We start from the raw sequence: 128,868 nt of genomic DNA on the forward strand, positions 1-128,868 counted from the left end.
CATTGTGCCTTTTCTTTGATTTCTGTGGAATAAAGACTTAATAGTAGTGGTCAAAGGATATGCAGAGTCTCATAGCCCTTTGGACATAGTTCAAATTGTTCTCCAGAATGGTTGGGATAGTTCACAACTCCACCAAAAGTGCATTAGTGTCCCAGTTTTTCCATATTCCCTCCAGCATTTGTCTTTTTCCTTTTTGGTCATGTTAGCCAATCTGATAGCTGTGAAGTGTTATCCCAGAGTTATTTTAATTTGCATTTCTCTAATCAATAGTGATTTAGATTTTTTTCATGTTACTATTGATAGCTTTGATTGCTTCTTCTTACCATTTACCCATCCTTTCACCATTTATCAACTAAGAAATGGCTCTTAATTTTCATAAATTTGTTATAGTTTCCTATGCATTTAAGAAATTAGTTCTTTATCAGAGAAACTTGTCATAATTCCTCTCCCCCAACCCCCAGCTTCAGATATTTATTACAATTTTGGCTCAATTAATTTTCTTTGTGCAAAATCTTTTACATTTCATATAATCAAAAGTATTTTCCTTCATAATCTCTTCGACATAAACTCTCATTTGGTCATCAAATTTTCTTTATAAATGTGATGAGTATATTTTTCTAAGCTCCCCTCATATACTTGTGATATCACCCTTTATATCTAAATCATTTATTCATTATGACCTTATCTTTGTATATTGTAGGAAATACTGGTATATGCCTAGGTTCTACAAATTTGCTTCCCACTTTTCCCAGAAATATTTGTTAAATGGTAAGTTGTTACCACAAAAGCTCAGATCTAAGGTATATTAGACACTAGATTACCATAGTCATTTATTTCTGTATATTATACATTTAATCTACTCTACTGGTCCACCACTCAATTTCTTAGCCAGTACTATATTGTGTTAGTGATTACTGCTTTGTAATATAGGTTGAAATCTGGACCTGCTAGACTTCATTCCTTAACATTTTTTTTCATTGATTTTCTTGGCAATCTTGACCTTTTGTTCTTGCAAATGATTTCTGTTACTATTTTTCCTAGCTCCATAAAAACAATTCTGTGATAGTTCATTTGGTATGACACTGATAAATAAATTGCTTAGGTAGAATTGTCATTTTTGCTGTACTGGCTCTGACTACCCATGAGAAGTTAACATTTCTCCAGTTGTTTAGATCGAATTTTATGGGCTATATAAAGTGGTTTATTAAAAATTGTATTCATATAATCCTTAGATTTGTCTTGGCAGGTGGACTCCCAAGTATTTTATATTGTTTGCAATTATTTTGGAAAGAATTTCTCTTTTATTTCTTCCTCCTGATTTGATAGTATGTAGTAATGCTAATGATTTATGTAGATTTATTTTATATCCTGTAACTTTACTGAAGGTTTTGATGGCTGAAACTAGTTTTTTTTAATTGATTCTCTGTAGTTCTCTAAGCATATCATCTGCAAAGAGTGATTGTTTTCTTTCCTCATTGTTATTTTTATTCCTTCAATTTCTTTTTATTTTCTTATTGTTAGAGATAGCAGTTCTAGAATAACATTGGTGGTGACAATGGAAATTCTTGTTTCACTCTTGGGAACGCTTCAAGTTTTTCTCCACAACAGAGAATACTTGCTTTTCATTGTAGATAGACTCTAGTTATAATTTTAAGAAAGGTTCCATTGATTTACATGCTTTCTAGTGTTTTTAAAAGGAATGGGGAGGGAGGGGCAAAGGCTGAGTAGAAGCAGGACTTCCATGCAGCTCTGCCTTCCACCTTCCCCAATTCATGTAAAAGGGGACTGTGAACAAACTTTGGAGCTGCAGAACCTACAAAATGATACAGAAAAGCTAACCTCCCACTGAGGACAGCCCGGCAGGCCGGCAGGAAGCAGCCAGCATAGGGCTCTGGGAGCTGAGCCCAGGCCCCGGGGGCAGGCCTGACCAGCCACCAGCTGGAGGGACTCCAGATCAGGAGCAGCTGTGGCCCTTTCCAGAATTATCAACACAAAGATGTTAAGGACAATGAGAGGTCAGTGCAGTGCAGCCTTTGGGACCCAGTAGTTGGGGGTGCGTTGGCTTTTGCCCCCAGGGCAAGAAGCCACTGAGGAGCCCCTACTGTGCAGCTGCAGCCACTTGGCAGCATCAGCTCCTGGCCAGCAGAGTGTAGTGGGACCAAGCGACCAGTCTAAGGAGTTAACGCTCTTGCTTTAACCTGATTGGATCTGGATTGTGGTCTAGGGTGTGTTGGGGTCCTGGTCCCAACTCCAGCCTTATCTTACCTTATACCTGGTCTTCGGAAGTCTCTGGCTTCTTGTCTCCAAGAAGAACTTACCCCCACAGAACACCCAGGACACGGAAAGTGTGATGCAAAGCTGTTTATTCCGTTACATCTTAACAGCACCACAAGCAAGCACAGGAACAGGAACAGGAACTAACTGAACTTCCAGGCGGAACTGGAACTAAACAGGAACTAAGCAGGAACTAACTAAGCAGGAACTAAGTGAACTCACTCACTTCCTCTCTCTCCCCAATTTATAAGCCTTGTGGGGGCACACCTTGCTGGGCCAATCATGTTCTTTCCCTAGTATGTTGTAAGAGACCAAGTAGCAACATCCTTCCCGGAAGTCCTTTACGCACTGCCATGCAGAGTATCACTCTCACGTCACTGTGCCCAAAACTCCCTTATCCCTGGTTGGTTAACCCCCAGGCAAAGCTGTCCCAACAACATCCCTCAGAAAGCCATGTGCACCCCCTCCGGCTGCCCCCTTGTCACCTATCATGTGAGAGCCAATTGTGCACTCTCTTGCATGCAGGGCAAAGGAGAATGTGTTAAGAGGAGTCCATGTTTATGGGGCACACTCAGTGCCACGTCGGCCTTTCCCAACCCAGCAGAGTTGGCCCCCACGACCCTGCACTCAATGCCAGGTCTGCCTTTATGACCCAGCAGAGTCGGCCTCCATATCTCCAAGCCCCTGCCTCTCAGAGGTCACGTGCACTCCCTCTGACATCTTGTGACTTCCGCAGTGTCTCTCACACTCGCGGCCCTAACATCGGTGGAGGTCCAGGGGTATGTGCCCAGCTTGCCAGATCCTGTGGAGGCTTCAGCAAGGGCACCTAATTAATACCTCTGGCAGCTGAGAAAACCCCAGCATTTGGGACAAAGATCTCTCATTTGGTATCAGAGTCCTACTCTGACAAAAAGCCTAAGCAAACAGAAGATTCTAACATTAGACTCCTATTTTGGGGACAAAAAAGAGCAAACCATGTAACAAGAGGAAGACAGTGAAGTAGAACTCCTGCACCAAAAGCTTCAAAGGAAAATACAAGTTGGTTACAGGCCATAGAGGACCTTAAGAAGCAGATAAGAGAAGTGGAGGAAAAATTGGGAAGAGAAATGAGAATGTTGCAACAAAATTACAAAATGAGAGTCAATACCCTGACTGAGGAAAATCACACCTTAAAAAATAGACTAACTCAAATGGCAAAAGAGGCACAAAAAGGCAATGAGGAGAAGAATGCCTTAAAAAGTCAAATTTTCCAGATGGAAAAAGAATCTCAAAAGCTCCCTGAGAAGAATCACTCCTTCAGAATTAGATTGGAGCAAATGGAAGCTAATGACTTTATGAGAAATTAAGATGCTGTTAAACAGATCCAAACAAATGAAAGAATAGAAGGCAATGTGAAATATCTCATGGGAAAAACCACTGACATGGAAAATAGATCCAGGAGAGATAATTTTAAAATTGTTGGACTACCTGAAAGCCATGATCAAAAAAAGAACCTAGAAATTATTCTCCAAGAAATTCTCAAGGAAAACTGCCCTGCTGTTTTAGAACCAGAGGGTAATATAGAGGTTGAAAGAATCCACTGATCACCTCCTGAAAAAGATCCCAAAAAGAAAACTCCTAGGAATACTATAGCCAAGTTCCAGAATTCCCAGATTAAGGAGAGAATATTACAAGCAGCCAGGAAGAAACAATCTGAATATTGTGTAAATACAATCAGGATACCCCAGGATCTAGCAGCTTCTACACTGAGGGATTGAAGGGCTTGGAATGTGATATTCCAGAGGTCAAAGGAGCTGGGATTAAAACCAAGAATCACCTACCCAGCAAAACTTAATATCATGTTTCAGGGGAAAATATGGTCATTCAGTGGAATAGAGGACTTTCAAGCATTCTTGATGAAAAAAACAGTTGAATAGAAAATTTGACATTCAGATACTAGAAGCAAGAGCAGCATGAGAAGGTAATCAGGGAAAAGAAATCATAAGGAACTTATCAAATTTGAATTATTAACGTTCCTACATGGAAAAACAATAATTGTAATTGATGAAAATTTTCTCAGTATGAAAATAGTTGAAGGGAATAGAAATATATATGTCTACATATGAGGGTATATGGCCATATGAATACATTTGTGAATGTGTGTATATATGTTTAAACGTATACATAGATAAAGGGAACAAGACCAATTTAATAGGAAGGAATGATACTTAAAAGGTGAAATTAAGAGGTGAGAGAGAAATATAATGAGAGGAGATGGGGAGAGACAGAATGGGGTTAACTATCTCATATAGAAGAGGCAAGGGAAAATGGTTACAATGGAGGGGAAGAATAGGAAGGCAAAAGGCAATGGAGTCAACCTTATTCTCATTGAATTTGGCTTGGGGAGGGAATGAAATACACACTAAATAGGGTATCTCACCTTACAGGAGAATAGGGGGAAGGGCATGAGAGTGGGGATGATGGAAGGGAAGGCAGGCTGGGGGGGGGAGGGAAGTTGGAAGCATTCACTTTTGGAAAGGTATGGGATCAAAGTAGAGAATAAAAAAGTGGGTGGTGGGATAGGAGGGAGGGAAATATAGTCAGTTTTTTACAATATATCTACTATGTTAATGTTTTGCATTAGCTACACATGTACAACCTATACTGAACTGCTTATCTTCCCAATAAGGGTGGGTGACAAGAGAGGAAGGGAATGAATCTGGAATTCAAAGCTTTAAAATCAAATGTTTAATATATAATAATATACTATTATTAATACTATTTTGCATGTAATTGGGAAATAAGACATACAGGCACTGAGGCACAGAGATTCACCATGCCCTACTGGAAAAGTCGAAAGTGGTATGGGAGAAAATATGGGAGAGAGCAGATTGGAGGTGGGAATATTCTGTGGGACTGCTACTTTGGGCCGGTGGGTATGGGAAAATTGGGGAGAAAATTTGTAACTCAAAATCTGGCAGAAATGAATGATGCAAATCAGAAGTTAAGAAAGCATTTGAAAAAATTTTTTAAAAAGGAATTGGTACTGCATTTTATCAAAAGCTTTTTCTACATCTACTGAGATAATCAAATTACTGTTTTTATTTTTATTAATATGCTGCATTTTGCTGATAGTTTTCCTAATACTGAAGCAGTCTTACATTCCTGGGATAAATCCAACGTACATATAAGGTATAATATTTGTAATATATTGCTGAAATCAACTTGCTAATATTTCATTTAAAATTTTCATATCACCATTATTTAAGGAAATTCATCTATGGTTTTCTTTCTCCATTTTTCCTCTCCCTGGTTTAAGAATCAAAATATATTTGTGCCATAAAATGTAATTTGGCAGAACTCTTTCTTTATCAATTTTCCAAATAGTTTATATCATATTGAGGGTAATTGTTCCTTAAAATTTTTGGTAGAATTAACTTGTAAATCTATCTTATCCTCTGGAATTTTTTCTTAGGGCTGACGGCTTGTTTAATTTCTTTTGTAAAGATAGAGTTATTTAGATATTGTATTTCCTCTTTTTTTTTAAATCTGGGCAGTTATATATTGTTGTAAATATTCATCCATGTCAAGTAGATTGTTGGTTTTATGGACACATATTTCAGCAAAAAAAAAAATCCAAAATTCCTTTGATTTCATTTTCCATTGGTGGTGAATTCACTTTCTTTTTAAAATTTTTGGTAATGGTAATTTGGCTACTTCCTCTTTTTTATAAAATAAACCAACAATTTAATTTTTTTCTTTTTCAAAAAAAAAAACAGATCCTAATCTTACTTATTAGTTCATTTTTCTTTCAGTTTTATTAATCTCACCTTTTATTTTCAAGATTTCAATTTTGGTGTTTATTTAGGGATTTTGAATTGTTCTATTATCTAGGTTTTTTTAGTTGCATGCCCTAGTCCTTGATCTGTTATTTCTTTTATTGATATGTGCATTTAGGAATATATTTTTTCTCCTAAGTACTTCTTTGGTTGCCTCTTAAAATTTCTGCAATGTTATCTTATTGTTGTCATTTTCCTTAGTGAAATTCTTAATTATTTCTATGATTTTTTTTCCTTTAGGTTCAGATTATTTTTTTTTCACCAATTAACTTTTAATCTATCTTTCTGGGGCCCTTTATTAAATAAAATTCTATTGCATTGTGATCTGAAACAGATGCATTTAATATGTTTTCTACATCTGGTTGTGAGATTTTTTATGCCTTAATAAATGGTCAGTTTTTATGATGGTGTCTTCTTTATTGTAATGGTTTGTTCCTAAATAGGACCAAAATTAAATCACTATGTAGGAATCAAGGTACAGTGTGTCCCACTGCAGCTGATAAGACCAAGATGAGCTCAGAATGCTCTACCACAGGCACAAATACTCCACATGAAGATTTCTAGTGGAGAGGTCTCTAAATTTGCACATCTCATATTTCTTTTGAGCTACTACAATCTTGCTTCATTCATAGAGCATAGTTCCTTCTTTGATGGGGGCACACCCTGCTGCGCAGCCCTTTGCCAGTGTCTCCTATGTCATATAATCAATTTTAAAGTTCTTCAGAAAGACTTTGAGAGTGTAATTATATCACTTCTTCTGACTGTCATGTGAACATTTGCCTTGTGTGAGGTCTCCTTAAAACAGTCTTGTAGGCATTGGAATAAAGTGGCCAGACTATCAGAGTTGCACTCTCTGCAGTAGAGTTCAAATTCTTGTCAGGTTAGCTTGGAAAAGGACTTCAGTGGCAAGCACCTTATCTTACTATGTGACCTTCAAAATCTTCCCAAGACAATTCAAATGGAAATGATTCAGTTTCCTTTCACTTCACTGATAGACTGTCTAGGTTTCACAGGCATACACAAATAAGGTCAGCACAATAACTCTGTAGATCTTCAGTTTGGGAGGGAGTCTAATTCCTTTTCTCTTTCACTCTTTCTTTCAGAGCTGAACAAAAACTGAGCTAGTTTTGGCAAGGTATACAGTAACCTCATCATCTATTTGTACATCCCTGGAAAGTATCCTACCAAAGTAAGTGAACTTATCCACAGCATTCAGTATTTCTTCATTTTCTGTAACTGATGATTCCAGGTATGGATGGTGCGGTGCTGGCTAGTGGAGAGCCTGTGTTTTCTTGATATTAATTGTTAGACCAAAATTAACAAAAGGGACAGAGAATCAATGCATAATTTGTTGCCCTCATCCATATACCTCAGCCTTAAAGGCTGCATTGAGTAGATGATAATCTGAAAATGAAAAATTATGCACCAGTACTCTTGGTTAGTTTTGAAACTAAATAATTTACATCAATGCAGTAGCCAACCTGTATGCTGTTTTTGTCCTCATTGAAGGAATTCTGGCAACATTGCAGAAATCTGTATGCTTAAAAGCATGAGAGCAGGCACACAGACCTTCGCTCCATCAGTGACTGTAACTGGGAAACTGTGGGAGTATCATTCATTATCCAGAACCTGTGCTAGCTATCATGAAACTGATGTACAATGTCGATGAAATTCTCTGGTCAACCAAATATTGCCGGAATTTTCCATAAGCCCTCACAACTGACAATTTTAAAGGCATTGATCAATAGGGGAATCCTAGGGAATCAACTGAAAAACTACTTGAAAAAATTAGCAGCTTTAGAGAAGTTGATGATATAAATCATCAGTATTTCTATATGTTACCATCAAAGTCCAGCAGCAAGAGATAGAAAGAGAAATTCATTTAAAATAGCTATAGACAATATAAAATATTTGGGAGTCTAGCTGCCAAGACAAACCTGTGAACTACATGAACAAAATTACAAAACACTTTTCAAATAAATAAATTCAGATCCAAACAACTTGAAAAATATCAATATCTCATTGATAGGCCAAGCTAATATAATAAGAATGACAATTCTACCTAAATTAATTTTCCTTTTTGGTAACAAACCAATGAAACTACCAAAAATTATTTTATAGAGCTAGAAAAAATATCTGGAGAATGGCTGAAAAATGTTATGGTATATGAATGTTATGGAATACTATTGTGTTATAAGAAATTACAAACTGATGAATTTCAGAAAAACCTGGAAAGACTAATATGAACTGATGCTGAGTGAAATGAGCAGAACCAGGAGAACATTGTACATAGTAACAGAAACATTGTGTGATGATCAACTATGATAGATTTAGCTTTTCTCAGTAATAGAATGATCACAACAATTCTAAAAGATTTGTATTGGAAAATGCTATCCACATGCAGAAAAAGGAAATATGGATTCTGAATGCAGTTCAAAGCATACTATTTCATTTGTTTTTGTTTTTCTTTCTCATAGGTTTTTCACTTTATATTGATTCTTCTTTCACAACATGACTGATATGGAAACAATTGTCCATGTATAACCTATATTAGATTGTTGTCTTTGGGAGGGGTGAAGGAAGAGGGGAAAAAAATTAGGAACTCAAAATCTTACAAAAATGAATGTTGAAAACTATCTTTTCATGTAATTGAAAAAATTAAATACTATTAATTGCAAAAATTTTTAAAAAAAGCTCAATTCTCTAATCCTCTTTGATCTTAGTGACTTCCCTCTGAGGTTACTCCCAATTTATCTGGTCTATATATGGTTCACACATATTTTTTTTTAATATTGTCTCTCCCATTAGACTTTGAGTTCCTTGAGAGCAAGGGTTGATTTTTGCCTTTCTTCACATTCCCATTGTTTAGCACAAAGTCTGGCACAGAATAGATGCTAATGCTAGTTGACTGACTGATTCTTATGATTTCAGAGAAGATCTGTAATACACTTAGATTACAAGTCTCAGAAATATCCATTCTCTCCCTGAGGAAACTCCTGGGAAGCTGTAGGGAAGGTTATTTGATAGTAACCACTTCTGAGGACTGGATAACCTGTGAAAATCTTTATTAGTTACTCTGACTGGACCATCAGGGAACTTAACATTAGGGATTAGATGCTCTTTGCAACATTGTCCTTCCAGATGTGTAAAAAACAGTAATATTCTTATCCAAATCCATTCACTAGGCTCTTATGATTTTTTTTAACGTTCACCCTCTCCCACAGTGCCTATTATTATGCTAGGAATGGTGCTCAACAAATACTCTTTAAAAAATTTTTTTTGGGGGAAAGAGGATGCCGCTGGTGGCAGAGAACATCCTTAGCCCAAAGCTTCCTTTAGGCTGCCTTGGCTCTGAGTCATATTTTCAGTTTTAAAGTTGATTTATTTCAGTTGAATTGTTGAATTTCTTCCTTCATCACTTCCTTCCTTTGTCTTTGCTTTTTTCTCTTTTTTCTTCTTTCTCTCTATTTCTTTCTCCCCTTCTCCTGTCATTCTTGCCTCCCTTTCTTCCTCCTTTCCTCCTTTTCTTCCTCTTTCTTCCTCCTTTACTCCCTTCATCCCCTTTCCCTCCTTTCATTCACTCTTATCATTCTTTCCTTCCCACCTTCCCTCCTTCCTTACTTCTTTTCTCCTTCCCTCCCTTTCTGTCCTTTCCTTCTTTTGCTTACTTTCTTTTTTCTTCCATTATCCCTAACCTAAGCTAAATTTAGCATCCTCCCATTGTTCAGAAAACTTCAAAAAGTCTCCATTGTCTACTGAATACAGTTTACTCTTTACTCTAATATTCACATTTCTCCATAGCCTAACTTCAAACTCCATTTTTCTGCCTATCACATACTACTCCCTTCCACATACTCTACACTCTATTCCAACAGCTCAACTCATCTATCCTTCAAAATATATATATTTTTTTACTATTTACATGCCATGCCCTTTTCTTGCAATGTTCTCCCTCCTCTGCACTTCTTTGATTTCTAGATATAACTCAAAAGCAGATTCCAAGTTCCACCATTCAAGATGCTTCTATCAGTCAGTCAATCAACAAGTATTTATTGAGTGCTTTGAACGGTCCCAAATCTGTTTTAAGTACTAGGAACCCAAAGGGAAGAGTGAAAATAGTTTCTACCCTCCAGGAGCTAACATTTCGATGATGAGAACAATATACACATATGTAAACATATTGAAGACATAAGTAAAATGATTAAAAGGTAGTATGGGAAAGAAAATTAGGGAAGGTTTTCTGTCAAGGGGGCAATTTGTTGAGTTCAGAAGGAATGCAAAATGAGAATGGGAGACTGCAAGATCATAGAATCATAGATTTCAAGCTGGAATGAATGTAGATCTCTAGTCTCAACCTTCATCTTATCAATGAAGAAACTTCAACATGGAAAAGTTAAGTGGCTTGCCCAGTATCACCAGTTTCTGAGGCAGGATTTGAAGTCGTGTCGTCCTGATTCCATACACAACACACAATCCAGTGTGCTAGTTATAATCACTTTTGACCTCACAATTATTAACACAAAACTCTTATAATTCTTCCTTTTTCTCCTACTAGACTAATTTTTTGAGGGCAAGGGCTGGGTCTTACTCATCTTTGCAACTCTTCTAGTGTCAAGTGGAAAGTTTCGCATATAGAAAAATCTACTATAATATCTATTCAATAGAATTAGTATTCTGTAGAATTAAGACCCTCAGGAGCAAGTAATAGAACATTCCCTCTTTGCCTACAATGCACATTAATGAGCTAGATGAATATAAAATGCTTTGGAATAGCATGTGGAGGAATGTCGATCTTATTGTCCTTGGGCGATTTAAGATAGACTGGAGAAGTCTCAGTAAATTAGGCCCTTTTGGAAACCAAGAAAAGTTAGCTTTTCTCAAGCACTGAATGTAGATTTCACACGTCATTCAATTAATTGTCTTTTATTTTTTCCAGTGTGAACCAAGGCATTAGATGAGAAAAAAAAAATTGTCAGGGATGAACTGGGGAATCTTTTTCCTTGCTTCAGAAGCATTTCTATCCCTTCCTACACCTACAAACCTTCCCTATCTCTCCATAGTATCAGAATAATGTTTGTATAGAAAACCCTCATCAGTTCTTCTGGAAATATATTGATTGGGGATTTGGATATTACATGGTCATGTCATTGACTAGTTCAAGAAAATAAACAAATCAGGAACTGGGTAGTCATAAAGTCTCAGGGGTTAGGAGAGTTATCCCTGTCCTTTAAGGCATCAATGATCATTTTAAATGTGAGCCTTTTAGGACAAAACCAAGGGTCTTTTTCATCCTTCAAGACCATGAGTTGCTTTCTTTCTGGTCTTTATCTGTTGAGTGAATAATTCAAAAACTCACTACCATTTATGTCTTTCAGTTTTTCAGCTGAGTGTCATTGTTTTCCAAATCCCCATTTCTAGCATACTTTGATCATTTAGTCTGAATTCTATGGGAACAAATACAGCTTAATTTATAATTAATTCTGACATAATGTGTTGACCTTATTTTGAAGTCATTTCACATCAATGTGATTTTTTGAATATTTCTATAAAAAGCATAGATTAGCATAAGGACCATTTAAAATGCTATTTTAAACTAAATGAATATTCACATTCAATCTTATATGTTTTTAAGTGGGGAGTTTTTTTCTTCTTCTTCTGTTCCTATTTGGAATAAATATTAGACAAATTAGAACAGAAATATAAAAGGGACTTGGAAAGAGAAGTTCCGATATGGATGGTTCTAACTTTTAAACACTTGGCAATCTTCCGGTAATTTAGGCAGGTGCCTGACTTCACCTTAGGAGGGGTGATTAAGGATTGACATACTTAGAAATGATACCCCACTAGAGCTTTCAGTGGTAAGAAAAATCACATTAACATGACTTAGCGGGAGGTAGAAAAATTTTCTGTGCTTGGAAAAACAGAGCTGGAGAAAGAAGTTATCGGCACGTTGATGATATTTGCAGATGACCCGCAAAGAAATGATAGCAATATCAGGGAGACCCCAGAAGCACTAGAATTTGACCTAAAGAAAGGAAGAGTATGCCTAGGGGAGCAAATGAGAAATCTGGGAAAATGTGGTACTAAAGATCTGGAAAATTCATCAGTGAAGGAGAGGTTTAGCAAAGTCCAGTTTATCATTCATTCTAAGGAGGGTAGACATATTCTTGCAGAGGAAAACATTGAAATAGTCAAAATAATTTGTGCCTTAGAAAACATATATAACACACACACACATAGACACACACATGCACACACATACACACAACATTAAATATAAGCTTTTACTTGTATCCAAAAATCCTTTGGCATAGCTACTGGGCAGTGACTTCATTCCAGGTCATACATAATGCTCTATCTCACCTTCATCATATTGATGTGAAAGGCCTTCAAAATAAGCTAGACCCATTATGTCAGAATTAATTCTAAAATCAAACCATATTTGTTCCCATTAAATTCAGACTGAAAGATCAAGGTGTGCTGGAAATGGGGATAAGGAAAACAATGACACTCATCTGAAAAATAGAATGAATTAAATGGTTATTTTTTTATCTTTCATTTTCATCTTGACTTGTGTACTAATTTGGACTTAATTGAGCCAGAGTCCCTCAGAGTCAAGCAAGGGACTCAGCCTTACTCTCTCTTTCAGAGTTATAAGAGTCCAGTGGCAAGATAAAAGTTGGAATGACTGGTGAAGGCTCAGGATACAGTGAATGACTTTGGCATCTTTAATATCTTACCAAGCTCTAAATACTCCACAGCAATTGCTTCAAGCTGTCTTCAAGGCCATCCAAATACATCCACTCATTCCACTGGGAGAAGTCTTCACATGCTTGAGGTTGGCATCCCTCTAACTTACCAAGGGGTTTAATGTCTTTCAGCTACCCTCAACTTGGTTCGCCCCATCTGCTGAGAAAATTTTAATAGGTTGTGACTGCTGCACATGCTACAGCTTCTTGGAGTCACAGGTGAGAGGTGGGTGACAGATGGACATCAAAGGTGGATGAGCATTCCTGAAAGGGATTGGCAGCACTCACCTCAGGGGAACTAGTCCTCCTTGAAAACCCCATAAACCTCTGTTATGGGAATGGGAATTTAAGATCTTCCCTGCCCCTTGGGTCTTTGATAGGCTTTAATGACTATGAGAACCTTCCTTGATTTGAAAATATACTCTGCCCCCTAATAGACTTAATGTTGTAACCTGGAGTCTGTGGCAGGAGGCTTGTTTCCACTTTGTGATTGGGCAATAATAGGTCAAGAGGGTTGTGACATTCTCTGAGTCAGGAGAAGGCTACATATACCCTGATGTGAGGCTTTGCTTTGGGGCTCACTTTGAGAAGTGTTGTGTGTGATTTGACCAGAGAAGACTCTGGGCAGCCATTGAGCTGCCTGGCTTTGAAAACCCAGATGTTGATGCTTCCCTCTCTGGTAACTAACTAGGTATGTATGTAATGGTCAGATAGTTGGAGGCCTGTCTGCTGGTATGTTTCTCTGTATTTGTTGTCTGCTTGTAACCTTTGTATTCTCTGAAGTTCGGGGTGCTGACCTTTTTCCCCTGACCTATGTAAATGACATAAGTTTGATTAAAGCAAGATTGTTAACCCATTTTGAGTTGCTTTCCTTTAGAAAAGTAGATCTAAGAACTTGTGTTGGCAGCCACCCTGGGGATGCTGGGGTGCTTGCTGCTACAACCTCATTTAAAAGGTAGCAAGTAGTTGAGTTTCCATCCAAATGTCCATAATTTAGATTTGGATACTAGCTTCAGTTTTTCAAATTGTGGTCACCACTTATACCTTCTTGTCTGTGCTCCCAACAGCATTCTGCAACAAGTAGTAAAGACATTCATATTTTCATTTTGTGTTCCAGAAACTGGGACATAAAGAGTTTTAGTGCTATTATACAGCTATTAAATGGCAGAGCAAGACTAGAACCTAGCTTTTCTGTCAGGAAGACCAAAGCCTTCGTTTCTGCTCAGCATTGGCATACTTCTGTCATGTAATTTCTCATAGTAAGCCAGTGGAAAAGAAAGAGTCTGGCTAGAGCAACTTTGTAGCATAGTGAGGATCGAGAGCTTAGTGGCTGACATTGTTATAGATGAGTTTGCAATAAATGATACAGGAGGTACCAAGTGGAAAGGAAGCATTATGGAATGGTAGAGAGATAAGATATTCCTTCAGTATGTCATCCTGTTAAGACTTTGTGTTTGGGTTATTTAATTCACCTGAATATCTTTATTGAAAAAAAAACTGAGAGATTCAAGAGTAAAATATGAAATGGAAGACCTGAGTGAAGAAAAAATTGTAATACACAGAGTTATTTTATAAGTGTGAAGGATTTGAAGGACATAGCTTGATGCAAACCCACACATTCACATATAGATAAATGTATACATGCATATACAGAGATGTGCATATTACACACATGTATATATATGCACATATATGTATACATACATTCATAAAAGAAAGGCAAGTAGTATACAGAATGGAGAACTGGACTTGAAATTAGCAAGAAAAGGTTTCTGGTCTTGACTCTGACACCTAATGGATATATGGTCTGGAAAAGTCAGTTAATTGATCAACATTCTAGGCAACTATAAGTTTGTATCAAAGTGGATGACTAGAATCACTAGAGAGAGTTTCCCCACTGGGGAGTTCCCTGTAGCAATGAAATCACAAGTCCACAAGACTAGTCTCTCTCTCTCTCTCTCTCTCTCTCTCTCTCTCTCTCTCTCTCTCTCTCTCTCTCTCTCTCTCTCTCTCTCCCCCTCTCCATATATGCTCACACATACATATATACACAAATATATGTATAAATGTATGTGTATATGTATATATGTATGTACATGCATGGATACACACATTTAATATTGGTAATGCTTACATATGTTTAAATAGACATATTTCTAAGAATTTTCTAATGTTATTTCTATAAATGTCAAAATATATATGTTATCAAATATATTAAATAATATGGACATGTGCATTTTTTCCCAAATTTAAAAAAGCAAATATCTATACATGCATGCATATATGTATATATAAAATTTGTAGATTGATTAAGTTATTTTTTAGCATGTACAAATGGATAAAAGCAAGAAAGGGAGGATAATGGCAGAATTGAAAAGAAAATGACATCATGAGAGGTAAAAGATTCATTTTCAGTCTCCCAAATGACACGGTAAAAGATCCTTTTCTCTCAGGATCTGAAAAACTAGAACAAATATTGTAAGAAGAGTTACTATGAGCCTTCAATTTCCCAACAGAAGGGGAGTCTTAAAAAGAGTGAAAAAACTGAAGTGAATGCTCTATTGGAGTTCCACCAAGGAGCTGGTGTCATAAAGATAACTTGTAAAAAAAAATGCTGTGGAATTCTGGGAACCTGTCATCCTTAGACCAGGTTTTCCTATATAATCAATTGCTATAAACAAGCCACTCAGCTGTTAGCCATTAGTTCAGTCTGAGAGATGAAGCGAAAAGGATATTTATTCTAGAATTTGTCAGGGCACCTCAGTGAACATGAATAAAGTTCTAACCAGTCCTGAGATGATGAATGGGCTGCCTAGCAACCACTTTAACTAGTTCCCTTGAGATTCTCCCTCTATGGAAAATTGGGTGGGTTTCTGTTCTTTTCAATTGTTTATTTGTTTGTATCATAGCTTCTGGAACATTCATAAATAGTCTGGTCACTGACTATGGCCAAGAATCTTGAAATGTGGAGCAGGATGATGAAGCAAAATCACATCGAGCTTTTACCCTTGCTATTAGGGATGGGTTGGGGGAGGGAGATATAAGGACTTGCCAAATGGCACCATCAGCAGCAGCTCTAACTGTTCACTCAGGAAGTCAGATGTAATAATGCAAATTGAAGTCAGGTGCGGCTGCTACTTATCGTGTACAAGCACATGCACCTCTTTGTTGAAAACATGCAAATCTAATTTGAAGCAATAGAACCAGCTCGACAAACTCCAGGATCCCCGGTGAAATGTTTGACAGGGAAGAATATATGTTTGTGGCATTGCTTGACCCAGGATTCAAGGGCAACTTCGAAATCATGCATCGACTCAATGGAGCCATAGATCACTGGGAAACTGTTCTCATAAAGAAAATGTGGCAGGCTGGGTCGGCCTCCTCCTTTCTGACTTCCTGGTGAAGGAAAAGCACAGCTTGTAAAGCATTCATTGTATATTTCAATAGGATGTCCTAGCATGCAAAAGTTCTTATGGAGGAAGGGGCAGGGGGAGACAGACAGACCAACCGAGGCAGAGAGAAAGAGAAAGAAACAGAGAAAGATAGAGATATTGATTATGACTGCAAGGATTAAAATACTCCAAATAGAGGAGCGGATATTTCCATAAGTATATAAGAAAAATGGAAATGCATTCCAAATTAGACGATGTTTCCATGGTACAGTCTTTATACTTTTGTAGGTCGAATTTCAGGGCTAATGATGTGTTAATGAGACGGTGAGAATCAGTAGAGAAGGTGAGAGTCATAGGTGAGAGAGAAGTGCTGGAGGGATTAGATTTTGATGGATAGGTTATTATAACAATGAGATATTCAGGGCCATAAATTCCCTGTGTTCTTACTATTGGGGGTTAGAATTTTATTTTCTTGTTTTGATTTTTATACTCATCAAATAAGCAAAGCTAACAGAAAAGGGAAATGACAGTGATTTTGACAGTAGTCAATCAACGAGCATTTATCAAGCACTGTGTTAAGTATGGAGGGGATGTAAAGGTTTTTTTTTTCCTTTAAGTCATCATTGCCTGATAAAGTTAAGAGCAGAGAATTTCGCAGACCCACGGTGAAGTGTTATCTCAACTGTTAATGTATTGATATTTTGTGATCCTTGTTAATGATACCCAGAGGCAGCCTGGCATAGTGGTTAGAGAGTTGGGCTCCAAGTTTGGGACACTTATCCTGCTCTGACAACAGCCATGCATTTCTGGGAAAATCACTTAATCTCTGTCTACCTCAGGCAACACACTAGGGCTGGCCTATAAGCAATTAATCACTCAATAAAATATGCATTATCCATTTTGTGCTTATTACATACTAGGCACCTAGAATAAAAACAAATAAGGTGATTTGCCCATAAGGTGATTTATATTCTATCTGGAGAGACAAGTATATATCAAAAGATATGCAAAATATCTATACAATAAGCAGGAACACGGATTGTACATGTGATTTCACTAGCATAGGGGATTCCCAGGTGAGGAAATTCACTTTACCAATACTAGCTGATATCTTTTCTGCATCTTATAATCTTAAAGACTTTCCTAGGGCACTAAAAAATCAAGTGATTCATCCTCAGTCACTTATGTGTTTCCTTAAGGTTTCTACCTGTCACCCAACTCTTACCCATGGCTCCAAGAAGCTATAACGTGCAGTAGCCACATCCTATTAAAATTGTCTCAGCAGATGGGGCAAACCAAGTTGAGGGTAGCTGAAAAGCTTTACATCCAGGGTCACCTATGTATATGTCCTCTAGCCACTCTGCCCTGTTGCTTCTGCACTCAGAGACTATAACTTTACAATACATAGAAGGTCTTTTTATAGGTAGATACGTACAGGCACCCTTAATACCTGTACTGATCAGCTAATGTCTCCCATAGAAGGTAAGGCTAGAGTTGAGTTTTATATATCATAGCTTGAGTATGATCTTCACTGATGAAGGGAGTTCCCATGGTGCCAGATGTAAATCCATTCTTCATCATCATCAAAGCTGATATTTACTTTGTGCCAGGAACTTTGCTAGGCACTTTGTAATTATCCTTCAGTTGATTCTTATGAAAACCCTGGGAGGTGAGTGTTATTATTATACTCATTTTACAGATGAGGAAACTGAGGCAAAGGGAAGCTAAATAGCTTTACCACTGTCATATAGCTAGTAAATTTCTGAAGCAAGATTTAAATTCAAGTCTTTCTTACTCCCAGGCCAGCACTCTTTTTTTAATCATATCTTCTTTTTTTTAATTGGATTGTGAACAGTTTCACTGAACAATTTTCCTGCTGGAAAGAAAGTATGTGATCTATCCATTATTATCCTTTTGTGTCCAAGCTGATGAAAGCCAGGCAGAGCAAGTAGGTTAAGCATTCCAAAACCTGATTTACCTTAGAGTAGAATGATTCTCAGATAGAGATGAGCTTATAGAGAGAATAGTTAGTACCTCACATACTTAACACAGTGGATATAGTTTGTGTATGATTCCTCACTGATGGAATATTCCTTGGGAAAATGCTTGGGAGGATGTTAGGGGGAACTGTGAATTATTTAGAAAAATAAAAGCATCCAATGAGGGTTATCTTCTTGATATAGAAAGGATTATTTTTTTTAAATGAGAAAACTTCCAAAGACAGGTCCCCTGCTGTTCCCCAATTACAGTGTAAGTTCTTTGAAAGCAGGGACTTTCTTCTTTTTCTGTCCCATCTCCAGCACACAGTGAGTACTTCCTTTTCTTTAAAAAAAAATATCTATTTGGTTTTAGTTTACAACATTCAGTTCCACCATCCCTTGAGATTCCAATTTTCTCCCCCTCCCTCTCCTTCCTCTTCCACCTTCATGGCAGCATACAATCAAATACAGGTTCTACAATGACCTTCACATTGAACATTTGTCAAGTTGTAAAGAAGGATTGGAGTGAACACTGAAAAAGAAGAAACAAAACAAAACAAAAAGAGAGAGCGAGTAGTTTGCTTCAGTCTGCATACAGACTCTGTAAATCTTTCTCTGGATGTGGATAGTCCTTTCTATCATGAGTCTTTTGGAGTTGTCTTATAACGTTGCAGTGCTGAGAGGAGCCCAGTCTATCAAAGTTAGTCATCACAGATAGGACGTGCCTGTAATTGTGTACAAGGTTCTCCTGCTTCTACTTTCATCTGAGTGTTTATTTTTCATTCATAAGTTAATGGAAGGGACCTCAGAGGTCATGTAGTTCATCCTATCATTTTATAGATGAGGAAACTGGAATCCAGGGAAGGAGATTAGGTGACTGACCCATGGCCACATGCTGGTAATGAGAATTGGAAGGGAAGTTTAAGCTCAGATACTCTTACTACAGGTACAACAGACCTCTTTTCACTAAGTTACTAATTCTTGCCACAGGTAAATGTTCTAGTTGTGATTTTCCTTTTTCTAGCATTTTTATTTAGCCAGCCCTACCAGAGAGCTCTGAGAATAGCTGTTTTCTAAAAAAAAAAAAGAACGTTTTCTTTTTGTGGCATTTAAACAAAGAAGAGAGTGCATCCCCCCCTTTGTTAACTATCAGTATAGCTACACTTGTTTATTAATGGTAAGCATGAGCAAAAACATTGTCAAGACCATCAAATTTAGCCCCAAGAATAGGGATAGAAAGATAGACTTATAGTTATATGATAGATAGATATGCGTATATTTGTTTGTATGTGTGAGAGTCAGAGAGACAGACAAAGACAGAGACAGAGACCACATTTATTAAGTACTTGCTGTGAGCCTGTCACTATGCAAAGCATTGGGTTTACAAATACAAGAAAACAAGACGGTCTCTTCTTTCAAGGTCTTTATATTACAGTAGAGGAAGACATAGTATAAGAAGATGGAAAGTGGGAGTGGAGCAGAGGATATGGAGGTATCTATAGGTGAAAGAGGTTGCTGGTGAGGAGGTAGGGTAGATCAGAGAGTAAGTTGATCTGGGAGTAATGTGAGCATAATTACATCCTCTCATTAAAATGAAGAGGAGATGAAAAAATTCTCCTCCTTCCTTTCTTTTCAGAGGTTAGGGATTATGGATTTGGAAAATTGCATATGTTGTCAGACTTTGGATGAGGTGTTTAGTTTTGGTGAACTACATTTCTTTTTTTTCTATTTCATTTATTTTTTGTCAACAGAATGTGACAAATCTAGGTGGAGAGGGGGAGTAATATATTTGGAAATGAATATTAATAAAAAACAAAATGCATTAAAATTAAATCTGCCAAAAATTCTATTAAAGTCAAACAAAGTATTTCAGAATTAGAACACCCCTCAGAGCCTACCTAGTGCTATCTATAGTAAAGGAATTATTCCTTTAACAACACTCCCATTAAAGTTGTCATCTAGCCTTTACCTGAAGGCCTCCAATATGGGAGAACCCACCACTTCTCAGGCTGACTCATTCTACTTTGTGATACCTCTAATTGTTAAAAAGCTTTGGCTATACAAAGCCTAAAGTTGCCCTTTTGTTCCTTTTTTAATGTAAAAGTTTTATTACAAAGATTCTTCAAAATAAAATAACCTCAAAATGGAAACCTTACCATAGATCTCATCCATACCACTCTCACACATGAATCCAGTCAATATTAGTGGGTCTCTAACTGGGGAGAAAAGGCACCTATTTGGTGGTAACTTGTGAAAGGGCAACCAAAAGCCTAAGCAAATAAGATAGGTGAACCAGCAAGAAGACACATCCCTGTCACATGCTGTTGGATTGTGGGAACCAGGCATAGTGTCTATTAGCAGCAGCTAACTTCATCTCTAGTGCTTACATTCCAATCTGCTGGCTAAGTGGACCTACACAGGAACCACCAGAGGAAGGTGGGCAGATGCATATCACCTGGCATCTTTGCAAAAGCTTTGAGTTTCAAATTTGGTTTGGAAGAATGAGAGAAAGACAGACAGACACAGAGAGAGAGACAGAGACAGAGAGAGACAGAGAGAGAGACAGAGACAAAGAGAGAGACAGACAGAGACAGAGAGAGAGAGAGAGACAGAGACAGAGAGAGAGACAGAGACAGACAGAGAGACAGAGAGAGAGAGACAGAGAGAGAGAGAGAGAGAGAGAGAGACAGAGAGAGAGAGAGAGGAGGGAAAGGAACCTGTAGTAGACACTACCCAGCCCAGTCACCCAGGGCAATGTATCCTATGCCATCTTAAAATAACACACGGAGAAAAATTGCCCCCAGGCCCTAGAAAGGGCAAGTTAGGCAAGGAGTTGCATTAAACACAAAACAAGGTGAGAAAAAAACAGTCACCTCCATGGGGCTCAGGTGTACAAGGCAACAAAGGCAGTTGATCAGGCAGCCAGCAGCAACAGCGAAACCCCCAGTTCCTGTGTTCTGAGGACAATCCCATTTCATACTCAGTGTTCCTAGTTCTTGCTCTCTTAGGCCAAGTGGAATAAATCTTATTTCTAGTGGTCATGCTTCCCCACCTCCATGTGTCTTCTAGCCCTTTGGAAACTCATCCAGTTTCTTCAAATTCTCTTCATGTGGTATAAACTTGAGGCTTTTCACCATCCTAGATATCTTCTTCTGGATACCCTCCAGCTTGTCTTTCCTGAAATTCAGCTCTTAGAATCAAACACAATTGTCCAGGTACACTATGTGAGGGAAAATGATTAATAAAGCATTAAAGAAAAGAATGACTACAGATACCATCTCCCTTTTTCTCCTTCACATCTCTAGTAGGACAATCATGTTGTGGTCACACCCAATCACCAGGGACATATATATTCTCCGGGTTTAGTGGATAATATTAATAGCTAACATTCACACATATCACTGTAAGGTTTGCAAACAACTTTGTGTAGATGACCTCAGTGTATATTCACAATAATTCTGCACATAGCATCTTCTTTCATAGATCCTTTGTAGTTAATTTGGACATTTACAATAGTCAAAACAACTTATTCTTAAAACAATATTGCTGTTATTATATACAGTATTCTCTTGGTTCTGCTCATTTAGCTTTTCAGTATTCCATGCAGGTCTATCCATGTTTTTCTAAAATCAATGAGCTCATCATTTCTTATAGCACAGTAGTATTCCATCATGATCATATACAAAAACTTATTCATCCATTCCCCAATTGACAGGCATCCCTAAAATTTACATCTGCACCCAGAGAAAGAACTGATAAATAGAATCATGTATAAAATTATTTTACACACACACACACGTGTGTGTGGATTCATGTGCAATCATCTTTTTTTATTCAAATATGTTTTAGAAATTATTCTATTCCATAAATTAAAAATAAAAAAAATAAATCCTGTGAAGTGGTTGTTATTATAGTTCCACTTTTACAGATGAGTAAATTTAGTTTGAATGTTGCTAAGTGTCTTGAGAAACATTAATCAACAATTAACTTCTAAAATGGAATTCCAACCCGGGACTTTCCATCTCTAAGTCCAATTCTTTGACCAATAAATAAAACATCCTACCTCACCCCAAATCGGCCTTCCACCTTGTCTTTTGGAGCCCTGTAATTGTATTTTTTGTGTGTGCACCCTGACAAGAAATAATTCAACCCAGTCAACTTTTTTGCATTTGAATGATACTAAAATTTCAGTCTTTGAGATGGTAAAAGAAGTCTCTTCAGAGTAGTAAATAATAAAATTTCCCCAATAACACTGGAGGTTTGATTAAGATGTAATTACAAAGGAAAAAACAATTTGCCTTTTCTCTCTGAAAGGTTCATGAGTTCCTTAGCAAAGAGAGATTGTCCATCCATGTAGGATATCTTTCAGAAAAAAAATAAAGTTCTCCTTTAAACATTTCTTCAGAAATGATTTTGGTGAACATATTCCTAAAATATGACTTATATGTTCTTGAATTCTTAAACAGTATAATCAGTAGAACTTGAACTTCTCTTGATATCATTGAAATGTAGTGTTCAGAGGGAACTCAAGGCCATCCTTCTAGTCCAACACGATTTTACTTCAGAATATGAGTTCCTTGAAGTTAAGGACTCTTTTGCTCTTGTCTTTGCATTACTAATCTATAGTATTGTTCCTTTGCACATAAAGAAGCTTAATAACTACTTATAGAATGCTTTTGAATTGTGTATGACTGAGTCCCAGAAATGTGAACTGACTTCTCCATTAACACATAACTAGTTTTTATCAACCAATCAGTCAACAAACATTATTAAGCATCCAATATTAACCAAGTACTGCACCAAGATGCAAAGAGAAAAAAGGGACAGTCTGCCCTCAAAGAATTTGTATTTGGTCAGGGAAAATAAGACGCACACATGAAAGCAGAGGCGTGTATTTTGCAGAGCTTTAGTTTTAAGGTAATTTGGGGTGGTATTTTTTTTTTTGCTGAATACTTGATTGGTCATCAGTAATTAAATGGTATTTCTACAAAGGTGGCATGGCATAGACTATATAAAAAGACAGTCCCAGAGTCAGTACAGCCTAAGATTCATTCACATTTCTGGTATATATGAGTTGTGGGATCTAGACATATCCTTTAGCATTTTGATGTCTTAAGACTGTAAGTTGCAGAATAGTTGCAGAAATGCATTGGTTCAGGGAGTTCCCTCACCATGGAGCTCCTTACAATGATGTAATTACAAATACAGATGAGAATAAAATCCTTCAGAGCAATCAAGGTATTCCAGAAGGCAGCCTACTAAAGGTGGGGGAGAATCCAGGTGTGTTTCATTCATTCCTATGCTACTATATGATTTCTATTCGTGTCATCTAATTTTTTTCACCTGGCCAAATCCAGTGGACCCTCCCCCCCCCCCATCCCTAGTCATGTTCCTGAAGATCTGTATGGTATGTTCCCACTTGAAAATTTGATTCTGGGTTTTAGGAGATCTGGATCATTTCCTCTCGCAAATTTCAACAGTCATAAATGATAACATTTCCTTTGTACACTGCACAAAATTAAGTGTAATCTTGAAAATATTGCCTCTCCCACTGGGGATGGGGGGGGAAGGGTATGTTAAAGAGTAGGAAAGAACACAACAATTAAAAGCTAGCCGTCTTAGGGAGGTGATGGATTCTTTGTATGGTAGAATGTATAATCATCAAAGAGTTTATCTCCCTCTGAATGCTACATAACATCAGCATGTGTAAATGCCAACACACCTGCTTGAACATTGAGAAAACCACAAAGGCTCCATCATTCATTCTCCTATCAGGCTCCATTTTTACCCCGAGGTGCTGCAGGCACTCGTGTAAGCTCGGCATATTTTAAGACATTCAACACCTTGTTTGAGTGTTCCCGTGCCAGAGAGGATTATTCCAAATTACTGCCTGGAGTGGTGCCTCTGTACTTCAGAGAAAACCCCCAGTCCAGTGGTTATTGCAGAGGGAGAGGCACATCTCTTTGAATAGACATCCCCAATCACAATCCAATTTTTCACATACTCATGGGAAGCAAATAGGATGTGAGAAAGGTAAGTATGTGCTTGCTGCTGCCTACATTAAGCATACTGTCCTGGAAGAGAAGGAATGGGGGCAGAAAAGGGCAGTAAGTAGAAAACCAGATGTAGGAAACAGACAATATTGATAGTTCATGAAATTGACATGAGGAAAAAATATGTCTTCAAGTCCGATTTCTGGTTAAGCGTGTGTGCATGTATCCGAAGACATAATTTGCCCCCAGGTGAATATGAGGGGGAAAAAATCTTCAGAAAATGTTTTTTCCTCCTGTGTTGCTTTTCCTTGGTCCCAATTTATGTTTTTCATGGAAACTTACTGATTACTTCTTGGGCATGAACTTGGGTAACATGGTTAGATAGGAGGAATATCTCCTACCACCTCACAGTGTCTGCAGATACTGATAAAAACAAGGCTAATTTTAAAGTTGATTTTAAGACAATAAATACAACTACAGAAATGCAAATGGGAAAGAAATGGAATACTATGAAATTGTGTTAGCCAAACTTGGCCCCAGAAACTAAATGAGAAAATGCATTCTCAAATTTTCATTGAAGAAGGGGGAGAATAAGTTATAGAATATTTCCTATGCCTTCTAAGTCTACTAAAATTTATATTATCTATCTCCACTGGACCTTCATTTGAGGAAGGTAGTTCTGCTCTCTTCTAATTGATTATACTTCCCACAGTGACTGTTCTAAATCTTTTCTTCTCTTCTAAGTATTCCACACCTCTTGTCATCTTCTCAGTGGAGGATCTTACCTCACACTTTACTGAGGAAAAGAAAAATAGAAGCTATTTTTCTGCAGCTCTCTCTCCTCCCCTACCTGGAATCTCAGAATTTCTTAATATCATTCTTTGTTCTTTATTGTTTTACTGCTTAGTATTGTATACTGAGTGGAAACCTTAGAGTCCAAAAGACCTGATTCCTCTTCTCTCCTTCTACTTTTTGAGCCTCAATTGCCATATCTGTAAGGTGAGAGTTTAGGAACAGATAGCGTCTAAGATCCCTTTCAACTATAAATGTATGATCTTACAATCCAAGTTGAAAAAAGTGTCCTTTCTCCTTGTCGAGGACAAAGCCTTTACTTGTATCTGTCATCTCATCCCATTGTGTCTTCTCCAATAGATACCCTTCATGGTCATCCCCACTCCCACTACTATAATCTTCAATTTCATTACATCTACTTGTCTTTCTGTTATACTTGCAACCACACTCAGGTTTTCCAAATCCATAAAAATAAAAACCCTCATTTGACCTTTCCTTTTGTTGACATTAGCATACTAATTCCTCTCACGGATTCCTAGAATAGACTTGGTAGACATGTTTCCTCCACTACACTTTCGTTTCTCTCTCTTTGAGCCCTTCACAATATAGCTCCTTACTATATCTCAACTGAAACTGTTCTCCCCAAAGTTTGGAATGAGTTCTTAATTGATAAGTCAGATGTCCTTTTCTCAATCCAAATAATATTAATAATAGATGACATTGATAGATTCTTTTAAGATTTGCCAATTGCTTTACATATATTATCGACCTTGACGTAGTATTTGACACAATTGACTATTGCCTCCAACCCTCTTCTTAGAGATTGTTCAATATGGGTTTTCATGATATTGGCATCACTTCATTCTCCTCGAGTTTGCCAATTTGTTCATTCTCAGACTCCTTTACTTGGTTATCATTCACTGCTTTGCTGGGTGGTACAATGGATAGATCACTGGAGCTGGAGCTTAGAAGACCTGATTTCAAATCCAGTCTCAGTCATTTATTAGCTATGTGACCCTAGGAAAGTCACTTAGGCTCTCTCTGCCTCAATTCTGTCATCCATAAAACTGATAAAATAACATCTATGTGATACAATTGCTTGGAGAATCAAAAGAGATGTTTGCAAATGCTTTGCTGACCTTAAAGTGCCATTTAAATAAATATTAGCTATTCACAGACTCTCCCCTAATTGTTAGTGCACCCCCATGGCTTTGTTCTAGAGTTTTTGATCTTCCTTCTCTGTAATCTTTCTCAGTGACCTAACAAGCTCCCATGGATTGAATTATCTCTGTGCACCTAGCTTCTGTCTCTCACCTGAGCCCCAATGCTGAATTATCAATGGCTTATTGGAAATTTTGAACTAGATAACCCATAGCCATCCCAAACTCACATGTCCACAATAGAATTCACTATCTTTACCCTTTCATGCACACTTTCCCCTAACTTTCCTATTCCTGTTGAGGACATGATTATTCTTTCAGAAACCCCATCTTGAAACCTCAGTATCATCCATAACTCCTCATTCTTAGCCCTCATATCTTATCCATTTCTGATCTTGTGTGTTTTACCTCTCAACATCTCAGTATTCATCCCCTTGTCACCACCTATAGAACCCCAACATGATGCAGTCCCTTATTACTTCTCATCTGGGCAGGGGATCTTAATAATTTTTGTGTCCTGGGCACCTTTGGCTATCTAAGTGAAGCCAATGGACCCCCTTCTAGGGACTAAGTATTTAAATAATTCAAGGAAATGCTGAATGCCTTTTGGAGGTTAGTGAAAAGAAATACATAATTTTTCCTCATCCAAGTTTATGGGAGTCTCCTGAAATCTATCTTCAGTTCCATTGGGGGTCCATGAGTCATTAATCTCCCTGATCGAGGACTATTGAAATAGCTCCATAATTAGTCTCCTTGTTCTAAAACTCTCTCCTGTTCAATTCATCCTCCACATGGTTGTGAAGTGAATAGTCTGGTAGTTAAAAAGAATGAAGGAGTGTTCTCCAAGTGTTGCAAGAACTCTTGTATTTGTGGCTTGATGAGAGGCAGAACAGACATCTTCCAATAGTTCCCCAAGGCATGTTTGTGTTCCTGCTTAGAAGAGAAAAGGGAGATTGGGATCTGAGGCCACCATTATGCTTTCCTCAGAAAGAGGGGTATTGGACTAGAAATATATCTATCTGCTGCTTTGCAAATTAAGCTATGGCATATGATTGGGTTTGGGTTAAGTTTTGATAATTTTATTATTTTTTTTGGGGGGGGGAGGAACCTAAGCTTTATATCCAAGGTTTCAGCATCTTTCCTACCCTATAATACTTACATAAGGAATACACATAGAGAATAGCAAAGAACCCCATTTATCCAAACAGAAATCAGAGATGGTATACACAAGGGAATATAAGTGAGACTATACAGAGTGAAGGAGCTCTCCCAGTGGGAGTGAAATAATTCAACTAACCAAGAGAGAGGGTCTTGGATCTCATCCAATATAAAAATCCCTAAAGTCTGTACTGTAGAAAGCTGAGAATAGGAACAAGATGGAGATGGTCAGCTCTTCTTCCCAGTCTTTTCTTTGAGCAATCTGAGGTGGGGTTGGCCTCTTCTAGCTTCTCTTTTCAAGCTAAAAAATCAAGTAAATACTATGCAAAGAAGACCCTTTTTCGGAGAGACCTAAAGAGAAACTCTGCCTCAGAACTGAAGCTCTCACCTCTCACCAAGTCCACCCCAACCTTCACATAGGAGAGGGCATCCATCTCTACCAATAAAAGGAGAGTCCCATGCCCATGGGTCTTAGGACAGGGCTTCCATTCCTACAGTACAGATTTAGATGAGTTATACCATTTTTCAATAAGCTCCAGTGGTTCCCTATTACCTACAAGAAAAAATACAAACTCCTCTTTTTGCCATTCAAAGCTTGGCTCTTATCTTTACAATGTTATGATCTATTTTTCTCCTTCATATGGAATATTGTTAAGCCAGACTGACTTTTCTCTTCATTACATATAACTTTCTATTTTGCAATTCTCTGCTTTTGTGATGATTGTCTTACATGTCTGGAATGCCCCTTAGTCTCCCTCGCTTCCTTCAAAGCCCAGATCAAATTCCATCTCCTTCATGAAACCTTTGTTGATTCCCTATGCCCCCAATTATTGACTCTCTTACCCCCCTCTCTCTTCATATATTTGTATATGTATTTAAAAATATAGATGTATTTTATATATGTGTATGTTTCTATATGTGTATTGCATGTATAGTATGCAATGTCTAAATGTACTTGATTAACACATGGTATATTAATGTGTATGCATGTACATATGTGTGTATATACTCATATGTTTCATATGTGTATTTATATAATACACATACATATATATATATACATAACTACCAGGCTTTCCTGTTGTTTGATATTGGCAGAATAATAAGCATCCTGAGGGCAAGAATTTTATTTTTGTCTTTATAACTCCAGGACCTCACACAATGACTGAAAATTCTCTCCACCACCTTAGATCACCACGTCCTCAAATTACCTTGTATTTACTCACCCTTCTGCATGTTGTATCTTCCCAGTAGAATTGTTTTTATCTGTTTACATGTACTAGCTCCCCAGTACAACATGATCTCCTTGAGGACATTCTCCTACATGTGCATGCTTAATAAATATTTATTAAAATAAAATATCTATATCTCAGTAGGTAAAATGTGTGACACTATATGAGAGAAACAGATTATTTCATTCATATCTTTACATCCCCCATGGCTTAAAAAAATTCTTACCAGGCAGTAAAGAAGGATTTATTAAGCCCTTCCTTTGGGTCAGTTGCTATGGTAATCTCTGGGAATATAAAGAAAGGCTAAAAGTCCCTGACCTCAGGAAACTCACATTCTAATGGGAGAGACAATATTTAAATAACTAATTATACACTGTACAATATAGATGAAAAACAATCCAATGTAGGACTCTACAAGCTGAACGGATGAGGAAAGACCTCATGAAAAACTTGGAATTTAAGCTGATTTTTGAAGGAACCCCCTACACAGATGAGGGGAAAAAACATTCCAAGCATTGGACTAGTCAGTCAGTGCAAATAAATAGAAATGGGAGATGCGGTTCTGGGGTCTAGAAACTGAAAGTAGGCCAGTGTAACCATAAATTTGAGTGGGTCTCTACTCACTGAAATACACAGTAACATTGGGACCAAATGTAAGGAGACTAGAAAGGTTTGAAGGGATTAGATGATAAAGGCCTTCAAATACCAAATAGAAGATTTAAAGTAATAGGAAGTCATTGGAGTTCAGTGAGCAGTGGGTGATATAATCACCTCAGCAGTTAAGTGGAGGATGGATTGATATAGGGAGAGACTTGAGGCAGGATACCCAGTTAGAAGACTTAAATGAGTAGAAGCTGCTATAAACAATGAGAGCCTGTATAAAAGGTTGAGGACTAGGTAAGCAGAGAGATTAAGGGATATTTTCAAGAATGATTTGGCAATAGAAAGGTTATGTGGGATGAGTGAGAGTGAGGAGTTGAGAACAGGACTGATTGTGGATGTGGGTACTGTCAGGTTGGGATATGCTCTGAAATAAGAAGAAAGTTGGGAAGAGGTGAGGGTTTTTTATCGTTTGTTTGGAAGGTGGAATCATGACTTCTGTTTTAGACAATTTTATTTTCTATGGCTATAGGACATTCAGTTCTAGATGCCTAAGATGTAGCTAGTGATGTGGTACTATCTCTTGGGAGATCGGAGCTGGATTTAGAGATCTAGGAATCACCTCCATTAAGATGATAATTGAACTCATGGAAACTGGTGAGATTACCAAGTGAAATAGTATGGTATGGAGTGAATAAAGAAGAGGGCCCAAAGCAGAGCCTTAGACAATACTCACTTTAAGTAGATTAGTTGGTTGTTGTCCTTCCTACTCAGAGAGGACCAAAATGACATCACTATGTTAGAGTCATTACAGTGTGTCCTACTGTGGTTGATCAGACCAATAGGAGCTTGGAATGTTCTGACACAAATAGTCCACGTGAACATTTGGGGTGAATTCTCTGAATTTGTGCTCATCTCCCACTTCATTTGAGCTGCTTCAATTCTGCTTTCCTCATAGAGCACAGCACCTTCTCTGATGCAGGCACACTGTGCTGAGCAGTCCTGTGCCAGTGTCTCCCAGGTCACACAATCAATTCCAAAGTTCTCAAGAGCGAACTTGAGAGTGTCCTTGTATCGCTTCTTCTGACCATCATATAAACCCTTGCCCTGTGCGATTTCTCCATAAAATAATCATTTTGGCAAATAGAAAAGATGAAGATGAAGAAAAAGGAAATTGAGGAGAAGTTAGAAAGATGCGATGAGAACCAGGAGAGAGCAATGCCCCCAAGAAACTAGAGACTACCATAGCAGGCCACTTCACAAATGCTTGTTGACTTTGAATGCCTGATAAAATTCAATCAGGAAAAATGTTTTAGTTGGTTTTATCAACCATTTCTTTTGCTTTTGAATTTTGGTTACAAGGGTAGGAGATATTTATTGGAAATTAACATATCATGAAAAAAAAACCTATTCATTAAAAAATATTCACCAGGGGTTAAATGTTATAATATTAAGTAGGCTTTGATAAGAACTGTTTTTTAAATACCAAAATGGTTGTCCAAATAACCAAACTCTGATATTGTCCTTCGATATAATTGCAGAAACTTTATTGCATATACTTAAAATGGAGTTTATTGCAGAAGTGTTTATTATCTCTTTAGATATCTTCATCTAAATAACAGACAGACCACTTGAACACAATAAAGGGAGTCTTATATTTATACACGTGTTTACATACTTATTATAGCTACAATGCTTTATTTAAGTAAGATGGTATTTTCTAAAACAGTAAGGAGAGAGATATTTGGAAATCTTTTCATTCCTTTGTTGAAACTATGGAAAACTGGAAATGGACATGAGTAAATAAAATAAGATTTTTTTAATTACCTGTAATAATGTTCAGTGAAGATCAAGAATGGTTAGAATCATGTGTTATTAGAAATTTATAAGCCAATATAAAATATAATTCATGGGTGTGGGAAGCAGGGGAAAACAAAACAAAACAATAACCTGAAAACTAAGTACATAGTCCCTTTTCTTCAAAGCCTGGTTCCCTGGGAAAGAAACAAGGCTCAAGTTACTTATTTAGGAGAGGAAATTGAGGCGTTAAAAAAGGATGAATTTCACAGTTTAATGAACAAGATTTGGATGTCATTATTTACAAGTCTTGTGAATAAACATATTATTATTTATATTACATAGACATGTATTTATAATATGCATATATACATGTATGTACAGATAATATATGTATATGCATATATAAGTTATATGTTTATGTGTGTTATTTGCTTTCACACAATGGCATGGAAAAATGATTGGACACAAAAGCATCATGATACTAAAGAAATTATATTACTGAGTCTCATAGATTTAAAATGGAAATGGATTTTAGAATCCTCATTGTTTTCCCAATGAGGAAACTGAGGTCCAGAAAAAAAATTCATTCATTTGTCCAAGGTAAATGAGAGATGCAAGCTTTGTGCTTAGGACTTTGGAATCTGAAGTCAGTCCTTTTCTCCCTGTACCCTGGCACCATGCCCTTGATATCTTTCAAGTTTGGAGCCTTGTTATTAACCTCAGATCATTGCAGGTACTTTCTAACACAGCTTTTATTTAACTCCACTGGAATTGAAGTAGAGGAAGTGTGAAAAAAAGATAAAGCATTCAGATGGGAAGGAATAATATATACTTGAGCCAAGTAAACACTTCGTATTGGTTAAATCATGGAAAGTTGAGGATCAGATGATTGAAACAACATGCACTATGATGATGTATTGACATGTTAATTGAAACAATTTTTCCCTGCAAAAGTACTTTTCTGAAATCATATTTATTTTTTTTTCTCCAAAGTGGGCCCATTCTTTTAGAAAAAGGCTCAACCTAAAGAGGCATGCCCTGAATAATCAGAGGTAATTAGTGAGTTCCTGGGGATAGGATGGGGTGGGGTGGGTGGAGAGGAAACAAAACAACAAGCTTTTTATTACTGTGGGGATGGATGGACGCAGGTAATAAAACCCTAGCTCATCCCTACTTACAATAAAGCCCTAAAATTAAGAATAAACCTTATTATAAGGACATGAAATTTCAAATGAAAGTATAATTGGCTTGCTTCATTTTAAGACTGCATTACTGAGCCACAGCATTATTGTTGTAACTTTATTGCATACATTTAAAATTGAGCTTATTGTAAGGCAGTTTTAAATCTCTCTTTCACTCATTCTCATTATTTGGCCTGTCAGTTCTCTTCAATACTTTCCTAGCCCAAAATGGTTTCTCTCTCTCTCTCTCTCTCTCTCTCTCTCTCTCTCTCTCTCTCTCTCTCTCTCTCTTTCTCTCTCTCCCCTCTCTCTGTCTTCAACATAAATACAAACACACCAATGCTCACAAATCACATACCCCATTCTGAGTTCACTCACTATTTCCTATGCAGTGATTCACAAGTTTTCCTCATAATTTGCTTTTATTGCCACTCCATTTATCCAATTGAAAACAACCTTTGGATTTTTGAGGGATTTCTAATTGTACTAACTTCCGTCATCTAGCATATATGAACCTTAAATGAAAATGTTTAAGCTTATATAGAAATAACAATAGCGACGACAAAATAAAACTGAATTCTTTGCAATTGTAGGCATCTAGTTTAGCTTTAGAAAAAAGAATTCAGAGAATGCATCTCTCTCTACCTTGCAGGGGCAGAGAACGGTTATGGTTATAGAATGTTGTATATACTGTCAGATATGGTTCATATATTTAGTAACTTTGTTGCATTTCTTTTTCTCCCTCTTCCTTTTAAATCTTTGTTACAAGGAATAATTGGGGATGGGCAGAAAAGGGCATAATTGAAAATGAAGGTCACGTAAAATAATGATATCAAGAAAATCAGATCAGAAAATATTAATATATGTACCATTAAGGGCTGTGGATAGCTATGGTTGTGAAGAATGAAGTTGCCTAGTCTATATTCATCACTGCCCTCTCATTACTATTCACTTTGTCTTTTGATATTTGATAAACCAGACTCTAATATAACAATAAATTATTTTTTGGATTTGGGAGAGTTTTTTGTTTGTTGTTCATTTTTAGCATACAGGCACTATAATATAATGCCACTTTACAGTCCATCTGCCCTTCTTCTGTCACTTTGTGGAATTTATATTATATAAAAAGTTAGAATATACTCACAATAGCTCAGAGCCTTCAGTTAGGAAAATTCCAACTATTTAGACAGAGTTTTATTTCTTTACCCATTTAATTTTTTAATTATATCTAAATAACACTTGACCTTTTTATTGTTGAGAAAAAAATGTGTGTGTGTGTGTGTGTGTGTGTGTGTGTGTGTGTGTACCTGTTAATGAACAGGAATTATATGGAGAAATTGGGCAGAGAGCAGGTATGTTCTTGGAACTTTTATCAGTCTTTGACGAGGTCAGTACAATTTGTTTCTCCAGCCTCTTATAGTGGACAATGGGTCTTCCTTCTCTGCCACAGATCAATCCTACTTCTATTTCTTTAACCTCTTTCCCTTCTGTGCTCAATTTTTATTTTATTTTTTGCTTTTTGGAGGGCAATTGGGCCCAAGTGACTTGTCTAAGGTCACATGGCTAGTAAGTGTTAAGTGTCTGAGGCCAGGTTTGAACTCAGATCTTCCTGACTCCAAGGCCACACTGGTGCTCTGTTCACTGTGCCACCTAGCTGCCCCTGGGCACTCAATTTTTTTTAAGAACAGCTCTTTTAAAAAAAGGAGTACATAAAAACATTGTGTAGATTTGACAAAAACCTCAACCTATGACCATAGCATGTGAGTAGAAGATTTCTAAGCCAAAGGAAGGACAAAGGGCTATAAACTATTGTGGTTCAAAGAAAAGGATTTTCTAATTCATCTTCAAAAATGGTACTTCACTAGGGATGGCTAGGTGGCACAGTGAATAGAGCACCAATCCTGAGTCAGGAGGACCTGAGTTCAAATTTGGTCTCAGACCCTTAACACTTACTAGATATTTAACCTTGGGCAAATCACTTAACCCCAATTGCCCTCCCCCCAAAAAGAAGTTGTACTTCACCAGACCCATTTATTTTGGGCTATTATTTGAGGGGGTTGAGAAATAACATTGCACAGTGAATATAATGCCCAACTTCAACTCCGAAAGACCTTTGATAAGACTTATTTTGCAACCCTCTGGGAGTCTCTATTTTGTGGAAATTCTAAGCTGGCCAACTTCCATTCTCTTCCCAGCTCTGGACTGCAGGGCCATGGCTAAAATTCTTCCTCATCCTGGAACTTCCCTTAGCACCTGGGGCATTCTCATTCGGATATGTCCTTCTTCCAGGCCAGTCCTCTTCTCCTGTTAATGAGTTCCTTCTGGGGTCTCCATTTTGTGGAGAGACCTAGACTGAACCACCTTCATTCCCTTCCTGTTTCTGCTTCTAACTTTTCAGATTTCAAAAAACACATGCGCCCACACTCATTTACCTTCCTCCCCTTTTATTTTTATGTTGTTTTTCTACATTTAAAATTTCAGCCCTTAGAGGACAAGAGCATATATTTTGTTCATGTCTGTATTTCCAGAACTTAACAAGACACTTCATTAGTAGTAAGTATGGAATACCTGCTTGTTGCCTTGACATCGGGCTTATCACATAACCTCTCAATGCAGACAGGAAATAACTCTATCTACAAATAGAACAGTTGTTGACTTTTAGTGGAATGAGGGTTAATTTCAGGAGCTCTCTACATAGAGGAAATCCAGTTGCAGAGCAAATAACAACAACAATTACAATGATGATGATGATGATGATGATGATGATACCTTAATATATGGCCTAGAGAAGTGGTGTCAAACTCACAAAGAAGGGATCCCTGCTGGCCACATACTAACTTTTAAAATAACTAATTAGCATTTTATATATATATATGTATATGTTGTATTGCATGTTCATTTGTTGTGTTGAACATTTGGCAATTATATCTTAATGTAGTTCCCCTCCTTAGTAGGCAGTTTTGCAGGTACATGCTTGTCTGTAAAAGTGAAACTGACACATCTTGGTTTGGAGAAATAAATTAATTTACATTCTTGAAGTGGTTTGAGCAGTGGAAAGATCATTTTCTTGAGAGTCAAAAAACCTAGGTTCACATCCTCTCCTCCTGTGATACTTACTATTTCTGTGACCTTGAATAAATCACTTAACCTATATAAGCTTTCATTTCATCGTCTATACAATGAGGGGGTTGGAATACATGACCTTGAGTTTCTAGGATTATAGTTAACCTTCTCTGTCTTTCATGACTATATAAAAAATGAATGGGGGCAGTCTTTGTAATTATTTGGGTTGGTCTATGTTGGCCATTCTTGCCATGCTATCTTGTGAATCATATGATGTTCTCACTTGAGACTACTTATTTAGCTACTATTTGTCATAAGAACCTTAAATCTGCCATTGATCAGAAAGCTTTTTGATTGGTTGAGAGTCAGAAAAGTCTTCTCACTTGGATCAATTAATTTTTATTCCTGGTTGATGGCTAGACTTAAAGGGGCCAAACTTAAGAGGGCTGAGAAGGTTGCAGTGAAGATGGAGAATTTAGAGAAGGAGGTGATATATTCTTTGCAAGAAAAATGCCTTTCTCTTCGGGAATTAAATGAAAAGAAGATAATTTGGAAAAGTAAGTCCAATTGATTAGGGACTAACTCACTCCAGGGAAATATCAAAAAGTTAAGAAGTTTGGAAAACTTCTGAGACCAAAGGGTAGAATTAAAAAATATAGAATTATGTTAACTGACTTAGTGGACTTGGAATCAAGAATGCCTCAATTTGGCTTTCGGCTTTTCTCCCAAGCTTGGTGCCAGGTTCTGCTGCTTAATCGCATCCCTGAAACAAGATGTTGAAGGTCGGAGTCAATGGATTTGGCCGTATTGGGCACCTGGTGACCAGGGCTGCATTCACCTCAGGTGGAGTAGACGTTGTGGCCATCAATCACCCCTTCATTGACCTCAACTACATGGTTTATATGTTTCAATATGATTCCACTCATGGCAAATTCAAGGGCACTGTCAAGGCTGAGAATGGGAAGCTGGTGATCAATGGAAAAGCCATTACCATCTTCCAGGAATGGGATCCTACCAATATTAAATGGGGAGATGCTGGAGCCAAGTATGTTGTAGAGTCCACTGGAGTCTTTACCACCATGGAAAAGGCTGGGGCTCACTTGAAGGGTGGAGACAAGAGGGTCATCATCTCCGCCCCTTCTGCTGATGCCCCAATGTTCATGACGGGAGTGAACCATGAGAAATATGATAATTCCCTTAAGATTGTCAGTAATGCTTCCTGCACCACCAACTGCTTGGCCCCCTTGGCCAAGGTCATTCATGACAACTTTGGCATTGTGGAAGGACTCATGACTACAGTCCATGCCATTACTGCTACCCAGAAGACAGTAGATGGCCCCTCTGGTAAGCTGTGGTGTGATGGGTGTGATGCTGCCCAAAACATCATCCCTGCTTCCACTGGTGCTGCTAAGGCTGTAGGCAAGGTTATTCCTGAGCTGAATGGGAATCTCACAAGCATGGCCTTCCATGTTCCTATTGCCAATGTATCTGTTGTGGATCTGACCTGCCACCTGGAGAAACCTGCCAAATATGATGATATCAAGAAAGTGGTGAAGCAAGCATCAGAGGGACCCTTGAAGGGCATCTTGGGCTACACAGAGGACCAGATTGTATCCTGTGACTTCAACAGCAACACTCACTCTTCTACCTTTGATGCTGGTGCTGGTATTGCCCTCAATGACCATTTTGTCAAGCTCATTTCCTGGTATGACAATGAGTATGGTTATAGCAACCGTGTAGTAGACCTCATGGTCTACATGGCCTCCAAGGAGTAAAGTGGAAAGCCATGGATCTTCATCCCCAGCCAAAAAGAGGAAATCCACCACTGGGAAGCCCATATTCCTAACCTATGTTCTTATACTAGGGATCCCATGTCCCATTCACATCCTTGTACCCCTGTAGTAGGGAGAAGAAGCCTAGAGTCCTGTATTGTGTACCATCAATAAAGTCAACATATTCAGTGCAAAAAAAAAAAAGAATGCCTCAATTTGAATCCTCAGATACCTGTGTGCTGGTGGATAATTCATTTAACATTTGTGAGCCTCAGTTTTCTAATCTGTAAAATGGAGATAACCATTATACCTATACCTATGTACATTGAGGACCAAATATGATAAACATGTAAAATGCTTTGTAAGCTCTAAATAGCTATATAAATGACAGCTGCTATCATGATTTCTGTAAGTATGTTTTTACATTATGAATAAGTACCCTGTGACCTGAGAAATATGGGAGAGAATATATAGGGGGAAATTTAGGTTGAATGCCAAAGCCAAGACATCCCTATAGAAGCGGTACCTTTTGGGATCCAATTATAATAGGGTATAATACTAACTTTCATGTTCCTGAGGCAATAATGTCAATATAGAATATACATGGAAAACGCAAGAGTCCAAGAAAAAGGAACATGATTTCCATGATCAATTCTGAGAAGCATTTTATTCTGAAGAATACGAACATAAATGCACAGCTAAAAGAGATCTTGAGGTTAATATAACCCAGGCCTTTCATTTTGTACATGAGGAAAAAGATCCCAGAGGGACTGAGTGACCTTCCTAAATGAGACACAGGTCCAAGTTTCAGAAGCAGGATTTGAACTCAGGTCCTTAATTCCAAAGTCAGGGTTATTTCCAGTGTACCTTGCCAGGGCACATAAAGAATCCTTTCCATACTGAGGGGGAAAATGCATTATGGTTGTCGGAGGTCAGATCCTGAGTTCATTATTTCAACTTACACCTTATTCAAACACCCATGTTTGGGATGTATTTCTACTGTCTGAATCTTTTTGCTAAAGCATCTTGAAAACTGTTCAGTGTTTGGATGATTGGGGCCAAAGATAGATAGTTTAAAATCATAAATAGTTTACCTTTTTAAGCAAAATAAAAATTGCGGAATTTTTGCCGATAAAAAGGAGACCATTTAGGTCACGCATTCTCTCCCTTTTATAGGTATGTGGCAAATTCCTAGAAGAAGACCTGACACATATCACAAAAGGAGTTAGTGACAGAAATGGGTTTAGGTTCCCAGCTGAAACTGAGGAAGGAAGGAAGGAAGGAAGGAAGGAAGGAAGGGAGGGAGGAAGGAAGGGAGGGAGGAAGGGAGGGAGGAAGAATTTTTTAAAGCATCCTTTTGTGAGCCAGGCACTCTGCTAAACACTTTATAAATATTATTTCATTTTATCCTCATAACAATTCTGAGAGATAGGTACTATTATCATCCTCATTCAATAGTTGAAGAAACTGAAACAGAGATCTTGTGACTTGCTCCAGGTCACATAGCTTAGTGTCTGAGGCCAGATTTCAAGCCAAGTCTTCCTGATTCCAGGGTCAGTGTTTTTTCTATCCATTGTACCACCTAGCTACCCCTCAGCACAAGATGTATGTTATCTCTTTCAAATAAGATCAAGGGTGAGGCTTGAAGTCATGCCTTTACCATTCTTCACACCTATACAAGTAGATAGGTAGCTCATCCTGAATTTACCAAAGGTTGTGTTGTTTTAGAGACTAAACATGTTGGGCGGTTCACTGTCAACCATATGTGATTTTGCTGGTGTGGAAATTCCCTCCACTAAAATTATTTGTATGACTCATTTGTGTTCATGTGCATAGGAGGCTGCATGATGTAGTAGACTGAGTGCTGGGTCTAAAGTAAGGAACACATGGGTCCTTAGAATCATGTATTAAGAGCTGGAAGGGCCCATGCACAACCCACTCATTTTTTATATGAATACGCAGAGGAATGGAGAGAATTCATGATTTGTTCTAGATCAAACAGATAGTAAGTGTTTAAGGTAAGATTTCTACTCCAGTCTTTCTTGTTCCGTGCCAATTACTTCACCCACTGCACCACAAATCTTTTATCAGATAATAGCTAGGCATGTGACTTTAGGTAAGTGAATTAACTTCTTTGAACCTCAGTTTCCCCATATGTAAAATGGAAATAATAGTAACACCTCACAGGTTATGAAGAGTAAAGGATATCATGTTTTGAAGTGCATATAATTAAATTGCCTTATAACTTTGAGCTATGTTCATTTTATCATATTGAATGTTGAAATGCTGCTGGAGGTCCACCACACATCCCAACTGAGCCATCAATATAATGAGGTAATCCTTAAACATGTCCCTTATCAGTTCATTATTCCACTTGTCAAGAAGGTTTTTACAAACCTTTTCATCTCTTCTCAAACTTTCCATGTCTTCCCCTCCCACCCACCTCTCAGCTGAGAACATTGATTCACTTCCCTGGAAAAAGTAAGACCTTGTTCTTAGGGCTCCCTCTTCTCCCCTCTGCCTCAACTCATGTTAATCAGATGCCTTCAACCTCTATTTTTTCCTCCTTTTGTAACCAAATCCCTTGAGAAATCTTTTCACAAGTGGCTCCTCTACTTTCTTTCCTCTCACACTTTTGATAAATCTCTGTAGCCTAACTTCTGACCTCATAATCCAGCTGAAACTACTTTCTCCAAAATTACCAATGATCTCTTAGTTGCCCCTATTTAGTGGGCTTTTTTCCAGTCCTCATTGACTTTCAATTCCCTGCAGTTTTGATACTCTCAGTCACTCTCCTCACCCCGACACTCTCTTTACTCTAGGTTTTGTGACCCTGTACTGCTGGTTCTCCTCAGTCCTGCCTGACCACTCCTCAATCCTCCATGAATCTTCATTCAGGTCAAGTTTGCTAAAGGTAGGTGTCTCCCAGACCTCAATCCTGGGCTTTCTTTCCTTCTGTCTTTATACTCTTATCAGCTCCTGTGGATTCAATTATCATATCTCTGCAGATGATTCTCACATTTATTTGTCCAACCCTGCCTAACATTTCTCCTTACCTCCAGTCTTATATTTCCAACCGCATGTTAGACACCCCAAATTAGATGTCCTGTAGATACCTTAATCCCAACATATCCAAAACTAAATTCATTATCTGCAAGTAAGGTTGATTTTTGATATTATTTGTTATAGTTAGTTCCCAGGATCCATAGTAATAAAAATCTCTTGTCCCCGGGTATTATATATATGAATTCTCATGATTATAGTTCAAAACATCTCCACCACACTTGTGCATTACCTAATGATAAATAACATTAACATTTCTGCTTAAATTGTAAACATCCACTGCAACTGTGCAGTTAGATACAAGTATAAGATGATGTAAACTTGAGAGTCTATTACTGGCAATATGACTTCTTTGTCTGTTGCCCTTTAAAGCATGTGGGAAGTGGGCAAGGAGTGGGGGACCCTTAGGGTTATATGTACAAGCTAGAATGTTGCATGTGCCTTGACTGGCCACCATCAAGAGTTGGGGGGAATCTGTATTTGCATCAACTGGGAAACTGGGTTTGCTTCCCCACTTAGGCTTGAGGGAACTTAGGGGAGTGCAAAAGCTATGCCTGTCTCAGTTGACCCCATCAAGACATTGGGGTAGTAGCCCCCACTTCTCACCAGCCCCTTGGAGAAGGGTGATTAGGGAATGCTGTAGGAGTTGGTGTTCCAATTATCAGCAACCGTTTTGAGAAGACTAGACTAGAATAAAGTAAGATTATTAACCCTTTCAAAACTGTCTTAGTGTCTTTCTTGTGTGACCAGATCAAGAGTAAACTTGTGCTAGCAGCCCTCCTGTGTGCTAGTATTTATAATTGGTACATTATCCTTCCCCCATGCCCCAAATACTCCCCACTTCCTACTTTTCTTATTATGTTCCAGGGCAATACTATTTCTAATCACCCAGTCTAACATCTTTGGTGTCATTCTGGATTTCTCACTCTCAGCCTTCCCCCCTCCCCCATATCCAATCAGTTGACAAGTTCTGTCAATTAGCAGAATTTGTGTATGTGCTCTCTTCTCTCCTCTTACACCGTTACCATCCTGGTATAGGTCCTCATTCCCTCAGACCCAAACTAGGGCAGTATTTTGTCTACTGATCTCTCTAACAATTCTCTCCCCACTTGAACCTACCCTCTACTCAGTTGCCAACGATATGATCCTAAAACACAGGTCTGATGGTCTCACTTCCACACTCCATCTGCCCAATTAAATAAAATGTATTCCCGCCAGTCTCCAGTATGAAATTCCCTGCTTGGCTTTTGAAGCCATTCCTCTCCTGGCCCCTTCCTACCTTTCCTAAGCTCTTCTGAGACCTTACCCTCCATGCACTCTGCAACCCATTGCCACTTCATCTCCCAAAGGCTTACATATCCATTTGGTTTGCTCCGTGTCTGAAACTTTGAACCCCCTCATCTCTTCTTGGCTTTCCATAGCTACCCTCAAGCCCCAGGGACATCTCATATTTTACAAGAAGTCTTTTCCTTCTTTTTCTTAGATGTAGTGCCTTGCCTTTTTGATTATCTCAATTTTCCTGAATATAGCTTGTTTATGTAGAGTTGCTTGCTCTTGGAAAAAAGGAATTGTATTTTCTTGTTACCCCCTCTCCCTTTTTTGCATATCCAGTCCTTAGCATTGTGCCTGGTAGTAGTAGACTTCATAAAGGCTTCTTGACTTGTTGACTGGAATTCAAGCTCCCTGAGGTCAAGTACTATCTTTTTTTTTTCATTTATACTTGATAAATGACTTATTGAGTGGAAGTGCTTCTACAACAAAAGATCAATTGCAGGCTGTTATTTTTTGTTTTTCTGTTGAGTCCTTTCACTTGTCTCTGATTCTTCATTACCCCATTTGTGGTTTTCTTGACAAAGATACTGGAGTCATTTGTCATTTCCTTCTCCTGCTCATTTTACATAAGAGAAACTGAGGCAAACAGGATTAAGTGACTTTCCCAGAATCACAAAGCTAGTAAGTACCTGATACCCAAATGTGAACTCATGAAGATGAGTCTTCCTTATTCCAACCCAGCGCTCTATCGACTTTACCACCTAGCAGGTTATTATATCTGACACACAGAAGATATATTTGAGTCTATCTTTTTGATTCTTATTCCAGCACTCCATCCACTAAGCCACATTGCTTGTCTGTTTTTCTTCAAATTCAAGTTTCAGAGTAGACCATTTGTAGTTTGATATACTACCTTTTCCTTTTTGTCTTGAATAAGATTACATAGCAAACCTAAATGACACCTTCAGCACTGAATAATTTGCCATTTAAGGGAATTAAAATTAGTCTTTCTTTTATCCTTATTAGCAAATTACAGGAAAAAGATCCTTGCAGGGAATTACTGCCTAAGCCAGAGGAGAAAGAATTTCCAACACATGAGCAGTTGAGCTGAATCTAATGGGAAGAACTGTGGAAATGGAGAATCAGGCATCAATCTAAATGAGATCTAAACAATAACAAAAGTAAAACAGGACAAATATAAACATACAATAAAAGCAAGTACTTTGACATGAGAAGAAGATACAACATTTTGTGAGTTTAAGGCAAAAATTTAAAAAGTAAAATTGTATGATATTTTCCCAATATTTGTTCTCTGAGACCAAAATGATTTCTCCAGTGTCACATAGGTATTAGATGTCAAGCCCCAGACACTAGTTGTATGACCCTGGGCAAGTCACTTAACTGATATTTGCCTTAGTTTCGCCATGTATTACATATGTGTACTATGTAATAACAATAGCATTTATCTCTCAGGGTTGTTGTGAAGATCAAATGGGATAGCAATTGTAAAGTATTTAGCATAGTGACTGGCACATTTTAAGTGTTTTATAAATGTTAGCTATTGCTGCTGCTGCTGCTATTGCTGCTCCTACTACCACTACTACCACTCCCACCAACACCATTCCCACCACCTCTGCCGCCGCCGCCACCACCACCACCACCACCACCACCGCCACCATTTCTGCTGCTGCTGCTCCTCTTCCTCCTGCTAATACTTTTATGGTTGGGAATAAACAATTCAACCCAAGAATCTTTGAGGACAAAGTTTGTCTGTCTGTCTATTTATCTATCTATCTGTGTCTGTCTATCTATTTTATTTATATACCTTTCTATTTATAATATATATGTAATTTTATGAAAATATATACACATATATACTTTCTCATCAAAGGTATAAAATCAGCTGTAGTCTGTTCATTATATATATGCGTGTGTGTACAGCATATACACATAATACATATGTATGTATACACACATATAACACAAGTATATATACACACACAAGCATGCACATATACTATATCGATACGTTGTCCTTGAGAGTACACAATAAACAGTCTGTCCATTAGATAGACAGACCGACAGACAGACAGAGATAGATAGATAGATAGATAGATAGATAGATAGATAGATAGATAGATAGATAGATGGATGGATATCCAATGGTATGTTTTCAAACACTCAGTCAAAGACATCAGGAAGGATAAACCTAGATAGTCCAATCAGGAACATTATAAAGGAGTGAAGTGAATGCTAATTTATCAATTCATAGACATAGAACTTAATGATTATATGTAATTATTATTTTATAATATATCAACTCATTGAATATATGTGCATATTTATACACACATATATATACACATACATACATTTATCTGTCTATGGATGCACATATGTATAAACTTTATCCTCAAGAGTATAAAATCAGCAGTCTGTCCATTAGATAGATAGAAAGATAGATAGACAGAAAGGTAGATAGATATCCACATATGTATTCAATGAGTTGGTATATTATAAAATATTAATTACATATAGTCATTAAGTTCTATATGGATAAGTTGATACATTAGGACTTTTAATTCACTCCCTTTAAAGTTCCTGATTATACTACCTAGAGTTCTATTCTTCCTGACATTATCAGTCCAGGACATGAAAGCACACCACTGGGTAAAACAACATAATATAAAACAGTAATTTTCATATTTAGTCCACCAGATTTGTATCTAGGGATTATCTATCAGAAGGAATAATGATGGCATTTAACTATAAGTTGTTATGAAACAGAATGATTTGATATAGTTAAGATAGGGACAGTTAAGCCAGCATCCTAAGTAAAATTCTTTGCAACAAAGTAGAACTGTGGGAAAGGTCAAGGCTTTAGATTCAAGCTGATCTGGGTTCAAATTCTGCTTTTTATATCCCTACTGTATGCCAGGTTATTTGTAGGCTTAAGATAAACAAAATCAAAACAGTCCATCTCCACTACCAGCTTACAGAATTCTAGATCTGGAGTCAAGAGATCTTGCTTTGAGTCCTAACTTTGCTCTTTGCTAATTTTGACATCTTAGGTGATTCACTGTGACTCATTCAGATTCAAGTTTTCCTCATCTATAAAATGAGAAGTTTGTGCTAGACAGCCCTTTGTGCCTATTATCTATAATAATATGGATTCTACTGACTCTAGAACTATGATTTTATGAATCCTCATGATTTGGAAAATGCCATGTGGTATGAGGTCTTCATATAGTGCTTTGCTTAATAAATGCTTACACAAATTTACACAAATATGGAAATTCTAAAGATTCTAAATTGAACTGATTGTCTTTTATGCATGAACCCCCCCCCCCAATTTTCCTTTGGCTCAAGAGAAACTACTTGGCATACTGGAGAGAAAGTTAGCCTGGAAGGTAGGAAAACCTGGCTTTGGTTGCTGCCTCTGACATGCCAGCAATGAGACCATATGAGACCATAGGCAATCCAGTTAACCTCTTGGTGTCCACAGGCAACTCTCTAATACTCTTAAGTTCAGATAAATTGCTTATCTGTGTTGATATTTGGAGTTTTCCATACATGACAATTCCTCATGTCAATGAAATCTACAGTTCTGGGGGAAATGATTATGATCTCTTAAAGATGACAAATATACCATCCTGTGGTTTCTAAGATCGGTTATAATATAATTTGAACCCTTCTGAGTCTGTCAATAAAAATCCCAAAGATGGTTCATTGAGTGTTTTCCATTATCTTATGTCCGTTTTTCTACTATAATAAAGTGAATCCCATTCATAGCGACACATAAAATTCTTTAAGAAGAGTGTTAAGTTTTTCTGAAAGCAGAATTTCCATATACAATATGTAGATGTGGTCTTGAGAAACCAGCTCTTTGCTAGGCCATTGTCTTATTTTTTTTTAGTAAGCCAGTATGGCTTTATAAGCACTGTAGTGTAATAGAAACATCATGGGATATGATGGAGTTAGGACAACTGAGTTCAAATCCAGAGTCAGCCAGTCACTAATCATGTGACCATGGAAGATTCTACTCCTTTTTAGTCACACACTCCTCTTCTGTAAAAAGATGTTCATATTGTATAATGCTTATACCATCGACCATGAGGATTGTTTTGAAAAACAACACTTTGAAGGCTAAGAAGTACTTTTTAATAGCTATTAATCTGTATTATTATTGATAATATATACAATAATATATCCATAACTGTCCTTAATAGATCCAATCCTAGAAATGGTATGTTGATTATTAGAGTATTAACTTTCTCGTTACTTATCTTTAAAACATCCCACCTTTTGAGTTAAAACTGAATAAAATCAATTTTGAGCATTGCAAATATGGTCAAAATACATTTTAATTTAATAATTCATTTTCCAAAATTACATGTAAAAGAAATTTTTAACACTCAATATTTTTAAAAAGTTCCAAATTCTCTTTCTTCCTCCTCCCCCCACTTTTATTGAGAAGGCAAGCAAATTAATATAGTTTATACATGTGCAGTCATGCAAAACATATTTCCATAAAATACATTAGGTTTTCAAGAGCTTAGCGCTTTACTCAATAGGGCCCTCCTAGGGTGATAAAAACTCCAGTTTTGTATCACCTTTCATTTTTAGTGATTGCTTCTTTTGATTACCTATGACACAATGATGAACGCTAGTTTCGAATCAGCAAATGAGTTCAAATCACAGACATATTAGATGATATTTGTGTGACCTTGAGCAAGTTGTTTAACCTCAAAAGAAAAGGTTAGACTAAATATTCTCTAAGCTGTTTTCCAACTCCAAATCTGATTCTATAAAGACAATAAATGTCCCTTTGAAATTGGCTACACCTATGTCCTCACCAAAAGGAAACTGAAACTATTATCTGGTGAGTCAAAAAGCTGACATTCATCTCTTAACGTGACCTTTCTGTGCCTTCCCACAAGTGTCTAATTGTGTTCTTATAAATGAAGTCATTTCCTGTAAGGTTCTTCTTTTTCTTCTTCTTTTAGTCCTTATAAGTAGACATAATGACAGATAAGCAAAGGTCAAAGAATTGTTCAAAGTGAGCATTTTCATTGTCTGGATGATGAAGAAAACCAAGAAGTCCGGGAGGGAAAGGCTAAATGGAGAATGAAGCATAAGGGCATGTTATTGAATCATTGAATTTTAGTAAGTGGATGGAATGCACTTTGTACTTTGCATCACAAGCTAACTTTGGTTCAAATGTAGTTAATCTGCGTTTCCATTTCATTGTTGGAGGTGGGGTGAGGGGTTAGGTAGTTAACCTTTCACAATGCGAATCATTACGAAAGGTGAACCAAATTGCTGTGGAATTGTTTTTAAATTAATTTTGTGTATCAACTTTTTTTTTTGTTCTGTGACAGTCAAAGAAATACTCTGTCCATTCTTCTTCATAATGCAAGCCTCTTTCTCCATCTCTCTGCTTGTCTTTTTTATCAATTTCTCTCTCTCTCTCTCTCTCTCTCTCTCTCTCTCTCTCTCTCTCTCTCTTTCTCTCTCTCTCTCTCTCCCTGATTTTCCTTTCTCCTTCCTTTCTTTTTTCCCATTCTTCTCCCTATTTCTTCCTCTTTCCCTCTCCCCCCTCCTCTTGACTTTCTATTTTTCTGTCTCTCTCTTTGCCATTCTACCTATCTCTAGGTGATCATGTGTCTTTGTCTCCCTGTCTTGCTAATTCTATGAGTCTCTGTCTTTGAGCCTGTCTCAGTTTCTCTTCATTTCTGCCTCCGTATTTCCCTTTATCTCTCTGTCTCACTCAATTTCTATCTGATATGATGTCTCTGTCTTTGTCTCTTTCTCTGTTTCTGTCTTGTTCTGTCTGTGTGTGTGTCTCTGTCTCTTCCTTCTCTGCCTGTCTTTTTCTGTTTTTATATGTGTCTATCTCTTTTAGTCTCTCTGTTTCTCTGTCTCAGGCTGTTTGTCTCTGTTTCTATCTCTTGGTCCTCCTGTATCTTTTTGTCTGTCTCACTCTCTCCTCAAGCTCTCCCCTTTTTATTCTGTAATCTGTGACTTTTTTCTTCTTCTCTTGATCTCACTTAAGGGGCAGATTCTCCTTAGGACATATTATCCATTTATAGCTCTTCAGAATGTTTTACACCAATCAGCACTTTGGAGCTATATCTGATGGTGTAACTAGCATTTATAGGTTCTCTGTAGACTTTTATTACATGGTATGACATTAGATTGATGGACTGTTTCAATCTTATTCTCTGTCAATTGTACACTGATCCATGACAGCATAATGGATGTGTGACAGTGTTTGGAAGGGTGAGAAGTACTACAATAACATTTTGGGGAGGATGGATATCAAAGTTTCTTTTAATTCTTCTTGTAATTTCCTTCCCAATTTTTTTAAATCCTGCCAACATCTGATAAGCCATTTTTTTAATCAGGAAAAAAAGTGATACCTGTTTTGGAAGAGTGACATTAGGTGTGCTGGCAAAATAGCTGCCTATCACAGTGAGGAGGGTAATTAAGTATTCTCCATAGAAAGGAGGCTGCCAAGGACCCTTGTAGGAGGAATCATGTTCCCCTCTAGATGGGGTCAAAGGTTATTTCATTTAGGAAAATGTTCTCTGTTGAGGGAGCAGAGGAAGAAGGGCTGGCAGCTCTCACAGCAGGGAATACATACCTGAGACTAGCCTGAGGAGACGGTTGAACCTGCCAAGGGGCAGCCACTTGGTACAGGGCACATGCTTCTGAGATTAGCTAGGGACTCTTTGAACTCCTCAAGGCTTCAAGTTTATTTACTGTTTCAAAGACCCCACTGGTGTGCTCTCTTGAGAGACTGAGGAAAGAAAGCAAAAACAGCCACAGCTCTGCTTTAAGCCCTGAAATGTTGTCAATGGTATCATTATGTGTATGACCCTGGATTGTTGTAGTGAGAGGTTCGGAGCAGATTCAGGGAAATGGAAGGAGGCAATGGGATGCTGGGGTAGGAACAGGGCGTGATACTGAAAGGGAAAGGGGCTAAAAGACCAGGACAAGGAATTCTGGACTTTATTTCAATAGGAGCTTTTATTCAGGTAGATCTAGAAGACATCAGATGGGCAGGTTGTCAGTCTACCATACAGGACACAGTAATGAATACCTGACACTCTGTCTTGGAAGAGTGTGGGCTTCAATAAACCATAGAATATTAAATTAATAAATTTTAAAAATAAGCAATAGTAATTAAGAATATGCAGGTGTTCAAAATTTAAAGTAGAGTTTAAAAGTTTGAGAAATTTTATGAATTTTGTAAATGATAAAATGTTTATGCAGTTCAATAAATTGTCGCTTTCATGAATAATTAATTAGAGCCAACTGATGCATATATAGATGGAATTGTTGCTTACACTATGCATTTTTCATAGGGGAAAGGGAGCTGAGAATGTAAGCTCCTTAAGAAAAAGGACTGTCTCACCATTATTTCTATGTCCATTATATAACACAGTTCCTGGCACATAATAGGGGCTTCCAATATTCTTGTTGATTTATTGATTAATTTGCAATCAGGAAACCTATGCTCCATTCTTAGTCTCTCACTAACTACCCATATGATCTTAGACAAGTCACTTAAATTTGCAGGGCCTCAGCTTTTTCATCTGTAAAATGAAGAGAGCTTCTCTTCTTTTGACTCTTACTTCCTAAATTATAGGCTAATTTATAAAGTTAAACAATTGATCCTTCCTCAATAAAAGCCTTTGAGCAAGGATTAAATGACTTCATATAATATATAAATGTGTCTAATTATTATATATTATATATAATTTAAAATTTTTTGTAATTTAAATAAATTAGATATGTTATAGAGAGAATTCCTTTTCAGCCATGGGAATGACCAGGTTATCAATGATGTCTTTTCTATCTCTGAAATTTGGTGATTGTGTGAATGAGACTGCTAATAAGCATGCCTCCATCATTTAATTTAAAATATTAGAAATTTGATCATATATGAAGATTTAGAAAATATTTCCCTTTCAAGTAGGTCATTGGGGTAAGGGTGGGGTATGGGAAAGATTTTTTTTTAAAGCAATTGGGATTAAGTAACTTGCCCAAGGATACATGGCCAGTTTGTGTGTGTGTGTGTGTGTGTGTGTGTGTGTGTGTGTGTGTGTGTGTGTGAAGTATCTGAGGCCAGAACTCATCCCTGGTCCTCCCGACTCTGGGGCCAGCACTCTTACTCATGGCACTACCTAGCCACCCCTGAAAGAAGATATTTTAAAAGAAGTGACTGGATGAGACAATCTGCACCTACCTACTTTACCATTTTACTCAAGACAAACCTTCAAGATAAAGATGCAAGTATATGGATTTATCAAGTAGAAGTCCTGCCCTACATCTACCCACCCCTACCTTGATCTAAATCATGATGATTTCTTAATCTGGAATCCTTGAATTTGCTATAAAAATATACATATCTCTGTGTGTATATGCATGCAATGTATGTACGCATGTGTGTATATATATATACCTAAAACGCATATGTATATTCTACATTCATATATGTATGCACAGAGATATTTAAATAGCTATATTTCAATATAATTAACTTCTTTTTAAATTCTATACATTTTCTTTTGTGGTTTTTTTTATGCATTAACAAAACTTTTTGTGAGAAAGGGTCCATAATCTTTATCAGACTGTCAAAGTAGTACATGTCACAGAAAAAAAAAATCAAGAACTCTTGACCTAATTAGTCCATACCTACTATATGAGGTAGAAAATCCCTGAGAATTAAAGTGGACCGTTAGGAGTCAAAAAAGGAAATGCAAGAGGATTTCTTGATGGAGAAAAGGTCCATGGCCTTTGGCTATATCTTTCAAAGGAAGCAAACTGGGGGCTTGGTTCAGTAATTTAGAGGTGTATTATGTGATTAGATGAAAAGCTAATTATGAAAATCAGCAAGCAAGTAGGAGCTCACCAAAGTAATTCTGTTGGGCACATCTTTTCCTACAAAACAGAAGTATATTTAGAATGGTTTTATACACACACGCACATGAATAGATAGATAGATAGATAGATAGATAGATAGATAGATAGATAGATAGATAGATAGATAGATAAATGTACATATATATGTATGTGTGCTTATAATACATGTATACACACATATTTGCGTCTAATGGTAGCCATGTGGGGGAGGGAAGAAAAAAAGAAAAAAAATCATGATAACTATTTTTTATATTTAAAAGAAATAGCAAGTTGTATATAATAGATTTGTAGTTTCATATCCAATCATATTTTTTCTATTCTATTCTGTTATGGAAATGGTTATTTTATTTCTTAAGTTCAGAAGAGAATAAATAAAATGTTAAAATCTGTCTATATATGTATGTGTTTATATATGTGTGTGTATTGTTTATATACATATGTACATATATATGTGTCTACATGTTACTGAAAATTATTAAAAGTCACTGCTGTAGGGGCATTGATTCACTGTTAATTTGTAAAGTAATATAATATTTGTGAAAATAAATTGGAAATATGTGAAAAATGAGTAAACTTTATATACTTTGATCTAGAGATCACTGTTATAGGCATAGTCCAAGAATGTCAAATATGAGAAGGGAAGGCACTTTATGGTAGTATACAACTATAAAAGCTCAGTGCCTGTGACTGAGAAATGTTTAATGATTTATAGCATGTAAGTATCATGGAATATCATGGTGCTCTAAGGAATGACAAATATGAAGCATTTAAAGAAATATGGGAAGACTTGAACAAATTGATTCAGAGAAATGTATGCAGAACCAGGAAAACAATAAACATCATGATTCATAACATAAATAACACAAGCCAAATGTTTTTCATTTATAATGAACAATTGTGGGGGCAGCCAGGTAGCACAGCAAGTAAGAGCACCGGCTCCAGTGTTGAGAAGACCTGGAGATCGAATCCTGGGCTCAGACACTTAGCACCCACCCAGAAACACCTGGCTGTGTAACCTTGAGCAAGTTACTTAACCCCAATTGCTTAGGGGCAGCCAGGTGGCTCAGCGAGTAAGAGTACCAGCTCCAGTGTCGGGATGACCTGGATCAAAGCCGGGCTCAGATACTCAGCACCACACCCAGAAATAACTGGCCATGTAACCTTGAGCAAGTTACTTAACCCTGATTGCTTTAGAAAAAAATTAAAAATAATGAACAATTGTGGTCCCAAAGTGAACAGAGCTATAATGAATGGAATGTTTATCACACATGATACTCAACATTTGTTGCATAAGTTTATTATTATTAATTATTGTTAAAAGGGAAAATTCTACATGGATTGAGGGATGATGAAAGAAAGATCTATCTAAAGATTAGACTGGGATGACATAGTGGGGAAAAATGTGGATCGTCAATGTCTAAGTTCAAATACTGCCTTAGACACTCACTAGTTATGAGAGCCTGGGTAAGTCACTTAAACCTTTCTCCATCCCAATTTCCTTATCTGTAAATGATAGCACCAATAGCAGGGTTGTTGTTACGGTCAAATGAGATAGCACGTGTAAAGTGCTGTATAAACCTTACGATGCTATGTACATGCTAACTATTATTAAGTCAATATAACTTCATGAAAGAAATAATATGGGGAAAAAGAATAACCATTGAAATATATATGTATATATGTATATGCATATATATATGTGTGTATGTACATATATATGTATAGTTATATACACATATGTGTGTATATATATATATATTTGTTTTTTAAGGCAAGGAAAAATCAATGTCACTAGATATAGACTATATAATACCTGGTGTTTATGATTACATGGCCTGAATCTTATGGTGATATTAAATAAAAGATAAAACATAGCTCAACATTTCTTGTATGATTTTGCTTAAAAGTGATTTCAACCTGTAAGTAGGGCAGTTCCAGACTTAAAGCTGCATGTACCACGGCATCATGTGGTGATTCAGGCTTTGATAGCACAGTTAAAAAAGGGACAATACATCTCCATCTAATTCTGCTGATGACATGTAAAACAAGGTCAAAACACTCCAACGGCAAGCTATAAGGACTCCAGATGACAAGGCCAACTTACAAGAAGTCTCTCTTTTTTATTAACTGTTCATAGATCTGGTCCAGATTTTTTCCTTCCTTGGCACTTGAAATTTGTGGCCCGAAATTATTTTAGATACTTAAGTAAAGTAAATTCCCCTAATGATTTGGGATATCCAGAGAAAACTACAACCACAAAGAACATTAAAGTTTAATGGAAGGGGCGGCCAGGTAGCACAGCGAGTAGGAGCACCGGCTCCAGTGTTGAGAAGACCTGGAGATCGAATCCCGGGCTCAGATGCTTAGCACCCGCCCAGAAACACCCGGCCGTGTAACCTTGAGCAAGTTACTTAACCCCAATTGCTTAAAAAAAAAAGTTTAATGGAGCAAAATTGTGACAAAATGTGACCCCAAAGATGAAATATAACAGACTCAGGATCAATGCCTTTGCATATAACATCCAGTCTTTGCACATAGCATCCAATGTCAACATAGTTTACCCTCTCACTAGATGTGTTCGAGAAAAAATTCAATGAGTACTTCTTGGTTATGTTGTAGTATGGACTTTCTCTGAGATGAGATGCATTTAGTAGCTGCTAAGCTCTCTTCTATATCTTAAAATTCTGTGATTCTGTTATGTTTGTGGCCAGAAATAATTCTTGGCATGCATTCTAAAAATGACTATGCTTCATTTCAGTGATCAAGAGCTCATTTGACAACACCAAATGAAATGCTTAGGGATTTCAAAGTAGTAAAAATATAAAAATATAAAAAACTATCCAAATGTGTGTTTTGGGGAAATTAATCCTCTCTCATTTCTCTATACTCTCTAGGTCAATGAAAGTCAAGGCATTAAATCTACTGTCTAGAGACACAGTTGATGATAACTTTCTTGTTTTTCTCCTTAGCATTGAGAAATGAATACATGAGAGTGAATAGGGTTTTTTTTTTATAGTATCTCTACAAGTATATTCTTCTGCCAATATTGATAATGATAAAAGGTTAATGAAAAAAATACAAGGCATAAGCCAGCCATTGAGTCTCCAGGCAAAAAGAGAATTGGCTGGCAGGATGATATAATTCTCAAAAGCTAAAAGGGGTTAAGACATCATTTAGTCAAACATTACAACAAGACACCAAATTTCCTAAAACTAAGGTTGACCAGTGTCAGAAAGGGAGGGATCATGCCATAATTTTTGGAGAAACAAAAGGACACATCTAAGAAATGGGGTTAAGAGATGAACAAAGGGGTAAAATCTGGAAGCAGAAAAAGAATACACACATGCACATGTATTTCTCCGTACCAGATTGATTGGACCAATAATTGCTGCGATTATTTTAAAAAGAAGTCTTTAAAATGTTCTCTTGATATACATGTTTTCCTCACGTTGTGCTAAGTTTTGATACTGTGTGAATGTGTTAGGATTCATTTTCAGCTTGATTCATTAAAACTATTACTGCAAAGGTCCCATGCATGTGAATATTAGTTTGCCCTTTACGTGGATCAAATGTATTTGTTCCTGTTCAATATTGCCTCTCAGCTTAACTGGAGCCTTCATTTCTCTTGGTTAGATGACCCATACTTAATGTCAAACACATGAACTTGAGTTTGCTGTTCTCTGTGCTGGATCATGGAAATGTAATGGGCAGCTATGCTAGGAAAGCCAGAGGAGGAATATTTTTTAAATTTATTTTAGACTCAAATATTAAAACTTAAAAACACAACGGAAAAGAAAAATAAGATTAAATATTGAAACTTAAATACAAAATAGGAAAAGGAAAAAAAAGCATAGCAATGTCCACAACAGAACATAAAAAATAATTCATTCAAAAATATACAGAAAAAAATTTTTATTTCAAAAAAAGTCTACATAATAAATACTGTACATTGTTTTAAGAGCTGTTCATATTTTTTTTTGCTTCCTTGTAAATTTTTTTGTTCTCTGCTATGCTGTTTTTTACTTTGTTCTTTTGCCATCCTCCCACCCCCAGAAGGCTATAATTAAGGCATGGATACACACACACACACACACACACACATACACACAAACTCAAACATACATACATTTCCATACATATACATATAAACACAAATGCACTATACATCTATACATACATACATGTATAATGTATATACACACATACATATATACCCTTACATACATACACTTACATTATGATGAATATGGCTGACACAATATAGTTTCCCTATTTTTCTCTTTTGACTAAATCTATTTTAGACTTCATTCTTTATTTGCTTATTTTCTTGTTCTTAGGAATGTTCTACAGAAGGAAACTAAGAATTTTATCCTTGTAGAAGACAGAGGCTGCTCATTATTGAGAGATTCTTTATAGGAATCTTCCTTCTAGGAGTATGGAAATTAAAGATGTGTTTGCCTCATTTTTGCCTCTTACCTTAGCCATGGTTCCACTAGAAAAAATTCATTAATGGATTGCAATAGGAAGAATGATTACTGATGTATTTTAACTTTTTTTTAATAATGCAGTCTTCGGTTTGTTAAAGGCAAATAGGGTATCAAATATAGAGGAGTGAGTTCTGTGTACTTATTCCAATTATTGCTTTTTATAAATATGTCTAGTTAGTTTCTAACTGATTCTTACTTTCTATGAGATAGTCAGTACAGATATGGAATTTGGGATCATCTTTCAACATTTCACTTACTAATTAGTAAATATACAAATATGGTATTTAATGTATAATATCATGTATACATACTTTATTTTTCATTATATTTTTCTTTTCCTTTTTTTTCATTCTGTGTACATGTGATTTCTCTCCCTTAAACCAAGGACTTTCCTTTCCCTTTCCTTCCTTCTTTCTTTCTTTCTCCCTCCTTCCCCCCTTTCTCTCTTCCTTCCCTTCCCTTTCCTTCCTTCTATAAAAAATGTGCATCTCCTTTTACCCACTTATGGATCTGTATCCCAAAAAGAGATCACATAAATGGGGAAAGGACCCACAAGTATAAAAATGTTTATAGCAGCTCTTTTTGTGGTGACAAAGAATTGAAAATTGAAGGAATGCCCATCAATTGGAGAATGGCTGAACAATGCCTTGGAAAGGGCATTGGATTTAGTGTCAAAAGATCTGGATTAAAATCCTGTGCTATTTGAGTAAATCAATTAATCTTTCTAGGTCCATTTTTCCTCAAATGTTGAATGCAGAAATAAAAATAGATGTCCTTTAAGGTCATTTCACATTCTAAATCCATGATTTTTGGATCCCATTAAATCTTTTTTTTTAAGCAATCGGGATTAAGTAACTTGCTCAAGTTTACACAGCCAGTTATTTCTGGGTGTGATGCTGAGTATCTGTGCCCAGACTTGATCCCTAGGTGATCCCGACACTGGAGCCAGTGCTCTTACTCGCTGAGCCATCTGGCCGCCCCTAAGCAACTGGGGTTAAGTAACTTGTTCAAGGTTACATGGCCAGGTGTTTCTGGGTGGGTGCTAAGTGTCTGAGCCCGGGATTCAATCCCCAGGTCATCCTGACACTAGAGCCGGTGCTCTTACTCGCTGTGCTACCTGGCCACCCCAATCCCATTAAATCTTTTTCTATTACCACCAATACCTAGCAGAGTGCCTGACATTTAGTATGCATCAATGTATGTTTTTGAATTGGATATATAATTGAACAAAAAATAATTCACATTTATATAATGCTTTAATATTTACTCAGCATTTCACTCATGACTCAATGAAGTATGTGATATCTGAACTAAAATCCCTACATTGCACATGAGAAAACTAAAGTTCCAGTTACACTGCGAAGATTGTAACAACAGCAAAAAAATATTTATATGATACTGTAGCAGCAAGCACCCTAGCATATCCAGGATGGCTGCCAGAACAGGTTCTTTGCTCTGCTTTTCTAAAGGAAAGCAGCTCAAAAAGGGTTAAAAATCTTACTTTAATCAAACATACATATCATTCACTTAGTTCAGGAGAAAAAGTCAGTACCCTGAACTTCAGAAAATCCAAACGGAAATTTCAAGCAAACAAAAAATGCAAACAAAGAAAATAACACTCTTAGACCAGAAGACAGGACTTCTAGTTCTCTCACCATGATATACATACATAGTTACCAGAAAAAGAAGAACCAACATCTGGATTAGCAAAGCTGGGGGACTCAATGGCTACCCAGAGTCTCATCAGACAAAATAACACCACTTTTCCTATAAGTGAACCCCAAAGCAAAATGTCACCTCAGGAGTGTGTGTGTGTGTATGTATATATATATATACACCTTCTTAAGGGAAGGAGAACATCACAACCTTTGTGACTCGCTGCCTAATTATGAAGTAACAGAAGATGTGGGCTTTCCTGAAAAAGAAACCTCCCCTAAGCAATCTTCTCTTGTTGGGCTTCAAGTGAGGCTCATTAAGGAGCAGGGAAGATATTCAAATTCCCTTACCATTACAGATACTTAAAATTTGTTAAATGTTTTTTAAATTATTATCCTATCTTATCCTGAAAACAATTCTGGAATGTATATGTTATTATTATCCTCATCTGACAGATGGAATAAAACAAATGTTACAGAGATTAATAGACCTGTCCAGAGTTACATAACTAGTAAATTCCTAAGCAAGATTTGAATCCAGGTTTTCTGATCCTGTCTCTATAAGTCTTTTCAATACATCTCATTGTCTTTTTCTTTAGAATTATTCTAATGGATTATTATATGAATACACTAAAGAACTATGATATTTCTGACATGGGAAATTCACTTTTAATCCATCCAAGTTTTGTTAGAGAAGTTCTAGAGAGTTGCTTGAGGTGAGTAGAAGTTAAATGAATTTCTCCAATTGATAAATGATCAAATGATATGAATAGACAGTTTTCAGATAAATAAATTAAAGCTATCTATAGTTGTATGGGAAAATGTTATAAATCAGTATTGATTTGATAAATACAAATCAAAACAACTCTGAGGTACCACATCACACCTATCAGATTGGCTAACATGACAAAACAGGGAAATCATAAATGCTGGAGAAGGTGTGGGGAAATTGGAACATGAATGCATTGTTGGTAGAGTTGTGAACTGATCCAACCATTTTGAAGCTATGCCCAAAGGGTTATAAAAATGTGCATACACTTTTACCCAGCAATACTACTTCTACGTCTATATCCCAAAGAGATTACATAAATTGGCAAAGGACCAACATGTACAAAAATATTTATAGCAGTTCTTTCTGTGGTAACAAAGAATTGAAACTTGAGAGGATGTGCATCAGTTGGAGAATGGCTAAACAAGTTATGTATATGAGTTTAATGGAATACTATAAGTAATGATGAGCAGGCATACTTCAGAAAAACCTGGAAAGGCTTACATGAATTGATGCTGAGGGAAGTGAGCAGAACCAGGAGAACACTGCACACAGTAACAGCCACATTATATGATGACTAACTTTGATAGACTTATCTCTTCTTAGCAATGCAAGAATCTAAAACAATTCTAAAAGACGTGTGATGGAAAATGCTGTCCACATCCAGAATTATGGTATCTAAACACAGATCGAAGTATATTATTTGTGTTCTCTCTCTCTCTCTCTCTCTCTCTCTCTCTCTCTCTCTCTCTCTCTGTCTGTCTCTCTCTCTCTGTCTCTCTCTCTGTCTCTCTCTCTTCCCCCCCTTTCCCCCTTCTCCCCCTCTCCCCTTATGTTTCTTCTTTCTTGTAAATTCTCCCATTGGTTCTAATTCTTCTTTACAACTTGACTAATGAGAAAATTGGTTTAATATGAACGTATCTGTAGAGCCTATATGAAGTTACATGCTGTCTTGAGGGGAGAAATGGGGATAAAATTTAAAACTCAAAATCTTGTGCAACTTAATGTTGAAAACTAAAAATAAATAAATTTTTTAAAAGTTAAATGACTCCCCTACGGTCATATAATTATTTAATGTGTATTTGTATGTGTTTCTGTGTTTAAACCTTATAACATTGATGCCATATTCACAGTGCCCACAGCAGCTATGCATATGCTTGTGTAGTTGTGAATCACAAGATGTAACAGACTCTCCACAGGAAAACAAAAACAAAACATTCATTCAAACATCAGAAAGCTGACTCTCCCAACACTAGAAAGCCAAATCCATCATAGCAATCAAGAAATTGGTACACATAAACAATGCAGCGAGCACTGACATCCCCAAGCTTTCCCTCTGTCATGGCTTCAAAACAAAACAGGCTCCCTTAAGCAAAAATGCCCCCTCAATCACGCTAGCTGTTCTGCCTCCACTGTGGCTGTTCCCATCTCTGTTATCATTCTCCTCTGCTCCTTCCTGTTCTACCCCTTCAGCAAGATACTGCCACCTTGGACTCCATGTGATCACATTTGGCCTATTAAGGGGCAGGGAAGATCTTCAGATTCCCATTACCATTATAAACCTCTACCTTTACATTTTCTGTCAGTGTATAAGCATGTGTTAAATATTTGTTAGGGGCTCTTTCCAGACATCCTGATTTATATCTTGCCACTGGACCCCAATGACTCCAGAGGAGAAAGAGAGGCTGGTGACTTTGCATAGCCCTCACTCACTTAAATTCAATTCACTTGCAAACCATGACATCACCTTCCATGTGTCATGTTCCTTTTTGAGAACAAAGGACAAACAACCTGTGACTAGTAGTTGCTACCCCACTGAGAATCCAACTGGTCAGTTCCAGTTGGGCAACATAGATGCTTTTTTTTTCCTTTCTCCCTCCTTGCTCTCCTTCTATCCCCACAGGAAGTCATACCCTTACTTATAGATGCTCTGCCCAAAGGAACATAAATTTTCATTACTTAAACCTCATAAGATATCTTGTGGAATGCGGTGGAGTAAAAGAGTAAAAGCAGGAAGCTGCTTCAGTTCCCACACCAGCTACCTCCAATACCTGTAAAATATGACTCTAAACAAATTTTAGAGCTACAGAACCCACAAAGTAACAGAGAGAAAAAAAATCTCCCTCTGAAGGCAGCCTAGCAGGCCAATAGGAAGGGTCTATCACATGGGTCTGGAAGTCGAGCACAGTTCTGCATGAACCACAGCAGCCCAGACCCAGGATGGCCCCAACCAGAGGCCCAGACTGGCTGGAGCAGACTTCAGGAGAGTGAATCACTGGGATCTGTGGCACTTTCCAGACTTCTCAACTCCTAAATGCAAAAGAGAAAGTAAAAGTTTGTTTTGGGAATGGGAATTTAAGATCTTCCCTGCCCCTAGGCCCTTTGAGAGGCTTAAGTGACTCTGAGAACCTTCCTGGATTTGAAAATATACTCAGCCCCCTAATAGGCTGAATGTGGTCACCTGGAGCCTGTGGTAGGAGGCTTGTTTTTCAGGAATGCCCACACCTTGCTACTTTGTGATTGGGCAGTGGGTCAAGGATGTTGTGACATTCTCTAAGCCAGGAGAACCCATTTTGAGTTGCTTTCCTTTAGAAAAACAGAACTAAGAACCTGTGTTGACAGCCATCCTGGGGATGCTAGGGTGCTTGATGCTACAAAAGTTACTGGGGAAAACTGTTGATTCAGGGAAAGAGCATGGTGTAGCACCTGGCCCTGGGGCAAGAGGTAGCAGAAGCATGGCAGCTACATCTGTTGCTGCATGACTGCCTCTGAACCTCCTGGACTGCAGATTATAGGGGGGCCAAGCAACCATTCATAGGGTAATTGCTCTTGCTTTGACCTGCTTAGATTTGGGTCACAGTCTTGGGTGGTGGTCCTGGGATAAGGAATACTAGTGTGCCAGAGCTTGTGATGGCTGTAGAGAGAGGGCCCTCCTAAGACCTCTGATAACAATTGTGAAAACCCCACCAATTTGGGACACAGCTCTCTCCACTCTGGAAGCAGAGTTCTACCATGGCAAAGAGCTCAAAACTCAAGTAATTGGCTGGCAAGATGAGCAAGCATAGGAAGTGGAATCAGACCATGGAATCCTTTTTGGGGGAAAAAAGGGATCAAAACATGGAACCAGAAGGAGATAACAAAATCAAAACTCCTGCATCAAAAGCTTCCAAGTAAAATATTAATTGATTACAGGACATGGAGAAGCTCAAGAAGGATTTTGAAAATCAAGTAAGAGAAGCAGAAAAAAATTGGGTAGAGAAATGAGAATGATGCAGGAAAATCACGAAAAGTGTGTCAACACCCTGCCTGAAGAAAATACCTTAAAAAATAGACTTAATTCAGATGGCAAAAGAGGTCCAAAATCCCAATGAGGAGAACTCCTTAAAAAGCCAAATTGCCCAGATGGAAAAGGAATTTCAAAAAATCACTGAAGAGAATAATTCCTTCAAAATTAGATTGGAGCAAATGGAATCAAATGACTTTATGAGAAATCAAGATACTATAAAACAGATCCAAACAAATGAAAAAATAGAAGGCAATGTGAAATATCTCACTGGAAAAACCACTGACCTGGAAATAGATCCAGGAGAGAGAATTTTAAAATTATTGGACTACCTGAAAGCCATGATCAAAAAAAGAGCCTAGAAATCATCCTTCAAGAAATTCTCAAGGAAAATTGCCCTGATATTCTAGAACCAGAACTCACAAAAGAATGGAAAGAATTCACTGATTGCCTCTTGAAAAAGATCCCAAAAAGAAAAGTGCTAGGAATATTATCACCAACTTCCAGAGTTCCCAGTTCAAGGAGAAAATATTACAAGGTCTCAGGAAGAAACAATTTGAGTGTTGTGGAAACATAATCAGAATAACACAAGATTTAGCAGCTTCTACATTAAGGGATCAAAGGGCTTGGAATATGATTTTCTAGAAGTCAAAGGAACTTGGATAAAAACCAAGAATCACCTACCCAGCAAAACTTAGTATGATGCTTCCGGGAAAAAATGCAGTCATTCAATGAAACAGGACTTTCAAATATTCCTGATGAAAAATCCAGAGCTGAACAGAAAATTTGACTTTCAAATACAAGAAGCAGGAGTAGCATGAGAAGGTAAACAGGAAAAAGAAATAATAAGGAACTTATTCAAGTTGAACTACATGGAAAAACAATAATTGTAACTCATGAAACTTTTCTCAGTATGAGAATAGTTGAAGGGAATATATACGTATATATTTGTATACATACATCTATAGATATATGTGTGTGTATAGGAAAGTATATGTGCATATAAATACATATATGAGTGTGTATATATATGTACACATGTATACATATACAGAAGACACAGAATCAGTTGAATATGAAGGGATGATATCTAAAAAATAATATTAAGAATGAGAGAGGAATATAATGAGTAAAGGAGAAAGGGAGAGATAGAATAGGGTCAATCATATAAAAGAGGCAAGAGAAAACTGTTACAATGGAGGGGAAGAGCAGGAAGATGAAAGGGAAGGGGTTAACCTTACTTTCATTCAATTTGGCTTAAGGTGGGAATAACATATACACTCAACTGGGTATCTTACCCTACAGGAAAGTAGTGGGGAAGGGGATAAGAGGCAGGATGATAGATGGGAGGGCAGTTAGAAGCAAACACTTTTGAAAAGGGATAGGGTCAAAGTAGAAAATAGAATAAGTGTAAGGTGGAATAGGATGGAGGGAAATATAGCTAGTCTTTCACAATATAACTACTATGGAAACATTTCACATAAGGACACATTTAGAACATATATTGAATTGCTTGTCTTCCCAGTAGGGGAGGGTAAGGAGGGAAGAAGGGAAAGAATCTTGAAATCAAAGTTTTATAAACAAATGTCAAAAAAATGCTTTTACATGCAACTGGGAAATAAGACATAAAGGCACTTGGGTATAGAAATCAATCTTGCCCTACTAGAAAGTTAGGGGTGTGGGGAAGGATATAACAGAGAGCAGATAGGGGGAAAGGGTATTAAGTAGACTTCCTATCTTGCGGTGGGGGTAGGGAACAGATGGAGAGAATATTTGTAACTTAAAATCTTGTGGAAATGAATGTTGAAAACTAAAAATAAATAAATAAATTGGGGAAAAAAAGATATCTTGGTGTTCATGGGCTACATTTTTCTTTGAGGACCATGCCTTAATTCAAGCCACTCTTGCTTTCATTGATTGGCCAACAATAGGTCCTAGCCCAAGCCTCATCTGGTCAATGTTTGGGCTCCGATGGCTCAGAGTGAGTGTAAATAGCAGTTGTTTCTGTTTGGGCTAGAAACCCTAGGAGTCTTCTTCCCAGATTTTTTTTTACTAGATAAGAGAGGCCATTCTTTGCCTCATTTTTATCTAGTCTTAATTACTAAATGGTAATTGCCTCAGTCAAACTGAGACCTGGGAAAGGCCAAAACTTCCCTATATCTGGGGCTCTGTCCAGTTTTCCTATTCTATGTCTTGCCACTGAAAACAAATGGTTTCAGAAGAAAGAGGCCGATGACTTTTGGAAAGTCCTGTCTTACTTAAATCTAATTGACTGGCAAGTCATGACATCACCTTCCTGACATCATGGTCCTCCTGGAGAATGAAGGAAAAACAACAAACGGTCTGTTACATAACAAGTACTGTGATAAGGGCTGAGGATACAAAGAAAGAAAACAAAAAAGGGGAAGAAAGCCCTAAATCCCATAGTCATTTGACACATTTGCCTCAGTTTCCTCATCTGTAAAACATGAATAGTAGCACCAATACCATGAAATTTCATTTGCCACTCCTCTATCTTTGCTCATGTTTTCTCCCATACCCAGAATCCCCTCCTTCCTCAGGTTTGCATAGGGAAATTCCTAGACTTCTTTACGCATCAGTTCAAGAGTAATCTCCTACTGGGGGTTTATCCTATAATCCCCCAGTTTGCTAGTTCTCCCCTACACTATACTTCTCAGCAAAATTTTGTTTGGATTTGTTTTAAATTTATTTTCTCTTTTCTCTAAATGTTATCTCCTTTCCCAATAGAATATGAATTTTTTGAGGATAAGGACTCTGGGGTGGTTTTTTTGTTTGTTTGTTTGTTTTTACTTATTGATAGATTGATGGATATCTGGATGGATGGATGAATTTATTTTATTGATTGAATGAATGGAAGAATGAATGAATGCATGAAATCAGTAGGAATGCTGGATCTGGAGTCAGGGGAACCTGCATTGCAATCTCACCTCTGTCACTTATTATCTATGACCCTAGCCAAGTCACTTCCCTTCTCTGGGATTCAGTTACCTATTTGTAAAACTAGGGGGTTGGGAAAGGTTTCTATGGACCTTTCCAGTTCTAAATCTACAGTTTTATGACTCTCATTTTTTCTTATTTACAGCAAAAAAAAATAGTACTCTCCTGCATATTATTTAATAGATACATAAACATAAATGTAGATATTATAAACAGATACACATATATGCATAAATGTATCATATCAACATATGTATTTATAGTACATTATGTAACATGCATTATGTTTATTTTTTAATGTATAATGTTATACGTTTGTGTTCATGTGTGCATTTACATATACTTAACATGTAGAATACATTAGATTGTATTCTACATAATTGTGCATAGTATATATAATAATATGTGAGCAAGAAAAAACTAATTGAACTCCCTGCACTGTCTTGTCATAGGACCTTTCTATATATCTCTAGTTATATAACATAGATGTCTTACTTATTTTCCTAAAGAAAGGCTAACCTCATCCTAATGCTCATATCTGGGTGAATAAAGACCTAGATTTCAGTCAGTCCTGCTTTAAAACACATACTTAAAAAAATAAATTCCTCATTGAGCTGAACTATAAATATGATCAGGTCGTGGTTTGTGAAAGGCCAGGGGGCCATACCGTAAAGTAGATGAGGCAGACAGATTTTAATTTTATGCTCTCTCTAACGTGCTTAGGAGAGCTCATTCTGTGCTCTATGCATTTTTGCTATCTGAATTATTAAAATTATTTTCTATATGCTAGCAAAGATGCAGATTTTTGTGGTGGTGGTGGTGGTGGTGGTAGTGGAAGGAATAAGGAGGAACTCATCAGGGTACATTTTCTTTTGCAGCTGCTACAACATTGTAGTCCTAATACAGCCCAGATCCCAGCAGGAACCTGACACCATCAGGGTGACCCCCAGAATTCCACTGACGCTGCCACTCACCAAATAAGCTAAGTGGTTGGTTATCTGAGCTATAAATATTTACATCCAGTGGTGACAAATGTATAAAGGGTGTTGAGTGATGGTGTAATTTTAGCTGCTGCGACTTGAGCTTGTCAATAGTTCCCCTTATCTCTTTAAAGACCCTAATGATGGATTCCTGTTCAGGAGATGAGGATATACACCCTGTTCTAATGGGTTATTGAAGTCATTTAGCTAGCTCTGAGTCCAAAATGAAGGATTCATCTGGGAAAAGTCTTTCATTTTCAATGGCTCTTCAGAAAGTTATTTTATTTTTTAAACTGTTCTATTGAGGCTCTTTTTAAGTATGTTTGCTAATAGATACAAATGAGTCCCCTATAGATCCCTCCATCCTCAACAAAAGAAGTGGGATTTTGGCGCTTTGCTTTATCTAACAGCATATGAGGTTCTTGGACCAGAATTTCAAAGGGCCACTGATTTAGAAGTGAAGAAGTACTTATTGTCATAATATTGAACCTGCTCATCTTACAGATGAGGAAACTGAAGCCCAACAACATTATAACTTGTTCAGTGCCATCACTTGGTTTCTTTCTGAATCAAACCTATCACCCCACAGTGATAGCCTCATATTGTCAAAGAATTAGAAAAGCTCAGTTATAATGAGCCTCAGAAGTGATCTAGTCTTATCCAGGTCTAAATGAGAAGCTTCTCTGTCTCATACTCCAAAAGTGGTCATCCAATGTCTACTTAAATACTTTTTCAGGTAAAGAGGAATCTAGTGCATTTTAAAGCACCATATGCCACTTTGGAATGGCTGTAAATTTAAAGAAATATTTCTTCACAACGAGCTGAAATTTGCCTCTTCAGCTTCTAGCTAATCTCTTAATTGTGCCTTCTAGAGCCAAGTGGAATAAGTTGAATCATTGTTGCCCCTGAGAGGTCAGAACATTGAAGACAATGGTCATGCCTCTCATTTTCTCTCCTCCAGGCACAACGTCAACATTACTTAACTTCTTTTGAAATGATCAAATACAAATGGCCTTCATCAACATGGGTATCCTCGAGATATTTCTTAGTTTACAAATGTCCTAGAACTGAACACAATAGCCTAGATGTGGCTACCCATGACAGCAAAAGTGTCACCTCTTTAATCTTGCATATGGTGCTTCTGTTTAATGAAAAAATCTTGCAGTCCAGAGGATGTGAATTACAATTCAATTTTATGATCCTTACTAACTGTGTGACTACTGTGATTGGCTTCAGTTTTCTCATCATTATCTGTGTCCCAGGGTTGAGAGAAGAAGAAAATGAGGTGTAAAAATATTTTTCAAATAAAAAGATGGGTATATCAGGTGGTATTAATAGGGAGAGGACTGAATCAAAATGTAATAATTAATTATTAGATATCAACTTGGAAGAAGGTCTGCATTTGTGAATATGTGAATTTGTCAGGTATTTTGCTGGACCCTGGTGATAGTGAACATTTTTAACCTTTATTAAAGTGTAAAATATCAGGGGTTCTTAGTCGATTGAAATATCAATATGAATCAATGGTGTGAAAGACTAAGGTTATTTCATATCAATATCACAGTTGACTTAAAAATATTTTTATAAATTCAGACCATTATCTAATCACAAATCGTCCCTCTCCAATTTGTGTGTGATATTTTAAAAATAAAATTATGTATTACATTTATCTATTTTCAATTTTATCTTATAATCAACTTAATATTCTAGGATATACAGAGCTTCACACCCCAAAGAGTATTCATCCAAAAGTATAGATTTTCAACTGATGTTTTGGCTATCTTTTCTAGTAATCAGTAACTATCTGTGTAATCTGCAAATGTCTAAACTTGTGTCTTTCTCCAAGTTATGGAAAAATATTAAAGGTAGGGTCAATAACCAGATCCTTAGTGTACTTCACTGAAGACCACCTTCCAAATGCATATTCAATGACACATGAGTATTCTTAAGGGATACTATTTCTATTCCCCATCATTTATATAGTACTATAAAATTTGAAAGGCACTTTTATATCTCATTTGATCATTATGATAAAGCTGTGAAACGGTTGTAATAGTCTTCTCACTTGAGCCTGCTACCTCTTGAGGTACCTCCTTCTCACTTTCAGCTTTCCGGGTACACCCTGCTGCCTGATGATCTATGATGACTCCAATCCAAGGCCTCTAGGAATGTTGATAACTTACCTAAACTTATTCCTCATCGATGAAAAAAACTCCCACCAATAATATCCTCCCCATCCAAGTGAGTCTGAATTCTCCACTATCATTATTTAAACTCTATTTTCCATAACCTATTGCCTTCTCACTTATTCCCATCTTCCTCCACCCAAACCAACTCTCATAATGTCTCACCCTATAGCCTCTGTTGTACTTTCTGTGATCCTGTTCCATTGGTAACAAACTAACTTTCATCTTAAACCTTTCCTTTCTCCCTTCCTAATTGTCTTCTTTCACTCACAGAGACATGAATCTCTTCTGATGACACAGATTTCTGAACTACCATTTCCAGCACTTTTTGCACTTTTATTCATAAACTTCACTCACTAGTTAAGGTGGAAGAACCCACCACTACTTCCAAGCTCTCCATCTACCACTATCACTAAGTAATGTCTCCTTTCTTTGAGGTTTACTCAATCCATATTTCCTACCCAATGGAAATTATGGTGGCTATTACCTACCAAACTCTGGGACACTCTCTTTTTTCTCAACAAGTGACTGGTTCAGTGTTTCTGTCCTCTCCAACTAGTGTGTTCATGATAGTTTCAAAATACATAGTGATTCTACCTCAAACATCCAAATTTCCCCTTTCTTCAATTTACTACTTTCCTATGATTTACTCCTCTACTCCATCTCCACTATACACTGAGATGTTCATACCCTTGACCTTGCTATCACTCACGTGTTCTACTTCCATGTTAATGAATTTTGTAATTCCTTTTTCTGACCATGTCTATTTGTTAATTGTTCTACTTTGTCCTTTTCTTGCGGCCCTGAACCTTGTTCTTCATCCTCACCATGATCTCTAGTCTTACAACTTAGTTCTTTCCCATGTCATCATTCATGTTCTGACTACATTCTCCTCCCTTCCCCACCTTGATTCTTTGGTGAACCAGTTCTATTCTACACTTTCCTCTAGTCTTAAGTCCCTTGCTCTATGATATTATCACCAGTCTTATCCTGTATCATCCATTGACTTCACCCCTACTCAACTGCTGCTTAGTGAAATTGGAGAAAATAATCAAACTACCACACAAACTTTTTATCCCTTCTCTAATTTACCCTTATTTTCCCTCTCCAGCTCTAATCTGAAAATATTGCCTCATTTTGCAGAAAAAGTGAATCAATTGCCCCAAAGGCTCTTCTTCTCCCCCTCTCATCTCATATGACCTAGATGCCTTCTGCCACTACCTCTTTCTTGCTTTTCTACTTACCAAGGCAAACCCCTCTTCATATTCAAGTGATCCCATTCCATCCTGTCTTTTCCTGCTGATTGTCTCCTCTCTTATCCCTACCCTCTAACATCTCCATTCTCTACTTTTCTATTGACTGCTTCCCTACTGCCTACCAACATACCCATGTGTCCTCAATTCTCAAAAGTCTCTTACTTTTTCTGTCCATTACCATCAGCTATCATGTAATAGTTATTCTCCCTTTTGAAACTAAGCCCCTGTGAGAAAGGCAGCTACTAGTGATGTTTCAACTTTCTTTCTTCTCCCTCTATATATTCTGGCTTCTGAGCTCATCATTCAACTGTTCTCTCCAAACTTGTGAAGGGTCTCTTAATCACAAAATCTAATGGCCTTTCCTCAATCATTATTCTCCTTGAATTCTCTGCAACCATTCATACTGTTGATATTTTTCATTTTTTGCCTTGACATTCTCTTCTCTATAATTTTCTATAACACTACTATCTCTTGACTCTCCTATGTGCTGCACCACTCCTCTATTTCTTTTGCTGGGTCTTCATTTAGGATAAATCTTTTAACTGTGCATGGCCCCTGGGGTGATGTTACTTATACTGTTTCATTTGTACAATGCTATAGCCATCAAACTACCAAAGGGGCACCTCATGAAGCCCAAGGAAATTATTATAAAATTCATTAGAAGGAATAAATGGTCTAGGATAGCCGGGTAAATAACGTGGGTGAGGATGGTAGAAATGAGGGGGAAATCACAAGTATTTCATGACATCATGACATTATATTGCAAAATATTGTATTACAAAATAGTAATCATTAAAAACTATTTAGTATTGTTTAAAAATACACAAATAGATAAGTGAAAGAAACAAAATTGCACCTAATAAATGCCTGCATGATAAATCCCAAATCATAAAATGCCTTGCAAAGAAATCTCCATTTGACAAAAATCACGAGGAAAACTGTAATGAGATTTGGCACAAATTAAGTTTAGACCAAGATCCTTTACTATATTCCATAAAAATTATAGGATACAGATTTCTTTAATAATAATGATGATTATATCATCAAATAAAAAGAATAGTAGTTACTCTTCACTGTCATAGATTGGGGAATATTCATAATCAAAGAAAAGGATAGAGACAATTGCAACAGAAAAAATCCATAATTTTGATTACTCATAATTTCAAAAGTTTTCCTTTGAGTAATATAAAATTAGAATAATATATATATATACATGTATAAGAGCTCTGATAAGCATTTTATATCAAATATATATATACACATAACTAACAAAAATATTTGATTGATATTATTTCCTAATAGATATCAATGGTGACAAATATGAAAAAATAGTTTTCAATCAATTTACAGTTAACCATATGATGGGTTAACTTGGTGTCATAGTGGATAAAGGACTGGAGCTGGGGTTAGGAAATTCATTTTCCTGAGTTCAAATCTTGCCTCAGACACTTACTAGATATGTGATCCTGGACATCTCTATTTGCCTCATTTTCCTCATTTGCAAAATAAGCTGAAGAAGGAAATGACAAACCCTTCCAGATTCTTTACCTAGAAAACCCAAATGGGGTCCCAAAGAGTTAGATACAACTGAAAATGCCTAAACAGAAGCAATAAACCATATGAAAGAATGTTCACTATAATTAATATAGGTTATATGCAAATCAAAATAATTCTGAGTTTTAATGACATATTGGGCAAATTGCAAAAAAAAATACAGTAAAAAGTGGAAATGGTCAATACTGAAGTTGTGGGAAGATAAAACACTAAAGGTGTATTTGGCAGAAATTTGAATTCATCCAGTCATTTTGGAAAACCATTTGGAAGAAGAGAGAAGAAGGAAATAAAAGATCTAGGATAGAAGGAAAAAGGAAAAAGGAAGAAGAAGAAGAAGAAGAAGAAGAAGAAGAAGAAGAAGAAGAAGAAGGAGAAGGAGAAGGAGAAGGAGGAGAAGGAGAAGGAGAAGGAGAAGGAGAAGGAGAAGGAGAAGGAGAAGAAGAACAAGAACAAGAACAAGAACAAGAACAAGAAGAACAACAAGAAGAAGAACAACAAGAAGATGAAGGAGATGAAGAAGAAGAAGGAGAAGAACAAGAAGAAGAAGAAGAAGAAGAAGAAGAAGAAGAAGAAGAAGAAGAAGAAGAAGAAGAAGAAGAAGGAGATGAAGGAGAGAAGGAGAAGAAGAAGAAGAAGAAGAAGGAGATGAAGGAGAGAAGGAGAAGAAGAAGAAGAAGAAGAAGAAGAAGAAGAAGAAGAAGAAAGAAGAAAGAAGAAAGAAGAAAGAAGAAAGAAGAAAGAAGAAAGAAGAAAGGAGAAGGAGAAGGAAGGAGGACGAGGAGGAAGGAGAATTTGTATTGTGCCTTAAAAGTTTCAAAGTTCTTTATATGTTAATTTATTGCTGCAAATGTTAGATCATGGCCCCTGACCATGGAATCATCTCCAGGAGACCAAAGTCATTGGTAAGGAGGTTGAATTGTATGGAGAGAGTTTACAAAGCAGTAAAGTTAGCATGACTGAGGCTGTTCACGAAATTGTGACACCTGGCCCTTTGAATATTCACTCACCTAAGATTGAGAAATAGGAAATATAAAAGAAATAGACATCATGATCTCTGGAAACCATGGTGGCCAGGTAAAGAGATTAGGTAGACAATGGTCTCCTTTATACTCCATTACCTGCCAGGGAGGAAATATACCAAAAAAAAAGTTTTAGAGAAGGCATTTAGATTCCTTCTTATACAAACTCAGATTTCACCCTTCCATCAGTTTTTCTGGTGCTGAAGTCAATCTGAAAACTTCATTTTACCACATACCACTAGCCCCTCAGTTAATCATGGCCCAAAGAAAGCTCATCAAACTTCTACGCACTAGTGAAACCATGAAGAGGATATTGTTCATGCTTGTATAACTCATCAGAAAGGGCAAACATGTGAATGCCATAAGAACTGGGCCCTTAATGCTCAGTGCTCCATTATACATGTACCCTTTTGTTGTTCTTGGAGTAAACTAATGAAAAAAAATTCAGAGTTTAACAAATACCAAATAAAACTAGCATATCTATATACAAAGTAGAGCAGAAGAGAGATTATATATAAAATTGCAAATTTCTAATAAGTCTAGCTTGCTTTTCCTTAAAGCATATAATTCATTAAACATATAACTTTCAAAAAACTCTGCCTTGCCAGTTTCTTTCTGACCTTCCTTCTCTTCTGTGAATTAAAATAAACATACTTTGATGACCCTCTTTTCGTTCTTTTCTTTCCTCCCCTTAATGCAATTTTACATAAGTGTAATACCAGTTACATCTACCAGAATAATACAGTCCTTTTAATCTCAAAAGAAATTATGAAACAATGAGATGAAAAATCTTATTTTACTTGTAGAAACAGGCAATTTTTCTGTGCCTTAGCATAGGGTTATATTTTTTTAGAACAAAGCTTTCAATTGTTTTCTACATTTTCCCTAGAATTATAAAGAAGTCTGCTCAAAACAATATCTCTTGCCACCAATTCTAATTCTGATTTTTTTTTTATTCACAAGTTTTTCTTTTCTTTTCACATAAATGCCCTGTGGTGTAATATACTGTCCTTCAGATGTCATGTCTTTAAATTAAAAGTGACCTCTGAGGCAAAATAGCCCAACTAGTATATGGTTAGAACAAGAATTCCCTCCAGAATATCCTTGGCAGGGTATCATAAAGCCTTTGTTTGAAGACCTCTAATGGGAAGGAATATATAATGATGTGAGGCATTCCAGTGCACTTTGCAATAGCTTGATCCATTAAGAAAGTTACAACAACCTGAAAACAGTCTTTACACCTCCATGCATTACTCCTAATTTTAAGAACTAGAACCTAGAAGAGCAATCTAATTGCTATAGTAAATGAAAGCCTTTTAAGTAGTTAAAGACCACTGAGGTGTCTGTCCTGAATAATCTCAAATGTCATTAGTCTTTCTACTATACCATGCTATCTTTCATAAAAACAATGTTTGCTCATAGTTATATAACACTTTATGGTTTACAAAGTAATTTTCTTACAACAACTTTGAAAGGCAAAGCAGTTTGGGTATTATTGTCTCCATTTTTGTGGATGAGGAAATGGTGACTCAGAGAGTTGATGTGCTTTCTCAAAGCTTCCTCTATCTTTCTAGTTCTTATTAAAATATTGGTGAAACATAAGTCAGAAGTTCAGATTATGATATTTCAGTAATGATTTGTTTTGCTTTTCATGGTCATATCCATAGACATTTACTTTCAGACTCATCTTAATCATAATCAAATATCCCTTTAAGAATTTAGGGCAGCACCAAGGCGGTGGAGTAAAAGTAGGGACTTGTTTGAGATCTCCCCGAAATTTCAGCAAATACTGGTAAAAAAAAATCACTGGAAACAAATTCTAGAGCACCAGAACCCACAAAGACGGAGTGAAACAAATTTCCAGCCCAATGTGGGCTGCGCTGGCACAGACCAGGCCAGAGCAGCCTCAGGGTACTGAATCACTGGCAGTGATGGCAATTTCCAGACTTCTCAATCCACAAATACCAAAATCAACTTAGAAGGTCAGTAGGAAAGGTCTGTTGGAGCTGGACAGTAGAGGAGTGGTCAGGCCCTGGCCCCAGGGGGTTGGCAGCAGCAAAAGTAGCTTATTCTGGAGTTCTCAGGCCAAAGACAGTGGAGGTAATCCAGAAACTGATCAAAGGGGCGTTGAAGGCATCTCTTTGCCAGTACTGAGGCAGGATTCTATTGTTTTTCCCATGCCTGGATCTGGATCACGTCTTGGGAGGCAGTCCTAGGGAGAGGAGGAGTGCTGGCATAGTGGAGGTTGTGGTGACTTTGGAGAGGGAATCCTTTTCACATTTCCAAGGCAGAAAAGAGTGCTTGTGGTCACTCACAGACCAGAGCACAGACCAGGAGAGGAGTAAACACCTCTCTTTTGATCATACAAACCTGGAAGAAACTGAAATTTTAAAGGTCCCTAGAAGGATCTCTGAAAACAGTTTGGGCCAGAGGTCAAAGGAGCTAGGATTAAAACCAAGAATCACCTACCCAGCAAAACTGAGAATAATCTTTCATGGGAAAAAGAGGATATTCAGTGAAATAGAGAACTTTCAAGCACTCTTAATGAAAAGATCAGAGCTGAACAGAAAATTTGACTTTCAAATACAAGACTCAAGAGAAGCATGAAAAGGTCAGCAGGAGAAAGAAATCATAAAGGATTTATTAAAGTTGAACTGTTTACATTTCTACATGAAAAGATGATGTTTGTAACTCAAGAGACCTTTCTCAGTATTAGGGTTGTTAGAGGGAATATGTATATTGACAGAGGGCACAGGGTTAGTTGAATATGAAGGAATGATGTCTAAAAAATAAAATTAAAGAGAGAGAAATCAACTGGGAGAAGGAGAAAGGGAGTTGTAGAATGGGGCTAATTATCTCACATAAAGGAGCGAAGAAAAAAGTTTTTACAATGGAAGCAGAAGATGGAGGAGGTAAGAAGGAATGAATGAATTTTACTCTCATTGGATTTGACTTAAAGAGGCAATAACATACACATTGAATTGGGTATGGAAATCTATCTTACCCTACAGGAAAGTAGGGAGGAAAAAATAAGGGAGGTAGTGATAGAAGGGAGGGCAAATGGGAGCAGGGGGTAATCAAAAACAAACACTTTTGAGGAGAGAGAGGGTCAAAGGAGAAAAAAGAATAAAGGGGGAGGATAGGAAGGAAGGAAATATAGTTAGTCTTTCAAATCATGACTGTTACGGAAGTGTTTTGTATGAATAACCTATAGTGAATTACTTGCCTCCTCAATGAGGATAGATGAAGAGGGAGGAAGGGAGAGAATGTGGAAAAACAAATGTTAAAAATTGTTTTTCCATGCAACTTGGAAATAATATATACAGACATTGGGGTATAGAAATCTATCTTACCCTACAAGAAAATAGAAGGGAAGGGCATAAGTGGCGGGGTGGGGGGAGTGATAGAAGGGAGGGAATTGGGAAAAGGGGTAATCAGAATGCACAATGCTGAGGTGGGGGAGGGGAGAGATGGGGAGAAAATTTGGAATTTGAAATATTGTGGAAGTGAATATTGGAAACTAACAATAAAATTTTAAAAACAGAAAAAATACAAAATATCTCACATAAGATGAGGAGCATTCAGTCCTCATGACTGGGATATGCAAACATAATGAAAATAGCAATACTACCTGAATTAATTAATTTACTCTGCTATGTACTTATATTTTGAAAGCTTTTAGTTTTTTTTAGCTTTTTTTAGGTGTATTTTGGTTAGGATTAAAATTAGATAATATTTGTTAAAGCTCTTAGCTTCGTGCCTGGCACATAGTAGGTGCTAAATAAATTATTTTTTTTAATTCTTATTAAAATAGGGTATGGTAACATCTATTAAAATGGTTTTCTTGAGTTAAAAAAAAAAGAATTTAATGAGATCCTAGTAGCTATTAATTCAAAACATATATTAGTAATAATGGGCCCCTTCTAGATGTTGAGTAATTTGTAAGATGCAAGTAGCACAGGAAAGGTGATACATGAATGTGCATCCATTTTAGGCTGCATTTTTACCTGTATATAGAGTGAGACTTTCAAATATAAGTTATCAGTTGTACCTAGTGAAAGCTAGGAGACCTAAGAGTAACTCATTTTTACTTGAAAAAAAAAAAAACAGAAAAAAAGTTGGCAGGAAAAATAAAAGGAACTTGCCCCTGAGGCATAGCTTGATTCTGAACCTTTACCCCAACTCCTCATTTACCAGAACCTACAGGAGACATTGCATTTTAAAAATTTGGTGAACTATAAATCCTAGAGCTTTTTGATGGTTATTGGACAAATTTTGTTTTTGTTGAGTCATTTCAGTCATGTCCAACTTCCTGTGACCCTATTTGGGGTTTTCTTGGAAAAGATACTAGAGTGATTTGACATTTGCTTCATTTTATAGATGAAGAAACTGAGTAAAACAAGGTTAAGTGACTTGTGCAGGGTCACACAGCTAGTGTCTGAGTCCAGATTTGAACCCATGAAGATGAGTCCTTCCTGCAGGCCCAGCACTGCTATACCACCTGGCTGCCCCATTGAACAAATGGTAATTGCCTATTTTGTAATCTAATGATTTCTGAAGTAGAGGCCCTCAGCAAGGTTACCTAGTTCTATACCAGGGAGAATTGTAGAACTAAAAGGAACATACTAAAGGCATACTAATTTCTTATTATAACCCTATTTTCCCACCTGATAAATCCTTCAGTTAGACAAAGCTGACTTTAACCAAGCCCTCTATTGCCCAGAATTTGTCCATATACTATTCCATGCCCATGCTCAGTCATAAGAAATAACTTTGAGACTCCTATTCTCTTTCAGAAAGAACAAGGAACCCAGCTTTCCCCCTCTTCCCTTGCTTCATATTTCAATTTCTTTATTACATCTAACAAGACCTAAACATTTCTCAGCCTCAAAGTCCTCAGTATGTCAGCATCAGAAATACATACAGTTTAATCAATAGGAATAGCATTCATGTAGATTTATTGTCATATATTTTGCAAATGTACTCTCAGCACCATTGTTCTTTCTATCTGAATTGTGGCCATACTTTCCTATATGGCACCTCTCCTTGTTAGAATGTGAATTCCTTGAGAGCAAAGACTTGTTCTTTTTTGGGGTGGAATCTCTAGTTCTTGGCATAATCTTTTGCATATTATAAACAATTAATGTATTTCATTATTTATTTAATTCATTGTTTGTTGAATTTTAGAGATGGGCCTAAGCAAATTGAAGACAATTGCCCATGGTCATACAAGTCAAGGACAGGAATCAAAATCATGTTTCTCCTGAATCTAGGTCCAACACTCTCTCTACTTGTGACTTGCTGGTGTTAAATGAAAGTGGTTGTCTGTAGTATGAAAACAATAAATTGTATTTTCAGAGATCTGAATTGAAACTTAGCTCTACCATTTTCAAGAAATGTGTCCTTGGGAGAACCATCAAAATAACCTCAGAGATTATCTAGTCTAATAAAGTACTTCATTTGGAACAAAATTAATTTTGATCCTTTTTGTTTTTACATCAGCCATTTATGGATATAAATTCCAATTCACTCCCTCCTGAATTGGTCTGCCTTTTAACCACCACAATATAAGTTAAAGTAAGTGCCACAATACCCAGGTCTGAAAATATATGCGACTTTATGCCCTAGTATCTTACATGTCTCTGCCAAGTGGTAGAGTATCAATTATCAGAGTATCAATTCCTTTTAGTGAACATTTTCCTTATTCTTATAGTCATTGTAAATATTCAGAAGTCCATTTTGGTGGATGAAAAAATGGAGTAGTAGAAAGGTGTAGTGACTTACCTCTTATTTGTCATAGGATTGGGAAAGTCGAGACCACCTGAAGTCTCCTGATTTCTAATCCAGTATTCTTTATGAATTTAAAGTGATTCATTATACGATTATAAAAAACCAACAGAATCTTTTTTTTCTTTTCAATTAATTTCATAAATGACTTACTGCTAAAACATATTTCCAAATGTACCATAATTTATTTAAGAACAGTTAAATTCAAGAGTTTACAATTAAATATTAAAGAGGAGGGAAATCTGTCCTTGGACAGGTAAACGGTCAAGAGATAGCTAAAAAAATGTGAGTAATATTCCCATTGATTAATGTAGGGTGTGCAAGGTATGGGTTGGCAGAGATTTCCCTTTCACTCAGAAAGTGTTTAATTGTTTTTCTGATAATATAAGTGTTTTCATTATTATCCTTTAGGGCTGGCAGCAGCACTAGCTCATCTTGAGTATGAAAAATGTCCATATTCACTGTATTCATTGCTTTAGTACACATTTATTTCAGGTACATACATCTTCCTCTCATTTCAGTAGAATGAAAATTCTTCCTGGAAGTTACTAGAAGGAGAAGGACAGATCAAGAGTGTCCTGGACAAATATATATATATATATATATATATATATATATACGAGAACTTGAAATGGCCCATTCCTTTGCCCCAAGAAGAGTTCTCAAAAATAAATGACAATATCAATGTCTTATGCATCCTACTGCCCCATCCAAAAAAAAGTTCCATTGATTCATCATTCATATAGCATGGATTGTTCCTATGGCTTGGCTCAGATCCCTTCCTTCAGGCACTTTGGTCTCTAGTGACCTGTTAAAAAGGTCTTAGCACATTCACAAGGCTTTTCATTGCAGTCCAGTCTGTTTGTAGCAGTGATCCATCAATATCATGTTCAAATGACAGGCACCATAGAACCAGCCCTTTGCTTAACAAGTCTGTCAAAAGCAGAGAGGCAAGAATTCTAGCCAGGACAGACATCTTGAATAAGTTTGTGTTGGGCTGTGTTACATTTTTCTTTAAGATTTCCCCCACTTCAGACATTTCTTTGCCTTTACAAGGTTATAAAAATAGGAACAGAACTTTTTTCTCTCTCTCTCTCTTCCCTTTGAAATAATCTTGGACCCAGTTTTATAATTCTGAGGGATGTGAGATAATTAAATCTGTATGCCAAGAAGGGGATGTTTACAAAACCATCATTTTTATGTCATATACTATGCTTCCCACCTCCCTCTCCATGAAAACCATGTTCACCCTTTGGTTGTTGATAGGGGTTGAGTGATCTAGGTTGACATTTATGGTAGCCATTATTTAAGTGTCCCTAGGGTTGTCTTCCAACACAATGATATGTAAAAGCATTCTCCTAGAGGTATTTGAACAATGGTTACTCAGATCTTAGCAATTCCTGTGCTTGTATGAGAAGACATGACTAATGATCCTGAATGAACTATAACTCAGGAAGCTGTCAGTGACAGATCCACATTACATGCACGAATACTAGTCCAGATGCTAAGGATGTAGCATGTTATTCCCTCTTCTGCAAACCTTATTTAGCTTCAAGAACATGGTGTATGGTTTTGAAAAGTTTTAGTCATTACAGAAAAGCAGATTGGCATCTTATTTTTCTTTATGTGATTATACTACCAGGATTTCTTTAATTTCCCAGGGTGTACTGGATGTCTTTATTGTGTTTTTCTGAATGGGGCAGTGATAAAGGATTTCCCTCCAACTTTCTACCTCAGTGTACCCAAACACAAAAAAATATTATATTAAAGCTTCAGATGTCAAGGGATGGGTGTGAAATGAAAAGGCAAACATAGTCACATACCCCAACATAAACCCAGGTAGATTTTTTTTAACTTTGTGACACTTTGCTGAAAAGCATATTGAGCATACATACATGCATACATACATATACATATGTGTATATATCTATATATATTCTAAGCTGACATTCCAAAGAAATATGGGAGAAATTTGCCATCCATAATTTTTTTTAAAGCAATTGGTATTAAGTAACTTGCTCAAGTTTAAACAGCCAGTTATTTCTGGGTGTGGTGCTAAGTGTCTGAGCCCAGATTCGATCCCAGGTCATCCCAACTCTGGGGCTGGTGCTCTTACTCGCTGTGCTACCTGGCCACCCCCATCCATAGTTTTTAATGGAAAAAAAGGAAGAAGAGATATTGTGCTTGGATCAAAGATGTTTGTGGAATAGATATTTGTTTAGGGATTTTAGTATGTTTTAGCATGCACTCTCTCTCCCAAAAGTCTTTAGGGAAGATAATAGCCCTTACGTTTTTTTTTTCCCTTGTCTTGTTCAGAATTAAGACATGTACACATATCCATTTATTTTGTGACCATGTAAAATCTTCCAGTGAGTGATCAGAGATACAACCCCCAAGCTCTTGAAAGTATAGAGGGTTTGGAAATGATACAAATATCTCCTCACAACCACTTAGGCTAGATGTAGTAGGCTATGTGACAAATTATACTAGCTAACATCATCACCAAACCCTCTCTATGTATTTATGCATTCTTATCCCAGGTTCCAAGACAGGATGTACAATCTAGTATTCTTCATAAATTGCTAAAATATTTACATCTCCCTTATATAGTAATCAATTATTCCTGAGTTTTTACCTGATTTATTTTAAAATATGTATTAAATAAATTGGAGAAATTTTATTTTCCCATAAATTTTTTCTCATTCCCCCCAGAAATATAGACAAATAATCATATCCATAACTATCTTATCTATGTACATATGTCATATGCACACAAATGTGTGCACATCTATATCTACCTATCCACATATATATGGATGTACACATATATAAAACCACACATACATACATTTGTGTATATGCACATATAATGTATGTGAGTATATGTACATGCCTATATACACATATACATATACATATGTATATACATCTATCCATCTATCTATCTATCCATCCGTCTATCCATCCATCCATCCATCCATCTATCCATCTGTCTGTGTATGTATGTATGTATGTATCTATCTATCTATCTATCCATCCATCCACCCATCTATCCATCCATCCATCTATCCATCCATCCATCTATCCATCCACCCGTTTATCTATCTATCTATCTATCTATCTATCTATCTATCTATCTACTTATCTAATTTCTCCTGACTGAAATGTCCCTTATCCTTTAACTAATAGTCAAATGCCCTGCAGTCAAGACCAATCCCTGTCCTGATTGCCATCCTTCAGATGCTGTACAAATTATCACTCTCCTTGAACTGTGGTACCCAGTACTGAGTACAATACTCTGAATATGTTCAGGAATATTTATTCAATAAATATTCATTGAGCACCTTATATGTGCAAGACACTCAATTAAATCCAGTGACTCCCTATTGCATGTAGGATCAAATAAAAAATATTCTGTTTGGTCTTCAAAGTCCTTCATAACCTAGTTCCATCCTACATTTCTAGTCTTCTTACGTGTTGTTTCCCATAGTGCACTGTTTGATCCAGTGATGCTGGCTTCCTGGCAATCCCACAAATAAGACACTCCACCTCTTGGCTGTGAACATTTTTCTCTGGCTGTCCTGCATGCCTAGACTTCTCTGCCTCCTCGTTCCTCTATATTGACTTCCCTGGATTCCTTTAAGTACCAACTAAAATTCCACTTTCTACAAGAATTTTTTCTCAAGTCCTCTTCAAGTTAGTGCCTTCTCTTTCTTAATTACTTCCTATTTCTCTTGTATTTAGCTGATTTGTACATATATATTTACTTGTTGTCTCTCTCATTAGATGGTGAACCCCTTGAGAGCTAGGACTGTCTTTTAAGTCTTAACATATTCCCAATTATTAGCACAGTGCTTGGCACATAGTAGGCCCTTAATAAATGTTTACTGACTGACTAAATAAAGGTCTGTAATATATATGAAGTGTACATAGTAGTAAATGTCAAATTTGTAACTTTTGATTCTCTGTGTCTTTATAACAACAACAATGTCTAAAACCTCAGCATTTTGTTTGACACCATCTTGGCAGATAGGTTAATAGAAAAACCTAAACCAACAAATGTGTCCTGGGGATCCCTTAAATCTTTGATTCCATCTTGATGTGTTTTTCTATTCTTACTCCTCAGCCAATAACAACAGCAATAATTCTTTTAGGCATTCTTAGGTCATTTCTGGTGAGTGCTATTATCCCTTTTATGGAAGAAGAATTAGGGACAAAGACAGTTCTTCTCAATGTTCTTCCAGTGGATAAAATGAATTTCCTGAACACTTGGGACTTTCTATTTGTGCACTCCAATTAAAAGTCATCTTGCTGGTCACTCATAGGTTTGGAGATTTAGAGTTTAAAAGACATTTCTTGGTCATCTAGTCCAACCCCCCTCCTTTTACAGAGGGAGACACCATGCTCTAAGGTGATTAAGTGATTTGAACAAGGTCACATGAAGAATGAGTGACTGAGGCAGGATTCAAACTCAGATTTTTTAGCTCCAAAATCAGTCCTCTTTCTACCACACATCACATTCAATTCACCTCAAGCCAAGAAATATGTATTGTTTATGCTATGTTCTAACACCATTCCAGGGGATGAGAATTAAAAAAAAAAATAACTCAGAAAACTAAAAACAAACTCAGTGTCTTTCATTGAGGAACTGACATTTTACCATAGAATACAAGATGTGCATATGGAAGGAAATAGAAAATATTTTGGGAAGAAAGAGAGCAGTAACAACATGGAGTGGAAGGGGGATCACAAAGAGCCCCTCTTGAACGTGGTTGCTGAGGGGTGGAGTAAAAGCAGAGACTTGCTTGAGTTTGACCCCAAGCCCCTCCAAATAAATATCTATAAAAAATCGCTCTAAACAAATTCTGGAGCTGCAGAACCCACAGAATGACAGTGTGAAATACATTCCTAGCCTAAGATAGCCTGAAAGACTGACAGGAAGATTATATAACACTGGGCTTACAGCAGTGCATAGTCTGTCATGGGCTGTGCCCAGTGCAGATGGGAACAGAGCAGGCCATGGGGGACTGAATCACTGGCAGTTGTGGTGATTTCCAGACTTCTCAACCCACAAATGCTGAGAACAGCATGGAAGGTCAGTGGGGAAACACTTTGTGACCTGGCCCCAGTACAGTGGAAGTGGGGGCTGTGGTAGTGGCAACAGCAGCACTGGCTGCTTTTGGAACTCTGGGCCCATGGACAATGGTGGGGGATCCGGCAGCTGATATAAAACCCCTGAAGCTTGGGACAGTACACCCATACCCATACCCACTGGAAGCAGAGTCCTGTCTTGACAGGGAGTTAGAAAGTCAAATATTTGATTGGGATGATGAGTAATTAGAGAGAAAAAAGTCAGACTATAGAATCTTCCTTTGGTGACAAAGAAGATCAAAACATACAAACAGAAGAAGACAAAGAAGTCAGGGCTCCTAAATCAAAAGCCTCCAAGAAAAATATGAATTGGTAATAGACCATGGAAGAGCTCAAAAAGAAATTTGAAAATCAAGTAAGAGAAGGAAATGTAAAATTGGGAAGAGAAATGAGAGTGATGCAAGAAAATCATGAAAAATGAGTTAACAGCTTGCTAAAAGAGACTCAAAATTATACTGAATAAAATAGCAAAAGGAGGTCCAAAAGCTCACTGAAGAAAATAATTCCCTCAAAATTAGAAAGGAGCAAATGGAAGCTAAAACTTGACGAAAATCAAGAAATTATAACAGAACCAAAAGAATGAAAAATAGAAGACAATGTGGAAAAAACACTGGCATAGAAAATATATTCAGGAGACATTTTGTAAAAATTATTGGACTATCTAAAAGTCATGATTAAAAAAAGAGCATAGACATCACATTTCAAGAAATTATCAAAGAAAACTGCCCTGAATTCTACAATCAAAGAGTAAAATAGAAATGGAAAGAATCCATCAATCATCTCTTGAAAGAGGTCTCAAAAGGAAAACTCCTTGGAATATTGTAGCCAAATTCAAGAGTTCCCAGGTCAAGGAGAAAATATTGCAAGCAGCCAGAAAGAAACAATTCCAGCATTGGGAAATACAATCAGGATAACACCCCTATATTAAGGGATTAAAGGGTTTGGAATATGATATTACAGATGTGAGAGGAGCTAGGATTAAAACAAAGAATCACCTATCCAGCAAAACCAAGTACAATCCTTCAGGGGAAAAAATGGACATTCAATCAAATAAGAGGACTTTCAAGCAGGCTTGCTGAAAAAAAAACAGAGCTGAATAAATAATTTGACTTTCAAATACAAAACTCAACAGAAGTATGAAAAGGTAAACAGGAAAGAGAAATCATAAGGGACTTTAATATTAAAGTTGAACTGTTTACATTCCTACATGGAAAACTGGTATTTGTAACTCATGAGATCTTTCTCAGTATTAGCATAGTTGGAGAAAATAGGTATGTAGGTAGGGAGGTATGTAGGTAGACAGACAGACAGACATGATGCAGGGTGAGTTGATGATATCTAAAAAATAAAATTAAGAGGTGAGCAAAGACTATATAGGGAGAAGAAGAAAGGGAGAGGCAAGAGAAAGCTGTTAAAATGTAAGGGAAGAGCAGGGAGGTGCAAGGGAATGAGTCAAACTTACTCTCATTGGATTTGGCTTAGGAGGGAATAACATAAATTCTCAATTGGGTATCCTAGCTTACAGGAAATTATGGGGAAAGGGGAGAAGAGGGAGTGATGATATAAGGGAGGGCAGACTGGGGGAACAGGTAATCAGAATGCATACCATCTTGAGATGGGGAGAGAGGAGAGATGGGGAGAAAATTTGAAAATCAAAACCTTGTGGAAATAAATGTTGAAAACTAAAAATAATTAATGTTTAAAAAGGAAAGTGGTAGCTGAGAAGAGAAATGGAATAAAATAAGAAAGTTTTAAGAGGCAGGGGTGTGGAGAATGTGTTCTCTAGATGGGAACATTCATGTTTAGGTGAATTTGTGTGTGGGTGGATATATTTGTAGTGATGGGGACTGGACTGAAGTGCTTCATGTATAAAGGCATGGAGATTGGACATGGATTAATGAGTCATTCAGTTAAAGGAATACCATAGTCTAAATTGGGTTCAAGCTAGACTAACCTGACATTTTTTTTAATCTTCAAAAAGAAGTGAGAGCTAGACTGCAGAGAGCTTTAGGCATCAGGCTTAGAAGTTGAGATTTTATCCTAGAGGCAAGAGGTAGACACTAAAAGCTTTTGCTTTTTGTTTACATTTATTTGTGGTTCTTTTCCTAATTTTTTTCTTGTTTCTAAAATAGGGAGTGACAAGTTCAGATTTTTGCCTAAGGAAAATTATTTTGGCTTTTATATGGAAGACAAGTTAAAGAGGGGGGAAACTAGAAGGAAAAAGGCTAATTAGGCTATTACAGCAGTCCAGGCAAGAAGCGAAGGAGGGTGAAACTAAGGGAGAAGAAAAGGATATGGGTCAGCTAAGTTCTAAAGGTAAAATTGACAAGACTTTTCAACTACTTAAATATCACAGATGAAAAGAAGAATCAAGGATGCCCCCAAGGTCATGATCGTTGGATGACAGGAAGCATGGTGGAGCCCTCAATAAAAATAAGGAAGTTTGGAGAATGGGTAGTCTCACAGGTAAATGATAATTACTTTGCTTTTATACTTATTGGATTTTAGACGTATTTGAGACCTCAATGTGTGACTATCCCATGGGCAGTTGGTGATGTAGGACTGAATTTCAAGGGAGAGATTAGAGACTAACATAGATTTGAAAGTCCAGCCTTTCTCCCTTGGACTTCTGGTTTTTCAGTCTTTTTTCTTATAGTGCCAAAAGTTTAGCTCTCATTTCCTTTCTGACTCTAGACCCTTTCTCCTGTTACCTCATTGTGACATCCTTTCTAACATGGATCCCTAAGGTTGGTTTCTTGAACCTTAACTAGAGTAAATTTTCATGACCTTCTCATAGAAACCCCTTCAATTCTATATGGCTTTGAATTGTTACATCTTGCAGTACCCTACACACACAGATACCCACACACTCACTCACTCCTACCACAGCTGTACTCTCTTCACTTCCAATAACTGTACAGAAACAAATATTCTGCCTTTTTCTTTTTGGAATGGGAGACAGACTGAGTGACCTCTATGGGAAAAGGGGAGGGACTTTCTAGTCAATGCTTGAAGCTCTCTTTCTTTTGCAATGTCTTTTGCAGCACCTGAGTTGAACAAATGAATGAATGAAAAAGCTTTCATTTTTAGTTATCTACTTTGGTCAGGCACTTTGATAAATACTGGGAATACAAATTAAGAAAGCAAGGCAATCCTTGCCTTCAAAGTGTTCATAGTCTACTAGGGGATGATAATGCATATAGGAGAGTCCAGCTGTAGGGAAGATAGAAAGGCCCAGGCATCTTTAGGGCACACTATAAGGGTGAATAACAAATCCTCTTGTTTAGTGTTTTTCCATTGATAAAAGCAAACAAACATCAAAAAAGACAACTCTACCAACTTCTAATATCAGACCTTTTGTTAATGATTAGGACTTCAGTGAAGAAGGGAAGCAGGAACACTTTCTGTTCTGATGCTTCGGTATCTGTAGCTACTGAAGAATTGGGAGTTCCAGCACTTGCAGCTATGTACTTACATACATAGGTTGTTTTCTTGGAAAATGACTGAGGTACACTTTCAAATTAGGGAAAGTGTTCTGGTGGGAGCATATTGCTGTTCACAGTGCTTTGAGATGAAAGCTCCTAGGCTATCTCCATCAAGGTTGGAAGGGAGGTGGTCATTGATTTGATGGTTGTGCTTTGGCAAGCTTGACACATGCTGTCCTGTTGATCTCTCAGGACACCTTGATGCTCTGGTTGGGCTGTTTTGCTGAGGGTTGGAGGTTTAAGTGTTTTAAGTTCTCAGATACCATTTCATTAATCCTTTCACTTTGTGTCACATTTCTGTGTTATTATCTTTTAAATTTGTTTTCAATTCTTCTACATTTGATATCTCCATCTTTCTTTGGATGTTAGAAATGTAAAAGAAAATAACTACTCATCAATCTTGCCAATCACCTGAGCATGTTTCTTTAGATATGTATCCAGGACTGAACATGGTATTCCAAGTAGAGTCTGGACAATAAATATAGTGGGTCTGTCAGTTCCATAGCCCAATATACTATGCTTCTCTAAGTGTGGTCAGTGTTCTTGGCTTCCATTTCCAAATGTTTACACATAATAAATAAAAACTCTAGTTCTTTATATGAACTGAAATCCACACATTATACCACCCTTTCTTCTCCTTCTAACACTGAGTTCTTGTACCTAAGCCCAAGACTTCATCTTTGTCCCTATTCAGTTTAATCATGTTGGAATTGTCCTAAGATTCAAGACTGGATCTTGCTTGCTACTTCAGACTTGCTTGATGGAAGTTCAAGAAGCTTCTATAGTGCCCCCACCATGGACAGTCTTATGAAAAACTGTTTGAGTCTCTTTCTCTTTTCAGGTTAGGGTGGGAAGACTGCAAGGGAGAGTGTGACAGATAGCTAGACACTTGTTAAAAGCTATTGTTAAACTACACATACAATGAAATGTATTTCCCTGAGTTCTCTGGTCCAAATGGCTCTTTGTTAGACCTTTGTAAAGTATATTCCTTAATAAATCACTTTTTTAAAATCAGAATTTCATTAAGTAACATTTTGAGGTAGTTGCTAATTATTTCACAGTCATGATGTGAAATTTCATTGCTTAAGGTACATAAAATACTTTCAGCTCCTGGAAGAGGGCCATCTGCAGTCATGCTTATCTGTATCTTGCCACTGGACCTAGATGGCTCTGGAGGAGAGAGTGAGACTGTTGACTTTGCACAGCCCTCCCTCACTTAAATAAAATTCACTTAAAAGACATGGCATCATCTTCTTGATGGCATGTTTCTCTTTGAGAATAAAGGACAAACAATAATCTGTGAGTAGTAGTAGTTGCCCTGTTGAGGACCCAACTGGCCAGTTCCAACAAGGCAATGCAACTCCCTCCCTCCCTCCCTCCTTCCTTCCTCCCTCCCTCCCCTCCTTCCTTTCTTCCTTCTTTCCTTCTTTCCTTCCTTCCTTCCTTCCTTCCTTCCTTCCTTCCTTCCTTCCTTCCTTCCTTCCTTCTTTCCTTCTTTCCTTCCCTCCTTCCCTCAGTCCTTTTCTCACTCCCTTCTCTTTCTCTATCCACATATGGTATCATACCCTTACCTACAGGTGTTCTGTCCAAAGGAATGTAAATTTTAATTGCTAAAAACTCTCAAGATATCTTGGGGTTTATGGGCTGGATTTCTTTCTTAAGGACCATGTCATAAACCCAAATCACTCTGGCTTTTATTGATAGGACCACAAGGGGTCCCATTCCAAGTCTCATGTAATTGTTGTTTGTGCCCTGGTGACTCAGAGTATATATAAATAGCAATTTATTTCTGTTTGGGTAAGAAATCTTGAAGGTCTCCTCCTAAGCTGATATTTTTTTTCACTAGAAAGAGGCCATTATTTGCTTCATTTCTTACCTAGCCTTAATCAGTAAATCGGCTTTGCTGCAGTCAGTCAAACTGGGACTTGGGATCTTAACTTAAAAAGACCAAGGTCTCACACTGCTTCCAGGTCATCTCCATTCATCCTGATCTATATCTTGCCACTGGACCCAGATGGCTCAAGAGGAGAGAGTGAGGCTGGCAAATTTCCACAGCCTTCCCTCACTTAAATCTAATTCATTTATAAGTCATGGCATCACTTTCCTGATGTCATGGTCATTTTCAAAAAGTAAGGACAAACGACAACAAATAACCATAACAACAACAACAGCTCCTAGGAGGATCTAGGCTATGTAAATACATATGCAATTTGTAGTAATAATAATAATAATATATATATATATAATATCTCTTTTCTCTCAAGCTTTCCCATTAGCCCAGAACTCAGATTCAGAGAGATCTATATCTAGAACTTTTTGGAAGTAAATGTGTCACCTTTAAAGTAAATTATTACAATTGTTTTTGCTTGTCATGTAAAGACAAAATAATTAGATGTTAATCTCTGTTTACTATTATGTTTGGGGAATGGGAGTAATCTAACTATTTAAATACTCTAATTGAGAAGTACCAGTATGGACTCTCTTCCTATCTCCTCTTTCTGTCTCTATAACTGTCTTTGTCTCTATCTCTCTCTATTGCTCTCTCTGTCTTTCTTTTTCTCCCCCTGCTCCACACACACACACACACACGCACATACACACATACACACACACACACACACATATATATGTGAACAGATAGACACATGTCTGTACATATTTAAATGCTCTTTAAAAACTCTTTACTACATATAATTTATCCTTTCCTTGACAATTAATAATTTTACTATTAGATAATACCTTACGTTCACTATTGTGGAATTCATCACTATACTGTAAAAGATAGACATTCCAGTTTATAAACAGTACTGCCTAATAAGATTTTTATTTTCTTTTCCCATAGGATAAACAATGTTTGCACATCTGTAAGGAGAGCCAATACTATTTTATATTATACATTATTATTTTGGTTTGAGTAAAACAATGCCAGGAATTATTTAAGTGTGATTTGTGGTGTTAAATCAATTGGAGTAAAATAGTGCTTTAGGCACCTGGGTCATGGTAAAACTAGGTAAATGTCATGAAGACCATTCTTTTGAAGTATTAGTTTAAAGGAATTTTATGTAGCAGAGTGTAACTGAATTGTTACATGTAAATCCTTTCAAATGATATAATATATGTAAAATGTTTTGCATACATTAAAGTGTGATATAAATGCCAGGTATTATTATTAATATTATTAATCAAATCTATTTAAATAAATTATGGACTCATTATTTAAATGAGTCATTTGATTAACAGTTTGTAGAAAAGTAGAATGTTTTTGTAATCATAGTCAGATACCAATATTGGTATGTACTGACATTTATGTAATAGTCTTTATTTTTGTTTTTAAATGAAATACGTTTGTCAAAATGTTTCTATCTGCCAGGAATTTCCTACATCTTCTTTCTTCCTAACATGATCTGCCAAGTCAAAAATGGAAACAACCAAGGGAATAAAATATTATCCAGGGTAATAGTTAACAACAAATCCACTCCAAGATAGGACTGAATTATATGACAAGGGGGTTAAAATTGCTGTTTAAATAAAACCCTGCCCAGATGTGCAGCCCTGGAAATTAAATTTGCAGCAACATTCCATATAGGCATTCAATCAAAAAATCAGGGGACAGGAGAATCAGGTGCTCTGGAAATTGTTTCTAATACTAGGTCCTCATAGGACTTATTCCAATATGCCTTTATAGTCCCCAAACAACTAGATGGTTTTCATCCTGGATTTAATCTAACATCTGATTATCTCAAGCTGGATACATCAAAAAAATGGAAAGATAATTACAATCTGTTCATTTTTAGAAGAGGTTTCTAAGTAGGAAGCCATCTGCTTTGCAAGAAAATTGCACCTCTATAGGTGAAAGATAGTAGGATCCCAGATTTAGAGATAGAAATGAGGTCATCATGTCCAACCCTCTCATTTCTATATATGAAGAAACTGAAGCCTAGAGAGATTAAGTGATTAGCCAAAGTTCCACAGAGCCTAGAGATAGAGCTGAACTTCATTCAAGTCCTCTCATTTGAGAATCTAGCCATCTTTTCATGGAACCAGGGAAGAGACTGTCAAGATAAATCCCTAGGCATAGCAAGCATTCTTTTTCAACAACCCAGAAGGTGAATTTACACATGGATATCACCAGATGGTCAGTATCAACATCAGACTGAGAAGCAGTATGGTGTTATTAGTAGATGTTCAAGTCTGGCCCCTAATACATATTGGTTAAGGCATTTAGTTTTGCATTGTCCTCAGCAACTTTCTGATAATATGTTTCAAGACACTTGCCAATATTCACTGTAGAAAGACATTCCTCACTTAGATTCATATGCAATCAAGTAAATCAAAGATCTGCATCCTACCCCACCTGCCAAATAATCATGAATCAATTACTACATGTTATTATTCCCTATTCTTATAGATAAATGAATTGAGGCTTAGAGAGTTGAAATCACTTGTCTGTGAATAATTCAATGAACATTCATAGGATTATAGATCCAGAGTTCAACTAGTTCAGTCCTCTCTGGCTCCTTACGAGGTTGCTGATAGAGATTGAAGTGAATTGCCCAAGGATTCAAGTGGCAAAACCAGGGACTTTGGATTAAGGTACTCTGAGATCCTGTCTATAAGTCTCTCCATTGAGCAAACTTTGTGCCAGGGTCTATGGAGGCCCTGGTGATAGGCAGAAATCCAAGCACATCCTTCCCACAACAGTCTTCCACTCTACTAGGAGCATTCAACACTTACACAGATAAATAAATTCAAAGTTTCTGGAAAATAATTTTACAAAGGAGAGATGCTAACAGCTATGAAGTTCAAGAAAGTACTTTTTTTTAGTATGTGGCAATTGAACTCAACTTTTACGGAGGTAAAGGATTTTATCGTATGGAGCTAAAGAAAGAATGCATTCCAGAAATGTAGTAATTGCTAATGCATGTAGGCAGGAAATGCTATATCACATCCAGCTAGCAGGTCAACTTAAGTGGACAAAAGAGTCAACAAAAGGGAATAATGTGACATAAGGCTGGGAATCTAGGAGGGAACCAGATTGTAGGAGGGCTGAAAAACTAGTCTGAGAAGTTTGTATTTTATCCTAGATCCCATAAGGAACCCTTATTCATTCAACTGGGAAGACTTAGGAGTTGAGGGGTGGCAGTCACGTTGAACACTGGTCTTTCGGGCTCTTTCCCACATTGTCTCCTACAAATCCAGTTCCAATAAAATTTTGTGGACTGGACTTTAGAATTTGATTTTCTGTTTTTAATTCTACCCTAGCTGATCTAGCATATTTAGAAACATGATGGACAAAAGGGCAGTTGGGTTGCCTCCGTCCAGCACCACCCTTGTAACTAGGCGGACCTAAGTTCAAATCTGGCATCAGACACTTACTAACTCTTTGACCCTGGTCAAGTCACTTAACCCTGCTTGCCTCAGTTTCACATCTATAAAATGAGAAAGAGAAGGAAATGGCAAACCACTCCAGAATCTTTGCCAAGAAAACCCTGTGAGGTTACTGAAAGACAGACATGGACAAAACAAATCAACAGCAAAAAACAAACAAACCAAAAACAACAATGGAAGGGAGGCCCTAATCTATATCGTGTTGATAGGTGATCACTTTAGTTATTTGGAAAACTATGAAATGCCAGAATGATAAAAGGAACATTATTAGCAGGGGGCGATCAGGAGAGACACCACACACCAAGGTAACTTAGTCATAAAAATAACTTCTCTGCTTGAAAATTAGTTTGTGCCAGAAACAATATAGATCTGTGCCTTGCTGGGAGAAATTAAAATATATAGAAGAAAGATAAAATAAATCAATTCTAAGTTCAGCATATATTGGTCCAATTTTTTTTAAGAAGCTCTAATATAATCCAGACAAAACAACAATAAGTATTCTGCAATGTGCTGAGAGTTTGACTGCCAAATTTTTTTTCATGTAAATACTATGCTTATTTCTTAGAGCCAAGTAAGCAATCCTCTCCCTTAATCCCCAAAGCTCCTTGTTTCCAAGACAGTAAACTAAACTCCTGTCAAGAAACAAATCTTGGTGTATACAAGGTGCTTATGGAACTTTGTAATATTATGCAAAACTATTCACTCATTCATTCAAAAACATATATTAAGCACTCATTATGCCTAAGACTAGGAATTGTGAGGAAAATGAAGAAGGATGAAACATAGTGTCATTATGGAGCTCACTGTCTTATGAGAGAGAAAGATACGGATGTAAATAACTGTACTTCACTGCATCTGTGATGTCTTCTATGTGGGTTCTTACCTCAGTCATGTAGGGTAATATCTAGCCATGCTTGATCCCATCTCGTTATGACCAGTGTATTCCTAAAATATCATTGATAGAAATTTTTCCAACATCTTGAGGGCATTCCTTTCATTCTTTTGGCAGTGGCTGAATAACAGAAGGGAAGAAAATAAGAGAATATGGAGGCTGATTATGTAGGGGATCAAATTAAGAGCTAATATTAGCAGGTGGAAAAACTAAAAGGAAATTCTTTGATTTTTTTAATTGATTTTTGTACCAAAACTATTTATTTTTATTCAAACAATAGATACTTTAAAATTTTAATAGAAAACCATATAAGCAAAATTTCTGTTCCAGATCATATCCCCACTCCTTTTCATACTTTTTTATTTATTTGCTTAAACACAATAATAAAAGTTTACTGCTGAAATGGGCTCTTCGGTATTTTTGTTGTATCACCTGTCCACTGGCTTCTTTTATTTTTTAAAGCAATCAGGGTTAAGTAACTTGCTCAAGGTTACACGGTCAAGTGTTTCTGGGTGGGTGCTAAGTTGTCTGAGCCCAGATTAGATCCCCAGGTCATCCCAACACTGGAGCCAGTGCTCTTACTTGCTGTGCTACCTGGCCGCCCCCACTGGCTTCTTTTTCAACTCCAATTTGTGCTGGCTATCAGAGTCCTCCTACTTCATTTTGTACTCCAAGTCCAAACTTGCCTGTTACTCCAATTATCTTTGTATTTCCAACTTTAGATTTCTAATTCCCTATGTAACATATTTTTTGGGGGGGGTGGTATTTCTAGATGTTATAGGTATTCATAGAACTGATCAAACTGACCTCTTTAGCATCAGTGGTTGGAACAAAGACTTGAATTACAATAATATTCAATGGTTTGCCTTGGATTTAAAGAAATATTGCTATGTAATTTATGACATTATGATCCAGTACTGATAATCTCATCTGTTTATGAGGGTTACTACATTTCTACTAAGGGATTCTTGCCCGCAGTAGTATATATAGTCATAAACTGTATTGAATGCACCAATCTCATCCATTCAAGTTCACTGACACCCAAGATTTGGATGTTTAATCTTTCCATCTTTTTTATTTTTTGATCACATGCAATTTACCTTGTTTCATAGATTTTATAATCCAGGTTTCTGTGCTAGCATGGGACTTTCCTTTTTTCATCACAAGGCACATCCACACCTGAGTTTCTTTTAGGCTTTGGTACAGTCACTTCATTAGTAATAGAGTTACTTGTAATATTCTTCTACTCTTCTCCAGAAGTGCATTAGACATCTTTCTACCTGAGGGGCTTATCTTCCAATATCATCTCTTTTGTCATTTTTGTACTGTTCATGAAGTTTTCTTGGCAAAGATACTGGAGTGGTTCGCCATTTCCTTATCCAGTGTACCCCATTTTACAGATGAGGAGTTGAGTCAAATAGGTGTTAGGTGACTTGCCCAGAGTCATACAACTAGTAAGTGTCTGAAGCTGGATTTGAACTCACATCTTCCTGGTTCCAGGCCTGATGCTTTATCCACTACACAACCTAGCTGTTTTTCTTGAGGGTTATATTATTGGGCAATCCTAAGGTACAGGGACTGTAGAGATTTCTAATATTATTGATTATAATTATCTATCCCATGTTCTTCTTCCTATTATCCATCAACCAGTGAATGTCAATTGGCTTTTATAAAGGAATATTTGCCAAAGAGATACAACAAAAACATAATTTATAAAACATTTTCTCAAACCTTGGGGCAAACTCTCCCCTCTGTAAAACAATCAGTCCCTGGTAAGTAGATTTAAACTTAAAACACTTAAAACTTAAAAAAAATGATAAGGGAGGAAACCAAGGACTATCACCTGATACCTGGTCTCCTTTCTTGGAATCCCCATCAAGTTTGCTATGGAACATGATATCCCAATGGATGCATCACTCCCTTGCTCAACTGGAATGACAGGACACAATATTTTGACCGGTGAGTCAGTTCATTGCTAGTCTTGGTCAAGTGGGTTGCTCAGATGTCATTAGCTGGCTACTTTCTGGACTCAGCAGCAGCAACTGCTGCCACCTCCAGTAGTCTTTGCTATGATAGTTAAAATAGCATGGGATATCTTTGCAGATATTCATTCACTTATGATCAGGAAAACACAAACACACAAGATAAAAGAAATAGAGGCATTGGTTACTTACACATACATGAAGGCTAAAGTAGATGTGCCCTTCCTGCCACTAGCTGTTTCAACAGTACTCAGTACACTCCAAAATCTGCAGGGAAGAAAACAAGAAATCATCTGCTTGAATCTTCTGCACATAGACTAGGTTTGGCCCTTCCTCTACTGAGCTCTCTGTCTTTCCATCTCCTAAGCCAATCCAATTACTTGTAATTTTCCCACCTTACAAAACCATGAGTCATTAAGAGATTATGGTGGCCATCTGTAGACAACAGTTCAATTTATGATAAACTGTTTCATTCCATCATAGCTTATTAGTTGAATTCTCCAGAATATTTTGAGTTTTATAGCATGGGATTTGTCGATATGAAAATATTGAGCTCCTGTTCTATAATTCTAGCCACTAGGTCATGTCTTTCCTGGTATTTGCTAAGTGCTTCTTTTTCAGTCTCCAATGATGTATTGCATAGTTTCTTCTCTTTCCCTTTCATAATCTAGATTGGTAATTAATACCATGTCCCTTAAGACAGACCTTTCTGTAATTTCTGTTGGAAGTGACTTGGTCCATATCTGCCAACATAAACCTTTACATTTCTCCAGACAAAGCTTCATGAATTAGTTATTCATTCCATGTTATTGTGGACATTTTGTTAGCTAAATTCATTGACTTGTCATCCATGGAGGATGATTTGAGTTCATTCTTAGGCATTTTATATACTTCATTCAGAGGTAAACAATTTTTAATATATTTGAAATTCAATATTGTGTACTGGGTATCAATCTTGATTATTGTTAAGTGAATTGAGTTCTGATTATTACAAAAGAATTTGCAGAATTTTAAAAAATAATAATAATGTACACTATGTTTTAAAATGTGTAACAATAATAATCAAATTTTATAATGTATAAAAATAATAATAAAATAAAATAATTAATAAAATGATTTAACATTTTAATCTCATTTGTTCCTCACAATAATTCTGGAAGTTAGGTTCTATTAATATTTACCTTTTACAAAAGAAGAAACCAAGGCAGTTAGAAGTTATGTAACTTGCTCAGGTTCACAAAACTAGTAAGTGTCTAGAGTCATATTTTATCTCAAGTATTTCTGACTCTAGGTCTAGCATTCTATTCACTACACCACATACCACTATCTATGTCAATTTTGTCATTTGCTCTGACTACCTCTCAGTATTTTTCCTCTTTTTAGGAGTGAGAATAATAATCTTTAGACAGCATCCTTGAGGTTATAAGCCTTCTGTTGTTCTTTTTTTAATACTGTATTTTTAGGCTACTTGCTATTTTTTTTTTTTGCTTTTTTTATAAGTGGGGGAGGCCAGTTGGGGTTAAGTGACTAGCCCATGGTCACATGGCTAGTTTCTGTGTTAAGTGTTTGAGGCCACATTTGAACTCAGGTCCTCCTGACTCCAGGGCCAGTGCTCTATTCACTGTGCCACCTAGCTGCCCCTTTCAGCTACTTTCAAAAGTCTGGGATAGACTATTTTACAGTTCTGAAATTGTACATTTACTGATATTGCATGTGTTACTGGATTCATTTGTTGTTGTTATTAACTGCTTTAAATATGGTCTTCCCACCCAGTTTTAATTTCAGGACGTCAATAAATCTACCATAGTCTTCTCCTTTATATCAGTCTGCTCTTGTGTGAACCAATTTTCGACAGTACCAGAGACCATGCTTTGGAAGAACATCTATAATGAGGCCTCATTCACCTCCCAGCATGTTATTTTAGGAAATCTCCATCCATGCTTTACTTCATTCCCTTCCCCCCATTGTCTTCTTGCCAACCTCTTAGCCAATCACATTCTCCACCTAAAGTATATCCTTTCCTTCTGTCTCACACCTCCCCCTCTCTTTCTGGTTTTGGAACCATGAAACCTGATAAAATCAACTCCGCCATAGTTCCTACCTAGGCTATGTCAGTCTTCTTCCCATTTGTCCAAATCACTATCTCTTATATTTTTTAAACCAAATTATTATTTCTTGGTTGACACTCTATCATGTGTGCTGTTTCTTCATTTTACTGTAAACTCAAAATATTTAAAATAAAACTTACTGTCTTCCCTCCCCTAACTTAGCACTCTTCCAAGGATCCCTATTACTGTAAAAGGTACCAGCATGCCTCTAGTAACCCTGGCTCAAAACCTTGTGTCATTCATCCTCAGTTACTTTCTCCAATTCTCTTCACATATCCAATCGATTACCCTCTCGTCTCTACTGTGTTATGCATTTCATTCTCTACAGTCACTCTGCCACCTTAGTGCCATTCCTCATTACCTGATGTCTAGACTATTGCAGTAGTTTTCTGGCTACTATTTCTACCTCAGGACTCTCCCTACTCCAATACATCCCTGCCAGTGATTTTCCTAAAACAAGGAAGACTTATATTATCATTCTACTTTGTAAATTCTAATGACTCCCTATTGCCTACAGGCTCAAACAAAATCATCTCCTTAGCATTTCCTTTCCTACTTTTCCAGCCTTTTTATACCTTTCTCCCTTCTATACATTTATTCTTATGCTTTTTTCTCCTCTATGGTCCAACACTTTGCTCTTTCTAGCACTGGGCTCCTCATCTTCCTCTTTTGCAATTTCTCCATTTCTCCACTCCAGGCCTTGTTCCTGACTGTGCCCTGTGACTGGAATTTTCTGTCTGCTCATCTCAGCTTCCTGGCTTCCCTGGAATCCCTGTCTTCCTTTAAAACCCATGTCAAACCTTATATTTTGCCATATTTTTCTTTAGTCTTTCCCCCTCTATCAATATATTATCACATAATTTTATCATCGTTTACATTTCTTTTTCTTGTCTTTTTACAATTTGCCTCAGGAAGTTAGGAGCAGCAATGAAAATTGTTATCAAGTTTTTTTACCTCACAGTCTTAACAACTGATCAATGCCACCATATGTTTTTTTGTCCAAGTCTCCAACAATGAGATTAGGGGTAGGGGTGGCAAGTTCCCACCTAACATTGGTGTCATTGGAGATAAATAAATGACTAATGATTAGTTAAAATTGAAGTAATGTCTCTCAAGTCAAATGCAATTGGGAAAACAAACCTTCCCATATCCCAGCTTGCCACCTTCCCAGGGTACATCTGGATGTTTCATCATAGATCACTTTCAACTTTTTCATTTCTATAAGCATCTTCTGTATCCTTTTTAGTTACTTCCATGGCATCTGGGGAAAAGTACATTCCTTATTTTTTTTTTCTTCATCCATTGGTGGTTAAATGATCACTAGAAAGGTTGCAGTTTAAAACTTTGTGTGTTTAGCTGGGCACAGGCAGGTTACTGAACTGGGGACCATTATTTTATGTTCTTTTAAGGAGCACAATAGCCAAGAAGTTTGTTTGTCTTTGCAGTGTCAAAGAGCGGTTTTAAATTTCCAGTTTATATCCCTTTGGGTTAGGAGGGTAATGATGTCAGGAATCAAAAAACGACTGTGCAGGAGTTTGCATTCAGAAAGACATTTGGAAAGCTGTGCCAAGAAGGGGAACGTGTATGATGTGGAAGGCCAGGTTCTAATAAAAAACACACCTTATGAAGAATGCTCTGTGGCTTTGAATAATGTCCAGAGAATCAGGTCAGAACTCTTACAGTCACACCTTTTGCCAAAGCCTATATTTGGCCCAAGGCCACAGGCATCGACCTTATTTGGGGACCTTGTATGAATTCCAAGGTTTTCAGTCCAGTCTCTTCACCACTAGAGGTACTTGAAACCTGGGGGAAAAACAAGGAAATTTAAATGTTTCATCTGATTTTGTAGTTAGTGTTTTCTCCTCCCTTCTTAGGAAATATTTTTTGTGTGTGTGCTGATAGTTTAGGAGGAAAGGGGAAAAAAGCAAAACAAAAACTCAGACTTTCATTAGCCCTCCATTTAATGATTCTGTTTTCCATGGGGTGTTCCAGGACCCTCCTCATTGTTATTTTTATATCCATCTTGAAGGTAACAAACAGGATTTAACAGAATGCTTAACTCCTGGGAACTGGCAAGGGTAGGTGGTTACTGTAGTCGCCAAAACAGATTCACATGGCTTTGCAATCTAGGAAATTATGAGTGTGTAACTAAGAAATGAATTAAAATCCTCTGGAGCCGCTTGGTGGAGCAATGAATAGAGCACTGGCTGGCCTTAGACACAACACAAAAACTAGCCTTTCGACCCTGGACAAGTCACTTAATCCCAATTGCCCTACCTATCCCCCTCTAAAAAAAAATCCTCTGGGAAAAACAAACAAACACAAATGGATTCCAAAGGGTAAGAATAGCTTTTTTTTTCCACTCTGTTGGAGAATCAGAAACAAAAGAGATCAAATATTGCTAATGGATTTAGAATCCCAACATAATTGACTGTGATCATACAATGTCTCCTAAGAGTTCTAAAATTCTATGGTTCTCTCAATCTGTAAGAGCAACCTCTCCATGCCAGAGAGATATGTGTCCATGATAATGTCCTATTTCATTCTCCAAAATGAAGACATCAAGTCAAAAGCTGAGTTCACTTTACTTAAAATGACCTAGGGGCAGCTAGGTGGCACAGCAAATAGAGCACTGGCCCTGGAGGCCAGAGGACCTGAGTTCAAATCCAGCCTCAGATACTTAACACTTACTAGCTGTGTGACTTTGGGCAAGTCACTTAAACTCAATTTCCCTTCCTTCCCCCTCCAAAAATAAAATAAAATAAAATAAAATTCCCAAGCCTCTTCTAATTTCCAAGGGTTTCAAAGCAGTAGATTAGCTGATTGTTTTTTACAAATAACCGAGTGAGTATTTCTTAATTGCCTACTATTTAGGAATCCGGCAATTGAGGGGAGAGGTCCTTGTTAAAAAAATCAAATTCTCTTTCAGGCACCCAATAAGTACAGATGCATATGAATATAATACAAAGAGGGAAAATGAACAAGTAATGAGTGACTTTTATAATATGTCAATTACTTTCTCAAAATCAATTGAATTTAAAAGACCTTTATTTAGCACCTATTATGCATCAGGCATTATTTTTGTTGCTAGGGATATAAAAACAAAGTGAAATGGCCTTTGCAGAAAGGACCTTCTATGGAAAGAGTTTTATAATCTAATAGAAGTTGGGAAGAAGACTTGATTTCATGGGGCTGGGTAATGAATTCTGGAGTTGTATTCAGGGGAGTTGTATTCACAACTTGTCTGTACTTCTCTTTACCTGGGTGACTTGGCCCATGGTACCCAAATTACCTTGTACTATGGTATCACATATGAAATGTAAGCACCTTGAGGGGAGGAATACTTTTTTGTTGCTATGTCCCCAGTGTCCTGCACTATACCTGACATATTATAAGTATTTAATAAATCCTAGTTGATTGATTGACTCTATTACATCTTAGATCCTTTCAAACTCTATATTTATGGCTTTGTGATCCAAAGGCATGTACACAAATACATATGATGGATTTCCTTAACCCTCAGATCCTTTGTTACCATAAGAGTATGACATGATGAATCTGTAGGGTAGCCTACTCTATCTGAAGGAGGAGAAGGAAAAGAAAGAGCAGCAAAAAGAGGAGGAGAAAGAAGAGAGTCGTCACAGATCTTAGCACATATCAGACTTTTAATAAAGGCTTATTGATTGATTAATGGATTGAAGTTTCTTGTTGAATTATAAAACAGTATTGTGATTCTTTCTTTTCACTGTTCCCCACCAATATGAATCGTCTATCTCTGTTCATATAAAGATGCATCCCCCACCCATCACACACTCATACTGTATATTTCCTTGTGAATTTTGCCTTACAAAACTATATGAATAGTGTTTTATTCAAAGTTAGACGGTGCTTTGTAATGGGTAGAGAACCAGACTTAGGAAAACCTGGGTTCAGTTTCTGCATTTGACACAAACTATCTGGTACTCTAGGGTTGCTAGGTGATTCAGTGGACAGAGTGCTGGCCTGAAGTCAGGAGGACCTGAGTTGAAATCTAGCCTCAGACACTTACTAGCTATGTGACCCTAGGTTAGTTCCTTCACCCTGTTTGCCTCAGTTTCCTCATTTGTCAAATGAAGTGGAGAAGGAAATGGCAGACACTTCAGTATCTTTGCCAAGAAAATCCCAAATTGGGTCATGATGACTCCCGAGATGACTGAATGACAACAGCTGGTGCCCCTGGTCAAATCACTTAACCTCTAGCTTTCTTAAGCAACATTCTAAATGTTGTTACCTTGTAGAGCAATAGTTGATCTGCAATGGTAAAGGGAATTTCCACAATGGAAGTTTCCTCTTAAAATGAAATCCCAAATGTAGGGGAGAAATGGTTCAGTGAGATATTTAGCTTGAGAAAGAGAAAATTAGGTTGAGGGGGAGAGTGAATTATGTTAGCTGTCTTCATTTTGTGAAAGGCTGTCCTGTGGAGGAAGAGTTCAATTAGTTTAGTCTGTGCTCAAAGGGCAGAACTAGGAATAATGAGTAAAATTTGTTTAAAAAAAAAGAACAATTTAGACTTGGGAAAACAACCACAAACCAAACAAACAAATAAACTCTTTTTTGTATAATGAGAGTTGTCACAAAGTAGAGTGAACTGTCTTGAGAGATGGTAGGTTTCCCTTACTTAGAGGTCTTAGGACAAAGCCTGACTGATCTCAAATTATGATCTATTTTAAAAACATTTTTTCTTCATATACGCACACAGATTTTTGTTGTAGTTCAATCATTTCAGGAAAATCTGACTCTTTGTGATCCCAGTTAGGGGTCTTGGCAAAGACATTGGAGTAGTTTGTCATTTCCTTCTCCAGCTCATTTTACAGATGAGAAAACTGAGGAAAACAGTGCTGAATGACTTTCCCAGAGTCACACAGCTAGTAAACATCCAAGACCTAATTTGTACTCAGAAGATGTGTCTTCCTGCCTCAGGACTAGTGTTCTATCCACTGTATTACCTAGCAGTCCCATATAAATACATACATACATATATACATGCATACATGCATGCATGCATGCACATAAAAACATGCCTCTCACTACAAAATAAAAGTTCTTTGATGGTAGTGGCTACTTAAATTTTGTCTTTGTAACCTCAGCATCTTGCACTGGGCTAATAGATTAATAGTTAATAAATAATAGATTAAATAAACATTTCTAAAGTGCCTACTATGTTCCAGGAACTATGCTAAGTTCTGGTGTTACAATTAATAATGAAGAAAAACAGTCTTTCCCCTCCAGGAACTTACAATCTAATGAGGGGAGACAACACATAAAAGGAGGCAAGAAAAACAGGGGAAGTGTTTAATAAATGCTGATTCATGGACTGATTATTGACAAGTTGATTTGTGATTTGTCACTGCTAGCAACAGTAGGCTCTTTAAGGGTTCTCAGATTCTGTCATTCAAAATGTTGACTCATGAGATATGTGTTCACAGACCCTTATCTACCCTCCTCCTACACTTCTGGTCTTTTTGTAACTTAATCCTCACCACATATTGTTGAATCCAGTGATTCTGGCCTCCTGATTGTTCCATGAACAAGACATACTATCTCTTAGCTCCAGGCATTTTCTCTGGGTGTTCCTCATTCTTGAAATGTTCTCCCTCTTCCAATCTGCCTTCTGACTTCCCTTGCTTTAAGAGCCAACTAAAATCCCATCTTTTTACAGGAAGTTGTTCCAAGTCATCTTAATCCCAGGGCCTTTCCTCTGATTTTTACACCCCTCCCCGCCCCCCACATATGCACACACACAAGCACAAAGAGAGAAAGAGTATATATAATTGTATATACATAGAGAGATATCTAGATAGATATGTATATATATATATACCTATACGCATATTCACACGCGTATAAATACAAACATAAATATGCATGTGCATACAGCTATTTGTATAGACACATATATCTTTGTATGTATTTGTTTGCATGTTGTCTCCCCCATTAAATTTAAGCCCTTTGAGGACATGGACTATCTTTGTCTCCTTTTATATCACCAGCACTTAGCACATTTTCTGGCATGTAATGGGTATTTAATTAATGTTTACTGATTGATTGATTAATCTACAGCCAAGAAGACCAAGGAAATATATACATGCTCTGGTGCTCAATAATGAAATAGGAAGAAGCAAAAAACGTTTTGAGAATATGGGTTATTATTATAATGTAATACACATCAAAAGAAAGAGAGAAAGAAAGGAAGGAAGGAAGGAAGGAAGGAAGGAAGGAAGGAAGGAAAGAAGGAAGTCTATATTTTCATTTCACAGGTACATCTATACTAAAGAGAGGAAGCTGGAGTGAGAAAGGCACAGGTATTTCTCTCTTTATACTCGTTGGCTTTTTAATCATTGGAAACATTTCTGCTATTGATCTTTGTGGTTCAAACAAACAAACAAACAAAACTACTTGTGCTCTGTATCCAATAAGTAAGTTTTCATCCAAGAAGATATTGTAACTAAGATTGGCTCATCTTCTAGGGTAGGCTTTGTTTGAGGATCCATGATAGGACTTTGTAAATGATTTCCAATTTCTCTTCCCTGCTTGCCTTACTATAATTTGGGTCCTGTAAAATGATTTTACATAAAACAGTAGCTGATCAGTCATTCCATTTGCAATATTCCTTCCCTTGCCTCCCCTTGCCTTCCCTCCCTTTGCCTTCTCTTCTCTTTCCTTCCCTATAGGAGTGTTTATTTAAGTCTGAAACCACATTACTTTGAGAAGCAATAATGTTGGAATGGATTCTTTGTTTGGAGCATGTGGAGGCGAATGTGGCCTCTAAAATTATACTTTTTAAATAGATGCAATTTTTACGTAATAAATTGCAGACTGCTTCCCTTTCATTTATGTTTGGACAACACATGGCAAAAAAAAAATTACAGATGATGGGTTTGAAATTTTAATACTTTAACAAAAGAGTTTTAGGTTACTCTGCCCAAACCACACCCTTCCCCCCTCTAAGTGGGGCATAATAATGAAGTTCAAGTGGTGATGGCTGTCCAAAACAGCACAATTTAAAATGATTGTTTTCTGTTCTTGGAGGCTGCTCAGTTTCCTTCAGTCTCCCTCCCACTGTTGCATTCTTTTGGAAAATCCCCCATTTCCCCCCTAACACTCACCAATTTAAGTCATCATTACCTCCATACTGACAGTTACTGCCTGGTTCTTCCATTGTCCTTTACTTGATAATTTTCCATTATTTTATTTTTTACAATATCTTCCACGGCAAACATGAAACTGTCGCAGCTTGTTGCAAAAGTAGTTTCATGAGCTTTGTACTATATCAGGGATAATGAAATGTGATATTCAACAAATTGAAAACAGGAAGTATAAAGGTAAGAGGACAAATGAATAAAAACACACAAATCACATAATCCAGGTATTTATAGATCAGGATCCTTAAGTATTGTGGGAGTGGTGTTAGGATGAGAGATGAGTTATGTGACCTTTTTTTTTAGAGATACCACATTTATTAAATAATGGATGTGATAGTCTGTGACCCTCAATATTATAAATACTTTCAGACTGTTGCATGTCAATCAAGAAATATCAATTGAGCATTAAAGATTCAAAAGGCATCTTACAGGATGCAGTGAAGATTATCAGAAAGTTTATAAAGAAGCAGTATAGTATGTAGGAAATAGAACTAGAATTAGGGTTAAGAAAATCTGGGTTCACATTTTCTCTTCTGACAGGCAACTTGATTATTCTCCCTGATTATTTTTATTTGTAAAATGGAGATCACAATATTGTTAGTATCTGTCTCACAAACTTTACTTTGTTTCAAATGAGATAATTTATGAAAAGCACTTTGAAAACTTTGAATGCTATACAAATATGAATTTTTATAGACTATCAGATTCGTGTGGGCTTTGTTTGTAGTTAATCTCCCCTGCAATGATCCCTGTTTTTTTCTGTAACAGTTGGGATCAGTTTGCAAACCTATTCTCATCACCAATCTATGACATCTGTCAACTAAGGAAAGCTATTTCCCACATGAGAATATACATAGATCCCTGGGTTGATAACATGTTCCCTCCTCTGCACCACCTACAAACCACTCTAACTGGAAACCACTGAATCTGAACAAGGCACATAAAACCCATGCTTACAGGAGGTAAGGTATATATCACTTGAAAGTAGAAAGTCAAACTAGTCAAAGAAAGTTACCATAATGGTCCTCCACCAGTGGAGTCTAGGTCCAGAGATCCTCAATTGGAAGAAACAAGTGGATTTTGGAGACAGTTATACATAAGCAATGATGTTTGGGGCTTTGGATTATCTTTAGTGTCTGCCATTATGGGAATGAGCAGGTACCATTTGTCTATGGCATCCCACTAGTGAAGGGTCCCAGATAGCAGATATGCTATTTGGTGAGAATATAGAGAAAGATTTGTCTGATAGAGAACAAGCTTATGGGCAGTGTCCCAATGATACATTAACCTATTGAACCCTATACTTTTCCATTTTGCAGTAGTGCCCAGAAAAACTGACAATACAAAGCATGGTCCCTACCTTCAAGGAGATTTAGCTGAGGCTATACATGAAAATATATGTTAGAATTGTAGAACTTTAAACTGCTATATAACTACAAAGTCATAGTACATATTCTTGGGATCATGCTCCCATCTCTACATCCAAAGGCAAGGCGGAGCATCAGAGCTTGATTGGCTAATTGCCACTTCAAAATTCTAGAGGTAGCAGCCCCTTGGGGTGGCTGAGGAGTTTACTCTACTACTATAACTCATGACCCCACACAGTTGTACTCCCCCAAGTGAGTATCAGGAGATGTAAGTTAATTTTAAAAACTTAATTAATTTTTAGGAATATGTATTTCTAATATTATATAGTAAGAGCATATGATTCTAACTTCTGAACATCTCTACATCTTCTTCTCTCCTCTGACACTGTCACTACCATCGTGTAGACCCTCATTAATTCATGCCTGAACTTTGGCAATAGCTTGTTCTTTGGTCTCCTGCTCCACTGCAGTCCATCCTCCACTGAGGTGTCAAGGTGGCTTTCTAAAAGCACAAGTCTGACCTCATTGACTTTTATTCCGCCAACCTCTAGTTATTGTGTATAATAACAATAAAAATAAACTACTTCCCTGGGTTCTTGTGAGGACCAAATAAGATATGCATAAAGCATTTACAGACTAGATGCTTAATAAATTCTTATTTCCTAGCTCCCTTCCTTTCCTTCCTTCCTTCCTTCCTTCCTTCCTTCCTTCCTTCTTTTATTCCTTCCTGCCTGCCTTCCTGTCTTCCTTCCCATCTTCCTTCCTTCCCATCTTCCTTCCTTCCTTCCTTCCTTCCTTCCTTCCTTCCTTCCTTCCTTCCTTCCTTCCTTCCTTCTTTCCTTCTTTCCTGCCTGCCTTCCTGTCTTACTTCCCATCTTCCTTCCTTCCCATCTTCCTTCCTTCCTTCTTTCCTTCCTTCCTTTTCTAGCTTCTTTCAACACTCAGATCTAATTCCCACTTTCTATCTATAGCCTCTATCTAAGCTACAGGAGGCTTTTAAGGTTCTTTACCCCCACTTCACCCCCACTGCTTCTCATGACTTCTCTAAGTTCCCTTCCATTTCCTCTGCATATATTTTATTTGTAGATTATTCTTTTCATATTTGCTTCCCCATTTGTTATTGGTTTCTTGAGGGCAAGGACAGTGTTTTATGATTTTGTTTCACACAATGGCTGATATAGAAACACAATAAATAATTTTGATTGATTATTACAGTTAGAGTAGGGTGTTCCAGAAATGGCCCCAAATCTTACAAAATTAGATTGGGAGAGGAAGGAGACAAATGTAATGGAGCTAAGGAAATGTTGCCATGATATAGCATTTTAGAACCGAGGACAACCAGAGGGTAACATGAGTTAGATGAGACAAATGCCCCCAGGAGTTTAAGTGGCTAGGTGGTATAGTGAATCCAGTATTAGTGTTGGCAAAAGAACACCAATTTAAATCCTTTTTAGACATCGATCAGCTGTGTGATATTGGGCAAACCACTTAACTTCTCTCTGTCGCAGTTTCCTCATCTGTAGATTGAGATAATAAATGTGCTTGCCTTGCTGGGTTTTATGAGGTTTAAATAGATTTATATATGCATTTCACAAACTTCAAATTGCTATATTAAAGTTAGTTATTTTTTAATTATGGTCCCCAAAGGAAATAAGAGTGAAGACAGAAAATTTTGACGTGCAAAATTTGAGAACTGGAAGGGAACTCAGAGGTCGCTTAGTCTAACCTGTAATTGAATAGCCATCGTCGTCACAGCATACTGGACAGGTCCAGTTTCCACACAGTCTTTTTCAATCTTTCCCTTAGTCATCTTTCCAACCCTCATTCATACTGCTTCCTTTCATGAACTCTACATTCTAATCAAACTGGTTTACTCACAGTCCTCTGAACTTGGCATTCTCTCTTTCCATTCTGTGCCTTTTCTAAAGTGTTCTTTCCAGGACTGGAATGCAGTCCTTCCCCATTCCCAGCCTCCTCAGATCCAAGCCTCAGTTTATATGAGATGTTGTATGGGAAGATTTTCTTGATATCTGTCACAAGTAACAAACCCCCAGGAGTTAATCTCTTTCTGCTCATATTATACTTATAATTTAAAGCTGTCCATCTCTAAAGTATTAATGTATACCCTTTTTATTTTTTACATTTTTGTTTTGAATTTCTATCTGCAGTGCTGCCCAGAAAAATGGCATATAGTAACACTTAATAAATACTTAATAAGATTCAATTGGATTGGAACACCTTCAGTGAATGAGAAGTGATTGCATCTCAAAGCAGCTCATTTCACATTGGAATAACTCCAGTTGTTTGGGGGGTTTTTTGTTGTTGCCGTTGGTGGTGGTGGTACTTTTGGGTTTTGTTTTTCTTTTACTTATTTCTAGTCTAAATACCTCCTTTGCATTTCCTACTCATTGTTCCTGCATATTTCCTGAGGAGCCAAGTAGAAAGAAATGCTTTATTCATGTCACAGCTCTTCAAATACTTGCACAGATCTACTAACCCCGCCTTGGATTTTCTCTTCTCCAGGCTAAGTAGACCCCATTCCTTCAACTCATCTCAACCAAGATCTCTAGCACTTTCATCAATTTCACTGCATTTCTCTGAATGACATCTCTCTTACATCTAACCACAATTTCTCCCTCTGCAACTTGAACCTAATGTTGCTTATTCTACTGTCCAGGACCAAGCAGAGCGAGTCTAATGCCTTTTCCACAGGAAAACCACATAAATAGTTGAAAATCAATATCATATACTCCCAATCTCTTTTCTTTTCCAAGATAAAGACCCCTATTTCCTTCAGCCTATTCTCTGATGGCATGGTATCTAGCCCTTTACAATCCTGATTAGATTCTCCTTCAAATACTTACTTTATCTTGTGGCAGAATGGTTTGTACATTTATCCATGTTACCTGTGTTCACTACATGATTGTTTGCTATATTATGTAATAACAACAACATCAGCTAATATTTGTAAGGCACTCTGAGGTTTGCAAAGTACTTTATAAAACATATCTCACTTGATCCTCATCTATTGTAGGTGCTATTAGTATTCCCATTTTATAGATGATGAAACTGAAGCAGACACATTTAATAACTTGTCCAGGATTATGCACCTAGTGTGCATCTAAATCTGAATTTGAACTTAGGTCTTTCTAACTACAGTTCCAGCATTCCATCCATATCACCTACCTGTCTCTAGCTAATTGTATCTCATTGATAACTATAATCATTTCTAGGGATATGAAGAGGATGCTTAGTATTAAATTTACCTACAGACGAGTGTGGGGAATAGAACACCTGTCCATTAAAATGTCACATTATTTCAGATCCCAGGTAAATGTAGAATGTCAACAATATTGAAAAACAGTAATGAATCAAACAATTATCCTCACTTAAATCAAATGCAAAGCAGATTGTTTCTGTAGCATTAACTACAAAGTTGACATTTCTTTTACTATTAATCATATCATAGTCGTTTGCAACTTTTTAAAATTCCTATACTCCAATCTCATTTTTTAAAGTAAGATATCTTTTCAGCCTGCTTCTCTGTCCTTTAGACTCCCTACTTCTGAGACAATAAAACATGTTTCATTCCTCTTAGAACTCTCCAGACATCTAAATTTATGTTTATTGTGGTTCATTTAAATCATTAATGCAAACTCTAGCAGACAAGAACCTCAATTTGGATTATCAGCAATTACCTGAAATACTGTTGTTGGGGGAGGGAGAGGAAGAGATCTTTGAAGATCAAAAAGCCCTAGCTCAGACTTTGAGATTTGTCACTTTAAACCCCATATTAATAATTAATTAAGAGCTTCTCAAAATGTCAGATTTTATGCCACCTTCTTGACTTTTCATATATGATGAATGGGAGATGTTCAGCCAAGAGCCCCAAAATATTTAAAAGATCACCTGATTCTACTTGCTGAAGAAATGGCCATGGAGATAAATGGCTTACTAGGATACCAGAGATGCAAGGGAATAGTGCTTTAGCTTAGCAAACTTTGCCGAGGATTAACCAAGCTCCTACCTTCTCTCTCTCTCTCTGCTTTTATTCTCTGTCTCTCTATATATGTACATATAAATATTATGCATATATATGTGTACCTATATATGTGTATATATATGTATAATTTTTCTCCTTCTATATGGAGTTATAACTATAAAGTAAATCAAATAAAGTCTGACTTTCACTTATGCTTTATAAGATTAGGTTCTCTGTTTCATAATCACACCTCATCAAAGTACAGATTAATTGAAAAAAATAGACTTTTTCTTTATGCTGTTTTTTTTTTTTGTCACAGAATCATAGACTCTTGGAGACCAGAAATCCAAGCCACATGTGAAGAGGCAACTCCTTTATGAGGGTGCCTCCAAATTGTTGTGGAGCTTCTGTTTGAAAATTTCCAGTGCAGGAATACTTCCCAAGGCAATCTACATCACTTTTTGTTTGCTTTAACATTTAGAATGTGTTTTTCTCATATTAGGTAGAAATTATTCTCTCTACAAATACTTTATACCCATTGTAACTAAGTCTGCTGCCTTAAGATAATCAACCAAAGAATCAAAAATTAAGAGCTTACAATGATCCAGACTCTATGCTTAGTGCTGGTATAAGCAGAAAAAGTCTAATCCTTCCACATGAAAGACTTTATTAAGATAGGAAAGAGAGATTATGTACTGAAGATAGAAGTTATATCTGCTTCCCTCAGGTTTCCCCATCTCTAGGATAAATATTTCTAGTTTCTTCCACCAGGCTTTATGTGCTACAGTCATTAGACCTCTCATCATATCATAATCATTATCCTGGTTGCTCTTCTCTGGACACATTCCCACCAGGTTGTGTCTTTCTTAATATGTGGCACCAAAAAATAGACATAATTAGTTAAGGAATAATCATCATTCTTTACCCACTATGGTATCTAAGCTCCTCCTAATCATTGTGAATAGAATCAAGATCATCTACAGAAACTCTGTTAGTGGGTGTTTTCAAGGTTAGCCTAGCTAAAGAGTTCATAACCAAGTGTTCGCTCTATAGGCAGTGAGCCTTTCCATACTTATATATGTTGTTCTTTGGACAGAAGGTAAGCTGTTTCAGTACTGTACCCTAAATTCCTTTCAAATTGGCAGAAAATGACAAAATATGAGTTCTATTATTACAGCCTGGGCAGTAAGGTATTTCAGTGCATAGAGCCCAGAAACTAATGTCAGGAAGATCTGACTTCAACTCCAGTGTCAAATATAAACTCTTTGATTTGAACTAGTCTCTGTTTGCTTCAGTTTTCTCAACAGTCAAGTGGTTAATAACAGCACTTGTTTCCCAGTGTTTTTGTGAGGATCACATGAGATAATATTTATAAAGTACTTACTACAGTGCCTGGCATGTAAACATTAAATTCTCCTTTTTTTCCTTCCTTCCTTCCTTCCTTCCTTCCTTCCTTCCTTCCTTCCTTCCTTCCTTCCTTCCTTCCTTCCTTCCTTCCTTCCTTCCTTCCTTCCTTCCTTCTTTCCTTCCTTCCCTCCTTCCTTCCTTTTTTCCTTCCTTGCTTCCTTTCTTCCTTCTTTCCTTTCTTCTTTTCATCCTACTTTCTTTTCTTCCTCCCTCCCTCTTTCCATCCTTCTCTCCCTTCCTTCGTCTTTACCTTCCCTCCTTCCTCCCCCCTTATCACCATAAAAATGCATCCTAGTGGGCTACCTGCCATGGTGCTGATAAAACTATAGCCTAGGATAATAGGATTTAGATATGGGCTAACAGGTCCCACCATGCCATAAATAGTGATAAGACATACTTCCTTTCCTCTTTCCATAAATGTTACTAACAAATTAAACTGTTATTCATCATCTGAAAAGCTTAAGGTTTTCATTGCCTCCTATATCATTGGGTCAGAGTTGATACTATTTGACAACTCAGCCAGCAAGTGGCAAGGTGTCAGGGATTTCTGAACTACATTAGATATATACTTCTTTCCCCTCAAACTTTTAACTTTACAGAGGAAAAAAAGTATTAGATAGTATTTCTCAGGATGCATAGTGTGTGATACTGTACCAAAAGCCCGCTGGCAACAGCATACATCCCCAAACCCTCAGATTACAGTATATTTTTTCTCTTACTATAATGCAGTAAGTGGGAACACTGAAATCATTGGATTTCAGAGAGACTTAAGAAACCATTCCCGGGGCGGCCAGGTGGTGCAGTGAGTAAGAGCGCTGGCCCTGGATTCAGGAGAACCTGGGATCGGTTCCTGCCTCAGATACTTAACACCCACACACACACACACACACACACACACTCACTCACACAAATTGGCCATTTAACCTTTTTTTTTTTTTTTTAAAGCAATTGGGGTTAAGCAACTTGCTCAAGGTTACACGGCCAGTTATTTCTGGGTGTGGTGCTGAGTATCTCAGCCCGGATTTGATCCAGGTCATCCCAACACTGGAGCCGGTGCTCTTACTTGCTGAGCCACCTGGCCGCCCCTAAGCAATTGGGATTAAGTAACTTGCTCAAGGTTACACGGCCAGGTGTTTCTGGGTGGGTGCTAAGTGTCTGAGCCCGGGATTCGATCCCCAGGTCTTCTCAACACTGGAGCCAGTGCTCTTACTCGCTGTGCTACCTGGCCGCCCCAATATTGATGTTATTGTATACAATGTTCTACAAGTTTCACTCATTTCATTCTTCATTATTTCATGTATATCTTTCTATTTTTTTCTCCAAAATCAACCAGTTCATCATTTCTTATAGCACAGTAGCATTCCATCTCATTTCTATACCACAACTTTTTTAGCTATTCCCCAATTGATGGGTATCCCCTCCATTTCTAGTTCTTTCCCACAACAGAGAGCTGCTATAAATATTTTAGAACATATAAGTTTTTTTTTTTCCTTTTTCCCTAATCACCTTGGGAAACAGACAATATTCTATTGAATATTTCTGCATCAAAGGGTATACACAGTTTTTTTTTTTTACTTGGAGGGCATAATTCCAGCTTGTTCTCCAAAACAGTTGCATCAGTTTGAAGTTCTACCAACAGTGAATTAGTGTCTCACATTTTCCACATCACTTCAATATTTGTCACTTTCCCCTTCTATGATTTAGGCCAATGTGATAGGTATAAGATGATACCCCAAAGTTATTTTAATTTGCGTTTCCCTAGTAAATAATGATTTAAAGCATTTTCCATATGACTAAGTAGAGTTTTGATTTCATCATTAAAAACTACCTTTCATAATTTGAGATCATTTATCAATTGGGAAATGACTCATATTCTTACAAATTTGATGAAGTTTGTTATATATCTGAGACATGAGAGCTTTCAGAAATTGTCCATAAAGGTTTTCTCCTATTTTTTTTTAATTTTCCTTCTTATCTTAGTTATGTTGGTTTTACTTGTACAAAAACTTTTTAATGAAACCAGACTTTTCCATTTTATAGCACACAATGCGAGAGCAAGTCATTTATTCATAAATTTTTCTCCTATCCATAAGTCTGATAGGTAATACATGTTCTTCTAATTTTCTTATGATATCTCTTATGTTATCTAGGTTATGTTTCCATTTTGACCTCTTGTAAATGGTGTAATATAATATATACATATATATATATATATATATATCTCCAATTTCTGCCTGACTGTTTTCTAGTTTTCCCAACATTTTAATAAATAATTAATTCTTGTGCCCAAAGTTTAAGTCCTTAATTTGTCAAACACATTTTATAATTATTTGCTCCTATATAAGTCTGCTCTGTTACATTAATCTACCTTTCTTTTTTTAGACAGTACAGCTAGTTTTAATAATTATTATTTATAGTTTAAAATTTGTTATTGCTAAACCTCCTTCCCTTACTGTTTTTCATTAATTACTTTAATATTATGACCCTTTTTTTCCCAAATGAATTTTGTTATTATTTTTCCAGATCAGGAAAATAATTTGGGGGATTTCATTGGGATAGCATAGAATAAATAGATTAGGTAAAATTGTCATCTTTATCTTATTGACTTTGCATACCCATGAACAATTAAAATTTTTCCAATGATTTAAATCTGTCTTTATCTGTATCAAAAGTGTTTCCTAATTATGTTTATGTAGTTTCTGGATTTGGTATTTGATAGGTATTTCAAACTATCGACAACTCTCTTGCAGGGTTTTGTGGCTGGTACATAGGAATGCAGAGGATTTACTTGGGTTTATGTTATATTCTGCTACTTTGCTAAAATTATTGTTTCCACTAACACTTTTAGTGAATCTCTAGGATTTTCCAAGTATATCATCATATTATGTACAAAACAGAGGTAGTTTTATTACTTCATTGGCCATTGTATTTTTTTCAATTTCTATTTTTTTCATATTGCTAATGCTAACTTTTCTAATACCATAGTGAATAATTTTTGTGACAATGAGCATCCTTGTTTGACTCCTGGTCTTACTGGGAAGGCTTCTAACTAATCTCCTTTGCAAGTAATGCTTGCTGGTGGTTTTAGACAGATGCTTCTCATCATTTTAAGGAAAAATATCTTTATACCTATGTTTTGACATGTTTTTAATAGGAATGAGTATTGTATTTTCTCAAAAGTTTTTTTCTGCATCTACTAATATAGAAATTTATACATATACATGCATATATATAGATATATATTCATATATGTATATATATGAATTGTTTGGATTAATAAGTAAAGACGGAATCCTACCAAATTCCTTTTACTTAAAGTCATTACTTTACCTATTAATCCAAATAATTCATTTAACTTTGTAATTAGTTGATCTTTAAATGTTTGCTAAAATTAACTTGTAAATGCATGTGGTCCTGATGGGTTTTCTTTTAGATTTTTGAAAATTGTTTTCAAAGATTTCCATTTAATCTACACCTTATGGGATTTAGTAAGAGATTGTTTTTTTTAATTGCATAGAGTAATCATAAGTGAACTGTACTGAATTAAAACAGAGACTGGGAGAAGCCCCAATAAGCAGAAACTTGCTTTAAAAACAAATTGCTTAAGATGCACATATTTAAGATTGTATACGGAATTACTCATTTCTATGGAAGAATACCTCCACCAAACTGTATCTCCTGCCTTATCTTAAACTGATGTTGCCCTGAGTTGTCAAAGATTATTCCAGATAATCATATATCAGTGTGGTTGTTTCTGAGTTTTCTTTTCCTTTTATTTCCTTAATAGTATATTCCCAATTACATGTTATGAGAGTTTTTTGCATTAATTTTTGTAAAATTTTGAGTTCCAAATTTTTCTCCCTTCCTCCCTTCCCTGCCCCACCTCCAGGACAGCAAGCAATCTGATGTAGGTTATATAAGTGGAATCATGTTAAATATGTTTTGACATTAGTCATGTTGTGAAAGAAGAATCAGACTGAAAGAGGTAAACCACAAGAAAATAAATGAAGAAAGTGAATTTATCAATTTTATCCCTATTTATTTATTTATTCTCCATTTATCAATTGTAGAATGACTTGTATTCTTATAAATCCTAATCAGTACTGAATACATTTAAGGAACTAGGCCTCTATCAGAAACACTGACTGTAAAAATTATTTCCCAGATTCCTGCTTTTCTTATTTTTATTGCATTTTTTTGGAGGAAAACCTTTTTAATTTAAAGTAATCAAAAATATCCATTCTGTATTCCATAATGTACACTATCTGTTGTCTGGTTATAAATTCTCCCTTTGTCCATATATCTGTCTGGCAAATTATTCCTTGCATTCATGATCTATTTATGGTATAACCCCTTATATCTACATCATATACCCAGTTTGACCTTATGAGACACAGTATGAGATATTGTTTTATGAATAGTTTTTACAATACTATTTTCCAGTTCTTCCAGAAGGTTTTTCCAAATAGTAATTTCTTATCCAAGAACCTGGGATCTTTGGGTTTATCACTGAGTAGATTATTATAGCCATTGGCAACTGTGTCTTACATACCAAATCTATTCCACTGATCCACCACTCTATTTATTAGACAATACCAAATAGTTTTTATGATTGCTACTTTATAATATGATTTTAGATATGGTACAGCTAGGTCACCTTCCTTTGGATATTTTCATTAATTCTCTTGACATACTTGACCTTTTATTAATCCAGATTAATTTTTCTTATTATTTTTTTCTAGCTCTACAAAATAAGTTTTTGTAGTTTAATTGGTATGGCACTGAAGAAGTAAATTGGTTCAGGCAGAATTGTCATTTTATTATATTAGCTGGGATTATATATGAGAAATTGATATTTTCTAATTATTTAGATCTGACTTTATTTGTGTGAAAAAAGTTTTTGTAATTTTGTTGATATAATTCATGTGTTTGTCTTGGCAGGTAGACTCCAAAAAATATTTCTATTTCTATCTCTTGTTGCTGAGCTTTGTTAGTAATATATAGAAAAGCTGATGATTGTGTGGGTTTATTTTATATCCTGCAACTTTGTTAAAGTTGTTAATTGTTTCAAACAGTTTTTTTTAGTTGATTCTCTAGGTTTTTCTAAATATGCCATCATATCATCTACAAAGAGTGATAGTTTTGATTCATTATTGCATGTTCTAATTCCTTCAATTTCTTTTCTTCTCTTATTGCTAGAACTACATTTGAATAATATTGAATAACAGTGATGATAATGGGCATCCTTTTTTCAGCCCTGATCTTATCAGGAATGTTTCTAGCTTATCTTCATAACATATAATGCTTGCTAAGATGCTTTTAAACAGATACTACTTACAATTTTAAGGAAGACTCCGTTTATTCCTATGCTCCCTGGTGTTTTTAATAGGAATTGATGCTATATTGTGTGAAAAGCATTTTCTGCATCTATTCAGATAATCATATGATTTGTTAGTTTTGTTATTGGTATGTTCAGTTTTATTGATAGTTTTTCTAATATTAAACCAAACTTGAATTCCTGGTATAAAACCCACCTGGGCATAATGTGGTAGTTTCATGATAAATTGTTGTAATATCTTGGCTAATATTTGATTTAAAATTTTTGCATCAATCTTCATTAGGGAAATTGATCTATAATTTTCTTTCTCTGTTTTGGCTCTGCCCAGCACCATATTTGTGTCATAAAAGGGATTTGGTAGAACTCCTTCATCTATTTTTCCAAATAGCTTATATAGTATTGGAATTAATTGTTCTTTAAATATTTGGTAGAATTCACTTCTAAATCCATCTGGCCCTGGAGATTTTTTTCTTTGGGAGCTCATGGGTGGCTTATTCAATTTCTCTTTTCTAAAATGGGGTTAAGTAATTTATTTGCTCTTCTGTAAATTTGGTCATTTGTATTTTTGTAAATATTTGTAAATATGCATTTCACTTAAATTGGCAGATTTGTTTGCATGCAGTTGGGAAATAGAGATCCTAATTATTACTAGACTTTACTCGTTATTGGTGGGGAATTCAAACTTTTCATTTTTGAAACTGGTAATTTGGTTTGCTTCTTTATTTTTTAAATCAAATTAACCAAAATTTAACTACTTTTTCCCTTAAAATCAACTCTTAGTTTTATTTATTTGTTCAATAGTTTTTGTAATTTCAACTTTATTCATATCTCCTTTAATTTTTCAGAATTTCTAATTTGGTATTTAATTTGGGGGTTTTAATTCGTTCTTTTTCTGGCTTTTTTAGTTGCATGCCCAATTCGTTGATCTCCTCTTTATTTTATTCATGTAAACTTTTAGATATATAAAATTTCCCCTATCAACTGTTTCTACTGCATGCCATAAGTTTTGGTTTCTTGTCTCATTATTGTTATTCTCTTTCATGAATGTATTGATTGTTTCTATGGTTTGTTGTTTGACCCCCTACTCATTATTTAGGTGAAGATTTATTAGTTTCCAGTTAGTTTTTAGTCTACCTTACCATGGCCCTTTATTTCACATAATTTTATTGCATCATGATCCAAAAAGGACAAATTTAATATTTCTGCCTTTCTGCATTGCATTGTGAGGTTTTTATTCCCTAATACATGGTTAGTTTTTATGTGGATGTCACATATTACTGAGAAAAAGGCATATTCCTTTCTATCCCTATTCAATTTTCTCAAGAGGTCTATCATGTCTACCTTTTCTAAAATTACATTCATCTCCTTAACTTTTTTGTTTATTTTGTGTTTTGTTATCCAGTTCTTAGAGGGGGAGGTTGAGGTCTCCTGCTTGTAGGCTTTTGCTATCTGTTTCTTCCTGTAATTCACTTAACTTCTCCTCTAAGACTTAAGATGCTGTAACACTTGGTTCGTATCTGTTTAGTATTGATATTACTTCATTGTCCATGGTACCTTTAGCAAGATGTAATTTCCTTCCTTATCTTTTTTTGGGGGGGATTAGAATTATTTATTTAAGCCATCCCAATCACAAGCAAAATGATAAAAGGTCAGCACATTTGTCGCATGTGATGCAAGTGAACCTAAGGTCCCCTGTAATTTTCTGTTCCACATAGAAAATGATGGTCCAGCTGCTCCTGTGGTCCCCAGTGCCTGATTAGCCTGGTCCCAGTTTTCTTTACTCATCCTCACACCTGGTTGGGAGAGGATTGACGTGATGGTTATGAAATTGAGTATGGTTTCCGTTTCCCCATGGGAAGGGCTTGGTCCGGATGCGGAGATGGGGGTAGGGGACGAATTCGGGCCGCTCGTGATGCTCCCGCGACTTCAGGTAGGCGTTCAGCATGCTGACCGCTATCCGGGGAGCGCCACGAAGTAGGTCAGCGTCCTCCACATTCGGCCCAAGCCCTCCTCGCTGTGGGCGCTGCTGGAGAGCCCCGCCTCGCCAGGGCACGGACCTGGCCCAGCTGTGCCAGCAGCCACCTGCTCGCGGTTACAGCCATCTTCCAACAAATTATCTCTTTTAATTAGATCATTCTTTCTTTTGTATTTTCTTCCTGACCTGATAATTCTGAAATTTGGCTGCAATATTCCTTGAATTCTCATTTTGGGATGTCTTTCAGGAGATAACTACTTGATTCTTTCAATGACTATTTTACTCTGGCCCTGGGATATCAAGGCAATTTTCCATGATAATTTCTTGAGAGAGTCTGTCCAAGCTATTTTTTAATCATGGCCTCCAGCTAGTTCAATAATTCTTAAATTATCGCTCCTGAGTCTATTTTCTGGGTCTGTTGTTTTTCCATTGAGATATTTTACATTTTCTTCATATTTTTTTAACATTTTGAATTTGTTTAACTGATTCTCTTTCATCACATTAGAGTCATAGAATCATTAGCTTCCATTTGCCCAATTCTAATATTTAAGGACTTATTTGCTTCCTTTGACTTTTATATCTCCTTTTCCATATGTTCAATTCTACTTTTGAAGGAGATGTTTTAATTTTTCAGTGAAAATTTTTTTTTTCCAATTTGGTCAATTCAACTTTTTTGAAGGAGTTGTTTTCTTCACTCAATTTTGGTTCTTCCTTTTCCAAGCTGTTGACTCAAAATTTTGCACAAATCTCATTTCTTTTCCCAATGTTTCTTCTACCTCTCTTAATTGAATTTTGAGATCCTTTCTGAGCTCTTGAAAGAGATATTTTTAGGCATTTTGATGCTGTTCTTTCCTGAGTTTGTGTTTTGATCTTCCTTGTTGCCATAGTTGTTTTCTGTGGTACAGGGTTGTTTTTTTTTTTTTTTTGTATCTTACTCATTTTCAGTCTATTTTTCTTTTAAATTTGAGCTCTGTTACTACAGCACAGGGAACACTATCCCAAACTTCTTCTGTTAGGGGCCATGGGGCTGGTGCTAGCAGCTTGCTCATTGTGCTGGGGGTGGCAAAGTCTAATCATGCCTTTTCTGACAGGGCTCTGGTCTTACAATTTCTCTTCTGTTCTGGGGCTGAAGGCCTCACTCCTGGCCTGCTAAGCTAGGACTAAGAGTCCTAAGTTGCTGATATGTTTTGCAGATAAGGGTCCCCTGCTGGCTTGCCCAGACACCATCTGTGCTAGCCTGCAGTCCCCTTTTACCCAAGTGAAACAGACCTTTCCAGAAATCCTTCTAAATTATCTCAAGCTAAAAAATGGCTTCCCTCTGTCTTTGTGGGGGTTCTGTCACTCTGGAATCTATTTAGATGCTTGAGTTACCATTGTTTTTGAGTAAAACTGGGAAGAACTCAGGCAACTTCCATGCTACTCTTTACCCCCCATGCTTTTTTTCTTAGGAAGCTTATTTATGGCTTGTTAAATTTCTTTTTTTCTAAAATAGTTTTATTTAGATATTATATTTCCTCTCCTGTTAATCTAGGGATTTTATATTTTTATAAGTATTATTACATTTCACTTAAATTGTTGAATTTATTGACATGAAGTTAGGCAAAATAATTCCTTATAATTTATTTGATTTCACCTTCATTAGTTATATATTCACCTTTTTTTCATTTTTATTACTAGTGATTTAGCTTTCTTCTCTCTTTTCTAAATAATATTAACCAATAGTTTATCTAATTTATTGGTTTTTCCCATAAAACCTATTTTTATTCATTGAATAATTTTTCTTACACTCAATTTATTAATCTCATCTTTAACTTTTAAGATTTCCAATTTGGTGTTTAATTGAAAATTTTAATTTGCTATTTTCTATATTTTAATTTCATACCCAATTCATTGGTCTGCATTGTTTTGAGAATAAAATGAAATAACATTTTAAACTACTTTGCAAATTGTAAGGGGTTATATAAATATTTAAAAAGGGCTTTGTAAATATTAGAGTGTTATATAAATGCTATTTTTTAGTATTACTTCTGACTCAACTTTGGGAAATTCTGTTACCTTGCCAGCCTTGATTTTCCCATATGAAAATAAGGAGGTTGGCTCCATGGCCTCTAAGTCTCATTCCCTGTCTAGATTTCTCATTCTTAAGTAGTACAAGAACTGATGAATTCAACTGATGAATTGATGAGTCAATTCACCAAAATCTCAATGCCACTTAACATTTCTCTTACTCTCTCATAGTAACAATGAGTATACCATATACTGTCCAGATTATTGTAATTGACTCTTCCATGGTCCTTTCACCTCATTTTTACTTCAATTTATCTTTTAAATTACAGACAGATAGATAAATATTTGCAAAAAATTCACCTTCTATATATCATCCCTTCACTCAAAAAAATAAATCTTTCATGGCCTTTAGAATAAAGTGCATATTTACCTGTGCAGGACTTTTCATTATCTGGATTGACCTTATTCATTTTCTTTGCCTCAGGTTGCTCATTCCTTTCTATGATCCTTCTTATCATTTGTTTTCTGAGATATTTGTAAAATTGCATCATACTTTTAATTCCTTTTTTGATTACATGTCACTACTCTTCCCCTTTAATGTTAAATTTGCCATCCTAGAACCTAGCAGATTAGGTCTCCCAACACTTTTGGGCACTGTAATCAAAGGCCTACTTGCTAGCCTTGCTAAAATAACTGCTTCTTTCCTTTCTCACCAAACACATGGATAAACATCTATTTTTTTCTGATCACCCAGATAAGGGTGAAGTAAATGGCAGTCAACTGGCATGTATGCAGACAGCTTACTCTGTCTGATAAAATAAAAATGCCTAAATCCTACCTAACTACAAAGTAACCCATGTAGAAAAGTGTGGTAACTGATACCAAGACTATTGTCCCAGTACCTAGGATCAAAGGATCATATGTCAAATGCCAAATAGTGCAACTGCCTCATTTAACAGATGAAGAAACTGAGACTTGGGGAAGATCAGTGACTTGCCCAAAGTTCATCTGTTCATCATTAACATACTCAAAAAGGTAAAGCTCTAGCCCCAATTATCACAGCTACTCAGAGCTAACATTTAGACCACATTTTCATGTTTGCTAATCCCTTTACACACATTATTTCATTTAATCTTCATGACAACGCTGTGAGGTCTGAGCTTTCCTTATCCCACTTTTACAGATAAGGAAAGTTAGTCTGAGAGCAATGTGGTAGCTTTCCCCAAGAATAGGCTGCTAATACGTATCTGATGCATGTATTATTGAAACTCATATTTTCTTGCCTCCAGGTCAAGCAATTTAACCAATATGTCAGATTACATCATGTAGTTGAAAGCTCCCAAGTACTTCACTCTATTTTACCAAACCATCTGACATAGATAGACATAGATACAGATACATAGATATGGGTATGTAGATAGAGTGTTTATATATATACACATATCTAGATATGTTTACACATATGTGTATGTGTGAATATATATGCATACATGTGCATGTGTGTATACACAGAGAGAGAATGTTAAAGATTAATTCTATCACACATTAGGAATTCAATGATGTATATGATATGGTATAGGTCTAATTACATTTCCTATCAAATTGCTAACCATTTTTCCCTAAAACATTTTTGAGTTATTCTTTCTCTATTTTATTTGTTTCAAATTTTCAAGAGGCTTATCAATAACCAATTACTTTAACATGTTTACTTGAATGTCTAGTTTGCCTTTCCTTTTCCATCCATCTCTTTATCACACAATCATAGATTTATACCTGGAATGAATTTCAGAAGTCATATATCCCATCATCTTTATTTTGCAAAGAAACTAAAGCCCAAGGAGATTGTGATATGCCTAAGTATGAGGGATAATTTGAAATCTGGTTCTCTGACTCTAGAAACAATTAAATTCAGTTTCAAATCAATAAACATGTATTAGTCACCTACTGTATGTCAGATATGGTGCTAGATGATGGGGATAAAAAAGGGTAAAAGATAGTGCCTGCCTTGAAGAAGCTTACAATCTAATAGAAAGGAAACATTCAAGCAAATGTATAGAAAGCAAAAATCAGTAACCCTTCCACTGCACCAAACCAACTCTGCAAGTCAAACTTAAGGAAAATGTTAATCTTTTGGAAAAAGAGAAGGAACATAGACTTAGAATTAAGGAAGACCTTGGGGTTGGTCATTTTATCTGACTCTGAGGAAGAGATGAAATTGAGAAAGTAGAATTCATTTGACCAAGACTGCATTGGTATAAAATGACAAAACTAGATTCTGTTCTTTCCTAAGGAGCAGGGGACTTATTTATATGGCCATGAGAAATCAAGATAAGCAATAGAGAGTGAAAAAGGTATATGAGTCTGGGGCCATTGGAAAATATAAGGAGAACACTTCAATGAGCAAATAATATACACACATACTTACTACATACGTGATCTATGAGGACCATAATCTCTCTGGTTCTGTTTTCTTTTCTATAATAGCAATGTTTTTGTACTATATGGCCACTAAATTCTCTTCCAGTTCTAGACCTTTGATCTCATCATCATATTTGCTGCTCACAAAGAACAACAAATGCTACAGCAGAAAAGAACAGCATGGCTCATTCCTCGAGGACCAAAGATCACACAGTGGCAGCAACTGCAGCCTCCTCCACGGGGTCCATAGGTCCCTGCTGCCCACCCATGGCTCCTTTCCTGAATGGCAGCACAATGACACAATAAGAGAACCAGCTTCCTTGGATGTGATAACTCCAGTGAGACCTGCTCAGGGTTACACAGCTAGTAAGAATCTGAGGCAGAATTTGAATTCAAGGTCATCCTGACTCCAAGTGGCACTTAGTTTCCCCCAAGAAGAAAGGAATTTTCCACAAAGGAAAGAAGGTGGAAATGACTTTGATAAAAGTGCCTGTGTTGTGATATTTTCATATAGATGAAAAGTGGAGAGAAAAGACCCTTTCTCTAGTCCTTCCATTTCAATTTTTTCAATGGGTTATGTCCCAGAATGTGATAAAAAAAATAAAACTCCATTCTTGTATTACACATGTTTGTATCACCCATAGTACATAGCACTCTGTTTGTCCTTAAATATGTGCAGATTCGGCTTGAAGCTATTAGTATTATAAAAAAAAAAAAGAAACATTTTTGGAAAACAGTACAGTAGAAACTGGTCATAGACCAACATCTGACATTGTATACCAAAATAAAATCCAAATAGGCACAGAATTTAGACATAAAGGCTAAAACTATAAAGAAATTGGGGGGGGGCAGTTAGGTGATGCAGTGAATAGAACACCAGCCCTGGAGTCAGGAGGACCTGAGTTCAAATCCGGCCTCAGACACTTAACACTTACAAGCCGTTTGATCTTGGGCAAGTCAATTAACCCCAATTGCCCTCCGAAAAAAAAGAAAGAAATTAGGGAAGTAAGGAACACTTTATCTGTCAGATTTATGGAGAATGGAGTAATTATGACCAAGTAAGAGAGAATATTAAGAAATTAAAAATGGATAATTTTATCATATTAAATTGAAGAGTTTTTGCACAAACAAAGCCAAATGCAACCAAGATAATAAGGGAAGCTGAAAACTAGGAAAGAATTTTTCAACTAATGTCTCTCATAAAGGCCGCATTTCCAGAATATATAGAGACCTGAGTCAAATTTACAAGAATACAAGTAATTCCCCAAATGATAAATAGTTAAAGAATAGGAACAGGCAGTTTTTAGAGGGAAAAAAAAACAAAGCTATTTATAGTACTATGGGAAAAAAATGCTACAAATCCCTACTGATTTGAGAAGTACAAATCAAAAACAACTCTGAGGAGCCACATTGCCTGTATCATATTGGTTAATGTGACAAAACAAGAAAAAGATAAATGTCGGAGAAATTGTGGGAAAGTTGGGACATTAATTCATTGTTGGTGGAGATGTGAGCTGATCTAACCCTTCTGGAGAGCAATTTGGAACTATACCTAAGAGGCTGTGAAAATGTGCATGCCCTTTGACACAGCAATACCACTTCTAGAGCTGTATCCACAGAGATCATAAGAATGGGAAAAGGACAAAAATATTGTACAAAAATGTTTATAGCAGGTGCTGGTCAAGAACTGGAAATTGAGGGGATGCCCATCAATAACAGAATGGCTGAACAAATTGTGGTATATGAATGTAGTGGGATACTATTGTGTTATAAGAAATAATGAACAAGTGGACTTCCAAAAAATCTGGAAAAACTTATATGAACTGATGCTGAGTGAAGTAAGCAAAACCCAGAGAACATTGCACAGAATAACAGCCACAGTATGTGATGACTGATTTTAATAGACAGTTCTTCTCAGAAATACAAAGGCCTAAAACAGCTCTAAAGGACTCATGAGGGAAAATGCCATCCACATGCAGAGAAAGAACTATGGAGTCTGAATGCAGATTGAAGCAGACTATATTCTTTTTGTTTTGTTTTGTTTTTCTTCCTACCATTTTTTTCTAATTTTCTATACAACTTGACTAATCTGAAAATATGTTTAATAGGAATGTATATGTAAGATTGCATGCTGTCTTTGGGAGGAGGAAGGGAAAGGAGAGGGTCAAAATTTAAAAATTATAGAAGTGAATGTTGAAAACTGAAAATAAATTAATTAATTTAAAAGAAAGAAAAAAAAGTATGAAAAGATTTAAAAGAAAAGTCTTGGGCAGAGGTAATGATTGTACTGAAGAATTAGAGATGGAAATCCTGCTTCTTCTCCCACTATTCTTTAGCAAGCCAAACTCATTTCTCTGCTGGTTGATCTAAAAATGGAAATTTGTTATTGGTATTTTAATGCATACCCCAGAGCTCACCTCTAGTTTTCAGATCGATAGAACAAATTTCTCATTGGATAAATCCTGGCAAGTGTTCAAAAATGAGTTATTTTTTTAAATCAGCTTTTTTAATTAGTTTAAATTATTTTTAATTGTTTTGTGAGAATTACCATCATATGAACAAGGGGGAGGGAGTTATTGGTGTAATAAATTATTCATAGTAGGGACTTTTGTTGTAATGAGATCTTTCAGCCGCTATCATTATGGGCCATTGTTAGAAACTTAACAATTTTTATTACTTTTTTGTTGCAATCATGTTCTTTGTAATGAAATTTCACTACATCGATTAGCTTTTATGAAATTATCCAATTCACTAAATCACCCAGGTAAAAATATTAGTGTCATCTTGGACATGCTTCTCTTCTGTTGTTCATATCTATTCACAAAGCCCTATTAGGTTTACCTTCTTTCTTTTTAAATTGTCAACAAAATATTTATAGAGGAACTCTTTGTGTTAGCAACAAAGTAGGGGAAGGGAGGATGGGTACCCACCCATCATTTCAGGAATGTCCAAAAAAATTGGTGTGTATGAATTTAATAGAATACTATGGTCCAGAAATTAATGAAGAACATAGAAAACAAACAAACATGGGTGGTTTTTATGAAATTATGCAGAGTGAGGAAATCAGAACTAAAAGTACAATATAATCAATGGCCAAAGTAAATAGTATCCACACAAATAGTAATTGAAATTGAATGAATAGAAATAAACCATGTATCTTGCTCAAGAAATATAGTTTTCCCCTTTCTTCCTGAGTTGAAGTAGATGGAATGAGAATGTCATCTACATTGTCAGACATAGTTGCAGAATTGTTTGGCTTTAATTAAACAGATTGTTGTTGTTTTAGGGAAGAATTTTATTTGGCGGGGTCACTTAAGGAAAATAGTTACAGCATAAAAATAAATGGCAACTTTAAATTATTTTTATAGAAATATAGGGTTAACATATAAAATTTAAAAGGGTACCTGTCAGACAGGGAATAATTGACCATATTTTAAAGTATCATCATAATGGAATATTATGGCAACAAAAGAAAATAAATGAAGTTAAGGGATTCACTGCAACATAAGAAGATCTTCCCAGCTCTAAATCTATGATCCTGTGATTCTAAGTAATGTAGAGTAAAGTAAGCATGACTAAGAGAACAAAGTGAACACTGTCTAAAACAGCAAGTGACAACAACACTACAAAGCAGTTGAACTTTGATGAATTAGAATAAAAAATCCTACCCTGCAGAACAGACAGTGAAATATACTTCCTACCTTTTAACAAAGAAAAAATGTGGGTGAACCATTTTTGTATGTATATGTATAGGCCGGGGGCTGTGGATAAAATACTCCATCTTCATATCAAAGTGAAGATGCATACACTTTGATATATGTGTGTGTACACATGAACACATATGTATTTAAATTTCATTGACTATTTCCCAATTGCATGTAAAAGTTTTAACTTCATTTTTTTCAAATTTTGAGTTCAAAATTCTCTCCCTCTTTCCCGTCCCGTCCCCCTCTTTGAGAAGGCGAGACGATTACACATGTGAAAACATATAAAAATTATATCCATATTAGCTATGTTGCAAAAGAAAACCCAGACTAAAAAACAAGAAAATTTAAAAAGTATACTTCAATCTGCATTCAGAGTTCTCTCTCTAGAGGTGGATAGCATTTTTTCATCATGGGTCATTTGGAATTTTCTTGTTCATAATAACTAAGTCTTTCATATCTTATCATTCCTACAATATTGCTGCTACTGTGTATACTTTTTTCTTCTCTGTATTTTACTTTGCTTCATTTCACGTAAGTCTTATTTTTTTCTGAAGTCATCCTATTTGTGCCTTATAGAATGACAGTATTCTATACACACATATATACATACATATGTGTGTATTCTATATACATATGTGTGCATGTATGTGTATACATATAGGTATATGGTTTATACACATGTATGTGTGTATAGATGCATATATGAATACATATTACACATATGTTTACAGTGGATAGATAGATTTATATTACATAGACACAGAAATGGGTCCTATTACTTTTCGTTAATGTCTTTGGGATACAGATTCAGTAGATGTATTAATAGGTGAAAGAGTATGCAGTTTTATAGCCCTTTCGTCATAGTTCAGATGTGAATCTTTTCAACACGTTAATATGAGACATAAGCTACAGGAAAAATAAGCGGGGATAGGTTAAAGCATAAAATGATTGGTAAAAACTATGAAAAGTAAACTCTTCTGGTGTAGTGGAATGACTACAAAGTACCAGATGTTTGAAACTTGTTTGAAAAATCCATTTAAGTGATCATGGTGCAGGTAAGACTATGGTAGAGTGTTTGAGATAATTGTGTGAATTGGGCAAAAAGCAGGGCCATCTTTGATATAGGTCTTAACACGTTCACGTCTTTTCAGCCTGCCTTCACTCCCATCTCAAAGCTCCCATAAGTTATAGACAGGGGTTCTACCCAACATATGAGAAGTCGTCCTCTGGAACTCTTTACATTGTGGAGTCAGAATATGTCAATAAATACAAATTGTAAGTTACAATTGCATGGCATTTACTATCAATATTAAACTGGAAGAAATACCAAAAGTATAAGGGTCTTTGTTGTTCAGTCATCATCTTGACCTTTCACAGACTAGCTGACATTGGGGTCTCTGGTCTTCCATGAAGGAGTTCAAATCCCCTGATGCACATTTGCAAGGAGAATCCAAATTGCAATTACCTGGGACTATGATGTAACATAAGGTCCTTTCTCATTTATTGTGTTTTCTGGCACCATAAATGATGTTTACAGCCATTACCCTCTGTACCTGCCACCTGTGACATATTCCTCTTATTCTTCAACTCCCAAGATTCTTGCTGTACCAAATAAGCTTAAACCATACAACAGACATGGGAAATGGTACTCCCCAAAGCTTTTTTCCCCATTTACAATTGATGGCTATCAAACATTTTAAATACCCAACAGACCTTTTCTCTTTGCATCCTTTAGCTTTTGCAGACTAGAAAACTGCTTCTACATTTTCAACCCTGGAGACTGGAATGCCTGAAATCTTGCAGATGACAGCAGTTCCTCGCTGTGACGTTCACATCTAACTAGCTGTTTCTTCCTTTCCCTCATTTTAATTGGAAACTTGCAGCCATAGTAACAACACAATAACTTTTTTGTGTTTTCTCCCCTCCCAGTTGGCATTTTGGCTTGGAAATAACATTTTTTTCCATTTCTTTTAAAAATTTTCTCCATCCTCTAATTTGCTTTTGTAATTACCTAATGAATTTTCTCTGAATTTGTGTAGAACAGCTGTCTCTATAAAAATAAGGCTAGTTTTACCCTCCCAATGAGAGCCCAGAGGCTGTCATGAAGACACCTTCAGCATCCTGCAATGCCTCTGCTTAGGGGAAGGACATACAGGAAAGCCTGCCTGCCAACAGGCTGGATGTCTCAGAGTACTGGACAGCATGGAGCCAATCATTGGTCAGCTTATTCTTTGGTGTGTGGCCAAATGTAACTAAGAAACTGGGGAGATACTGAAGGTTATTATCAGACTTTGGACACTACTCTTATTGTTATAGTGAGTTAGATAGTAAATGTTAGTTATAATTAACATTTTTCTGCTTTTGGAATTTTTTCCTCAAATTTGCCCAATGTTATCATATTTACATAAAAGTATTATTATTAGTAGTTGCTCATGAAACTTCAGTGGTTCCCTATTGCCTCTTGGATCAAATACAAATTCCCATTTGCCATTTAAAGTCTTTCAACAATCTAGCTCCAAATGATCTCTCTAAGTGAGGGACTGTTAACTTTTTTGTGTGTGTGCAGCATGGGCTCCATTAACAACCCAGTGAACTCTGTAACCCACTTAGATTTTTTTTTAAAACGAGTAAACTAAAATACTGAAGATTATAAAGGAAGCCAACTATATTAAAATGTAGTTATTAAAACTTTTAAAAATAAAAATATATAGGACCTATGTTGAGTCCCTGCTTTACGCTGATTTCACATTGCTCCCCTTCCCAGGACTCTTAGCCTAGATTCTGTTGCCTGTACAAGATGTTCCATTTCCTGACTCTGTGACTTTATGCACACTGTCTCGCATGTGTGGAATGGTCTCCTTTCTTACCTCCTTTATTTTAGATTTCCCAGCTTCTCTTTAAATTCAATTTAAGTGATGTTTTCCATATGAGTTTTTTCTTATACCACCCAGTTGTTAATGCTCCCTCATCCTCATATATTACTTTATATTTAATGTGTGTGTGTGTGGACAGAGGGACAGAGAGAGAGACAGAGACAGAGAGACAGAGAGAGACAGAGAAAGAGAGAGAGAGAGAGAGAGAGACAGAGAGAGAGAGAGAGAGAGAGAGAGAGATGGAGAGATGATTTTCTTTAGTCTCACTACTTGAAAACCAGATCTGTTATACATTATACTTCCCCATGATTTTCTGGTACCTTGAATGGGTTGGGGAAATCTCTGCCCTGTCATAGGTCTGAGGCCTCAAAAATTATGTTTTGCATTTTTTGGGGTCCTGTCACTAACAGCCTAGTTCCATTTGACCATATAACATCCATTTAGCTTTTACAAAAGAATATTTATTTTAGTATCTATAATACCTCAGATCATGAGACCTTTATACCTCCTCATTCTCTGAGAACATATGGAAATTAATGTTATAGTTTAACTCATTTCCAACATAGAATTAATGCAATCAACTTCAAGTCTCACTGGGTTAGCTTCACAGAATATTGCTTCTTGGGGTTTCTTTGTCTGGTTGGCTGCATCCACTCTGAAACTCTGAGATCTAAGATCTACATGTCTGTGATTCAGGACATCTATACCTTACACTGAGAATTCCTTAGAAAAAGACATATGTAACAAAACTCCCCACGCACCAGTCATTTCTTCGGACCACATGACCTAAGGTATGCGGGAGGGGTGGGGGTAGAGGGTGAATGTGGAATGTGGTCCTCAATGCTTTCTTCTGTGCACAGTTTCAGCCACAATGACTGAAGGAGTCCTTCATCCTTAGACTTGAATTACTTAAAGAGAGAGATTGTTCTGAGTCAGGTAGGTTTAAAGACTCAGACAGCTCTGGCTACACAGATAATAGAAAAATGCTGCTCCCAGCTATATGTGTGTGTACATTGTATTATGTATATTATGTGTTGGCCAACACATAATACACATGTACACACACATGCACGCCAATTTTCTTTTCTCTCAGGAGCAGGTCTTAAGCAACTCCCATGTGGTGATTCCATTTTAGGTGATCTAGAAATATACCAAACTCAGTTACACTTAAATTAAGTAACTTGTACAATTAATGTTCACCTGCACTCCTCCTGGTGCCAATAGAATAAACATTACTTGAGAGCATAATATTGTTTTTTTTTTGTCTATGTTCTCCCAGCACCTATTACAATTCTTGGAACATAGTAGATTAATAATAGGATAGGACAGGATAAAATGGAATGGGATGGGATGGGATCATATAGAATAGGACAGAATAGGGCAAGAGAGGGTAAACAAGAATAGAATAGAATAGAATAGAATAGAATAGAATAGAATAGAATAG

The 128,868-nt window shown here is 36.6% G+C and overlaps 2 protein-coding genes and 1 pseudogene across 2 annotated transcripts; 1 reads left to right on the forward strand and 2 right to left on the reverse strand.

Annotated features, from left to right (window-relative positions):
• Positions 1-35,931: 35,931 nt before the first annotated feature.
• Positions 35,932-37,009, forward strand: LOC138166183 (glyceraldehyde-3-phosphate dehydrogenase-like). Its single transcript, XM_069094612.1, has one exon. It carries the CDS (start codon positions 35,965-35,967, stop codon positions 36,964-36,966), a length of 1,002 nt encoding a protein of 333 aa, XP_068950713.1. The 5' UTR covers positions 35,932-35,964; the 3' UTR covers positions 36,967-37,009.
• Positions 37,010-42,852: 5,843 nt separating this feature from the next.
• On the reverse strand, positions 42,853-105,527 carry LOC138166056 (cold-inducible RNA-binding protein A-like). The gene is made up of 3 exons (XM_069094506.1): positions 105,444-105,527; positions 102,352-102,473; positions 42,853-43,012 (listed from the first exon to the last, which is right to left on the reverse strand). The coding sequence occupies exons 1-3, from the start codon at positions 105,525-105,527 to the stop codon at positions 42,853-42,855; spliced, it is 366 nt and encodes a 121-aa protein (XP_068950607.1).
• Positions 105,528-116,020: 10,493 nt separating this feature from the next.
• LOC138166104 (cytochrome c oxidase subunit 6A1, mitochondrial pseudogene) lies at positions 116,021-116,546 on the reverse strand (annotated as a pseudogene).
• Between the last annotated feature and the right edge of the window lie 12,322 nt (positions 116,547-128,868).

This window comes from Petaurus breviceps, unplaced genomic scaffold, assembly GCF_028583685.1.
Source record: "Petaurus breviceps papuanus isolate PSGF00001 unplaced genomic scaffold, PetGlider_PUasm1.0 220, whole genome shotgun sequence".
Classification (NCBI taxonomy): Eukaryota; Metazoa; Chordata; class Mammalia; order Diprotodontia; family Petauridae; genus Petaurus; species Petaurus breviceps.

What these genes read in the sequence shown, in the direction of transcription:
- LOC138166183 (XM_069094612.1), top strand. Translation starts at nt 35,965, where the DNA reads ATGTTGAAGGTCGGAGTCAATGGATTTGGCCGTATTGGGCACCTGGTG.
- LOC138166056 (XM_069094506.1), bottom strand. Translation starts at nt 105,527, where the DNA reads ATGACTAAGGGAAAGATTGAAAAAGACTGTGTGGAAACTGGACCTGTC. An exon ending in CGATGGCTATTCAATTACAG is followed by an intron (nt 102,474 to 105,443) that starts GTTAGACTAAGC and finishes TCCCTGATATAG; the next exon opens with TACAAAGCTCATGAAACTAC. An exon ending in GACAATGGAAGAACCAGGCA is followed by an intron (nt 43,013 to 102,351) that starts GTAACTGTCAGT and finishes CAACCATAAAAG; the next exon opens with TATTAGCAGGAGGAAGAGGA.